Source organism: Ranitomeya imitator, chromosome 1 (genome assembly GCF_032444005.1).
Source record: "Ranitomeya imitator isolate aRanImi1 chromosome 1, aRanImi1.pri, whole genome shotgun sequence".
In the NCBI taxonomy this organism is placed as follows: domain Eukaryota; kingdom Metazoa; phylum Chordata; class Amphibia; order Anura; family Dendrobatidae; genus Ranitomeya; species Ranitomeya imitator.
Window position 1 is genome coordinate 490368790 of NC_091282.1, and position 144179 is coordinate 490512968.

The 144179-nt window shown below is 44.9% G+C and overlaps 1 protein-coding gene across 6 annotated transcripts; it reads right to left on the bottom strand.

Moving 5' to 3' along the window:
- Positions 1 to 5675: 5675 nt before the first annotated feature.
- On the bottom strand, positions 5676 to 103244 carry FSD1L (fibronectin type III and SPRY domain containing 1 like). 6 transcript variants are annotated; one of them, XM_069765844.1, is made up of 14 exons: positions 103114 to 103244; positions 63634 to 63729; positions 59884 to 60015; positions 58390 to 58491; positions 50975 to 50997; positions 48981 to 49102; positions 43812 to 44021; positions 39533 to 39631; positions 37233 to 37362; positions 35716 to 35745; positions 19141 to 19241; positions 16348 to 16599; positions 11171 to 11259; positions 5676 to 9930 (listed from the first exon to the last, which is right to left on the bottom strand). In XM_069765844.1, exons 1-14 carry the CDS (start codon positions 103126 to 103128, stop codon positions 9808 to 9810), a joined length of 1524 nt encoding a protein of 507 aa, XP_069621945.1. In that variant the 5' UTR covers positions 103129 to 103244; the 3' UTR covers positions 5676 to 9807. The 6 variants fall into 6 exon arrangements, with proteins under 6 accessions (XP_069621945.1, XP_069621975.1, XP_069621992.1 ...); XM_069765855.1 differs by having other exon boundaries at positions 8815 to 9930; positions 19141 to 19238; XM_069765874.1 differs by lacking the exon at positions 35716 to 35745 and having other exon boundaries at positions 19141 to 19238.
- Positions 103245 to 144179: the final 40935 nt, after the last annotated feature.

Here is a 144179-nt window from a genome sequence, read left to right on the forward strand (position 1 = left end):
GTCCGTCGAAACGCGTTGTGGCTAAACTATCCCGTGTCAGAGTATCCTTTCAGCGCTCCTGTGACCGATTCCCATCACCAGATTCAACATCCCCATTGACACTTCCCTCTCAGCTGCCGCTAAGCTTTTATCTCTCACTTCCTCTTTCGGCCTCACTCAATGGTCTTCTACAACCACCCACAAAGATGGCCACACACTGGACCTTATCTTCACCTGCCTCTGCTCCCTATCTAACCTCTCTAACTCACCTCTTCCTCTTTCTGACCACAACCTACTCACATTCTCTTCCCTCTCCACTCCTTGCCTACAATCCCCAACCCACAAACTTGCACACCCTCACAGAAATCTTAAACACCTCGACCTACACTCACTCTCTGAATCCCTTCGCCCTCTTACAGAAATAAGTTCCCTACACAATGCGGATGCCGCTGCCGCTCTATATAACACAATAGATGTAGCTTTGGAATGTTTCCCCTCTCACACATATCAAAGCTCGCAAAAACAGACAGCCCTGGCACACCAGCCTGACAAAAGAACGGAGGTGAGCTTCCAGGGCTGCTGAGCGGAGATGGAAAAGATCCCACTCCAACGAGCACTTCATCGCATTCAAACAGTCCCTCACTACTTTCAAGGCCACACTCACCACAGCTAAACAAATCTACTTATTTCTCATATCCTCCCTGTCTCACAACCCTAAACAGTTATTCAACACCTTCAATTCTCTTCTCCGTCCCCCAGCACCTCCTCCCTCCCCACTCATCTCAGCTGAAGACTTTGCCTCATTTTTCAACAGAAGATTGATAACATCAGATACAGTTTTGGTCGACAACCCCCAGAGCCCTTCCCCCCAAGTGCCCAGGCCTCCACCTCCAAAACCAACTTCTCCACCATTACAGAATAGACTCTCCACTCTCTCAAGATCGCATCTCACCACATGTGCACTTGACCCAATCCCATCCCACTTCATCCCAAACCTCGCCACAGTCTTCATCCCAACCCAGACCCATCTCTTCAACCTATCACTAACAACTGTTTTCCCCTCAAACTTTATACATGCCTCAATCATGCCTATCCTCAAAAAGCCCTCTCTTGACCCATCCTCTGTATCTAGCTATATCACTTCTCCCCTATGCCTCAAAAATACTGGAACACCACGTACATCTTGAACTGTCTTCCCATCCCTCTTCCTGCTCCCACTTCGACCGCTTACAATCTGGCTTCCGGTCACACCACTCCACTGAAAGTGCCCTAAGGTCACCAATGACCTATTAACTGCGAAGAGCAAGCAACACTACTCTGTCCTCCTCCTCCTGGACCTGTCCTCTGCCTTTGACACAGTGGACCATTCCTTATTAATACAGACCCTCTTATCCCTTGGCATCACAGGCTTGGCCCTATCCTGGATCTAGTCATACCTAACAGACCGGACATTCAGCATCTCCCACTCACACACCACCTCCTCACCTCGCCCGCCATCTGTCGGAGTCCCGCAAGGTTCAGTCCTAGGGCCCCTGCTCTTCTCCATTTACACCTTTGGCCTGGGACAGCTCTTAGAATCTAACGGCTTTCAGTATCACTTCTATGCTGATGACACACAGATCTACATCTCTGGACCAAATATCACCTCCCTACTAACCAGAATCCCTCAATGTCTGTCCGCTATTTCATCCTTCTCCGCTAGATTTCTAAAACTTAATATGGATAAAACAGAATTCATCATCTTTCCCCCCATCTCACGCGACCCCCCAATGAACCTATCCATTACAGTAAAAGGCTGCCAACTCTCCCCAGTCCCACAAGCTCGCTGCCTCAGGGTTATCCTTGCAAGTAAGGAAAATTAGCGGTCTCTTAGGAGCGCTGTGAGGGCAGCAAGGGAATTGAAAAGGGAAAGCAGGATTCAACGCAGCTCCAGCCGTGCACCTTCGAGAAGGAACAAATGTAACTTGAAACCTTCCACCTGATGAAGACTGGGTACCGTTGAAATGCGTTATGGTTTACACCAATATTTTTGTCCTGGCTTCATTTCAGCGCTCCTGTGACAGTGCTTGTTTTTCAAGTTTCGGGGTAATCCTGGACACTGATCTCTCCTTTAAACCACATATCCAAGCCCTTTCCACTTCCAGCCGCCTTCAACTCAAAAATATTTCATGGATCCGTACATTCCTAAACCAAGAATCTGCAAAAACCCTAGTCCATGCCCTCATCTCCCGCCTTGACTACTGCAACCTCCTGCTCTGTGGCCTCCCCTCGAACACTCTCGCACCCCTCCAATCTATTCTAAACTCTGCTGCCCGACTAATCCACCAGTACCCCCGCTATTCGCCGGCCTCTCCCCTCTGTCAATCCCTTGACTGGCTCCCCATTGCCCAGAGACTCCAATACAAAACCCTAACTATGACATACAAAGCCATCCACAACCTGTCTCCTCCATACATCTTTGACCTAGTCTCCCGGTACTTACCTACACGCAACCTCCAATCCTCACAAGATCTCCTCTACTCCCCTCTTATCTCCTCTTCCCACAATCGCATACAAGATTTCTATCGCGCATCCTAGTCTGGAACTCTCTACCATAACATCAGACTCTCGCCTACCATCGAAACCTTCAAAAAGAACCTGAAGACTCACCTCTTACGACAAGCTTACAACCTGCAGTAACCACCGATCGACCAAACCGCTGCACGACCAGCTCTACCCTCACCTAATGTATCCTTGACCATCCCTTGTAGATTGTGAGCTCTCGTGGGCAGGGTCCTCAACTACTGTACCAGTCGTGACTAGTATTGTTTAAGATTGTTGTACTTGTTTTTTTTCTGGGGCCCGAACCCGAACAGTAACACGGACTTCCTGGTGAAGTCAGTATTTGGTGTTCGCGCGCGAACAGTAGATGTTCAGTATGGACGCCAAACTTTACTGTTCAGTTCGCCCATCTCTAATCATAGGTGTTCAAGTGATATGTTAGAGTCACCGCAGCCGCATGCTTTGCGGCCATCTACCGCTGCAAAACATGCAGCTGCAGGACACGAATATATTTCAGCATGCCCAAGATACTTTGTCTCAAGATAACACGTTGTCCAAGCAAGTTTGCTCATCACTATTATTTTCCCATCCCAAATCAGTATGAGAAAATAATTGCAAATCTGAGATGCCCCATAGAATAACACTGGTATGAGTGCTATGTGATAAAACATTGCATAGCACTTGGCCATGTAATATGCTCGTGTCAGCGAGCCCTTCCACTGTATATATGTCACACTGGGTGAGGGAGAAGCTAGGTACACAATGGGAAGAGGGTGGGGGAGCCCAAACACTAGGAAAGGGAGAAATGGAGACCCCGAGGCAGAGCTGACAACACCATATCTGCCCTTACGTCCCTAAATAGGTTCCGCACCTATCGCTGAGCAGGAACCTAATCCCTGACTGCCCCTGGCCATAGGCCCTGGAGGGGACATGGTGACACTAGTCAGCCCCACTACAACTAAAGACAAAGCAGGAAGACAAATGAGGAATACATTTAGCTTGAGACGACACAAGAGAGCTCACGTCAGTAATCCTCCAAGAGGCTCCAAGAATAAACTAGTCGACTTCTTGCACTTCCAACAGAGGTAAATAGAGCAATCACCAAAAAATGTAAGTCCTCAAGGACAGGGTCCTCTCCCCTCTGTACCAGTCTGTCACTGTAAATTTGTTTACTGTTAATGATATCTATAACTCTGTATGTAACCGCTTTTCACATGTACAGCACCATGGAATTAATGGTGCTATATAAATAATAATAATCACCAACCGCACCTTGCTGAAGCGACTAAAGATACAGTTAGGTCCATATATATTTGGACAGAGACAACATTTTTCTACTTTTGATTATAGACATTACCACAATGAATTTTAAGCAAAACAATTCAGATGCAGTTGAAGATCAGACTTTCAGCTTTCATTTGAGGGTATCCACATTAAAATTGGATGAAGGGTTTATTAGTTTCAGCTCCTTAACATGTGCCACCCCGTTTTTAAAAGGGACCAAAAGTAATTGGACAATTGACTCCAAGGCTATTTCATGGACAGATGTGGGCAATCCCTTCGTTATGTCATTTTCAATTAAGCAGATAAAAGGCCTGGAGTTGATTTGAGGTGTGGTGCTTGCATTTGGAAGGTTTTGTTGTGAAGTAAAGATGCGGTCAAAGGAGCTCTCCATGCAGGTGAAACAAGCCATCCTTAAGCTGCGAAAACAGAAAAAAACCATCTGAGAAATTGCTACAATATCAGGAGTGGCAAAATCTACAGTTTGGTAATTCCTGAGAAAAAAACAAAGCACTGGTGAACTCATCAATGCAAAAAGACCTGGGCGCCCACGGAAGACAACAGTGGTGGATGATCGCAGAATAATCTCCATGGTGAAGAGAAACTCCTTCAGAACAGCCAACCAAGTGAACAACACTCTCCAGGAGGTAGGCGTATCAATATCCAAATCTACCATGAAGAGAAGACTGCATGAAAGTAAATACAGAGGGTTCACTTCACGGTGCAAGCCCCTCATAAGCATCAAGAATAAAAAGGCTAGACTGGACTTTGCTAAAAAAAACATCTAAAAAAGCCAGCACAGTTCTGGAAGAACATTCTTTGGACAGATGAAACCAAGACCAACCTCTACTAGAATGATGGAAAGAGAAAAGTATGGCGAAGGCGTGGTACAGCTCATGATCCAAAGCATACCACATCATCTGTAAAAGACGGCGGAGGCAGTATGATGGCTTGGGCATGCATGGCTGCCAGTGGCACTGGGTCACTAGTGTTTATTGATGATGTGACACAGGACAGAAGCAGCCGGATGAATTCTGAGGTATTCAGAGCCGCCATACTGTGTGCTCAGATCCAGCCAAACTGATTAGTCGTCGTTTCATACTACAGATGGACAATGACCCAAAACATAAAGCCAAAGCAACCCAGGAGTTTATTAAAGCAAAGAAGTGGAATATTCTTGAATGGCCAAGTCAGTCACCTGATCTCAACCCAATTGAGCATGCATTTCACTTGTTAAAGACTAAACCGCAGTGAAGGCCTGGCAGAGCATCAAAAAGGAGGAAACAGCGTCTGGTGATGTCCATGAGTTCAAGACTTCAGGCAGTCATTGCCAACAAAGGGTTTTCAACCAAGTACTAAAAATGAACATTTTATTTAAAATTATTGAATCTGTCCAATTACTTTTGGTCCCTTTAAAAAGAGCGTGGCACATGTTAAGGAGCTGAAACTCCTAAACCCTTCATCCAATTTTAATGTGGATACCCTCAAATGAAAGCTAAAAGTCTCAACTTCAACTTAATCTGAATTGTTTTGCTTAAAATTCATAGTGGTAAAGTCTATAACCAAAATTAGAAAAATGTCTCTGTTCAAATATATATGGACCTAACTGTATTTAAGCCTGCAGCAAGGGGGTGTTAATCAGCAAACTGTGGAGATCACCGCTAGGTCCTAGAGGGAGAAGGAGATCACTCCACAGCAGAGATGCAAGATCCTGATGCAAGATCTCGCCACTACCATTTGGGGCTTTGCTTTTAGGCGCGAGTTGGACCTCTTCACCACCACTACATTCACAAAACAGCACTACTTCTGTGCCATTTCAGTTCTATAGTCAGAACATTGATTTTGGCAGGATTTCAGACATAAAAGGAAAAAAATTATGCAAATGCCATTTATTTGCAGTGTGTACCTAAATTTGTTACAGTATAAATATTTGATGCGATACATTGAGCTGGTGAAACATACAAAATAATACAGTTTTTCAATACACTTCTGCCCTATTACCTTTCCAGTTCTTTCTGAGTTTAGTGGTCAAGGGAATCTGTAAGTAGTCAGACCCTCCTACGCCGTCTATATGGGCATGCGCGTCACAGAAAGTTGAATAAAAAGATACTGATCTGCAATATGATGTCTAATTCAAGAGAAATTCACAATCTTAATGTGTAAATAAGCTGGTAAGAATTTGCCTCCAGGGATTACTTTAAATGGAAGGGGGCATTACCAGTGTAAAGACTATCATATTCGCACAGTTTCAATTTTACTGCAAGAGTATACAGTATTGGAAAATGGAGCGTAGTCTCATTGCTAACACATACACCTGCAGATGTCCTCTCATAGTGCTTCAGCTTAAATCTCACAAGCAGTGTGGGGTTAGGACCGTACAGCAGAGCAGACAGAACTATGAGAGGACAACTGCAAATGTGTTTATAATCCAACAGTACAGTAGAGTTGAATTTTGTCTCATTACAATCAGGCACAAATCTAGAGCAGAGCTGACAGCGTCTTTAGAGGACAACTGCTGATGCAAATGTGTTTGTAACTAGACAAAGTTCAGTTCTACTGATTTCACTGCAGAGCTGTGTATATGGTCATAACATGCCTCACACTGGCAATGCTCCCTTTCATTTAAAATAAGCTCTGGAGGCAGATTCTCTGGGATATCTGTGTCCTGCCCATAGATCTTAATAGCTCATTAACATAATTAAAGTGAATCTGGAATAAGTGATCACAGATATTAAGATATTTTATTCAAATTTCTATTACCTGGAGGTCCATATATACAGCTTAGGAGGGTTGATCCCAATAACAGATTGCCTTTAAAAAGGTAGTACTTGGAAACATGTGAATAAGATATTATTACTTTGTGATTCTCTGACTGGCATTGTGAATAGTCTCACATTTTGTGCATTAATATACTTGATTATTCTATAACATGGATGGATAGCAATCAAAATACAAGCAAGGCAAAAATAAAATATGATGTCAAATGGATATAAATAACAAGACAGACAAGGAGCTTAAAAGCAAGGAAAAAGTACACAGATCTGTATTTTTTGAGTATTTACAGTACATGTCTTCTTGGGATGACCACATTAAATTAGGAAGAATTTCCAAAATAAGTCCATTTTGTATACAGGAAATGGGAGATGCATACATATATATTGAACACATTCTATATACAGTAATTGAAGCCTAGATTTTGGAGATTCTAGGTTTTATATAACTATTGTTTCACTGTTACAATACACGATAATGATGTGTATTAGCAAAGCAACATTATTTCAACTTAAAATTCATCTCGTACGGGTGAAAAGGAAATAACTTATGTCTGTGTCCCATTAAGAATGCCTTCTGGTCTGTAAAAGGAAAGTGTCACCAGGACAGGTTCCCTGTATCTCAGGTCATCTAAACATTGTCCTATCAAAGCTGAATTACTGCACAACTACAAAGTGAGCAGTCTATACCAAAGAGGGTCCATGACCCACTTTCAGCCTGCACAGTGGCTGGGGGTTTAAACTTGGAAGTACCAAGATATTACAAAGCCCTCTGCTTTGCTAGAGGTGGTTTATTGGACACAATTGCACTTAAAACCTCGTGTATTATTACCTGCCTCTTACAGTTGTAATAATAAATATAACCTGGTTACTTTAGGAGATACAAAAAATGCATTTTTATATGCATTTTGGACCAAACATTCAAAGTGTACCTTCCATGAAAAAGCCACTGTGCTGCAGACATTTCCTTATTCCTAACTCTCATATAAAAAGTCGATAATTATTGTCTGCCATGTTATAGCTCCATGCCTAGACACCAGGTCTACACACTTACATTCCTAAATGCTTGAGTCAGTGCCGAGGCTGCTGTAATCACAGGACGTTACTAGCCATAAACTTCTCTATACAGACACACAACACAAATCCAGTTGTAATTCCTTGTTTGTGTATGTAAGATATTAAAGTTAATTTGGATATATCATATCAACTACTTCATCTGGAAACTATTTCTTCACCAACATCAGTAGAAAAGAAGCAAAGGGCTGCTGTAATTCATGTCTCCAGCAACTGAGCCTCATTCAAATTAATATCGTGTGCAGCCTATAATTTAATGAGAAAACCACACAAATAACTGCACTTTTTAAATGAAACTATTAAAGAAGTTGTCCACTACTTGAACATCTTCTTGTCATACCCCTCGCTTGGCCCCGATAACATAAAACCTATACTCGCCTTCTGTGCCATCGCCGTTCCAACGGTGTCGGCACTCGCTTCTCCCGGGACTCTTGTGTAGTGTTGTGACATGTGATGACGGTGCTCAATCAGCACCTGCGTCACTGTCCCCGCCTTTGGATGCTTTGAGCAGGAAGAGGAAGCTAGGGATCAGCTGTAGCCCGGACATCCTCATCATGTTCAAAACATCCGAAGGTGGGAACAGTGATGCCAGTGCTGATTGGACCCCGTCATCAGGTGTCACAACACTGCATGAGAGCCCCGGGGAGAGCGAGTGCCGACACCGCGGGAACGGTGGCATCACTGGAGGTGAGTATAGGCTTTATTATGTCATGGGGGCCAAACATTTTGATCAAGAACGGTTTGTCACAGTAGTGGACAACCCCTTTGAGTTGAATTTACACACAGAGGAATCACAGTAGGTATGCTTGAAGAATAATTTAATAATTAAAACTATGAGTTATTTTCTTCATACACATTGCATTGTTACTCCTAAATTTTGTCTGCATATCTTAGCTAAAGTGGATGCCAAAAAATATTCATTAGGGATTATTCTACTATGCTGCCTTAAGAGTATAATTAAACAGCTCTTTCCAGACTCCCATTCCCTGCTAAATATATCGGTGAATGGAATTGGTTAAAACCTTCCCTGATTCAAGTCTACAAAGTGCACCAGACACTAAATTATATGCTGTTGTCAGGAAACCTCAGTGTAATCAGACACAGGGTTTCCAACCATTGGAGAGTCTGTAAAAATAGAGGACATTTTTATACTGGCAGTAAAAACAAATTTGAGGCATCCATGATTTTTTATTTTATTTTGAAGCTTGAGAATTTGTATTATGATAATATGGTCACAGTAAATTATACAGTGGTGTTGTGCTATGGTCACACTTTGTACATGTATGCTCTTTATGCTTGAATACACATTTCCAACGTGTCAATAAGCGATGTTTGCAACCAAAATATTTGGATATTTTCTCCAGAAAAAAAAAAAAAAAAGGTTGGCAACCCAGAATGAATACTGAATCTATTAACGGATTTTAACAAAAAAAACAAATCAGGAAGTGTATTCTCTGAAATTAAAAGCACCTATAAAATGTGTTCCATATCTGAGAAGCATGTCTGATGATGTCATGGAATTTCATTGAAGTCAAAAATGCTGTTTCTAAACCTCCTGCAATACACTTTGGTCCTATAAGAAATGATTTCTTCAACCAAACTGCTATTAAAATCAATTCATGTGGATATTTTTCAGAACAGTTTCCGAAATGAGAATATTACTTACAGGACTAAAACATCAAACAGAAGCGCTTCATATCAGTAATCGGATCATATTTACAACAAATTAAAATAATGACAATCTTTAAAATAATATTTGTTCTACAGAACACTGGATCCCACCCAAAAAGTACAGAGGTGGGTATATGTGGAGATCAAAAATCAAGTCATTTAATACGCCTAAAGTGAGTTACAAGGCGGCATCCATGGTAATGACAAGCAACCTACTAGTATGGCATGTTTTCTGTCTGCCTAGTCGCGATCAACTCCGTCACTTGTGAAATCATTCGCAGCAGATACTAACACCGGATCTGAGCAGCATAGTCAGGCACCAAGGACACTGTGAGCTTCAGAGCAGCAGCGGGCAAATGACCCGATAATGATCAGTTTGCATCTGTTTTTGGTGAACAGCAACCATGATGTTACTAAATTAAATAAGAGATAACTAGCAATCCACTTAGATCAGAGCAAACTTTCCATTATATCATCTCATGGGGTTATGTTATTGGGCAACGCTGGTTAAGCTGCTGGATGAACCGCTCATTCCATTTTCAGACTTCTGAAGGGTCTTGACAGCGCTTGGAACCTGTAGTCCTGTGCATAATGTGATCCCACCACACCACACCTGAAATTTACAGAAAGGCAATATCAGTGTTTTATTCCATTTTCCTACTCTCATTGCATATCTAGAACACGGCTGTACACAGATTACCATCCTTCACATCGGATCTTGTCAGTGGCGCTCTTCAATCTCATACGGTAAATATACAGACTAGAGATGAGCAGATCTGATGAGATTTGAATTCGCCAAATCATGTGTTTATTAGGAAATCTGATTTGCATTAAATGTAATCCAAGCAAAGTGACTGTCCATTATTATGCTTTTGGAGTCTTTCCAGAGCATAATAAACGTAAGACGCTAAAAAATATATATAAAGATGTAAAGTGAAAAGTAAGATGTATAAAAAAAAAAAAAAAAAATACTCACTTCAGCGTTCACCTCTCCAACCATCTCCCCTGGTCTCTACTACCCATAGAGTTCTCAGCATGCAGAAACCCTGGGCTAGGGCCTTCCATCTGCGAAAAGGCCTGGGAGGTCCAGAGACCTGCTGGACTTAGTCTCCAATGAAAGTCCTGGCTTAGAGTACACATCGCAAGTTGTGTTGTCACAACCTTACGACACGCACACGAGATGTCCCCATCCTGCCGGAAGTCCTGGCCCAGAATGAAGAGGCGCCGGGTTTAAGTGTGCGGTGATGGTGATAAGAGATGCAGAGGATTGAAAGTAGAGGAGGTGGCCAGAGAGGTATATGGGTTTTTTGTCTGTTTTTTTAACCTTTTGCTGACTCTCTAAGAGGTCATCAAAAATGATGGCTAACTGTCCACCATTTTACTGAGTTATCATGAAGAATATGACAAAAAAATTATCCATATTCTGAAGATTACAGATTTTAGTGAAATTGAGAGTAAAATTCAATTCCACTCACATAAATTTGCAAATCTACCTAGGACCCAATATTACAGTATTAACCTATCAAAAGGTTTTTGGTTTGAATGAGAAAAATTAAGTACCCAAAGGAAACCTACATAAACTGAAGAACATACAATCTACAAGCTGAGGTTGGACCAATCCGAATAGAACACAGAAGCCCAGGGCTTCAAGTTATTAGTGCAATCAACCTCCATGCCACAAGCATATTGGTAGATCTGCAAAAACCTCAGAATGACAAAGGGTGAAAACAGATATTTCTATTGAAAAATTACAGCTTATTACAAGATATAAATCCAATTACTACTTCTTCCCTTTGGAACACAAGATTTGTCATGATATTTGCTGGGAACATAATGGCGGTTTTTATACTAACCATAAATCCAGGGACAACCGGTTGTGTAAACTTTGTTTTAAAGCTATACAATAATTGCTTTTTGTCGGCGTTGTAAAATGAAAGTTGACCTGCAAACAAAAATAAGGAAATAAATACATAAATGAAAAGGCATCAGTAATAAAATCAATAAAGCATTAAGACCTCAAAGACTATTTTTAAAACACAAAAAAGAAAACGTATTGCTGATTTCTTTAATACAATGTTTTTAAGGAGTTTTGGAAAATCGGAGACAGTCCTATATATAATTTTCATTCACAAGAGTTTGTAAAATTGTCTCATCTTGATCACCCTTTTGAAAATTCTATACTACAACATATGGATGTTCTGGCTGATCCTGCCCTTTCATGTACAATAGTATATAGTTGCTCATTCACTTGAATAGATGACAGGTAATACTATATTTGTCAAGTAGTGGTCACTGCAGGGAAAATGTATGGTCAGGAGACGACATCTAAACATTTGAAGTTAGAGAGGCTGAACCTATGGTGATCAGATAAAAAAAGCTGCAGGCTTCCATTTAAAAAATATTTTAGCCAACATATGGTTTCAAAATTCCTGTGTTTCTCAGCAGAAAAAAAAAAAAGTATAAACCAATCTGACTATTTCCAAATAAGATTATTTTTTTTATTAATATTTTTTTTTTAAATCTTTTATGCACATTGTCACTTTCTCTGGACAAAGTAGTCTGTACACTAAATGACGTTCTTATAGTCCAGCCACATTTTTTAATTGAATGGACTGGAAATGTAGAATGTTATTGTTCGAAGGCTCTTTTTGAGAATTTAATAGACTTAATTCTCAAAAAACAGGATTTTTGGTTGCTTACCGTAAAATCTGTTTCTCGGAACCTTCATTTGGTGGACACAGGAACCATGGGTGTATGCTGCTGCCACTAGGAGGCTGACACTATGCACAAAAAAGTTAGCTCCTCCTCTGCAGTGTACACCCCACCGACTGGCATTATGAACCTCAGTTAGTGAGAAAGCAGTAGGAGACAAAACAATAAGGTTGAAACATAACCACAAACATGAGAACTGTAAACATGAGAAACAGTCATAGAACCAAGAACAACAGGAAATGAATAACTTGGGAGGGTGCTGTGTCCCCCAATGAAGGCTCAGAGAAACAGATTTTACGCTAAGCAACCAAAAATCCTGTTTTCTCTATCGCCTCTCAATGGGGGACACAGGAACCATGAGATGTCCCAAACCAGTCCCTGGGGTTGGAAAAACAGACTTCCATCAGGTCAGAGGACTCACCACTGCCGCCTGCAGGATCTTCTGCCTAGGCTGGCGTTTGCCGAAGCGTAGGTATGAACCTTGTAAAATTTGGCGAACGTGTGGATGGAAGACCAGTTTGCCGCTTTGCAAAGCTGAAGGGCGGAAGCCCTGTGGTGTACCGCACCAGGAGGCACCAACTGCCCGGGTAGAGTGAGCCTTTATCCCAGGAGGGGGCACTCTGTTCTTGACCCAGTAAGCCTCCAAAATTGCCGTTCTGATCCAGCGAGCAATAGTCGCTTTGGAAGCCGGCAGGCCTCTACGCGTGCCATCATGAATGACGAAAAGAGAATCAGTCTTCCGGAAAACGGCTGTTCTAGCCAGGTAGATCCTCACTGCCCTGACGAGGTCCAGCTTGTTCAACGATCACTCCAGAGGATGAGAAGGAGCTGGACAAAAGGAAGGTAGAACAATGTCCTCGTTGAGGTGGAAGGTGGAAACCACCTTAGGGAGAAAGGAAGGCGGAGGCCTGAGAACCACCTTGTCCTGGTGGATAACCAAGAACGGAGGTCGGCAAGAAAGGGCCGCCAACTCGGAAACGCGTCGGATCGAAGTGATGGCCACAAGAAAAGCCACCTTCCAAGATAAAACCGACGGGCAAACCTCCCTGAGAGGCTCAAATGGGGAACCCCTCAGAACCTCCAGCACAAGATTTAAATCCCATGAATCCACAGGGGCCCTGTACAGAGGGACAGTGTGGGCTAATCCTTGAAGGAAGGTCTTAACCTGTGGCCGGAAAGACAACGTCTTCTGAAAAAGGATGGAGAGCGCAGAAGCCTGGCCCTTCAGGGAACTAAGAGCGAGGCCCGAATCCAAAGCCAAAATGGAAGGCAGGGAAAAGGACATAGGTGAAACGCAGTTGGACTCGCACCAACGGAAGTAAGTCTTCCAGGTACAATAGTAGATCCTGGAAGATGAAGGCTTCCTAGACTGGATCATAGTATGAATCACCCAATCGGAAAGGCCGGACGCTCTTAGAACTGCGGTCTCAATAGCCACACCGTCAAACTGAGCGACCGAGAATTCGGGTGGCAGATCGGGTCTGTCTGGAAGGCGCCAGGGGGCATCCGCGAGAAGATTGACAATCTTCGCAAACCAAGATCCCCTGGGCCAACCAGGGGCGATCAGAATGAACGGCACCTCTTCTGTGGAAACAGGAAGGGGAGCACGAACTGCCACCAAGGAACGGCCAAAGGGTCGACGCCCACTGTGAGAGGGTCGCGAGACCTGGAGATGAACCAAGGAACCTTCCTGTTCATTTGGGACGCCGTGAGGTCCATGTCCGGAGTCCCCCATCGAAGACAAATCTGATGAAAGACCTCCTGATGCAAGGACCATTCCCCTGCCGCGAGACCCTCGCGGCTGAGGAAGTCGGCAGCACAATTGTCCACGCCGGGGATATGCACCGCGGATATCACCGGTACCATTGCCTCTGCTCAGAGGAGGATCTTGGATACCTCGGCCAGGGCCAAGGAGCTTCAATTTCCCCCCTGATGGTTGACAAGGCCGCCACGCTGGAATAATGGCAGCCGCAGCGAGCGGCCGAAGCAGCGCAGCCGCGCTGGAATAATCGCATTGCAGCCGCAGCGAGCAGCGCGGCTGCAGGGGCCCGAAGCGGCGGGCTGCCAAGGCCGCCGCACTGGCACAGATGGCAGGGCAGCTGCCAAGGGCGGCCGGAACTGTGCGGTCGCAGGGTCAAGAAGTGGCGCGGTAGCCTGTAAAGGCCGCCGCTCCGGAACAGGAGGCAGAACGGCCGCAGCCACAAAAGCAGCGTGGCAGACAAAGAAGCGCGGCCACCAAGCGACAAAGCGATCCTGGCCCGTGCGGCTGAAAAGGCCCCTACATCTGCGTACAGCTGCCCGCTATGCAACGGGCGACGACCAGTGAGATCCCCTCAAAGCACCGCCTTTGAAGATCTGGGATGGGGAAAATACTCACCTTAAGCATCCCACGCCGTTACTAACCTGTAGAGGAATGAGACGTCCAGGGAGCTGATGGACGTCCTCGTCTCCGCAACAGACAGGCTCTGGTGGGCGAGTGGGTGGGGGACGGATGCAGGACCGGACTTCTGAGCATGCTTGTGTGCTAGGATCTTGGTCCTGCAGAGGGATCTATGAGGATTCGGGGTGGCAGTACACACCGTACTCATAGTCCGCATTGTGGGATTACAGGCGTGACTGTTCACCCTGTATCCCTCTGGAAAACCTGTAAGAAAACGATGCACATTGAGGTAGATAAGGGTCTAATGAAAGGTTCATAATGCCAGTCGGTGGGGTGTACACTGCAGAGGAGGAGCTAACTTTTTTTGTGCATAGTGTCAGCCTCCTAGTTGCAGCAGCATACACCCATGGTTCCTGTGTCCCCCAATGAGAGGCGATAGAGAAATGTCCCAAATAAATCAAAAAGTCATTCATTTCTCAAATTCAGTTTTGCCATGTGAATGAATGAGGGACATTTTATTGTATATTAATGTAAAGGGTTTGTGTCATCATCTCTCGGTCTACAACCTTTCTGGTTGCAGGGGGCAATGTGCTCCAGACACTTGCAATGGTGGTCAGAACTGAGGCCTCCCCCAGGCTGCAAGCATTGCCTCTGCTAGGATGGGAAAAGCACAGGCAGACAATGGCTGGGGGAATCCAGCGATCCGGCCAGGTACAGAGGAACGTGAGCAGGCATAAAGCTTGTAAGAGTTGCGCGCTTCTTACCTCAGTAACCAGACATTCTAACTTTGCCGTGTAAAAGTTAGCAATGAGCCATATACTATACAATACCTCCTTTGTTGAGAACCGATTTGTAATGAGAGGTAAGTTACAAAGCTGATTGTTTTTACAAGCACATTGCAATTTTATCCAATTAAGAACTTGAGAAAATGTTAACTTTTAGCACAATATGATGTACATGTACATCAGCATTAAAGTTGATGGAGGCAAACGCTGACCAGGTGTGGTAAATGCCAGCTACGTCATATAGCCAAAATCTATGCCTCACTGCAAGAGCGAAGATGAGCTCCAATCACTGCTGTATTATTTAGATACGGCTTTCGATCTCTGACAGTGGCATTTAAATGGAGCATCACTTCCATCCACCACTGGCATTGTGATTGCTTACTATAAACATAAAATAAACATATCTGGTATCACCGTATCTACCAAAAATTAATTAGCTCATATAATAAATGCCATAAAGTGAAATGCCAGAATTGTGATTTTTCAGTCACCACATCTCATTGAAAAATGCAAAAAAACAAAAAAAAAAACAAAAAGACATCGTATGTACCCCAAAGTGGTATAACAAACAAAACATCGAACAAAAAAAGAAAGCTCTCACACAGCTCCATTGCTGAAATAATTAAATGTTAATGGTTTCCGGAAATAGCCACACATACCAAAATAATAAAAATAATGTAGGCAAATTTGGTAGTATCGTAATCGTACTGACCTCGAAAATGCTTCCAGGTCAATTTTACCACAAAAGGAACACCATAAAAACAAAATCTAAAAATCTGATGGAATGGCATTTTTTTTTTTTTACCATTTCATCTCATTTGGATTTTTTGCCCTTGTTTCAGTACATTGCATGGGATAATGGACAATGGTATTTAAAACTACAATTTGTCCCCCACCCTCCCCCCAAAAAGAAACAGGCCATCATAAGACTGTTGATGAAAATATAAAAAGTTATAGCTGTCGGGAAAAAAGGGAGGTGTGGTAGGGGGAGAAAAGCAAACGTAGAAACTAGAATTGGCTGTGGAGACAAGGGGTTAATAACAGATGTTGTGGTTTTTGGAAAGCATCCATATCTGCCCATACTAATCTATTCTTCCTACCATTTCATTATTCAGACATATTTAATAAGATAAAAGGGAGAACAATAACTTACCTCCATCAAAGTCGCAGTATACACCTATTCTTTCTGGTACGGCTACTTCCAGGGCTTTGGCTTTGTTGTTATGCTTTGCAGCAAATGTCGCCTGCAGCCAGTTGTTCACATGTAAGCACCAGCTTGTATTGGTCTTTCCTAGCTGGTCAAACTTGCCAATTGTTTTATACGAGACCCCCACACTGTAGGATTTGCAGTCCTTCTGAGCCTTCACTTCCCAGTAATATTGCCCACTTTCAATTGCCGCGTCACCTGTTTGTGGAACCATCCAATAGTCATTAGAAGACAATTCTGCTGAATTATTTAATCATTTTGCTGGCTAGATTTACAGAATACTTTAAAGGGCCACTGTCACCCCCATCCAGCCGTTATAAACTAAAAGAGCCTGTCACCCAGGTCCCCCGCCTTTCAGCGTCTGTATATTCAGCGGATCGTGCCTCCTCCTAGCAATTCTTTCCCGGCGATTGCTAGGAGCAGGAGGCACGATCAGCTGAATAGACAGACGCTGTAAGGCAGGGGACCTGGGTGACAGGCTGGCACACGCAGTGCGCATGCCCAGGAATCCTAGCCCCGCACTGTGCATAATGCATAACACACTGCGGGGCTGGGATTCCCAAGGTGGGTGGCCGCACTGCCCGCACAGGCGCAGTCTGCAAGCCTGGCTGGGACGTCAGAGCTTATACTGCGCCTGCCCCACACAGTTGTACACAGCGCAGGCGCCGGTTTCGAAGCTAAAACAGTGCGTAGGGGGCGGCGCTGAAAGCTCCTGAAGATTGGAGTGACGGCAGAGTACCGGTTCAAGCTGGGGAGTGAGGACCCGCCTCCATGGCGAAAGATAGGTATTTTAGATAAGTTTCAAAGCGCTTTATTTTGGGAATACATGAACAAAAAACTAAAAGAGCCACCTTGTTAGAATGCAGCATTACTGCTGCACAAGGTGGCTCTTTTAGTTTATAACGGCTGGAGGGGGTGACAGTGGCCCTTTAATATAAGAGCATTTTATATCTAAAAAAAAAAAGTGGAGTGCCTGTGGGGCTTTGTGGCATGGAATCATGAGGGCTCAGCCTTACAGCATGGGTGCTGTGGGGCAACATGTCGCTCACCCTGCAGGTGAACCATCGCTGTGGCAGTGGTTGGCACATTGCGCCGCATCTGTAAGGTCAGAAACCCACAGAAGTATGCTGTGACATGGCAGTGGGCTTCATACAGTTTGAGCAGAGAGATAAACTAAGAATCTCATGTTCAGTTTTGTAAATTATTGCTTAGTTGCACTAGACCTGTGTAAGTTGTGGATGTGCAGCAATGTCTATCTACAGCTATGATACATAAATGTCTGATAGATTTTGTCCAAAAGGTGAGACCCAAACTATCTCCAGTCTGACCCCTGTGCCAACAATGAGGTAGTCGGGCATGTATGGCTCTGCAAATTCACTAGGCTTACTGGTTTGTTTTTAGAACACCTAAAAAAGTGAATAGAAGACAGGCACAGCCATGTCTCCTTTCATATCCGCTACCTCTTCCTGGCCTATTCTCAGACGGTTTCATCTCTAACTTTCAATCACACTTGGTCAGTGGTTCCCCAGTGGTTTTCCAGTTGGCAAAAATCATGAAATTTCCGTTCCTACTTCAAAGATACTTAGTGTTGAGGTGGGTAAAGTTAAATGAAAACGGTCAGAAAAAAAAAAAAAGAATCAAAATTATACCCGTAACCAAAGTGTGATCTGCAAGTAAATACAGTTATAAATACGGGTGGCAGCCTTCTTGGTGAACAGAGTTATATTCTCCCTACAGCCCCTCCCTTCCAGTCATTGGGGAGACCCCTGGGGCAGTTAACAGTCGGAGCTCAGTACACAGTGAGTGCAAACTAATCACACACCTTGATCCTTGACTGACGACCTGCTCAACCGCATGTGTGGGCGCAGAGCAAAATGTCAGGGGAGTGAATACAGCACTGACAGGGTAGTATAGTGAGCACTGAGTGTTCACCCGCTGCAGTATTTGAACAGAGAGCTGGGCGCGAGGTGACCAAGCAAAGTAGTCAAGGAAGGGAGTGCAGAGGAGTGGGGGGACTGGATCTCCTTACATCTGTATATGGAGAAACTTGTCAGTTAAAGGGACACTGTCACCTGAATTTGGAGGGAACAATCTTCAGCCATGGAGGCGGGGTTTTGGGGTTTTTGATTCACCCTTTCCTTACCCGCTAGCTGCATGCTGGCTGCAATATTGGATTGAAGTTCATTCTCTGTCCTCCGTAGTACATGCCTGCACAAGGTAATCTTGCCTTGGGCAGGCGTGTACTATGGAGGACAGAGAATGAACTTCAATCCAATATTGCAGCCAGCATGCAGCCAGCAGGTAAGGAAAGGGTGAATCAAAAACCCCAAAACCCCGCCTCCATGGCTGAAGATTGTTCCCTCCAAATTCAGGTGACAGTGTCCCTTTAAGCAGGGTCGGGAGGGGAAAATGAAGTACGTCCTGGCTTCCATGGCTAATCAGCTTGGCCACTTCTCTGCCTGCCACTGATTCATGTGGTTCAAGCGGTATGAATAACCAGACAAGCTCCCTTTATGGAGCACAGGCTGGAAAACACTGCTTTAGGTATTGGTGGTAGACCGCGAATCACCACTGCAAAGATGAAGTGATACGAAGTCTAAAAAAGACAAAAGATAGTTCAACACATTATAACATCCCCTCCATTCATATTTATAAACTGCAGGAAACAAAATGATCATCTCAATGGGGATGTTCTGGACAGGGACTCCATCTTTCCTGCATGTAAAGTGCAGCACTTACCCAACACGGTGTATGATTCTCCTGTGAATCGATCCCTGCTTCCCCTCCCCATCGAAGGCCTAGAAGTGACAGATGTTCTCTTCGGTGACGGAGTTGCACTTCTATAAAAGAAGAAATCAGGACAAATGAGATTTAATAAATAAGGAAATAAATGTATATACTCTTCAGTCACATGGATATACTATCAACTAGTCTACTACTGAAGATCCGATCCTACAGTAACAATGTCTTATTCATGCATCTACCTGAATATATAATAAATACATACAGACAGACATACCTACATATACACACAGTGCAAGCAAAGTCATGGCCTCCCTTTCTTTCAGATGGGCATTATATAGCGTTCCGTTGGTGGGTGTCCATTGATGGGCCCCGGTCCTGCTCAGCCCTTATTCACATTGAGGTTATTTTTGACACATGGTAAGGTTTTAATACTAGAGGTTAGGACCATGACGATTGGGTACACCTCCGCTGGTGGGATGGATTTTAGTTTTTTTTTTTTTAATCAAAAACAGTGTTTACCAAGTACCCTGTTATTTATATGCACTATTGTGTTTAGTTTCTTACTTACAGCAGGGTATATGTTCTTTAAAAAAAAATAAAAAATAAATTAGAAATACTATCCGCTGACCCTAAGGCTAAGTAGTAGAAAACATAGCACAAATCCCTCATGCGGAGTAAATCGTTGTGACTGATTGTGCTAAGTGACTTGTGGCCATGTACAATCCTGTGGCTTACATCCCAAGATGGTTGCTTTGTTACTTCCAATACATATTTAAATATTGGCTTATGTCTGCTCAGAAACAGAACACCTTTGAGCGCAAGTACAATGTATTGATATGATCAACCAAACAATTTGGGCAATACTACAATGCTATTTCAGGTTACCTTTGAAAACAAAACAAAACCCTAATTTTCAAAGCAAGAAGCAAAGCTATTATTGCAATGTCATTTGGAAAGGATTGTCATTTTACTTGTAATGATACACAATTAAAAATGTGGTTAGCTTCTATTGTATGTTCGATTTGTGTAGCAAAGATCACATCCAAAATGTTTACTAAATACATATTTTATGCATTCCAATGTAAATAGCATAAAAGTCATTCTAATTCCTAACTACATGCAATAAAAGGTGGAATGATTACTGTTATATGACCATTAGATGTCCAAGACCGTTACTTTGTACATGTATTCCTGAGTGTATATAAATGTTATAAAACACATTTTATGTTCTACAAATAAGAAAGGATATTAAAGGGAACCTGTCAGCAGATTTGTGCTGAGTAACCTACAGACACTGTCAGGTTTGCGCCGTTATACTGAATAAAATGATACCTTGGTTGATGAAATCAGTCTTGTGGCTGTTAAAGTGAACCTGTCACCACGTTTGGCCGATAAAAGATATGGCTACCACCTTTCAGGGCTGATATACAGCATTCTATAATGTTGTATATCTGCCCCCAACCTGACCTGTAAGAGAAGAAAAATAACTTATTATTCTTACCTGCAGGGCGGTCTGGTCCAATGGCATCGCTGGTCTTGGTCCGGCGCCTCCCTCCTTGCGATTCTTCGTGTGGATGACACGTCTCCTCGGCGTTGTGCTCCTGTGGTGTATTCTGCCCTATTGAGGGCAGAGCAAAGTACTGCAGTGCGCAGACGCCGGGAAAAGTCAAAGAGCCCTGGCGCATGCGCACTGCAGTACTTTGCACTGCCCTCCACAGGGCAGAGAATTACACCTGCGCCGGAGCGCTGTGCCGAGGAGGCTATTTGGATGACGAAGGGACACGTCATCCACACGAAGCAAGTAGGAGGACGGGGATCATAAGAAAATGGGAGGCGTCTGACCAAGACCAGTGACGCCCATCGGACTGCCCCCCTGGCAAGTATAATAAAAGCTATTTTTTCTTCTCTTACAGGTCGGGTTGGAGGCAGATATACAGTATTCTAGAATGCTGTATATCAACCCTGAGGCTATGTGCACACGTCAGGATTTCTTGCAGAAATTTCCGGACAAAATCCGGATATTTCTGCCAGAAATCCGCATGAGTTTTTTGCGCGTTTTTTTACGGACACTAATTTAATGGGAAATCCGCAAAAAATCCGCAAAAATAATGAACATGCTACTTCTTTTTGCGGAATGGGTTTTTTTCCGCAAAAAAAAATGCAAACATGTGCACAAAACATGCAGAATGCATTCTAAATGATAGGATGCATATTGTTTGCATTTTCTTAGCGATTTTATAGCGTTTTTAATCGGGAAAATCCGCAAAAAAAAAACATAAAAAATACGCAACGTGTGCACATACCCTGAAAGGTGATGTTCTTATCTCTTATTAGACAAACCTGGTGACAGGATCACTTTACTCTTTATTTAGAGTTAGATTCTCGTACTCCTGTGCGGCCTGAGGTAGGGGGGGGGCTGTCTTCATGTGGTGCTCTGCTTATTCATACTGATGGCTTATGACAGGTCACTGATCCTTTAGTGAACTGCCCCCTATTTTACATACTGAATATAAAAATAAAAAATATATACAGTATATATATCTCTACTTTGAAAAAAAAAATCACATTCAGCAGGCAGGCGGCGGAATCAGCGCTGTAGCATGATCACCTGTATAATGTCCATGTACGGTAATTATTTTATTTGGAGATATACATGTTTTCAGGTGTCATCTTTGTGGAGACAATTTTTTTTTCCTCCAGCAAAATGGTGCAGGCCATTTTTTTTCTGAATACATGTATATCACCAAATAAAATAATTACATGGATATTTTAGATGCGATCATGCTACAGCGCAGGCGCCGCCGACTGCCTGCTGAATGTGATTTTTTTTCAAAGCATATTATATTCAGTATGTAAAATAAGGGCAGGTCACTGTAGAATCAGGGACTTGTCATAAGCCATCAGTATGGACAAAATAAGTAAGAAGAAAACTAAAGAATAATATTTGTGAAGTAGCAGTTTTCGTGTTAAGTATAGCCATTAGCCATTTGTTGAACATAGAAGAACCAGCATTTGTAAGGTTTAGATTACTAAAATTTGTGTTCATAGCTGGGTGGGGTCAGTAAAACCTATAAAGCAGCTAAAGGCACAAACATTGTTTTTCATAATAACCACAGGTGAGGCTCAGCTACATTGTCATTTAAAGAGAACCTGTCAACCCCAAAATGGAAGTTGAGCTAAGCCCACCGGCATCAGGGGCTTATCTACAGCATTCTGGAATGCTGTAGGTAAGGGTACCGTCACACAGTGGCATTTTGATCGCTACGACGGCACGATTCGTGACGTTCCAGCGATATATCCGTGACGTTCCAGCGATCTCGCTGTGTCTGACACGCTCCTGCGATCAGGGACCCCGCTGAGAATCGTACGTCGTAGCAGATCGTTTGAAACTTTCTTTCGTCGTCTAGTGTCCCGCTGTGGCGGCATGATCGCATGGTGTAACATATATCGTATACGATGTGCGCATAGTAACCAACGGCTTCTACATCGCACATACGTCATGAAATTATCGCTCCAGCGTCGTACATTGCAAAGTGTGACAGCAGTCTACAACGCTGGAGCGATATTGTTACGATGCTGGAGCGTCACGGATCGTGCCGTCGTAGCGATCAAAATGCTACTGTGTGACGGTACCCTATGTCCCCGATGTAACCTGAAAGATGAGAAAAGAGTTTAGATTATACTCACCCAGGGGCGGTCCCGCTGCGGTCCGGTCCGATGGGTGTCGTACAGCAAAGTACTGCAATGCGCAGGCGTCGGGAAAGGAAGACAAGAAGAGGACGTCATCCTATGAGGATGGGAGGCCCCGGACCGAGACACCCATCGGACCGGACCGGGACCGCCCCTGAGTGAGTATATTCTAACCTCTTTTTCTCATCTTTCAGGTTACATCGGGGGCTTATCTATAGCATTACAGAATGCTAAATATAAGCCGCTGGTGCCGGTGGGCTTAGCTCAACTTCCATTTTTAGGGTGATAGGTTCCCTTTAATGGGAACCTGTCACTTGATTAACCCCTTCCCGACCTTTGACGCATACGCTGCGTCATGAAAGTCGGTGCCATTCCGACCCATGACGCAGCATATGCGTCATGGTTTGATCGCGTTCCTGCGGGTCGGGTGACCGGGGTCAATGAAATGTCACCCGACCCGCAGGTACGTGAGGACCTCTAGTTGACCCCAGGGGGGGTGGCTTTGCCCCCCCGTGGCCACGATCGCTCCTGTGCCCTCTGTTTCACCCCCCTCCAGCTCTGATTGGAGAAAGCGTCCATGTGACGCTTTCACTCCAATCAGCGGTGGAGGGGCGGAGTGAAACATGTCTGACATCACTCTCCAGCTTCATCCCTTCCATGGAAGCTGGAGAGTGAGGTCCCTGCGTGCCGCACCCGCCGCCGCCACTGCCTGATCGCCGCCGCCCGCTGCCAGATCGCCGCCGCCAGATCGCCGCCGCCTGATCGCCCCCTGCTGCCTGATCGCCGCTGCTGCCGCCTTCCGGTACTCCCCCCTCTGCCTCCCTCTCCCCCCACCATCCGATCCCCCCCCCCGCCGTCCGTTAACCCCTGCACTCCCTCCCACGCCCCAGAAATCAGCCCCCTGCCCAGTGATCACCCAGGCTCCTACAGCTCCCCTGCCCCCTCCTTCCCCCCCCCCTCCTGCTCCTGACAGCCACCTTCTGACACCCCCCCCCCCCGTGATCACCCACCCCAGTGATCACTCTGATCACCCCCTGCCCCCCTGATCACCCCCCCCTGCTGCTGCTGGCTCCTGCATTACCTCAGGCCCCTTCGCTTGACTGCTCCCCCGTGCCCCACTGATCGCCGCCTGTCCGCCTTCCCGTCCACTGATCGCCACCTGTCCGCCTTCTGGTACTCCCCCCTCTGTCTCCCGCTCCCCCAACCGTCCGATCCACCCCCTGCCATCCGTTAACCCCTCCACTCCCTCCCACACCCCAGAAATCAGCCCCCTGCCCAGTGATCACCCTTCCTTGCTGCAGGCTCCTACATCTCCCCTGACCCCTCCTTCCCCCCGCTCCTGACATCCACCTTCTGCCCCCCCGTGATCACCCGCCCCAGTGATCACTCTGATCACCCCCTGCCCCCCTGGTCACCCCCCCCCCACTGCTGCTGCCGCCTCCTGCATCTCCTCAGGCCCCTTCGCCTGACAGCTCCCCCGCGCCCCACTTATCGCTCCCGCGTGATCGCTCCCGCGCCCTGCTGATTGCTCCCGCGTGATCGCTCCCGCGCCCTGCTGATCGCTCCCGCGTGATCGCTCCCGCGCCCTGCTGATCGCTCCCGCGCCCTGCTGATCGCTCCCGCGTGATCGCTCCCGCGCCCTGCTGATCGCTCCCGCGTGATCGCTCCCGTGCCCTGCTGATCGCTCCCCTTACTGCTGCTGCCGACTCCTGCATCTCCTCAGCCCCCCACGCCTGAAAGCCCCCTCCTGCAGTAAAGTTTGACTAAACACTCACACATACACACGCACACTAATAAAGCTTAGTTTTTTTACACGCACGCACACACAATGTCCCGCTCGTCCCAGTCACAAAGACTGTACTCGGCAGAGGAGGCATATTCTTTTATTGCCTCCGAAGCTGATAGTGAGGGAGAGGACCCTACCTTTCTCTATTCCTCCCACTCTTCCTCCTCCAGTGACACGGACTCGCCACCACCACGAAGTCGCAGGACGAGAAATCGTCCGCAGCCCAGGGAAGAAGAGCCGGAGCCCAGGGAAGAAGAGTCGGAGGCCGGGGGAGAAGACCCACAACCAAGCGCGAGTAACCCCCAACCTAGTGCTAGTCACGCCCAACCTAGCACTAGTACCCCCACCTGGACCCCCGTCCCTGAAAATTTTGCTCTACGGATTCCTGATTTCATTCCCCAATCAGGAATCCAATTTGAGACTGCCAACCTCAGGGAAATAGACTTTTTCAAAGTCTATTTCTCGGAGTCAATCGTCAGTCTCATGGTGGAGCAAACAAACTTATATGCCCTGCAATTTTTTGCCCAAAACCCAGTTTCATCATTTTCTGCTTGGAGTCCCGTTGACTCTGCAGAAATGTTGAAATATTGGGGACTGGTCCTTCACATGGGAATTGTGAATAAACCATAACTTCGCCAATACTGGAGTACTGATATTTTATATCAATCTCCAATATATGGCATGGTTATGATTCGCAAGCGTTTTGAGGCAATTCATAAATTTCTCCACTTTAGGGACAACACGGACATCCTTCCCCGCGATGACCCGAATTTTGATAGACTGTTCAAAATTCGGCCGGTCATCGAACACTTCAGCAACAAGTTTGCTGAAGTGTACATTCCCCAAAGGGAAATTTGTGTGGATGAATCCCTCATCCACTTCAAAGGGAGGCTTCAGTTCCGTCAGTACCTGCCCAGCAAGAGGGCGAGGTACGGGATTAAGCTCTATAAGATCTGCGAGAGTACCTCAGGGTACACTCTCAGCTTTAGAGTTTATCAAGGAAAGGACAGCAGTATCCAGCCCCCAGATTGTCCACCTGCTCTGGGGGTGAGTGGGAAAATAGTGTGGGATTTGGTCCACCCACTGCTTGATAAAGGTTACCATCTGTACGTTGATAACTTTTATACAAGCATCCCACTCTTTCAATCCCTCTCTGCCAGAGCTACCGTTGCTTGCGGTACCGTGCACAGAAACCAGAGGGGTCTCCCTTTGTCACTAATTGAGCAGGTTCTCCCAAAGGGTGAGAGCCGGGCCCAATGTAGTGGCAACATGCTTGTGGTTAAGTTCAAAGACAAAAGGGACGTCTTTTTCTTGACAACAATCCATGGTCCCGGCACCACGGCCACCACCGTTCGAGGTACCACAGCACAGGTCCACAAACCGGACTGTGCGCTGGGGTACAACAAACACATGGGGGGAGTTGATCTTTCTGATCAAGTCCTCCAGCCCTATAGTGCCATGCGGAAGACAAAGGTGTGGTATAAAAAACTGGCTGTGCACATCGTACAAATGGCATTGTATAACGCATACGTGCTATCACGATGTGCAGGTCAGACCAACAACACCTTCCTTCAGTTCCAGGAGGCAGTGATAATGGCCCTGATGTTTGGAGACGAGGAAGGAGCGGGCCCCAGCACTGCTGGAACTCAAGGTTCCCGTATGGTACCAGGGCAACATTTTCCCGGTGAGGGGCAAAAAAGAAAAAGGTGCCGGGTATGTTATAAAAGGGGGATAAGAAGGGAAACTCGTTTCCAATGTGAAACGTGTCCCGACAAACCTGGACTGTGTTTGGATGAATGCTTCAGAATTCATCACACGTCCGTGGACTAGCCACATCCTGATATTCGACTACAGCACTCACCCACACCAGGCTGATATACACAATACACCACACACACCAACCTGACGTACACTACACCACACACCAACCTGACATACACTACACCACACACACCAAGCTGACCCTACGTCAGGTTGGTATGTGTGGTGTAGTGTACGTCAGGTTGGTGTGTGGTGTGGTGTACGTCAGGTTGGTGTGTGGTGTGGTGTACGTCAGGTTGGTGTGTGTGGTGTAATATACACTACACTACATGTACACTACCCACCAACCTGATGTGCACTACTCCACACTCGCCAACCTGACCCTACGTCAGGTTGGTGTGTGTGTTGTAATGTATGTCAGGTTGGTGTGTGGTGTGGTGTACGTCAGGTTGGTGTGTGTGTGGTGTAGTAGACATGTACATGTGGTGTAGTGTATGTCTGGTTGGTGTGTGGTGTGGTGTACGTCAGGTTGGTGTGTGTGTGTGGTGTAGTATACACCACACACACACCAACCAGACATACACTACACCACATGTACACTACCCACCAACCTGATGTACACTACTCCACACTCGCCAACCTGACCCTACGTCAAGTTGGTGTATGTGTGTGTTGTAGTGTATGTCCGGTTGGTGTGTGGTGTGGTGTACGTCAGGTTGGTGTGTGTGGTGTAGTATACACCACACACACACCAACCTGACATACACTACACCACATCCTGATGTACACGACGTACACTACACACCAACCTGATGTACACTACTCCACACTCGCCAACCTAACCCTACGTCAGGTTGGTGTGTGTGTTGTAATGTATGTCAGGTTAGTGCGTGGTGTAGTGTACGTCAGGTTGGTGTGTGGTGTAGTATACACCACACACACACACCAACCTGACGTACACTACACACCAACCTGATGTACACTACCCCACACTCGCCAACCTGACCCTACGTCAGGTTGGTGTGTGTGTTGTAGTGTATGTCAGGTTGGTGTGTGGTGTGGTGTACATCAGGTTGGTGTGTGTGGTGCAGTATACACCACACACACCAACCTGACGTACACTACAACACACACACCAACCTGATGTACACTATGTATGTCAAAAAGTCAAATGGCGCTCCTTCCCTTCTGAGCTCTGCTGTGCGCTTAAACAGTGGTTTACCCCCACATATGAGGTATCAGTGTACTCAGGAGAAATTGCTCAACACATTTTAGGATCCACTTTATCCTGTTGCCCATGTGAAAATGAAAAAAATTGAGGCTAAAAGAAAATTTTTGTGAAAAAAAAAGTACTTTTTCATTTTTACGGATCAATTTGTGAAGCACCTGGGGGTACAAAATGATCACTATGCATCTAGACAAGTTCCTTGGGGGGTCTAGTTTCCAAAATGGAGTCACTTGTGGGGGTGCTCCAATGTTTAGGCACGCAGAGGCTCTCCAAACGCGACATGGTGTCCACTAAAGATTGGAGCTAATTTTTCATTCAAAAAGTCAAATGGTGCTCCTTCCCTTCTGAGCTCTGCCGTGCGCCCAAACAGTGGTTTACCCCCACATATGAGGCATCCGTGTACTCAGGAGAAATTGCTCAACACATTTTAGGATCCACTTTATCCTGTTGCCCATGTAAAAATGAAAAGAATTGAGGCTAAAAGAAAATTTGTGTGAAAAAAAGTACTTTTTAATTTTTACGGATCAATTTGTGAAGCACCTGGGGGTACAAAATGCTCACTATGCATCTAGATAAGTTCCTTGGGGTGTCTAGTTTCCAAAATGGGGTCACTTGTGGGGGTGCTCCAATGTTTAGGCACACAGAGGCTCTCCAGACGCGACATGGTGTCCACTAAAGATTGGAGCTAATTTTGTCATTCAAAAAGTCAAATGGCGCTCCTTCCCTTCCGAGCCCTGTCATGCGCCCAAACAGTGGTTCCCCCCATATATGGGGTATCAGCGTACTCAGGACAAATTGGACAACAAGTTTTGTGGTCCAGTTTCTCCTTTTACCCTTGGGAAAATAAAAAAATTGTTGCTAAAAGATCATTTTTGTGACTAAAAAGTGAAATGTTCATTTTTTCCTTCTATGTTGCTTCTGCTGCTGTGAAACAATAAACTTCTTGAATGTGGTTTTGAGCACCTTGAGGGGTGCAGTTTTTAGAATGGTGTCACTTTTGGGTATATTCAGCCATATAGACCCCTCAAACTGACTTCAAATGTGAGGTGGTCCCTAAAAAAAATGGTTTTGTAAATTTTGTTGTAAAAATGAGAAATCGCTGATCAACTTTTAACCCTTATAACTTCCTAGAAAAAAAAAAAAATTTCCAAAATTGTGCTGATGTAAAGTAGACATGTTGGAAATGTTATTTATTAACCATTTTGTGTCACATATCTCTCTGGTTTATCAGAATAAAAATTCAAAATTTGAAAATTGCAAAATTTTCAAAATTTTCGCCAAATTTCCAATTTTTTCACACAAACGCAAAAATTATCGACCTAAATTTACCACTAACATGAAGCCCAATATGTCACGAGAAAACAATCTCAGAATCGCTAGGATCCGTTGAAGCGTTCCCGAGTTATTACCTCATAAAGGGACACTGGTCAGAATTGCAAAAAATGGCAAGGTCTTTAAGGTCAAAATAGGCTGGGTCATGAAGGGGTTAATGTGGCCCACCCAAAAGGAGGCATAAATCAGGGCCTTGTTACGTGACAGCAGCCTGGTGTTTTAGAGAAAAATAGAGTGAAGAACCAATCGGGGACCATAGCCAGAGAAGAGACTTATTTCACAATTTTGTCCTATTTAATTCTAGTGATAATATAAAAATAGGTGCCCACTCCCAAAATTAAAACATTATTACAAAATCCTAGGTAAATATAACACCCAGGGAGAAGAGAGTGAGTCAAATGAACGAGTCAATGTTAAAAAAAGTTTTTATTTTATTAGAAGCTGGGCAAAACGTGCGCGTCGGGGCAGAGGGACAGGACTTACTCACCATTTTGTATGCTGCAAGGATCAGGTATGAATTCTGTGCACTGGTTGTCAGCTTTGAACTACAGTCACTAATATGTGTTGCCACTATTTATGAATATCATGATGTTTTTCACTTCATTTTGCTCATGGATATAGATTTGCTTGGGACACAAGACACCTTTGTTTTGATATATTGGAGCTTTGTGTCATCACTGACTACCACTGAATTTTTTTTTACTCGACAACTATTATTATTTTGAGTCCTAAGTCCCTCTTTTTTCAAACCTGCATCTTTCTTAATATTTTATTTATTGATTATCATGTTACTGACCTAATAAGAACTTTTTTTTTTCTTTTTAATATTGACTTGTTCATTTGACTCACTCCCTTCTCCCTGGGTGGTATATTTACCTAGGATTTTGTCATAATACAGAGAAGAGACTAGTCTGGTGCTTCCCAGCGGCTTTCACCCCGCACTGCTCCAGGTGATTGACAAGTCTGTCACTATGGAAAGACCTCTCAATCACCTGAAGCAGCACTGGGAGAAGACAGAGTGCTGGACTTGGTAACATAGTAACAGTTATTAAGTTTGAAGGAAGACTTTAAGTCCATCTAGTTCAACCCATACCCTAACCTAACATGCCCTAACATGTTGATCCAGAGGAAGGCAAAAAAAACCCATGTGGCAAAGAGTAAGCTCCACATTGGGGAAAAAAAATTCCTTCCCGACTCCACATACGGCAATCAGACTAGTTCCCTGGATCAACGCCCTATCAAGGAATCTAGTGTATATACCATGCAACATTATACTTTTCAAGAAAGGTATCCAGTCCCCTCTTAAATTTAAGTAATGAATCACTCATTACAACATCATACGGCAGAGAGTTCCATAGTCTCACTGCTCTTACAGCAAAGAATCCGCATCTGTTATTATGCCTAAACCTTCTTTCCTCCAGACGTAGAGGATGCCCCCCTTGTCCCTTTCTCAGGTCTATGATTAAAAAGATCATCAGAAAGGTCTTTGTACTGTCCCCTCATATATTTATACATTTAAATAAGATCACCCCTTAGTCTTCGTTTTTCCAAACTAAATAGCCCCAAGTGTAATAACCTATCTTGGTATTGCAGACCCCCCAGTCCTCTAATAACCTTGGTCGCTCTTCTCTGCACCCGCTTCAGTTCAGCTATGTCTTTCTCATAGACCAGAGACCAGAACTGTGCACAGTATTCTAAGTGTGGTCGAACTAGTGACTTGTATAGAGGTAAAATTATGTTCTCCTCATGAGCATCTATTCCTCTTTTAATGCATCCCATTATTTTATTTGCCTTTGTAGCAGCTGCCCGACACTGGCCACTGAACATGAGTTTGTCATCCACCCATACTCCCAGGTCTTTTTCATTGACGGTTTTGCCCAGAGTTTTAGAATTAAGCACATAATTATACATCTTATTTCTTCTATCCAAGTGCATGACCTTACATTTATCCCCATTAAAGCTCATTTGCCATTTATCAGCCCAAGCTTCTAGTTTACATAAATCATCCTGTAATATAAAATTGTCCTCCTCTGTATTGATTACCCTGCAGAGTTTAGTGTCATCTGAAAATATTGAAATTCTGCTATGAATGCCCCCTACAAGGTCATTAATAAATGTTAGAAAGAAGAGGGCCCAATACTGATCCCTGTGGTACCCCACTGCTAACCGCTACCCAGTCCGAGTGTGCTCCATTAATAACCACCCTTTGTTTCCTATCCCTGAGCCAGCTCTCAACCCACTTACACATATTTTCCCCTATCCCCAATATTCTCATTTTATGCATCAACCTTTTGTGTGGCACCGTATCAAAAGCTTTTGAAAAGTCCATATACACTACATCCACTGGGTTCCCTTGGTCTAGTCCGGAACTTACCTCTTCATAGAAGCTGATCAGATTAGTCTGACATGAATGGTCCCTAGTAAACCCATGTTGATATTGGGTCATGAGGTTATTCCTCTTCAGATACTCCAGTATAGCATCCCTTAGAATGCCCTCCAGGATTTTACCCACAGTAGAGGTTAAGCTTACTGACCTATAATTACCGAGTTCAGTTTTTGTCCCCTTTTTGAATATTGGCACCACATTTGCTATACGCCAGTCCTGTGGTACAGACCCTGTTATTATGGACTCTTTAAAGATTAAAAATAATGGTCTATCAATGACTGTACTTAATTCCTGCAGTACTCGGGGGTGTATCCCATCCGGGCTCGGAGATTTGTCAATTTTAGTGATTTTTAGACGCCGCCGCACTTCCTGCTGGGTTAAGCAGGTGACATTTAATGGGAAATTTTTTATCACTAGTCATTTTGTCTACCATGGGACTTTCTTGTGTAAATACTGATGAAAAAAAGTCATTTAGCATATTGGCTTTTTCCTCATCCACCATTTCACCCAGACTATTTTTAAGGGGGCCAACACTATCATTTTTTAGTTTCTTACTATTTACGTAGTTAAAGAATATTTTGGGATTATTTTTACTCTCTATGGCAATGAGTCTCTCTGTCTCAATCATTGCTGCCTTGATTTGCTTTTTACAGAATTTATTTAATTCTCTGTATTTATTTAATGCCTCATCACTACCTACTTCCTTTCTCTAAATGCTTTCTTTTTGTCACTTATTGCACCCCTTACAGCTCTATTTAGCCATATTTGTTTCCTCCTATTTCTAGTATGTTTATTCCCATACGGTATATACTGTGCACAGGTCCTATCCAGGATGCTAATAAACTTCTCCCATTTTCTTTGTGTATTTTTATGTATCAGGATATCGTCCCAGTTAATTGCACCAAGATCCTCTCTCATCCGTTGGAAATTTGCCCTCCTGAAGTTTAGCGTCCTTGTAACCCCTATATTACACATCTTATTAAAGGATACATGAAACTTATTATTTTGTGATCGCTGTTCCCCAAGTAACCCCCAACCCTTATATTTGCTATGCGGTCTGGCCTGTTGGTTAATATTAGGTCTAGCAGTGACCCCCTTCTTGTTGGGTCCTGAACCAGTTGTGAAAGGTAATTGTCTCTCATAGTTGTTAAAAACCGATTACTTTTGCTGGAACTGCAGGTTTCTGTTCCCCAATCTATTTCAGGGTAGTTGACGTCCCCCATAATAATGACTTCCCCTTGAGTCGCAGCTTCATCTATTTGCTTTACGAGGATATTCTCCATTGCTTCTATTATTTTTGGAGACTTATAACAAACCCCTATCAGTAATTTATTATTTTTTCCCCGTCCCCTTATCTCCACCCACAGGGACTGTACATTTTCATTAGATTCACCTATATTATCACGCAGGATGGGTTTTAAGGATGACTTTACATATAGACACACACCTCGCCCTCGCTTATCCATTCGGCCATTTCTGAACAGGCTATAGCCCTGCAAGTTAACAGCCCAGTCATGGCTCTCATCCAGTCATGTCTCAGATATCCCCACCATGTCATAATTGTGCTCCAACAACATTAGTTCTAATTCGTCCATTTTGTTGGCGAGGCTTCTGGCATTAGTATACATGCACTTGATGTTCCTCTCTGTACCTCTATTCTTTCTTAAATTATTAACTGTTCTAACCCCACCCCCCATGCCACCGCCACCCCCAACTTCCTTATTTGTGCCCAGGTCTCTATCTGCACTATCTTCCCCTCCTATAAATTGAATACCCTCCCCCCCCACTCCCTAGTTTAAACACTCCTCCAACCTTCTAGACATTTTCTCCCCCAACACAGCTGCACCCTCCCCATTGAGGTGCAGCCCTTCCCTAGCGTAGAACCTGTAGCCAACTAAGTCGGCCCAGTTCTGCAGGAATCCAAACCCCTCTTTCCTACACCAATTCTTGAGCCACTTATTAACCTCCCTAATCTCCCGTTGCCTCCCTGGCGTGGCACAGGCAGTATTTCGGAAAATACCACATTGGAGGTCCTTGCTTTCAGCTTGCAGCCTAATTCGCTGAAATCATCTTTAAGGACCTTCCACCTCCCTCTTACTTTGTCATTTGTGCCAATGTGCACCATGACCGCTGGTTCCTCACCGGCCCCTCCCAATAATCTGTCCACCCGATCAGCGATGTGTCGGACTCGAGCGCCAGGTAGGTAGCACACCGTTCGACGATCCCTGTCTTTGTGACAGATTGCCCTATCTGTTCCCCTAATAATTGAGTCCCCCACCACCAGCACCTGTCTGGCCTGCCCTGCTCTCCTATTTCCCTCCTTACTGGAGCAGTCACTCCTCCGGCTTTCAGAGGACATGCCTGGCTGCAGCACTGCTACCCTTGTACTGGCACCCCCCTCATCTGCCAACTTAGCAAACTTATTGGGGTGTGCCAGATCAGGACTAGCCTCCCTGGCACTCTTCCCTCTACCCGGCCTTCTGTCACCCAGCTTGCTACTTCACTGTCCTGCAGCTCCATCCTACCATCCCCACCTCATCTATCCCATTGAGCGTCTGCTCAGTGAGCAGAAGACTCCTTTCCATGTTGTCAATGGATCTCAGTGTTGCCAGCTGCACATTTAGATCCAGAATCTGGGCTTCCAAATGCACAACGTGCTCACATCTCGCACAGCAGTATGCACCCTCGACCGGCTGATTAAGGACTGCATACATGTGGCAAGATGTGCACTGGACAGCATTAACAATGGTGGAGCACATTTCCTAATGGGAATTGCACCACACAGAAATGTTAAATAAATACAAAAAACAAAACAAATGCAAAGTATTAATAAGATACAGACAGCAATTCAGTAATTCCTCCCTTGGAAAATCCCTGAATCACAAGTCACACTTACCGCCGTTCACACTTACGCTCAGGTCACACTCGCTAAGATTTAAAGATTTTTTTTTTCTTTTTCCCCTCAGCTGCAATCCACCTTGCTGTTCAATGCACTTCTTTTTGGGTTATGGTCCCCAACTGGTTTTTCACACTGCATTCCACTGAAACATCGGAGCATTTCAGAGGAAAATATGCCAGTCTTAGATTTATGCTACTTGTTAGGGTAGAATGAATCAGTTGACATGTTCCCTTTAAGAGAGATATACAAGTTTCTGGTTTTGTGTCAACCATACATAGGAAGAGCTCACATATACCGATGTTGGACAAGACATCTTTTCTAACACTGGGAGCTCCAGGAGGCACTGGGGTAGAAAAAGCTCAAATCCAGAGTGTGATATAAAGGGCATCTTGTATCTTCTTGACCTAATCGCCATGAAACATCAAAGTGTATGGACAACTTTATTTTAAATGAACGAATCTACATCATTTTCCAATTTTGGCATTTATATGCCATCATATAATTTTAACAGTGTATTACTTTTAGTAGGCAAATTTGTTGAAAAAAAAAATTTGCGACATTCAAAGTGCAGCCAAAGAAAAACTGCAAAAAAATAATTTAAAAAATTCAACAGGCCAAATCCAATAGTCACATTCAAAATGCAAATAAAAATTGAAAAGACGACTAGAACATAAAGTTTTGGAAGAATTTACTTACCAAATGAAAGGGTAGCATACGAAAGCATGAAAAAGAAATAAAAGATACAAGCCAGGCTAAGAAACAAAACGTAACACAAACCGGAGTACTTTTGGGGTTCATGGAGAGCTCTCTTCGGGGGAGTCCTGCCTCCATATACTAGAAGTGAAGGCAGAGACTACAGAGCATTTCCCTAGTACAGGAGATCATTTATGGGCAACATCATTACATTGTTTCCATTACTGCTTATGGCTGGTGATGATGAATACATAGGAATTATAACTTACAAAGCCAACTAAGTATTTACCCATAAATGATGAATGCATACAGGAAAAAAAAAGTTACATTTCCAGCAACAAAAATCCAGCAGCCTGACTGAGATAACAGAAAGCCCATATAATTTTCCAATTAGCAAAGTAATGTGCAAGGCTTATGTACTTATAAAAAAAAAAAGCTGCAAGTAAGCTTGTAAACAGGACCAGGCTTAAGGACTGTAGATTCCTGGATCTGTCAAGTGGAATACTTTAGACCTATGAAACGGAGGTAGGGTTCATGCACGGGCCATCGCTTTTTCATTTCCAACACCGCACCTTGTGTGAACTCAACCTTACATTCCACTTTAGTTTAAAAAAAAAAAAAAATTATATATATATAATAAAGACAAATGCTTTCGGTGATCTAAGGAAGGCTGGCAAGACTGTTTGCATGGAGAATTCAAAGGAAACTAGGTGTTAGACACAATTTAATGCTAGAAATTTCCAGGCAAGTCAGAAGAAAGGTCCTAGTGCTATTCATATCTACATTTTCTTCACCTGGGACTGTTCTTCAAGGTAACATGGCCACTGTCAGACAACAGAAACAAGCACAATGGTGAGTAATTTGGTTTTCACAGTACATGAGCAGAATGATGATAGAAATGGAGAAATGTCAGTTTGCTTCACAGAGAAATTGCATATTTATAGGTCTTAAGTTAGCAATGTAGTAATAATATATATTGTGAATCCAGGTAAACAATTTCAACATTTCCTTTGCTTTCAATGTAGGCAGGAGTAAAAATGCATCATATAATCCTGACCATGCCCAATTCCTTTAAGATTTTTGAATGAATCGTTAAAAGTTTTAATATGAACATCTGTCATCGAACATCATACAGATGAGATAATGGACAACACGGTGGATCAGTTGTTAACACTGTTTTGCAGCCCTGGGGTCCTGGGTTCAAATCCCAACAAGGACAACATCTGCAAGAGTTTGTGTGTTCTCCCTGTGTTTGTGTGCGTTTTCTCCAGTTTCCTCCCAAATGTCTAAAGACGTAATGATAGGAAATCTAGATTGTGAGCCCCAATGGGGACAGAGGTGATAATCTCTGTAAAGCGCTGTGGAATATGATGGTGTTATAAGCAATGCAACATAATAATATGCCAGTCTCAACGTTTCCTCCTCTGGCATGCATGTGCCCACTGCAGCCAGTTACTGGTCACAGCGTTGATAAGTTGCTCACCACCCAGGAATTTTCTGCAGCACTCATATGCCTGACCTCACCTAGAAAGGCTGGCTAGGAACCCGGCAGGACTATGGAGCAGTGGTGGGGAATCGGTAGGAGTAAACATAATTTTTGATTTGTAGACCATGCTGGACAACCCCTTTAAAGCAGAACATTTTTTGTTGTCTACAGTCACCAGTAGAAGGCGCCTATTGTACTTATAAAACAGTATGCAATGTGCTCACCCTAGTGGAAGCTACAGGCAGCCAGAATTTTAGCAATGAATTCGTTGCCAAAGCTTGGAGTTCAATATTTGTTACAAAGCTTTCGAAATTCTAACTATTAAAACATATGAAGAATTGAAGAATAAGGACAAAACTGACCATCAACAAAAGGAGGATGGAGGAGCCAGCCACTGATTTTACAAAACCTAAAAGATATTCAATCTGGAGTGCAATTGAATGAAAATATCTTGGCCATTGCTTTGGCCACTACATCAGCATGTCCCTTATAAGAAAGATTACCGTAGATCAGAGGTCCCCAACTCCAGTCCTCAAGGCCCACCAACATGTCATGTTTTCAGGATTTCCTTAGTCTTGCCCAGGTAATAATTGCATCACCTGTGCAATGCAAAGGAAATCCTGAAAACATGACCTGTTGGTGGGCCTTGAGGACTGGAGTTGGGGACCTCTGCCGTAGATTGGATTTTTTAAACTGGTAATAAATTTCTGACATCATATGATTGTTCATGACATGTAGTATTGCAAGTAATATTAAGCAAACTGACATATGTCCTTATACAGAAGGAATGTATGTGGTGAACCATCTAAATCCATTTCCGCTTACCTGCCTTTGTTCTCTTTTCCCTTCACTTTACTTTCTTGACTTTTTCCTCCCATTGGATCCCATTCTACATAGGAGTCTTCAACTTTCAGGTTAAGGTGGGATGATGTGTTGTCCAGACCAAACGTCAGTGCTAAAGTAAAAGAAGCACAATTTTTGACCTTACAGAAAAAACCATACCTTAAAACCACTATGCACCTTTTATATTAATGGTATGACAAAGATTCTACAGGAATGTAATAAAATGGCCTCCGTCACATAATTCAAACACAGCCTGTTTTAGTCACGTGTCAGAATGGGCTGCAGTCTGAATAAACAGAGCTCCCAAGAACACATACCTCTATAGGCTGAGGAGGATAAGCAGCGTGTGACAGAAGAAGAAATAGATCTTTTACTCGGCTGACTGAGGAAGGAGGAGTATGGCTGGATTTAAAAAAAATCCTTTGTGCCAAGTCAACTGAGAAAATGTACGGTATTTCTTCATCAGTCACACACTTCTCAGCTCAGGTGTGCGCGCTTTCGATACAGCTCCTGTCAATTGACGGACGGGTCTTGGGAGAAGTGGTTATTCAGACTGCAGCCCGTTTTGACTTTTGAATAGGATTGTCTGCGTTTGAATTATGTGACAGGGGACATTATTATATTACATTCCTGGAGAACCCCTTTAAGTCTATTTCCGTCAGTCTCCGGTAATTTGGACAGAGCAAAAAAAAAAGCTTAGCACATCTGTAGCATAATAGTAATATGTAAATGCACGTATCCTGAGGATGATATACACATGTATTCAGGCACTAAGCACCAGCACTCTGCAATTGATGAATATATACGCTCTACTAAAGCTATACAGGTTACAAAAATGTGATGTTCTTGGTTAAGACTTTAGATCATTACTGCGCAAGCCCATCTACAAAGTGACCTCATCTCAGATGGCACCCTAAATTCTATAAAACGCCATGTGCCTAGATCTCAATGAACGAGGGAAGAATATGATCCAGCTGTACTTTGTACTAATTAAAAACAGTCTGGGAAAGATGGGAGGATAAAAGGGTGTACTACAACTGCAAAATATACTAAAAGCCCTAATGGAAAGCACATACCACATATGCTGAAGTTGACACTTTAAGAGCCTGTGTCAAGCAACTTTTTCATTTCATCACAAAGCCCGGGTAGAAAAAGAAAATAAATAAAATAAAAATGATAAAAGCAACAGGTTTCCTAAAAATGAATTTTTGCCTTCACATTAAGGCTCAAAACACCATCTGTAAAAAAGGGTTAAAACTGTGCTCACAGATACCCAGAAGATGGGAAAAAATGGGCAAACAGAAAAGCAGCTCAGGTTTTGTCTCCGAGGCTTCAGAGCGCTCACCAGTAGTCAGCTCCAGTTGCAGTCTGGCTCCTATTAATGTGAAGTGACTCTTTGGCGTGAAAGCCTGAGAACAAGTTGACGTGTCTTCAGCCACTTCAGTTCTCTATCTTGACCTTATTACCATAGTTTAGAAATTCCTCAGGGTAAATTAGTTTCTACTAGAAAAAAATATCTTTAATCGGAGATCACAGAAGGCGTTCTTCAACTTATCCTACTAATGTTACCAGTATTGAGGCTTCACAAGGGAAATAAAGAACCCATCAAACAGAAACCTTCTGTTATAAAGACATTTCTAAATTATCCACGAGACAGGAAAAAACAAGGTCATCATGAGGCCATGTGGGGATCTTCTGGATTAGATCATGATAGGGGCAAATCTGCTCAAAATTATCTTTCAAGAGGTTATTGGTGCACGTGGGTAGATCACCTTAGTAACGCATGATTGGGGGCAGCACTCCAATCCTTGGTCATAGTTTAGAGATCGCATTAATGTTGTTGAAAAGCCGACAAAAAAATTGAAATTATAGGACTGTTTCCTGGGGGTGTTCTACAGTTCTACACACCCAGTACAGGTTCATCTGTCTGGCAAGAACAACCATTTTGGATCATGGCAATTCTAGTGGTCAAAAAACGAGACTAGCAGAAAACAGGCCTGCTAAAACCACACAGACTCTCACACAAGTCATATAGTAGAGGGAAAATGGTATCTTCTGTGGGCACTAAAGTGAACGTACTTGGTCACTTGATTGTCACCCGTCGAAACGAAACATCTGATAAACCGACAATGGCTAAAAAGAATATGACGGGATATATAGTGAAAGTAATAGGGAGAGGAGATCTTTAGCAGATAGCTTTGGCGAGTGAGGAGGAAGATGGATAATTAGCTAGCTAAATGGATAGCTAGCCATTTATCGATTCAGACAGCGTCACTTATTACCTTTGGTTTCCAGTGTGACTGGATCAGAGTACTCCCCTGCTACAGCTTTGTTACAAGCACGTATTCTGAAGTTCATAAACTTGGAGTCAAACTTCAAACCTGTAGGTGAAAACGATGAAAATGAAACCCCTAAAATACTATCTGTAGTTAAATTTGGGAAAGAAATTGTAACATTGATAGGAAATGGGTAAATTAACGAAGAGTAAATGACCGGACAGGTTTCCCAACTAATATTGAAAAATATGGAAGGAACACATGCGAAAAAGTCACTATGCTTGAAGCAACCGTCACTATGCTTGAAGCAACCCTTCTACCATGGCAGTAAAAAAAAAGTACCATAATTGTACATTTCTCATGTGTAGTCACTTCCTAGTGCACTCCGTTTGCCTCCTCCTCTAAAATCAGAATGATTTTCCTCTTGCATCCAAAATGGGCACTGGGCAGTAAATGGCAAGTCTAAACCATGCCTCCCTAACTTGTCCAGTGACTGGAGTTTGGAAAAACAGAGCATGGTTTAGACTTACTGCCTCGCTCCCGATATCACGTGCAGGAGGAATGGAAATGGAATACCGATTTGAGAGAAGAAGGCAGTAAAGGGCAAGTCGAGGGCAACTGGTAAGGTGACTGGACACGAAAAATGTTAAGTCATTTTTCAGTACCAGGATGGAGGGTTACTTTGAGGAGTAAATGTTATTAAAAAAAAAGTGCAAATACTTTTGTAAATATGTGACAGCAGACTTGCGAATAACAGGATTCTCCAGTGTTGGCGGTTATGTGACTGCAAGTATACAATATGCATACTCTCGACCACGTTCAGACTAGATGGTTGCGGCCTCGTTTGATGAAAGGTTATTGAGAAAGGCCAGAAACAGTATAGTTGGGAGTACGCAAATCGCACAGGTCACATGACTGTTGCAGGCACCCAAGAATCTCCATGAGGATTTGTAAGTCTGTAGTCGCAGAGTAACTGCAGACTGTACAACCCCTTTAATGCAGATATTTACATACCCTGGACTTAAATGGAATCTGTTGGACCAAACTGACAGTATAAACTAAGAACACAGCCTTATAGGGAATATACAGGTGCGTCTCACAAAAGTGTAACATCAAAAAGTTATTTTATTTTAGTTCTTCAATACAAAAAGTGACATTTATATACACTGCTCAAAAAAATAAAGGGAACACTTAAACAACAGAATATAACTCCAAGTAAATCAAACTTCTGTGAAATCAAACTGCCAACTTAGGAAGCAACACTGTTTGACAATCAATTTCACATGCTGTTGTGCAAATGGAATAGACAACAGATGGAAATTATTGGCAATTATCAAGACACTCAATAAAGGAGTGGCTCTGCAGGTGGAGATCAAAGACCACATCTCAGTACCAATGCTTTCTGGCTGATGTTTTGGTCACTTTTGAATGTTGGTTGTGCTTTCACACTCATGGTAGCATAAGACGGACTCTACAACTCACACAAGTGGGTCAGGTAGTGCAGCTCATCCAGGATGGCACATCAATGCGAGCTGTGGCAAGAAGGTTTGCTGTGTCAGCGTAGTGTCCAGAGGCTGGAGGAGCTACCAGGAGACAGGCCAATACACCAGGAGACGTGGAGGAGGCTGTAGGAGGGCAACAACTCAGCAGCAGGGCCGCTACCTTAGCATTTGTGCAAGGAGGAACAGGAGGAGCACTGCCAGAGCTCTGCAAAATGACTTCCAGCAGACCACAAATGTGCATGTGTCTGCACAAACGATTAGAAACTGACTCCATGAGGATGGTCTGAGTGCCCAACGTCTACAGATGGGGGTTGTGCTCACAGCCCAACACCGTGCAGGACACTTGGCATTTGCCACAGACCACCAGGATTGGCAAATTTACCACTGGAGCCCTGTGCTCTTCACAGATGAAAGTAGGTTCACACTAAGCACATGTGACAGACGTGACAGAGTCTGGAGACGCCGTGGAGAGCGATCTGCTGCCTGCAACATCCTTCAGCATGATCGATTTGGCAGTGGGTCAGTAATGGTGTGGGGTGGCATTTCTTTGAAGAGCCACACAGCCCTCCATGTGCTCCCCAGACGTAGCCTGACTGCCATTAGGTACTGAGATGAGATCCTCAGACCCCTTGTGAGACCATATGTTGGTGCGGTTGGCGCTGGGTTCCTCCTAATGCAGACCTCATGTGTCTGGAGTGTGTCAGCAGTTTCTGCAAGATGAAGGCATTGAAGCTATGGACTGGCCCACCCATTCCCCAGATCTGAATCCGATTGAACACATCTGATACATCATGTCTCGCACCATCCTCCAACGTCACGTTGCACCACAGACTGTCCAGGAGTTGGTGGATGCTTTAGTCCAGGTCTGGGAGGAGATCCCTCAGGAGACCATCCGCCGCCTCATCAGGAGCATGCCCAGGCGTTGTAGGGAGATCATACAGGCACGTGGAGGCTACATACACTACTGAGCATCATTTCCTTGTCTTGAGTCATTTCCACTGAAGTTGGATCAGGCCAGCCTTTAATTTCATTTTCCACTTTGATTTGGAGCATCATTCCAACTCCAGACCTCCGTGGAATATTAGTTGTGATTTACGTTGATAATTTTTAGGTTTTATTGTTCTCAACACATTCCACTATGTAATGAATAAAAGATTTACAACTGGAATATTTCATTCATTGATATCTAGGATGTGGGTTTTTAGTGTTCCCTTTATTTTTTTGAGCAGTGTATTAATATGGTTCCCCATGGCTTGCGCGTCCACTGGCCGGGTCTCAGTCCTTCTCCACATGCATGTCATTTGACAAATAGTAAGGTTTTAATACTAGAGGTAAACACCATAGAATGTAAGTCTGCAAGGACAGGGTCCTCTCCCCTCTGTACCAGTCTGTCACTGTAAATTTGTTTACTGTAAACGATATCTATAACTCTGTATGTAACCCCTTTCTCATGTACAGCACCATGGAATTAATGGTGCTATATAAATAAATAATAATAATAACAACAAATAGGATCACCTTGACATAGTGGGATGGCTTTTAATTTTTTTTTTTTTTTAATCAAAATTAAAGGGACTCTGTCACCTGAATTTGGCGGGACTGGTTTTGGGTCATATGGGCGGATTTTTCGGGTGTTTGATTCACCCTTTCCTTACCCGCTGGCTGCATGCTGGCTGCAATATTGGATTGAAGTTCATTCTCTGTCCTCCGTAGTACACGCCTGCACAAGGCAAGATTACCTTGTGCAGGCGTGTACTATGGAGGACAGAGAATGAACTTCAATCCAATATTGCAGCCAGCGGGTAAGGAAAGGGTGAATCAAACACCTGAAAACTCCGCCCATATGACCCAAAACCAGTCCCGCCAAATTCAGGTGACAGGTTCCCTTTAAGTTAACTAAGCACCCTATATTATTTTCACACACTATTGATGTTTAATTATGCATTTAATGCAGGGTGCTTGTTTATTATGGTTTTGTCTTGGGTTTTGTCTGTTTAGTGGCCAGTGTCAACATACACTTACATGCTACAATCACACCAACTTTTACCCAATTCATCTCTTTAGGTTTTTTGTAGGGAACATAGCCTCTCTACAAGTCACACCTTGAGTGCTCTCTTCACTGAATCCATTCTGCAGAAACTGACATTTAATCAAATATGCTAATTAGGGAGCTTGGTGCACTCTGTGTTGTCAAGAGGTTTTGTGCACAGTTCAAACACTGGTTGTTCCTGTCCCCACCTTATCCCTCCTTTCTTACCAGGCAAGCTACTGATGTCAATCACCAGTGAGTGAGATGGGAATATGCAAAACCAGTGTACGACCTAGCTCCTAACTAGAAGACTTAAGCAAATTTCCGTAGAATGGAGGCAGTGAACAGATCACTAAAAAGGTGTGAATTTTATAGGCACCATGTCCCCTACAAGGCTATAAATGATACTGTCAGTACGGACTGATAGACTCCATATAAGAAATATAGCTTTCTAACACTTACTGAACTATGGTTAGGTGAAAGCAACCTCTTCACATATGCCAACAGTGAGGCTAATTTACCATTTATCTGTTTTTATTTCAAAGCTGGTAATTTTTTGCCCTCCTCGAAATAACTCACGCCAAGAGGAAAAATAGAAAAAGTAGAGGAGTGGGTAAGTCTCAATGCAATACCTGGAAGAGGTCTCCAATCTACTATGTGGCAGAGAGGTGGACTTTATGCCCTCTCTGACCTCTTGGTCTGCCACCGGATCCATAGGTTATATGTACTAAAGCAGAGTAATAATAAAACTTACCGGAAAGTGTGTACTCCGTTCCCTTTATATTATCAATCATCTCCCAACACCTCTCATCTTTAACCCTTGGAAGGCCATCATAGTTTGTCTTTCTGTATTCCAGAACATAATGATCAATCTTGTTGTCTTCTTCGGACATTCTCCATACTACTGTCACACAGTTATCAGCAACCATACAATCTGTTGGATCTATTTCTGGAGCTTTGGGCACTGTAAAAGAAAAAAGGAAACTCATTAATCTTTCATTTCTCTATGTGGATAACTGGTCAGTCTACTCCAGCTTGGCCCCATTCTCAGGGTTTTGCCTGAGAAAACACTGCTGGCTCCACAAACGACCATTTTAGACATCAGAGGACATAAAAGCATCATGTTTGTGCTAAGATAGAGAGAAAAACACCAATTCTTTAGTTTAGGAAAGATTCAGCTTTTTGGCTTCCGATTCCCTTATGCTTTAAATCAGTGATGGACGTAAAAGGACAGAGAAGGAAAGTCAGCACACTAACACAATTAGTATAGTTAACCATGAAGAATATGGGCAACAAGGGCAACAAAATTAATAAAGGGGATGGGAGAACTACAATACCCAGATAGATTAGCGAAATTAGGATTATTTAGTCTAGAAAAAAGACGACTGAGGGGCGATCTAATAACCATGTATAAGTATATAAGGGGACAATACAAATATCTCGCTGAGGATCTGTTTATACCAAGGAAGGTGACGGGCACAAGGGGGCATTCTTTGCGTCTGGAGGAGAGAAGGTTTTTCCACCAACATAGAAGAGGATTCTTTACTGTTAGGGCAGTGAGAATCTGGAATTGCTTGCCTGAAGAGGTGGTGATGGCGAACTCAGTCGAGGGGTTCAAGAAAGGCCTGGATGTCTTCCTGGAGCAGAACAATATTGTATCATACAATTATTAGGTTCTGTAGAAGGACGTAGATCTGGGGATTTATTATGATGGAATATAGGCTGAACTGGATGGACAAATGTCTTTTTTCGGCCTTACTAACTATGTTACTATGTTACTAATATGAGAAATCAGATCATAAGGGCCAAAAAGAACATAATAATGAATTATGTACCAGCGGATAGCTGTTGGGAAACGTGATACACAAACTAACAGACACCTGGATTGGTACATGCAGTTCTGAAGAAGGACTATACATTTTACTGTTTGACATTAAAGGTTTCCCTCTACAAAGGTTTATGGCACATTGATTTAACACACGGATCTCCAACCTGGGGCTCATGGGGCCTTGCTGTGTAGCTTGCTGCCATCTGCTAACTTGGCAGAATCTGAGTTTATTGTAAGTACGGTGCCACTTGGACAGCCTTAGAAGATTATCTTGCTCCATTCACTCCTGTATCTGCAAGTCAGATGTACTAGTGATGATTTTACATATCATACAAAGGGATGCATGCTAGATACTGTATCTTCCATCTACCGTGTAATGGGGTGCGAGTCTGACAATACATTTATAGGGGACCAGGCACTCCATGCAGTTACATTTGTGTATTATGTACATTGATGGTGTCATGCGCTCTTTTAGAACCAATTTGGTGGAGTTTCTCAGTTAAAAAGAGAAGTTGTGATCTTTCACACAACTTTGATAAAGCCCTTCTTGCCACCCACAAGAACATCGCTAATTGACTGCACTATAGCAAATAGTGTCCTAGATTTTGAATAATGAAATAATCATTTATTAGGAAAAAAATATTAAAAACGCCCTCCATGATCGTTAAATCTTGGGCATACGAGCCTTTATGTTTTTTATATTATGTTTTTATTTTATGTCTAGCATACTCGAAAAGAGTATCTAAAAGATAATCCTTTTAGTCACAGAAGAAACAAGTCAGTAGAGCTTTTTCTCAGCTGTACACAGTCAACTATTTTTGGTTAATACATTTTTTTTTCACACTAGAGTCCACATGAAACTGTATTGTGCACGGTGGCACAGGGTGAGTTTCTGTTGACACATGTCTGCAGGTTTTCCTAGTGCATGTGCACTTTTTTTTCCTTTGATAATGTTTATATATGTCAGAGAAAAATGAAAAAGCCATAAGACAGCTCCAGAGAGAAGACATATCACCGGCACTTTGAACATATGGGATTAATTGAGGCTGGGAAGAGAGAAACTAATTAAAACAAGGGAAATGAGAAAGTAAACGCTTTAATCTCCTTTGAAGTAGGGGCCTCCTGCAGTGACCAGCTAATTACAGCTGAGAAATGCTCTGAGAAAAAAGACAAAGTTAGAGATCCCTATATTCAAGAGGCAGAGAAGTGGAAAATCTAACACTTAGAGGTAACTTGTTATCTTCAAAGAAAAACTGAACAATTGCAGTTAGACACTGTCTCCAGTGTCCACATATGTATATTGGGGTGTTCATCGATCAAATATTTATGATATATATTCACTCACATCACAGTAAGGCTATTCTAACCACTCCATCTTAACCCCTTCCCGACATGCGCCGTACTAGTACGGCACATGTCGGGTCCCCTGATTTGATGTGGGCTCCAGTGGTGAGACCGCATCAAAGTCACGACATGTCAGCTGTTTTGTACAACTGACATGTGCGCGCAATAGCGGCGGGTGAAATGGAAGTTCACCCGCCGCTATTAACCTGTTAAATGCCGCTGTCAAATGCTGACAGCGGCATTTAACCGGCGCTTCCGGCCGCGCGGCCGGAAATGAGCGCATCGCCGACCCCCGTCACATGATCGGGGGTCGGTGATGAATCAGGATGGTAACCATAGAGGTCCTTGAGACCTCTATGGTTACTGATGCTGGCTAGCTGTGAGCGCCCCCTGTGGTCGGCGCTCATAGCAAGCCTGCAATTCAGCTACATAGCAGCGATTTGATGATCGCTACTATGTAGCCGTGCCAATCGAGTTGTGCCAGCTTCTAGCCTCCCATGGAGGCTATTGAAGCATGGCATAAGTTAAAAAAAAGTGTTCTTAAAAATATGAAAAAAATAATTAAAAAAAAAACTTAAAGTTTAAATCACCCCCTTTCGCCCCCTTCAAAATAAAGAAAAACAAACAAAAAAAAAAAAAAGCATTAACCTGATCGCTAAACGGCATAGCGAGGAAAAAAATTCAAAACGCCAAAATTACGTTTTTTTGGTCGCCGCGATATTGCATTAAAATGCAATAATGGGCGATCAAAAGAATGTTTCTGCACAAAAGTGGTATCATTAAAAACATCAGATCGGCACGCAAAAAATAAGCCCTCACCTGACCCCAGATCATGAAAAATGGAGACGCTACGGGTATCCGAAAATGGCGTTTTTTGGTTTTGTTTTTTAAGCAAAGTTTTGAAATTTTTTCACCACTTAGCTAAAAAATAACCTAGTCATGTTAGGTGTCTATGAACTCGTAATGACCTGGAGAATCATAATGGTAGGTTAGTTTTAGCATTTATTGAAGCTAGCAAAAAAGTCAATCAAAAACACGTGTGGGATTGCACTTTTTTTGCTATTTCACCGCACTTGGAATTTTTTTCCCGTTTTCTAGTACACATCATGGTAAAACCAATGGTGTCGTTCAAAAGTACAACTCCTCCCGCAAAAAATAAGCCCTCACATGGCAATATTGACGGAAAAATAAAAAAGTTATGGCTCTGGGAAGGAGGGAAGCGAAGAACGAAAACGCAAAAACGAAAAAGGGCCATGGCGGGAAGGGGTTAATAACGGTCTGATGGATGATGACAATATGTACTGCCTGGGACCTCGAGGTTGAAGATATCCTATAAGCTGAGGATCTCATAAAATTCTGAAAGACCTAGCACATCCCACAATCAGCCCCCACGTGAGTTCGTTAAGGGTAAGTCAGTGGGTGTAACCTTGGGCTAATGAAAAGTAGTATTTGGGTTTGGTCATTTGTCAATCCTAGAAGGTACAGATTGCTGTGGTTTCTGTCCATTTTCTTAAGGAGTACTTCCCTCCGCTAAGCTCTGAGCCATTTCCGTGGCATTATGTTTAAACACACACATAGAGAGATATCTCTACCACATCAGATTCCTGTCATGGGCAGCCCAATCTCCAGACCTGAACCCCAGTGAAAACCTCTGGAATGGAATCAAGAGGATGATGGATAGTCACAAGCCATCAAACAAAGAACTGCTTACATTTTTGCGCCAGAAGCAGTGTGAAAGACTGGTGGAAAGCATGCCAAGACGCATGAAAGCTGTGATTAAAAATCATGGTTATTCCACAAAATATTGATTTCTGAACTCTTCCTGAGTTAAAACATTAGCTTGTTTTCTTTGCATTATTTGAGGTCTGAAAGCACTGTCTTTTTTTTTTTTATTATTATTATTTTGACCATTTCTCCTTTCCAGAAAAAAAATACAAAAGGGGTCTGAATACTTATATACAAAATAAGTATATAATATATACAGTATATATATAGTATAATGTATATATATCAGGTGACCCAAAAAAAAAAAATTCAGCCTCTAGGCTATTTAGAATTCTTAATAGATCTGCAAAAAGACACATGTGCACTGAACACGCACTACAATAAAACAATATACAATTGCAGAAGCCAAAAAAATGATTCCTGGCATACAATAGATCAATGCAAGCTCAATCTGTAGTCTATCGAGAATGCTCATCAGTCCATGGCTGTAGTCTTTTACTTTTTTTTCATACATGGCAGGCTAAAAGAGTCACTAGAAATTATAACAGAAAATAAAAGTGTTCCTTGGGTATAAAGCTCTTGTATTTCAATGATACAGAGTAACACAGATCTGATTCCATACATCATTGCCCTGAGGGACAGGAAGGAGTGCGATGCTTTTGATTTATTAGGAGAAGCATGCCTCTTATAGAATCAGGCGAGGCGCGAAGTGGTATTCACCATGCCACGAACCTTGCTCTGGTCTCTGCTGGAGTAAGATTTGTGGCGTAGTGAACGCTGACACTCAAACAGAGGTCTCCATGCTCCAGCTCCACCCGTTTTGTCGAAGCTGGGCAAAAATGTTGTTAAAAAGTCTCAAAATTTTTGTGACAAAAATTTAGCGACTCTTCACAGCTTTTTATGCCAGAATTCTGGCATAAAAAGCTTTGCCGAAACAGGTCCAATATGTACAAAATATACTCATCCTACTACAGAAAACTCCAACATTACATTTGTCAGGCTATTGATTGCTATAAATACCATTACCTGGTAAGAATTTTAAGGACTGGAGCATTTGTCTTTCTTGGGAAAAATCCACCATCAAATGTGTCATGTTGTCACTGAGCTTTGGTTTCAGCGAAAGACGAAAAGCGGCAGCCATTGTGACCCTTTGGAATAAGAATACAGAGAAAGGGACATCAAAAGTGAGATTCAATATGCACCTGCACCAAATGAATGCCAATGATCTGTTCTATGCCACCAATGCCTGGGATAAGTATCGGTGGAGGAGCTAATCACTGGATAGTCACATATACTTTTTCTACAAGCGCTTTGGTGGCTGAGCAACAGGGACCTGGGCCAAATATGAAGTAACCAATGCTTTGTATGGTTGGAAACATTTGCTTTAGCTCCATAGGAACAGCACATTATCATTAGCCATCATCATGTATGTGAAGCATTATGAATACAGCCACTTCTATTCAGTTTAGTCAGTCTGCCATAGAATTCTACACATTTAGCCCCCGTTCTACTTACAGCAAATCTGTCACAAACTGCACTCCCGCTATCACAAAGAGTTTCTGTTCCTAGATGTTTTCACTAAGAGTTTGATTGGCAATACACATTAAATAAATGACGGATGAAGCCACGTTTTATGCTATTCTAATTGTGTGTGGTGAAAGCTCTACAGCCCCCCCAAAGTCTCCCTTCAAGGCAATGAAGGGTTGTCCTGTTGGATCTTTAACATGTCCAATGCAATGCTCCTACAGGAGATGTATTGTAAGGCTGCAACTATGTATATTACTTATTCTCTATATTAAATACACATTAATGGTCAAGTTCTTCCAATCCAGTCATGCATTTCAATAGGAACAGGCAGATGTAGGTCAGGTCTGCCAACTGGATCGGAACCAGAACTTGTTAGGCTACATCTGAAGAACCTACCATAAAAAAAAAAAAAAACGATAAAATGAATGGCAACAAGTGCCTACTCCCTGATTTTAATGAAAATGGAAGAGACATATTAAAGAGAAGTCTGGAATTACTTCTGGCAGTCGACTGAATGGGGCAGACATGCGATACCAGGCATGGCCAGCAACGAAAATGGCAGAATTTATGACAAAAAAAAAAATAGACCCTTTACCCACCCCAAAAAATGTGTTCTTATTTTAGCATTTGGAGACTTTTCATTAGAAACATACGTCCTTGTAAACAGGAAAACCTATGAAATCCAAAAGGAAATCCAATGATTTGGTGTTAAAGGGGTTTTCCCATGAACAAAGTACATTTAATCAACAGATCTTGGAATAATAATAATTTTCACATTTGATGTATTAAATAAAATGTTCCTGTGCTGAGATAATCTTATAAATGTGCCCCTGCTGTGCAATGGCCATGTCTGACTGTACAGTGACATGGCCTGATCATACCACAGATACTGGGCAGGGGAGGAAGCAAAAGACAAAATACAGACAAGACCGCATGGGATCACAGCTGATTCTGTGAGGTAAAACGTTTTCTTCTTGTTTCTAAACATGTTTTACTTCACAAAAAGCATCTGTAATCCTGTGCTGTAAAGTCTGTATACTGTTTTGCCTCCTCCCCAGCCCAGGAACTATGGTATAATCAGACCATGTCCCTGTACGGTCAAACACAGCCATTACACAGTACACAGCAGGGGCACATTTATAAGATTATCTCGGCACAGGAACATTTTGTTAAGTACATCCAATTGTGGAACTTATTTTTAATCCAAGATCTGTTAATTAAATGTACTTTGTTCGTGGGAAACCCCTTTAAGTTGGCACAACATGCCCAGCAAACCACCCTTCCCAAATAATGGTGTGTTTAAATGTCAGATTTTCTGTCACCTAAATTTATGTGCACTGCCAAATTATGCGATCTGCTCTATAATAGTAATGGTAGAATAGCACACAAAATACACTGCAATCATAATATCCAAAACACAAACATTTATGGTAAAAAAAAAAAAAAATAGGAAAAAAAAAAAAAAAAAAAAAAAGAGGATAATGGTACAGTACCTATCCTTGATCTGTCTGGCAGCCTTGGTGCAAGAAGGAGAGAGAAAGCAAAGTTAGTGTATCCATGCAAGTGAAGGAGGGCAGCAAACTCCATGCAGGATTGTAGGGCAAGAAGAAAGAAAAAACAAAATCACAGCCAGGTCCTGCGCACGTGTAAGTAGTCATTGTGTAAGCCGCTCTTCAGAAAGACAAGACAGCAATGTTAATTCGAAGAGTTAGTCATCAGGCATCAAAGAAAAGAGCACAACAAAACACTTCTTCATTGAACTGAGAAATTACACTGAAGGTACCATCCACCATTACCTTCTCTTATAGGGAATCTAGCAAATCAATGGAACCTCCAAACTATTTAGATGATCATGTCGCTCTCTGAAAGATAGTGTCATCCACACCTCTATTGAGAAATATGTTGCTCACTGACTGAAAAGTCACTTTCCTAATTCATGTTCAAGTGGGGCCTGGCGGAACAGAGACCTAGACACAGCCTCCATAGGGGCCGGCACTCTGCGTCCGTCCCAGGGTTGCCAACTGTCCAGAAATTAAAGGACATTCTAATAAGCACTTTTTCCCTGTCCAAAAAAAAATGTAGATAACAGTTTTAATTTTTATTTCTATGTTAAAATTCTATGTAGATAAGGGGGAGGAGCTAGAGGCAGAGCTCCTCCTTCCTACCGCCTATAGAATATTATCAGTAGCAGCCACCATCTCCTATCTCAGTAATGGGAAAGTCTTCACTGAATACAGAGTTTCTCTCAGAAATGAGAATTTTGAGAATAACTGATGATGTACAATAACAAATTGTATTGTGGTACCATGTTAGCCAGAAAAATCGATGTGCATACTTTACTGCCCAATGATGACAGGAGTATTCTAGGAGTGATACCTTTATTGGCTAACCAGAAAATAATATGTTTGCAGCTTTCAGAGCACAGTGGCTCCTTCTTCAGGCAAGATTACAAATAGATTAGTAAGAAAAAAGCACAATATTTAAAGAATAGTACAGCAGGACATTTGTTAGGGGGTGGGAAGTGTGATGAGTCCATACATAAGCCAAGATAATCAAATTAGGCATTTTCTTACAAATGGAGAGGCAATGGGAACAATGTTCTTAAGGTACCGTCACATTTAGCGACGCTGCAGCGATCTAGACAACGATGCCGATCGCTGCGTGGTCGCTGGAGAGCTCTCCAGCGACCACACAACAACTTACCAACGATCACGGCCAGGTCGTATCGCTGGTCGTGATCGTTAGTAAATCGTTTAGTGTAACGGTACCTTTAGAACATTGTTCCCATTGCCTCTCCATTTGTAAGAAAATGCCTAATTTGATTATCTTGGCTTATCTATGGACTCATCACACTTCCCACCCCCTAACAAATGTCCTGCTGTACTATTCTTTAAATATTGTGCTTTTTTCTTATTAATCTATTTGTAATCTTGCCTGAAGAAGGAGCCTCTGTGCTCTGAAAGCTTGCAAACATTATTTTCTGGTTAGCCAATAAAGGTATCACTCCTAGAATACTTCTGTCATCATTGGGTAGAAAAGTATGCACATCGAGAAGAACTGATGAATTCTGGCAGAGAAAGAAGCAAATTCCACCGATAAGATATATTACACAGCTGTTTATTTTCACGTCTACCATTGATAAATGGGATCAAAATTAAATCGACGGTTACTCAGTTTTTTGAAGCTGAAGAAACGCATACAGATTATTTTGATTGTAATTACTATTTTACAGTTTACAGTGAATGCAGCCGTCAGAATTACGGGCTGTAGACATGTGTAACTTAGAACCGTAATGATTTATCATGGTTTTCCAATATCTGTCCGTGACGCTTTGATGAGCAGTCTAAAAAAAAAAATTTCTGAAGTCAAGTCCTCAACCCTGGTCCCTCTCTGTGTTACATGATTCAGCGCACCAGTTTTGCAGTACAAATGAGTATAAAAAATAAATAAAGGAAAGGAGTTGATGTCGTTTTGACATCAGGATAAATCGACACTCCGCATTGAAAAGCCAGCTAAGCTGGTTACAAATACATACAACTATAGTAAAGTCTTCCACATTTCATGAGAAGCGACAGATTGGAGAGCTGCTGAAAAGGTGACATTTTCCCTTCTGTTCCCAGGGACCGTGCAGAGAAAGGAGAAGCATTGTGGACAATTCTTCCCACGTCTGGAAGGCTTGTGTTTGGTTAGTGATGTCATCCCTACGCTCCACTGCTTCCCAATGCCGCCTACCAAGCCATTCATTGTGCACTTTGTTGCCCATCTGGAGGATTTTAAACAGCCTGCCTTGTTTCATAGAACTTGCGGACTAAAGTTACAACTTGACCATTTGTTCCCAAATTAAAGTTTCTCATATGAAGCAGAGAATTTATGCTATATTTGTCATAAAATAAAGGTTTTTGATCTTTTAAAAGGTGGCAGAAATTCACTAAACCACATTTTATAAAACAAGGAGGAACCAGCTAAAGTTCACTTTAGGCACTAAAAATACAGCTGTTTGTATCAGGGTAATAATGAAGTATACACCATTCTAAGTACGGTAAGTCTTTCATCACAATACGACTGTTCAAACCAAGCACATGTGCTCAGTGCACCCTTGGTGTGGTCATACGCTTCAACGCACTTTAACAGCTGATTGTTTTCCATTTATCTCTACAGAGATAGAAGGAAAAACACATATGTGGAAAGGCATGCTGAACTACTCAAAAGGTCCAACCAAGCGTCTGAGCTTGGTTTGTACAGTCTTTTTGCACTCTCTTTAAAGCTGGGTTAACATATGCACTAGTATTTTCATTTCCTGTTCTGTATCTGTATAACACGAAGTGGCCATCACTTTCTGAAAAAAAAAAAAAAAAAAAAGCTTTGTTTGCTGCCTAATTTTTTTTATAGGCATTTTTGACAGAATCTGAGACTGTTTCAAAGTCTGTCAAAAAATGAACAGTCACTTTTCCACATGTAGGACACAGGTGGATCTCTTATTTAAGAAAGCACTCCAGCATTTTTATCCTCTTAATGTATTGCAATCATATTATATAGCGCCGCTTACTTACAATTGCTCATTTTCGCCTTTCTACCCAGCTAATTCTTCTCTTTGATCTATGTAAAAACAGAAAAGGTACTGTCACACTGAGCAACTTTTGAAAGATAACGATAGCGATCCGTGACGTTGCAGCGTCCTGGATAGCGATTTCGTTGTGTTTGACATGCAGCAGCGATCTGGATCCTGCGGTGACATCGCTGGTCGGAGCTAGAAGGCCAGAACTTTATTTTGTCGTCAGGTCACCCGCTGTCATCTCTGGATCGGCGTGCCGATCCAGCGATGAGTCCCCGGGTAACCAGGGTAAACATCAAGTTACTAAGTGCAGGGCCGCGCTTAGTAACCCGATGTTTACCCTGGTTACCATTGTAAAAGTTAAAAAACCACTACATACTTACATTCCGGTGTCTGTCACGTCCCTCGTCCTCAGCTTCCCGCACTGACTGTGAGGGCCGGCCGTAAAGCACAGCGGTGACGTCACCGCTGTGCTCTGCTTTACGGCCAGCGCTCACACAGTCAGTGCGGGAAGCTGAGGGCGAGGGACGTGACAGACACCAGAATGTGAGTATGTAGTGGTTTTTTTTTTTTTACTTTTACAATGGTAACCAGGGTAAACATCGGGTTACTAAGCGCGGCCCTGCGCTTAGTAACCCGATGTTTACCCTGGTTACCCGGGGACTTCGGCATCGTTGGTCGCTGGAGAGCTGTCTGTGTGACAGCTCTCCAGCGACCACACAAGGACTTTCCAACGATCACGGCCAGGTCGTATCACTGGTCGTGATCGTTGGAAAGTTGATCAGTGTGAAGGTACCTAAAGTCTCTTGTCCCTGCAGAAATCATTCCACTATTCAACTCCTGACTCAGCTGCTCCCTCCTCCCAACTGACATTGACTTTTGCAGTGATGACTCATGCAGGGAAAACCGACCTCCTGTTTCTACATAGAGCTTGCAAATTGTGTCTTCAGAGAGGAAGAGGACTAGAACTCTAGTGCCACCTATTGGAAGTAGCAATCCTAACAGTCAATGTGGAGCATTGCGGCTTTACAGTAAGTCTCCTCATTTCAACATGCTTAACATGTCACTCCCCGCAAGGAGAAACAATACTTCTTGGATCCCGATACATAAAGCTTAGGCTGGGGTCAGATTGCTTTAGTGGGTGTCCGCTGACGGAATCCGTTACATGGCGCAATTAACGCTATGTAACGGATCCGTTAGCGCACCCATTGACCGCAATGTAACTAACGCATTGCTAACGTACGCCATTTTTGGCATGCGTTAGCGATGTCCCGTTATTTTCTGATGGACCTCGAACACTGCTTGCAGCGTTTTTGGGTCCGTTCTCGCTAGCGCAGATCGGGCGTCTGCGCTAGCGGGATCGCTAAACGCAATCACTTTTTGTACATTGCATTAGCGCATTTAGTTTGCGTTAGTGCAATCCGTTTAGCGCATATGCTATGTGAACCTAGCCTTAGAAAGATTCAGCTAGTCAGTTTTTAATCATGTTGTATTTTAATAAACCTAATGGAAAATAGAAGAATTTACTGGGTAGAAAGGCAAAATGAGCAATTTTGATATGCTCAATATGATGATTGCAATATATTAACCCCTTTCTGACCTCAGACGGGATAGTACGTCCGAGGACAGAACCCCCGCTTTGATGCGGGCTCCGGCGGTGAGCCCGCATCAAAGCCGGGACATGTCAGCTGTTTTGAACAGCTGACATGGGCCCGCAATAGCGGCGTGTGAAATTGCGATTCACCCGCTGCTATTAACTAAATGCCGCTCTCAAACGCAGACAGCAGCATTTAACCGCCGCTTCCGGCCATCAAGACGGAAATTAGCGCATCGCCGACCCTGTCACATGACCGGGGTCAGCGATGGGTCCTTGAGACCTCTATGGTTACTGATGCCTGTTTGCTGTGGGCGCCACCCTGTAGTCGGTGCTCATAGCAAGCCTGCATTTCAGCTACATAGCAGCGATCTGATGATTGCTGCTATGCAGCTGAGCCGTTCCAGTTGTTCCAACTTCTAGCCTCCCAGGCTATTGAAGCATGGCAAAAGTAAAAAAAAAAAAAAAAAAAAGTGAAAAAAAAAAATAAAATAAAATATAAAAAAGTTGAAATCACCTCCCTTTCGCCCCATTCAAAATAAAACAAAAAATCAAACCTACACATATTTGGTATCGCCGCGTTCAGAATCGCCCGATCTATCAATAAAAAAAGGATTAACCTGATCGCTAAACGGCATAATGAGAAAAAAATTGAAACGCCAGAAGTCCTTTTTTCCGTCGCCGCGACACTGCATTAAAATGCAATAACGGGCGATCAAAAGAACGTATCTGCACAAAAGTGGTATCATTAAAAACATCAGCTTGGCACGCAAAAAAATAAGCCCTCACCTGAGCCCAGATCACAAAAAATGGAAACGCTACGGGTATCGGAAGATGGCGCTTTTTTTTTTTTAGCAAAGTTTGGAATTTTTTTTTCACCACTTAGATAAAAGAGAACCTAGACATGTTAGGTGTCTGTGAACTCGTACTGACCTGGAGAATCATAATGGCAGGTCAGTTTTAGCATTTAGTGAACCTAGCAAAAAAGCCAAACAAAAAACAAGTGTGGGATTGCACTTTTTTTGCAGTTTCATCACACTTGGAATTTTTTTCCCCGTTTTCTAGTACACGACATGGTAAAACCAATGATGTCGTTCAAAAGTGCAACTTGTCCCGCAAAAAATAAGCCATAACATGGTCAAATTGACAGAAAAATAAAAATGTTACGGCTCTGGGAAAGAGGGGAGCGAAAAACGAACACGGAAAAACGGAAAATCCCAAGGTCAATGAAGGGGTTAAGATAATTTTGATGGGAATTCTTCGATACACTGGTTATGCACTTTAGAAAGTTGTCAGCTAGCTATTTAAAGGGGAGTAAAGGCCACCATACACGTGTCTAAAGTGAACAGAGCTAGACAATATCAGAGGGATCAGTTGATGGTCTAAAAAGTATGGAGATCTACTGAAGTATACTGCTTTGTTGGATTTACAATGGCCTATCAATTGTTCTACTATAAATAAGCTGCTGCCACTGGAGTCTGGCAGTGGCTCTCAGAGAACACAGGAGCGATAGGCTGAAATTAGCATTCCTGTGAATGTGAGAGATGGCTGTCATCCGACAGCCATCTAATGTGTATGGAGGTCTAGCAGCACCAGTTTTTCAACGCATCCGCTGCCCATTCTGAAGTTCCGGGGAGGAGGGAGCGGACGCGATGGACAAAAAAACGTTACATTAAACTATTTTTTGTGACGACGGTACGCCAAAACACGACGGATCCGTCGCACGACGGACGCGACGTGTGGCAATCCGTCGCTAATACAAGTCTATGGGCAAAAAACGCATCCTGCGAGTACATTTGCAGGATCCGTTTTTTTCCCAAAACGACACATTGCGACGGATGCCAAACGACGCAAGTGTGAAAGAGGCCTTACAGAGGTATATCACGTTATAAAGGCAAAATTGCGGTAATGTCAGAAGTAAACAGAATCTGACGGCAGGACAGCTGTATGATGACCAAACAATATTGGAAGCAATGGCATCATGCCAATGGGAGTTTCACCAGTTTTAAGATGGTGTAATATGTATGATGCCAAGTCACAACTAACAGATTATACAAAAGGATCCTTTCAAATTTCAGGATCAGAATAAAACTATCAATTATGGCATACTTAAACAACTCATTTCATTTTTTTAGGCTTTATTCACTCATCAGTAATTTTGGATTGCCTAAACCACTATGCGTGACTGTAAATTGCTGAATCGTGACAGCGTGCTGGTTATGCTGACAGCGGTAGGCATGTACCATGCCGCTCGAAACTCTGCCTCTCCACTGTTCTCTGCTGGACACGTGACAAGCCTGCAGTGATATGATGTATACATCATGTGACCACTGCAGCCAGTCACTGGATTCAGCAAGGTAGCCAGAATAATAAGACTGCTGACCCAGTGCCTGACCGGAGAGCTCAAGTGTTGTAGACATAACTTCACTACTACAGCGGTCACCAATTACCAGTATGGAGCAGCGGGGACGTGACGCTGGTGTGGCAAAGGTAGGCAACTAGCGCTTAGTTTAATAACAATACCTTTAGGTAACGTGTAGCTTGGCGCTTAAAGTATTGACCAGTAGTCAGCATAGTTATGGCCGATCTGAATATAGTAAAACATGAATGCTATGAAACCAGTGAAGGTGCCTAGCTATGTCCCTAAATATACTCATGCTGAGGCAATCCATGCTCCTACAAGTAACCCTGTAAGTGTATATGTAAAAAATGTATGAAGAAACATGTCTCTAAGGTTTCTCTTCAATGTCACATTCCTGTACCTTGGTGAACTCCTCAGGCTCCTTTACGTCCATTGACCGTGAAGCAAACTCTAATAGCTCCTCTGAGCTCTCCAAGGCATTTGTACACTGGGACAGCTGATTCTAGAACAGAATGGCGAGATCAGAGGGCAACGTTAAGTCGGAGTTTGGAGTGACATAATGTAGAAGAGCAAAGACATTACCAATCAAAATCCATAAAGCTACTTATTCAAAATACTCACATCTGAAAGGGAATCAATCTTAAGAAAAATATCTGCTGTATAAATAAGTTTAAGTACTTTAAAAATGGAAATTGTTTGGATATTTTATCTTACATATCATGATCTTTCATAAAAGAGGGAAAAAAATCCTGCAGTTTTCACACTGGCCACTATGATTTTTTTAGACTCCTACTTCCTGTTCTTTAAGGAAGAGTTTACAGGAGTGTAATCATCAGAGGCAGGATCACAATGAAAGGTAAGACGTCTATACACAGCTGATGGATCCACCAATCACAATAGGCGAGGTCACAGTTGACCTTGCTCCCCATCTCTGATCTTTATACATGCTCATTAGACACTTCAGTACCAAAGATAGGGTCACAATCTAACCATTGTGGCTATGTACATGTGTTGTTTCCTCAAACAAAAGGAAGTTATAGTCTTAAAAAGCCCGAATGTTCTGTATGAAAATTGTTCATAGCACAATCTATTTAAGGCCATGTTCCCAACTTCAGTATTGGGACAGTATTTCACATCAGTATGTGTAAGCCAAAACCAGGAGTGGAACAGAGGAAAAGTAATAGAAACACGTCACAACTTCTGTATTTTTCGCTCACTTATGTTTTTGACTTACAAATACTGATGTCAAATACTGAAGGTGGGAACACGGCCTTAAGAATAAACACACATTACCAAAAATGTTTTGAACATTCATTTAACACAGAAAGATGATTTAATCAATGGGTCATTTTCGGAGGATAGCTTCGCTCCAATCTATGCTTGAGAGCAATTTAATAAAAAGCCAATTTACCAATAAGTTTGCTTTTTGAGACTCAGAATAAACCAAAAACTCAAGCAATCCACAGCAAAATTGAAGTACGGTAGTTGCTCCTGGCCTAATTTAATCCCAAAACCCAAATAAAAAGTATAGGCCTGTTTATACATTGCAATGATTCAAACCACTACAGAATATATATATATATATATATATATATATATATATATATATATATATATATATATATATATATATATATATATATATATATATATATATATATATATATATATATTTTGAATTTTAGGTTTGACTAGGACATACATTGCCTATTGACTACCTTGGTTGCATGAGGCCCTATGGATAATTTCGGCAGATTCGCCAATGGGTTCATATGAAGACGCGAGAATAAAACAAATATTCATATGATGTCCATGTAAATCTTAATTCCATAAAGAGGAGTCAACTATCAGTATCCAGTAATAACCATAAAATTACCATTAAGTGCACACTCACTTGTAACTCCTGGCATTTGTGGGCTTGTTCTTGCTTTATACTGTTAGTCATGCTCTCTTTCATCTCGTCGAGCACTGAGTAAAGGCCATCAAACTCTTCATCCAAGTCTGACAGCACTTTGGTAGAGTTTGCCTACAAAACAAAGCCAAGATAGAGATCACCAATCGCCCCATAAATAAAATTTATCTATAGTCTTTAAAACTAATTACCGTATATTGCGTTTAACCAAATTTGTGGATGGGCTGGTTTTTTTTTTCCAGGGCTCAAGCAACTATTTGCACACCCTTTTATTTCCACAGTTGTCTATCCTAAATGAATAGTCCTCTGGGCAAAGATGCCATTAAACAAAGAGCAGAAGGCATTCATCGCTCTTCTTAGTTAACAGCGCCAGACGGCTACTTGTGCGATGGACTCATTAGTCACCGCCATTCAAGTGACTGTGATGCCTATTGGCGAAACAGAACACCAGATGCAGTGTTCCTGGTCCAAATACCGGTAATTACTTTTAAGATGGCTCCTAGGAATTTAAGCAGGTTGTAGAACAGGCAAGCTGTAAGGAAATGTAATGGGAGTCTGTCAATACAGAGTGACTGCTCAAACCAAGCACAGCACCTGATCAGAAATCTAGCACTAGAAAACAAATAAAAAAGATCACCTTTAGTGTCCAAATCCATTTCAGTGTTTGACCAAAATACTTTATTCAAATATCCTAATGAGGCGCTCTGTGCACCCTTGGCATAGCCATTCAGTTCAATGTACCTTCCCACCGACTCGTTTTCCCTTTGATCTCTAACCTCTCCTGTGTCCTGGGAAGGATAACGAGGGTGGAGATGGAAAGCAAGTAGGTGGGAAGGTGCAATGAACTGCTCGGGCCACGCCGAGGGTACACTAAGAATCTTATTAGCATACATGAATAAAGAACCATTTCTAGAAAATACGGCAATAGATTTGGACACTAAAGGTAGGATATTTAAGGCAGCTATATTCACTACAAGATACTGTGCATGGATAGTCATTTTGTGCCAACACACTTCCCTTAAAAGGAACCTTCCAGCAGGATTGTGCACAGTATCCTACACACAGTGTCAGGTCGGCGCCGTTATACTGATTAAAATGAGACCTTGGTTGATTAAATCCATCTTGTGGTTGTTTTTTAATCTTTATTTTCAGTTTAGTGAGGACGTACTGGGCCGCAGGCCTGCAGGCATCTTTGCAAGGCCTGCTACCCGATGGGGGAACCGGGCCGTCTCGGCCGCGAAATGAGGGCTGCCGGCCTCGGAGGTCTCGGCCTCCAGAGCGCCTGAGCCCCGATGTTACCCCCCCCCCGGGCCCGGCGCCGTATGAGGAGACCCTCCGGCTGCAGCAGCAGGCCGCAATCCTAGCGCGCACTGCCAGGGAGCCGGGAGGAATCCTACAGCTCGGCGGGGCCTGCAGCGGGGGGAGGTGTCGGCCTCCCCCTCGTCTGGATCAGCTGATACGACCCAGGAGCCAGGCAGGGGAGCGGCGGGAGCCCAGCCGGGAACGGGCCCAGCTCAGCAGCGTGGTACGGCGCGCAGGACCGGGCGGGGGCCTGCTCAGTGGGCGCCTCCATCTTCATTGCGGCAGGGGAGGACCACCCACTTACCGGGCACGACGTTGGAGAAGGAGCCAGGTACAGGAGCGGCGGGGGCCCATCCATCCGGGCCTCCGCTCAGCGCGATGTGGGAGACCTGCAGGTGGAAGCAGCACAGGCCCCAGAGCGCAGAGCGGTTAGTGATGGGCGCCGCCATTGCTCCGCCCACTCGCTGGCCGCTGCTGCTGAGATTGCATGCGGCCCCTCTGGCACTGCAGCACCTCCAGACCCCAGGGGATCCAGCTGGGGGGTGGGGGGTGGGGGTGGAAGACGTCCAGGTAATGTTTGGGCTGCGGAGGCGGCGGGCGGGATGGATCCGTGGGGGGGTGACTAGGTTAACAGGGGCGGGTCGGCTACGCTATTTAGACCCGCCGTGCCCTCCGAACCACCAAGGGGCGCTACTGCAGACCGGGACAGCTCCATGGAACCCACCGGCGCAACGATTTCCCAGGATTGGCACATGGAGGCTCCTGGAACCGCATCGCCAAGGAGGATCGCAAACGGAGGGATCGCATCTGGATGCCGGATCGGCGGCTTCTGGGAACACAGCACCCAGGCAGCTAAGTGAGAGTCACTAATCAACATCCCCCATAACACATGGGAGAATTAGAGGCAACAGCCAGAAAATGAATATGTAATTTAAAATTTAATAATTTATTTCATATACACAAGTTAAAATTTTAACAAGGGAATATCACGAACAAACATCCGAGGACAGTATAAAAAAAAAAAAAAAAAAATCACACAGGGCATAAGTGCACATATGTAATCATAAGCAATATTGGAGCATCCAGCTAACCTAATCTCAATATACCCACAACACAAAAATAGAAACTGCTCTATACCAGGATCCTATTTGTAAAGTGGCAATGCATTGTGCAAAAATAAAGCCGGCAAGTATATGTATATAAATACCATCAACTCCAAATGGAAACTGCTCTATGTCAGGATCCTAGTTGTAAAGTGGCAGTGCTTAGTGCAAAGTAAATACATACACAAGCCTGGACTAGGCTATTGTTGTTTACAGCATGCTACTTACATGTGAACTTAGACCTCGTGTGTACTGCCTCGGGCACCCCGACAGCGCCGTTTCGCCATGTAGCTTCCTCAACAGGGTGTGTGTGTGTGTTAATGGTGCAGCTACGGTCTATATATACTGGCGAACACAGCTGCCTGCAATGTCCGCATCATCGGTGGTGTGCTGCGCATGCGCCGGTCCCTGGACCTCCTCTCTCATAAGGAAGGACTTCCTGCTCTTCGCATCTGGAACGCAGGCATTAGACGCTATGCGTAACCATGGTGAGCGAAGCAGGAAGTCATGAAGAGGCACCTGACCTGCGCATGCGCCAACCAGGCACGGAGGATTGCATACGGAGCTGTGAAAAAGATAATGAACGCCAGCACAAAGTGCCCAGTGCTATCACCCGATGTCACTGTTCTATAGGGGAGATCGTCGTGGGACACTCGTTATTAATTGGACTACGATGGACAGGTAGTATACGGTTTATTATTTTCCTTTTTTTTGCAGGCGCTGAAGTATGGTAAGTATGGTTAAATGAAGAATATTAAAATACTTTTTTCCAAATGTGTGTGTTTTATTAACCCTTTCTTACTATTGGATTAATAATGGATAGGCACACACACCACACACACACCCCGCAGCGGACCCCAGCGCCGGCAGGCAGACACCGGCGCCGGTCTGCAGACATCGGCCCCCAGACCCCCGGCGACCGCTCACCGCAGCACAGCCCTGCCCGCAGAACCCAGCAGCAGTGAGCACACACACATTCAGCCCCGCCCGCCCCCAGCCCAGTCACTCTTGATGAGTGACTGCTGACTGTGAGGCTGGGTCACGCCTGCTACTGACGTCACGTCAATTTTCAGAGCCTGGAAATTGACGTGACGTCGGCGGAAATGAGCCTGGGGGTCACGTGACCCGGACTCAGCAGCCAGAATAGCGCCGCTCACAGGCGAAAACGGCAACGGAAGGTAATTGCACAAATCATTAGGGGCCCCGGGGTGGGGGGGTAATTGAAAGTAGTGGACAACCCCTTTAATATTTTAGATATTAACTCTTATTCGGTGATTACATATGCATAACTTAGGCAAATATCAAAGTTAGATCTCTTGGCACATACCTGCACACCTTTCAGTACATGGCTTAATGTGTCAATAAAATTCTGAATTTCATCATTTTTATTAGCAAGTGTGGTGATGATCCTCTGCAATGCTTCCTAAAGACAAAATAGAAGTGAATGAGATTATATTAAAAAAAAAGTAATCTGAATAATTTCTGTTCTCAAAATTTTCATGCAAAACATAAAGGGGGAATAAGCAGTGTAGAAATATGGGCAGTAACTACTGACAGCTTCTGTCGACACTATGAGGGATGCATTGCAACAGTCTGATTCTGCGGATAGCGTAAAGTCACAGATTACTGAGCAAATCTTATTATTCTGCCATATAAGCAATAATCCCTCCCAGGACAGTAACAGCGCTGGTGCCAGGAGAGCCCCTTACTGGGAGGCTTCAGGTCAACTAAGGTTTTACTGAATTACCATTTTACTTAAAACAGGTTTATTAGCAATACTGAATTACCATATGCATCTTCAAGTTTAGTACTAGTTAAAAGGCACTGTATCCTGTTTAGCCATTTGCACCCTCCCTTAAAACAAATGTTTTCTGTAGAATAATGTTTGATTTGGTGGATTTGCAGAGCGGCAGATGGCAGTAAAATGCGATCTTCAGCAAACTACATAGACATATTCATACAATACAAAGTCAGAGCCCAGTAAGTAAATACTAGGAGCCAGTATTATCTTATACAGTCATGGCCGAAAGTGTTCGCACCCCTGAAATTGTTCCAGAAAATGAAGTATTTCTCCCAGAAAATTATAGCAATTAAACATGTGTACAATAAAACATGTATTTCCTTTGTGTGTATTAGAACACACACACACACACACAAATTCGTAATAATTTCACACAAAACCCCCAAAATGGGCCAAACAAAATTGTAGGCACCCTCAACTTAATATTTGGTTGCACACCCTTTGGAAAAGAATAACCACAATCAATTGCTTCCTATAACCATCAACAAGCTTCTTACACCTCAACTGGTATTTTGGACCATTCTTCTTTTGCAAACTGCTCCAGGTCTCTCATAGTTGAAGGGTGCCTCCTCCCAACATCTATTTTGACATTTCTCCACAGGTGGTCAATGGGATTTAGATCCGGACTCATTACTAGCCACTTCAGAGCTCTCCAGCTCTTTGCTTCCATCCACTTCTGGGTGCTTCTTGAAGTATGTTTGGGGGTCACTGTCCTGTTGGAAGACCCATGACGCAAACTCTAAGCTTTCTGACACTGGGCACTATATTGCCACCCAAAATCCTTAGGGAATCTTCAAATTTCATGATGCCTTGCACACAGACAAGGCACCCAGTGCAAGAGGCATAACAGCCCCAAAACATTTTTCAATATCCGCCATATTTGACTGCACGTACTGTGTTCTTTTCTTTGTAGGCCTCATTAAGTTTTCGGTAAACAGTAGAATGATTTGCTTTACCAAACAGCTCTATCTTGGTCTCATCTGTCCACAAAACGCTTTTCCAGAAAGATTTTGGCTTACTCACGTACATTTTGGTAAACCGCGGTTTAGCTTTTTTATGTCTGAGTCAGCAGTGGGATCCTCTTGGGTCTCCTGCCATAGGATTTCATTTCATTTAAATGTTGACGGATAGTTTGTGCTGACACGGATTCACCCTGAGCCTGCAGGAGAGCTTGAATTTCTTTGGAACTTGATTGGGACTGCTTATCCACCATCTAAACTATCCTGCGTTGCATCATCAATTTTTCTCTGCCGTCCGCATCCAGATTAGCTACAGCACCATGGGTTGTAAACTTCTTGATTACGTTGCGCTCCAAGGACAAAGGAACATCGAAATCTCTGGAGATGGACTTGAGAACAAAAAAAAAAAAAAAAATTGGTGAAAAATATCAACATCCTCAGACAGTTCTCTTCTCTTTGTTCTTCATGCACAGTGTGGCACACAGACACACAATGGAAAGTGTGTGTCAACGTCTCCCCTTTTTATCTGGATTCAGGTGTGATTTTCATGTTGCCCACCCCTGTTACTTGCAAAAGGGCAAATTTGAACACGCATCACATGCTTGAAACAAAGTTGTTTACCCACGATTTTGAAAAGGTGCCAACAATTTTATCCAGCCCATTTTTGGAGTTGTGTGTGAAATTATGTCCAATTTACCTTTTTTCCCCATCTTTTTGTGTTGTTCCAATACACATGTTTATGTGTAATTGCAATAATTTTCCGTGAGTAAAACCATACTTCATTTTCAAGGGTGCCAACACTTTTGGCCATGCGTGTAGGCAGAGTGTGAAACTATAGAGAGATGTGTTCACCAACTCCAGTCTTCAAGGTCCACCAATAGGTCACGCTTTCAGGATTTACTTACTAATGCACAGGTGATGGAATTATAATCTGTGCAATACTAAGAAAATGCTGAAAGTATGATCTAATGGTGGGCATTTAAAGGGACTCTGTCATCTGAATTTGGCGGGACTGGTTTTGGGTCATATGGGCGGAGTTTTCAGGTGTTTGATTCACCCTTTCCTTACCCGCTGGCTGCATGCTGGCTGCAATATTGGATTAAAGTTCATTCTCTGTCCTCCGTAGTACATGTCTGCGCAAAGCAATCTTGCCTTGTGCAGGCGTGTACTACGGAGGACATAGAATGAACTTCAATCCAATATTGCAGCCAGCATGCAGCCAGCGGGTAAGGAAAGGGTGAATCAAACACCTGAAAACTCCGCCCATATGACCCAAAACCAGTCTCGCCAAATTCAGGTGACAGGTTCCCTTTAAGTCTGGAGTTGAGACTTGCGAAAGTCTGGAATATCAGTGGAAACAAATTTGTACAAGTTGTGAGACCAGAGTGATTTTACACATACAGATAACTGACCAATTTCTATCCAATCAGACCATCAACAATCTTAACTGGAGTGTAAACTGCCATCTGATTGAAATCTGTCTCATCTGATGCGAGTATGTATTATCTATGTATTATCTGCCAATTGCAATAAATGCAGCTTGTAAATAGCATCCGGGTGATCTCTTAAAGACAACTCCACTACAAGGCCTCATGTACAGTATATGTCCTTGTTTAAACGTGCATATGAAAATATGATACCGGTGTCAGCTTTTTGGATTAGGGTGTCATCCATGTACGGTCAGTGTGTCCGTTTTTGCCATCAGCGGTTTTCACGGATAAATAAATTACAAAGCTTCGCTTATCCTTTGTAATGTTATCTACATACAGTGCCTTGCAAAAGTATTCGGCCCCCTGGAACTTTTCAACCTTTTCCCACATATCATGCTTCAAACATAAAGATACCAAATATTAACTTTTGGTGACGAAACAACAACAAGTGGAACACAATTGTGACGTTGAACGAAATTTATTGGTTATTTTAAATTTTTGTGGAAATTCAAATACTGAAAAGGCACTGTACAAAACACAGATGCCATGTTTTTCAGACCCATATAGACTTATATTGGCACTTTTCATCTGTAATACTGGAGAAAAACGGACACGTTTCGTAGTTTGGAAAGAACACCTGGTCCGTGAAAAAACATGGACATGTGAAAAGCACCATAGATTATAATTAATACGTGCTGTATTAGTGAAAACACATATAGAACATGTAGATGCAACATGGACGACTGAATGAGGCCTTAGAAATAGGATAATTCTTATTCTAGAAGGATAACAGATGACAAAACATTTTTTGGGGTTTTTTGCTTGCTAGAACCAGCATCTGTATTATCTATCTAATTCAACAGTCTAAGGCCGGTTTCACATTTGCAGTTGTGTCCGCAGCGTTTCTTCCGCAATTATCCGCATGCGTTGTGTATTCCTATATTTAACATTAGGGACGCATATGCCTGCGTTCGGTTGCATTTTGCCGCGTTTGACGCATGCGTCGTTTCGTCGTCTGCGGTTTGGCGCGGTAAACACTACATGTGGTAATTTTAGAGGGGTCAATTTGCCGCCTAGAAACATATGCGGTTGTTAGCGTATGGAATGCGGCAAAAAAACGCATTGCTGTCTATGTGAACGCATGCGGCCGTAAGCACATGCGTTTGCGAACGCATGCGTTGCACCAGAGAAAAACATGTCTAGACACTAATTAGCCATCCCCCACATACAAGGTGATAAAGGGAGGGAGTGGGCATTTGCAGGTCACTACTCAGCAGACAGAGAAGCAGACCAGAACGGCAAAAGCACCTTGGAGGAAACAAGACTGAACAATGTGAGTATCAAAGCCAATGCCTTTATTTTCTATTTTCTGTCTCTACATGTCCTAATTTCTGCCATTTCTTTCTTTCTGCATGCATCAGAATCTCATCTGATGAGGAGCAACGTCATGGGCCTTCTCAAGCCTTACATGTCAGTAAAGTGAGTACTCAACTCCTCAGATTGGTAAGTATTCTCTGTCACATCTACACATGTGACAATTTTTTTTTTCCTTTTTTTAGAGCACTTCTTCCACTGCGGCAGAGGGTGAGCAGGAGCAGCGGGGTCAAGGTCGGGTGGCAAGGCGGCAGCGTGTAAGTATACTTGGCTGACTGTTTACTGTATCCTCACCTTAGTATTCTTGAATCTTCCTTGCTTAACTTTCCTCTTTCTTTACATTTTTCTTCTGGACTCTTTTTTTATCTTGACTTTCATTATGTCATTTCTCAGCCTCTGTTTTCTTTTTCCTTATGTAAATGTATCCAAAATTAATGTCTTCATTTATTTTTTAGGTTCCAGAACGGGATGAGGACCTCATTGACAACGATATCCTCATCTCCCTGGTCCATGAGCGAGTCCCGTTGTGGGACACCCGGGTTCCACAGCACTCGGACAACGTGATGATCTGGTGCCTATGGAATGAGGTGGCCAAAACGATGTGGGATGGCTGTGACAAAGCCCCGACTCGGGTCCGAAATGCATTTTGTAACTATTGCAATGCAGTGTGAAGCAGCAGAGACCTTGGCCGTGCTCACACAACTGTGTGTGATGACAGAAACTCTCAGGAGTTTCATCACACACAGTTGTGTGAGCATGGCCAAAAGTCCATTGTCTAACCATTATTTTTTGTTTTTTCAATAGTGCTCAGTCAAAACACGTTGGCGTTCGATGAAGGACCGCTTCAACAAGGACCTGCGTCAAGAGAGCAGTGTTCCCAGTGGCTCTGGAGCAAGGATCCGAAAGTATAAATACCACCGCATTCTGGTATTTTTAAGACCGGTCCTTGCCCAGAGAACGTAGGTATTTTTACAGTGTATTAGGTTGTGTTGTATTGCCATAATCTGTATGTTTCTATTCAACAGGAGTTGGCGTTTTTTTAGTTTTTGGTATTAATTTTTTTTCCTTTTTTCACAGCACATGGAGCAGCACTGTTGACCATCCAGCAGCGCTGCAGCAAGTGGGCCTGCCACACTAACTGGAGACCAGGAAGCTGGTCCATCAGGAGTTCCCCTTTCCCAGTCCTCTGCCCCTTTTTTGGGGGGCTCCTCCCAGCAGCGGCAGAGGGCATCGGACAGGTCACTCATGCCCGAGTTTTTGCACTTGAGCTCGGTTTTTCATGATGGACTCAAGGCTTTGGGTGACCGACTGGATACTGCCATTAGCCATATGAATACATGTATCCAGGTGGTCACCAAAAGCCTTGACCAAGTAAAAGCCGACCTCCAGAGGCCAGCACATCATTTTTTTAACCAAATTGAACAGGGCATGTCGGAAAACTTTACTCCTGATCTCCAGCTTGGTGTCATGCAGGCCTGCAATGCTGCTTACCTGCAGGCTATGCAGCAGAGTCGGTATTTTCAGCAGACAGTGGCGGTATATCCACCTGTGCCTACACTGTCACGCTTTACCTCAATGCCGACCTCTGCTGCATACCACTGCACGGCCACCTCCATTCCTAGCACTGCCGGACACCACTACAGCACCACCACCATGCCGAGTGCTGTTGTACAGCCCACCGCCTCCACCATGACAACTGCTGCTCCTGCTTGGACTTCCTCCACTGCCACCACCATGCAGCAGCAGGACCCTGGCATGGCCTTCTGCTCCACGAGCACTATGGACTCTGGCATGACTGCACGCTCTACGAGCACTATGGACTCTGACATGGCTGCACACTCTACTGCAGCCGGACCCTGACAGGTCACCCACCACGACCATGCCGCGACAAATGAGCCCACCGAGGCTTCCCAGAACACGTAGATCCCAGAAAGGGAAAAAAATTTAAAAAAAACTGCGTACTATCAGTATTCCTCCCCCCTCACCTCCCAGTGTGTCTGTAATGTCAGGTTTATTTCACCCTTCCAGTGCGTCTCAGGCCTCTCATGTGTCGCTCCTTAGCCATTATGTAATTGTGGAGAACCACACAGACTTTGACCACCTCATCGACTGTCTCCATTTTTAGATTAATGGCTGTTGCAAGATTGCGCCATTTTGAGACTAGAATCCCAAAGGTACACTCTACTGTTCTTCGGGCCCTGGTCAGTCTGTAGTTAAAGATCCTTTTAGTGTGGTTCAAATCCCGACTGGAATACGACTTCAGTAGGTTTTCACACATCTGAAAGGCCTCATCCCCAACCATAACAAATGGCATTGGTGGACCTCGAGTGTTGGGGAGACGTCGTGGCCGTGGAAAATTAAAATTTTTGCCATACACACGGTGCCCAATATCCGAGTTCTTGAAAGTCTGGGAATCAATGCCACGGCGAAAAGCTCCAATGTCCACAGCGATGAAGCGACAGTCCGCATCTGTTATTTCCATGAGCACAACAGAAAAATATTTTTTATAGTTGAAGTACTCCGATCCTGTTCTGGCTGGTTTGATAATGCGGATGTGCTTTCCATCCACCGCTCCCAAACAGTTGGGGAAATCACACACACTCCAGAATTTTTCAGCAATTTTAATCCACATGTCCGCGGTGGGTAGGGGTATAAACTCATCCCGGAGAACATTCCACAAAGCCCGATAGGTGTCCACAACTATTCCGGACAGGGTGGAAATTCCAAGCCGGTATTGGAAGTGAATGGATGATAAACTCTCTCCGGTTGCCAGAAATCTGTAATAAAATAAATTAAAAAAAATTAACAATCAATTCTATTTATGGTGTTGATCTGCTAAAGACAATGGAAAATGCAAAGAATACATGTCAGAACAACAAAAAATTTTAGGACTGCCATTTGTTTAGAATTGTAACATACCTTAATGTAACCAGCAGACATTCCTCTGGTGGAATCGCTCTACGGAACTGGGTGTCCTGTCTCCGGATGGCTCCTTGGACACGAGCAAGCAAATCCCGGAACGAGTCTTGCGACATCCTTGTATATTCCAGGAATTTGTCCGGGTTGGCATTAAGCTCGCCATATAGCGTGTGGTAGGCTCCACGGCTCTCACGTAGTTCGATAATGGGGTGTCGCCAAAAACGCCTAAGCCGTGTCCTTCTCCATCTTTCGTGATTTCTGTGTTGCTCCCAAGCAAACGCACAGGCAAGAAACAGCTTGATGCTTAAATCCAGGTTGAAATAAAAGCTCTCCATGCAAAGATCCATCATGACACAGGATACAGTAGCACCACTGTTAAGATTTCAGCAGTCCTAGGGTCTATCTATACATACCCCATAATACTCGCCCCCTGTAGTCCCATTGGCGGTGTCTGGTTATCTAGTTTTTTTTCTACTGTAAAATTTTTCACCATGCGCACAAAAAACACAAACGCTTGCAAAATGCATGCAAAAGCGTGAATACGCTGCGTTTTATTAACCGCATGCATCTAAAAAAACGCTGCGTTTGTATGTGCTTCTATCTGTTTTTTCCTGCACTTGCAAATGCGGATTAAACGCTGCGGATTCGAACGCAAATGTGAAACTAGCCTAATGTGTATGGGGGCCATGGGTAAATGATCGTGGATATTGCACAGTGACAAGAATCTACTGAGCATCCATCGGAATTGACAACTGACTGATGCTCAGTAGATCAGGAACTAGCCCAGCTCCTGAAATGGAGGTCACTGATGACGCTTCATTACAGGGAGGGGGCAGAGACTGCGGCCTCTGTCCCCCGATGACGTTTTGTTTTGGTGTCCCAATATGCACTGAGAATTCTCAAACGAAGAATCATCAAAAAGTAGTTAAAAAATAAATAAATAATAAAGCAGTTAGATAGTGTAATTATGGAAGGATTGGGAATTTAGTAAAGTATATTCGAAAATAGATTAGATTATGGAATTAAATGGATAGGCATTTAGGATGAAAATTAATTTGTGTTTCCGACAACCCCTTCCCGACCAATGCAGTACATGTACGTCATGAGGCTGTGCGCCAGCGATTGCCGCCGGGGGTCAGCTGATTGACAGATGACACCTAGCTCTTAGTACCCGGAGCGGGCAGAGGCAAGAAAGTCCCTCTGCCCTTGGTTCGGAGACCCCGAAAGGTCACTGTGGGTCCCAATCATTGTCATGATGACATCCGGGTCACCAGGAACTAGGAAGTTAGTTAGAACAGTGTTTTTCAACCAGTGTGCCGCGGCACACTAGTGTGCCGCGACACATGGTCGGGTGTGCCGAGGGGAACGGGAGTCAGCTGTTCTCTGTGCCGACTGTCAAGCTGACAGCCAGCACAGAGAAGCTGCAGCGTGCCGGCTCCCGGAGATCAATTGTACTCGCAGACATCTACCAGCTGCGAGTACAATTGAGGCTCTGACCGCTGGGTCAGAGCGACGCCAGCAGCGTGATCAAGTCATGTGATCACGCTGCTGACGTCACTATCCGGCGCGCAGGAGAAAAGAGACTTGGTGGTAAGTGCTCCTGTGCTGTGGAGCTGAAGACACCGAAGATTCAGCGTGGGGTGGGATTATGGGGAGTATGTGGGGGGATTTATTAAGTGTGTGGGGGGATTTATTAAGTGTGTGGGGGGGATTTATTCAGTGTGTGGGGGGATTTATTCAGTGTGTGGGGGGATTTATTCAGTGTGTGGGGGGGATTTATTCAGTGTGTGGGGGGGGGATTTATTCAGTGTGTGGGGGGGGGATTTATTCAGTGTGTGGGGGGGGGATTTATTCAGTGTGTGGGGGGGGATTTATTCAGTGTGTACGTGGGGGGGGCTGGAATTTATTTAGCATGTGTGGGGCAGGGTGCATTTATTCTGTGGAAGGGGATGGATTTATTCTATCGGAAGGGCAGTGGATATATTCTGTGGGGGTGAGTGGGGAGATGGGGGTGGACACAGTAGCGAGGAGAAAAATGTGTGCTGACAGTACTGGGAGCAACGGTGATGGGATGTGTGAGGACAGTATGGGGAGTCGGGGGAATGTGTGAGGGGGGAATGTGTGAGGAGGAAATATGGAGAGAGCAAAGGGGTATGTTAGCAGGGGGGGGTGTACAGGAGGAGGCTATTAGACATGTGTGCAGACAGTATGGGGGGATGAAAGTGTGAGTGGACACATAATAGATACTGAGTAGTGTGAGGGTAACAGCCAGGAGGAGGCAGTATGCCAAGTAGGAGGAGTGTAATGAAGGGGCACAGTAGAGAGACTGGGCTCTCTATGAGGGACACCGTATGAGAAGGCAGTGTGAAGTATAGAAAAGAGAGAGAGGGTAGTGTGGATGGCATGTACCATAAGAGGGACAGTGAGGGTCATATTATGTGCTGGGAATAAAGTGAGGGGCAATTATTTACTCAGGGGCTCAGCCTAGGGCAGATATTTTTATTCCGGAGCATTATAATAGCACTGCTATCTTTAAGGGTGTTGTGTCGGGATGTGCTGCAGAAGACAGGAGAAGATGGAAGTCTGCAGAAACGAGCTCTGCCGGTGGATGAGAAGAGTCATCATGGCATCTGGACAAGGTGAAGATGAAAAGAAAGAGGCGACTCCACAAACAACGTCATCTATCAGGTACCTGGATGTAAATGTGTTTTTTTTGTGATACTAATTCTCATTTTTATTTGTTAGGAACATTAAAGGGGATGTCCAAGGTTGTGATGAGTCTGCGGTCATACTATGTGACTGCAGACTTCTGAATTCTCACAGTGCACACTGCTATCATAATTCTCTGATGTTGGTGATTTACATACATGCGGTCACGTGCTGACTAGACATGTGTGGCCTCATTCAATGAAAATTAATTGACTGAGGCCGGACACGTCTAGTTAGAATGTGGCCAGAAGTATCCAAATCACATACTTGTGCTGTCATGACCGTCTACTCTGGCCACTGGCAAGGGAGAATCCTGAAAGTGTGCAGTGCTTGCGCTGTGAGAATTCAGAAGCCTGCAGTCACATAGAATGACTGCAGACTTTCATCTCAAACCTGGACGCACCATTTTGTGCCATTTTGGTTGGTGGTGTGCCTCGGGATTTTTTAAGTATAAAAAGTGTGCCGCGGCTCAAAAAAGGTTGAAAATCACTGAGTTAGAACATGCATAGTGCATGATCTAACTAAACTTGTGTCTGCAGCACAGACAGGCTATAAAGATATAGCAATGCTCCTGCATTGCTATACCATATAACAGCGATCAGACAGAAAGTTAAAGGCCCATTGTGGGAATAAGTATTAGAAGAAAAAAAAAAGTGGAAAAAAATATTTATTTTAAATCAAAAAATATATACTGTACTGTATACTGTACCCATAAATAAATTATGAAAAAAAACCCACATATTTGGTATCGCCATGTCCGTAACGACCCGTCCCATAAACCTGTCCCACTAGTTAACACCTTTAGTGAACACCGTGTGAAAAAAAGATTGTAAATAAAAATGGTATCTCTGAAACAGTCATCCTTTCCTGCAAAAAGCAAGCTGCCATACAGCGCCATGAGCAGAAAAAAAAAAAAAAAGTTATAGCTCTCAAATAGTGCGAGGTAAAAATAATTATTTTTTCTATAAAATAGTTTTATTGTGTAAAAAGAGCCAAAATATAAAAAAATTATATAAATGTGGTATCACTAATCGTACTGACCCGAAGAATAAAACTGCTTTATCAATTTTACTACACACAGAATGGCTTTAAAAAAAGCCAAAAAAAACAATTCCTGTATTGCTGGTTTTTGTTTACTCTGCCTCCCAAAAATTGGAATAGAAAGTGATTAAAAAGTGTAAGGGTATGTGTCTACGTTCAGGAAACGCTGCGTGTTTGACGCTGCGTACAGCCGCAGCGTCAAACACGCAGCGTCCAGATGTTACAGCATCATGAAATCCCATCTCCACTATGTGGTAAAACACGCATGCGACAGACCCGTGTAAACGGACATGCGGCGCGTCTTTTCAGAACGCAGCATGCCTGTTTACAGTGCGGCGACGCTCCGCCGCCGTGCCGTAAATTTCCCATAGATAATTCATTAGATGCGGTAAAACCGCATCTAATGATTAGTGAAATGAGTAGTAACTGCGTTAATGCAGCTTACTACGCATGTTACATGCCGGCTTACCTGTCCCGCCTCCGGAAGCCCCGTGTCCACTGCAGTTCTCGCGGTAAGATAAGTTCTCGCGATAACTTAGCTTAGGGTACCGTCACACAGTGCCATTTTGATCGCTACGACGGTACGATTCGTGACGTTCCAGCGATATCCATACGATATCACTTTGTCTGACACGCAGCAGCGATCAGGGATCCTGCCGAGAATCATACGTCGTAGCAGATCGTTTGGAACTTTCTTTCGTCGCTGGATCTCACGCTGTCATCGCTGGATCGGTGTGTGTGACACCGATCCAGCGATGCATTCGCTTGTAACCAGGGTAAATATCAGGTTACTAAGCGCAGGGCCGCGCTTAGTAACCCGATGTTTATCCTGGTTACCATCGTAAATGTAAAAAAAAAAAAAAAAACAGTACATACTTACATTCCGGTGTCCGTCAGGTCCCTTGCCGTCTGCTTCCCGCACTCACTGACTGACTGCTGGCCGTAAAGTGAACGCAGAGCACAGCGCTCTGTGCTGTGCTTTCACTTTACGGCCGGCAGTCAGTCAGTGCGGGAAGCAGACGGCAAGGGACAGACACCGGAATGTAAGTATGTACTGTTTGTTTTTTTTTACGCTGGTAACCAGGGTAAACATCGGGTTACTAAGCGCGGCCCTGCGCTTAGTAACCCGATGTTTACCCTGGTTACCCGGGGACTTCGGCATCGTTGGTCGCTGGAGAGCTGTCTGTGTGACAGCTCTCCAGCGACCACACAACGACTTACCAACGATCACGGCCAGGTCGTATCGCTGGTCGTGATCGTTGGTAAATCGTATAGTGTAACGGTACCCTAAAGGTACCTTCACACTAAACGATATCGCTAGCGATCCGTGACGTTGCAGCGTCCTGGCTAGCGATATCGTTCAGTGTGACACGCAGCAGCGATCAGAATCCTGCTGTGATGTCGTTGGTCGGGGCTAGAGGGTCAGCACTTTCTTTGGTCGCTGGCTCTCCCGCTGACATCGCTGAATCGGCGTGTGTGACACCGATTCAGCGATGTCTTCGCTGGTAACCAGGGTAAACATCGGGTTACTAAGCGTAGGGCCGCGCTTAGTAACCCGATGTTTGCCCTGGATACCATCCTAAAAGTAAAAATAAACCAAACGCTTCATACTTACCTTCCGCTGTCTGTCCCCGGCGCTGTGCTTTCCTGCACTCACTGTGAGCACAGCGGCCGGAAAGCACAGCGGTGACGTCACCGCTCTGCTTTCCGGCCGCTGTGCTCACAGCCAGTACAGAGAAGCAGAGCGCCGGGGACAGACAGCCGAAGGTAAGTATGAAGCGTTTGTTTTTTTTTACTTTTAGGATGGTATCCAGGGTAAACATCGGGTTACTAAGCGCGGCCCTGTGCTAAGTAACCCGATGTTTACCCTGGTTACCGGCATCGTTGGTCGCTGGAGAGCTGTCTGTGTGACAGCTCTCCAGCGACCAAACAGCGACGCTGCAGCGATCCGGATCGTTGTCGGTATCGCTGCAGCGTCGCTTAGTGTGAAGGTACCTTTACCGCAAGAACTGCCGTGCACGTGACTGGGGGTTATCTCCGGTCACACTAGGCTGGTTCTCAAGGTCAGCTGTAGGTTATCTCCAGCGATCATCTACAAACTCTGCCATGTCTGGATGTCAGGCATCCAGATGTAGCAGAGCTGCACTCGTCCAGGGACACTCGTTATGGGATATCTGCGGACAGGGAGTATGAATTTGTTTTGCTTTTTTGCAGGACGAGTGTCAAGGGGATTGAGCGCACAAAAAAGATATGGTCAAAGTGTGTGTAATCAGGTCATTAAAATACTTTTTTCTAGTGTGTGTTTTATTTACGCTTTACTAGGATTAATAATGGATAGGCATCTTATTGACGCCTCGCCATTATTAACTGGGCTTAATGTCATTAACTCCTTATTACCATTACCCCATATCCCACCGCTACTCGAGAGTGGGAAGAGAGAGGCTAAGCTCCAGAATTGGGCATCTTATAGATGCGCCATTTTTGGGACGGCTGGGGGGGGAAGGGAGGGAGGCAATATCCATCGTCCCTCTCTAGGCTGTGAATATCAGCCCACAGCTGTCTGCGTAGCCTTTCTGGCTATCAAATATAGGAGGACCCCACATTTTTTGGGGGGTCCCCCTATTTTTATAGCAAGTAAAGGCTACGCAGACAGCTGCGGGCTGATATTCATAGACTGGGAAGCTCCATGGGTATTAACCCCTTTCCAGGCTACAAATATCAGTCCCCCATTCACTGGCTTTCCCTCTCTGGCACAGAAAATTGCGCAGGAGCCCACGCCATTTATTTATTTATTTTTTAAATTAAACATATTGCATTTAAGGCCGGGGTAAATACCCGGTACTGCCGCGGGCACTCAGGACCGGAGCGTTCAGCTGCATGTATTTACATGCAGCCGCACACTCCAGTTCCGAGTGCCCGCGGCAGTGCAGGGTATTGAAGCGAGAGACTTGTGTGAGTTTCTCGCGAGTGTGACCCCGGCCTAACGCAGATTTCGTGTGTGTCTTTATTTAAGGCCAGGATCACACATGCGAGAAACTCGGACGAGTCTCGCATCTTAATACCCGGCACTGGCTCCAGCACTCGGGAGTGGAGCGTGCAGCTGCATAAAAATACATGCCGCTGCACGCTCCGCACTCGAGTGCCGGTGGCAGTGCCGGGTATTAAGATGCAAGACTCGTCAGAGTTTCTCGCTTGTGTGATCCATCTATCGCATCTATAGAAAGATATATTTATAGATAGATATATCCGATAGATATATATCGCATCCATCATATCGCATCCATCTATTATCTATCGATATATCTACAGGTCCTTCTCAAAAAATTAGCATATAGTGTTAAATTTCATTATTTACCATAATGTAATGATTACAATTAAACTTTCATATATTATAGATTCATTATCCACCAACTGAAATTTGTCAGGTCTTTTATTGTTTTAATACTGATGATTTTGGCATACAACTCCTGATAACCCAAAAAACCTGTCTCAATAAATTAGCATATTTCACCCATCCAATCAAATAAAAGTGTTTTTTAATAACAAACAAAAAAACCAACAAATAATAATGTTCAGTTATGCACTCAATACTTGGTCGGGAATCCTTTGGCAGAAATGACTGCTTCAATGCGGCGTGGCATGGAGGCAATCAGCCTGTGACACTGCTGAGATGTTATGGAGGCCCAGGATGCTTCAATAGCGGCCTTAAGCTCATCCGGAGTGTTGGGTCTTGCGTCTCTCAACTTTCTCTTCACAATATCCCACAGATTCTCTATGGGGTTCAGGTCAGGAGAGTTGGCAGGCCAATTGAGCACAGTAATACCATGGTCAGTAAACTATTTACCAGTGGTTTTGGCACTGTGAGCAGGTGCCAGGTCGTGCTGAAAAATGAAATCTTCATCTCCATAAAGCATTTCAGCCGATGGAAGCATGAAGTGCTCCCAAATCTCCAGATAGCTAGCTGCATTGACCCTGCCCTTGATGAAACACAGTGGACCAACACCAGCAGCTGACATGGCACCCCACACCATCACTGACTGTGGGTACTTGACACTGGACTTCAGGCATTTTGGCATTTCCTTCTCCCCAGTCTTCCTCCAGACTCTGGCACCTTGATTTCCGAATGACATGCAAAATTTGCTTTCATCAGAAAAAAGTACTTGGGACCACTTAGCAACAGTCCAGTGCTGCTTCTCTGTAGCCCAGGTCAGGCGCCTCTGCCGCTGTTTATGGTTCAAAAGTGGCTTTACCTGGGGAAAGCGGCACCTGTAGCCCATTTCCTGCACACGCCTGTGCACGGTGGCTCTGGATGTTTCCACACCAGACTCAGTCCACTGCTTCCTCAGGTTCCCCAAGGTCTGGAATCGGTCCTTCTCCACAATCTTCCTCAGGGTCCGGTCTCCTCTTCTCGTTGTACAGCGTTTTCTGCCACATTGTTTCCTTCCAACAGACTTAAGGTACCTTCACACATAACGATATTGTTAACGATATCGTTGCTATTTGTGACGTAGCAACGATATCGTTAATGAAATCGTTATGTGTGACAGCGACCAACGATCAGGCCCCTGCTGGGAGATCGTTGGTCGTTGAATAAAGTCCAGAACTTTATTTCGTCGCTGGACTCCCTGGAGACATCGCTGGATCGGCGTGTGTGACACCGATCCAGCGATGTCTTCACTGGTAACCAGGGTAAACATCGGGTAACTAAGCGCAGGGCCGCGCTTAGTAACCCGATGTTTACCCTGGTTACCATGCTAAAAGTAAAAAAAAACAAACAGTACATACTTACCTACAGCCGTCTGTCCTCCAGCGCTGTGCTCTGCTCTCCTCCTGTACTGGCTGTGAGCCGGAAAGCAGAGCGGTGACGTCACCGCTCTGCTTTCCGGCTCCCAGACAGTACAGGAGGAGAGCAGAGAAGCAGAGCGCAGCGCTGGAGGACAGACGGCTGTAGGTAAGTATGTACTGTTTGTTTTTTTTTACTTTTAGCATGGTAACCAGGGTAAACATCGGGTTACTAAGCGCGGCCCTGCGCTTAGTTACCCGATGTTTACCCTGGTTACCGGCATCGTTGGTCGCTGGAGAGCGGTCTGTGTGACAGCTCTCCAGCGACCAAACAGCGACGCTGCAGCGATTCGGATCGTTGTCGGTATCGCTGCAGCGTCGCTAAATGTGAAGGGGCCTTTACCATTGAGGTGCCTTGATACAGCACTCTGGGAACAGCCTATTTGTTGAGAAATTTCTTTCTGGGTCTTACCCTCTTGCTTGAGGGTGTCAATGATGGCCTTCTTGACATCTGTCAGGTCGCTAGTCTTACTCATGATGGGGGTTTTGAGTAATGAACCAGGCAGGGAGTTTATAAAAGCCTCAGGTATCTTTTGCATGTGTTTAGAGTTAATTAGTTGATTCAGAAGATTAGGGTAATAGGTCGTTTAGAGAACCTTTTCTTGATATGCTAATTTATTGAGACAGGTTTTTTGGGTTATCAGGAGTTGTATGCCAAAATCATCAGTATTAAAACAATAAAAGACCTGACAAATTTCAGTTGGTGGATAATGAATCTATAATATATGAAAGTTTAATTGTAATCATTACATTATGGTAAATAATGAAATTTAACACTATATGCTAATTTTTTGAGAAGGACCTGTATATATAGATATATCTATCTATAAATATATCTATCAATATATCGATAGATACCATAGATAAATACAATAGATAGATCCATAGATATGATAGACAGATACGATAGATATGTATCGTATCCATCTAACATATCTATCTATCTAGCTGTGTGTATATTCTTCAATGGAGTATATATATACGCACACACACACACACTATATAATTGTCTAAGGGTCACTTCCGTCTTTCTGTCAGTCCTTCTGTCACAGTTATTCATTCGTGGCTCTGTGCTGTATACTACGTCACTGGGCAATATACTGCGTGGCTCTGTGCTATATACTACGTGGCTGGGCAATATACTACGTGGATAAGAATATTCTAGAATACCCGATGCATTAGAATCGGGCCACCATCTAGTGTATATGTATGTGTGGCACCCCTAGGGGTATTTGCCACAAAAATAGTTACTGACAGTAAATGCAAATACTAAAATAGCAAGACTGCACTACCACCTCCGGCCAGAAGGGGGAGCTCCAGAGACTCCCCTTGATCCATTCTGGTCTGAGAGAAGAACTGGCAGTTGGGCTAAGGAGCTGAAAGTGAGAGGTCATACAGTTGAATCTCTAACAGCCCTGTGACTGTTACCAGGCCTAAATCACCGGCCTGAGGAGAAGAGGGATAGAGAAAAAGGACATTGTGAGAACCGGGTAGCATTAATCACTACCCAGAACAGGCGCAAAGACTGATACCGGATCCGTGGCTGTATTCATTACATATAATACAGCAACCGGAAAAACGTGAGGTGATATCAGCTTCACTAGGGTCGGACGCAGCAACAGACACAGAGTTCAGCGGTACTCCTGGAGGGGGTAAGCCGATAAAAGGACTCGGGTTGCCCGTCGAACCAGGACCCGGAGGGGACAGATTGGGCCGGCAGCCAGTTCACATACAGCAGCAGGGCCACACAGATATTGCGTACAATAAGAGGCGAAGACCCCGGCAGGGTCAAAGTAACTCAGAGTTCCCATACAGACTCCGGTGACAGGACTGGTTGTAAATCCTTTTTTGTTAAAGTAAACTGGTTAAACGTTTCAGTGCCTCAGTCTTTCATTTGGACAATAGCCATCTATCCAGGATTGGGATCATCACCGCTGGGAGAACCTGCTGCTGATCAAGTAAGTGCCTGTTCCCTCACGATACCCTTTACACTGTGCATTGCCTGAGGCCACAGCACCGGGTCAAGCCACCCGTGACACCCCCCTCAAGAGACAGACCCCATTGGTCCGGTGCTGGGTACCCCGGTCTCTTGGGCGTCACATATGTAATATATATAGGCTTGATAAAGGCTCAGATGGAGCTGAAACGTCGCCCAGCATAGTGGGCTGATTAAATCTTCCACATTTTCACTGAAGAAATGGAGTGCTGCCTCTTTTTTGAGTATGAGTAAATAATATATATATATATATATATATATATATATATATTTACTCATATATATATACTCATATATATATTACTCATACTTTTGTAAGCCCAATATATCTTTATTGGGCTTACAAAAACACACACACATCCGCATAAAAAAAAAAAAAAGCATCAAACAACGCATGGATTCCGTGTAAAAAAAACGCATGAAAAACGCAGGTGACCTGCTAGTGACCTCAGGTGCAGATTTTACCTGCGTCAAATCTTGACCAAATCCTGATGCAATCCTGAATGTGGAAACATACCCTTATGAGCCCGAAAATGGTACCAATGAAAACAACAACTTGACCAGCAAAAAAACAAGTGAAACCCATGGCGGAAGATTTATGAATAATGAGGCAGATGGACGCCATATGAGCTGTGATCTGGCGGTGTCCATCTTTTTATTAGAAGTGCATTAAAGCACCGTTGGCCACAGTTTTCTGCACCCCTGGGGGAGGGGGGGAAAGGACACAGCTGAACAGAAGCCAGACAGAGTCCAGAGTAAAGGTACCGTCACACTAAGCGACGCTGCAGCGATACCGACAACGATCCGGATCGCTGCAGCGTCGCTGTTTGGTCGCTGGAGAGCTGTCACACAGACAGCTCTCCAGCGACCAACGATGCCGTTAACCAGGGTAAACATCGGGTTACTAAGCGCAGGGTCGCGCTTAGTAACCCGATGTTTACCCTGGTTACCATTGTTAAAGTAAAAAAAACAACCACTACATACTACCTACCGCTGTCTGTCCCCGGCTCTGGCTGTGAGCGCCGGGCAGCCGGAAAGCAGAGCGGTGACGTCACCGCTCTGCTTTCCGGCCGCTGTGCTCACAGCCAGTGCAGGAGGAGTGCAGAGAAGCTGAGCGCCGAGGACAGTCAGCGGTAGGTAAGTATGAAGTGGTTGTTTTTTTTACTTTAACGATGGTAACCAGGGTAAACATCGGGTTACTAAGCGCGGCCCTGCGCTTAGTAACCCGATATTTACCTTGGTTACCAGCGAAGACATCGCTGAATCGGCGTCACACACGCCGATTCAGCGATGTCAGCGGGAGAGCCAGCGACGAAACAAAGTTCTGGACTTTCTTCCCCGACCAGCGACTTCACAGCAGGGGCCTGATCGCTGCTGCCTGTCACACTGGACGATATCGCTAGCCAGGACGCTGCAACGTCACGGATCGCTAGCGATATCGTCCAGTGTGACGGGGCCTTTACTCATCTACTGCCTCATTATAGTGAGTGCATCCCTCAGGAGTTTTATCTGAATTATGACACTCGTAGATTTAAAGGGAAACCCCAATTGTAAGTGCTCAGCGAAGAGTGCCGGATAAATGTGATCCAAATTGTTATGTAAAATTTTCCAAATAAAAGCTTCAACTCAATCCGCAAAAATAGCAAGTCCCCACTGAGGTCTGTCATCCATTAACAGAAATATAGGGGGCTTCCACATTACTGGTAGCACATAGGCTCTGGAAGAGCTAAATGACCCACCCTCCCCCCAAAAAGAGATTCAGCAAGTTCTGTGCTCCCAAATCCAAATGCCCCCCTCTCTTCTGAGCACTAGTGTGCCTAATCCACATTAAGCATTCACATGTTTGGCATTTCTGCAGCGATGAGAGCCCGCCTAATTTCTGGCCACAGCATACTGATCACTACGGCAGTTTGCAATTTTCACTCAGTAACATCCATTGCTGCTTGTTTCTGGACAACTATCATAGAGTCAAAATCGTCACTACAAATGTAGATAAATTCCCAAAGGCGTATAGTTTCCAAAATGGGGTCACTTGAGGGAGGGAATTCTGCTTTTCTAGCACTTGTATATGGAGTCCACAAACTATTCTGGTAAATTCTGCGCTCCAGGATGCCTCCTGTATAACAGTACATTTGCTAACAGCGCTCCGCCCCTCTCGAGTCTCTCCATGTGACTAAACAGTGCAGTAAAGCCACATTTGGGGTATTTCTACATTCAGTAGAAATTGTGGGACATATTTTGGTGCCATTTTTACCCATTTCCCCCTGTGAAAATGGGTATTAAACAAAATGTTGGTGGTAAAAATATTTGTTTCTTCGTTGCCCAATGGTATCAAATTCTGTCACCCACCTGTGGTGTCAATATGATCACTGCACCCCTAGATGAATTCATTGAGAGGTGTCATTTATAAAATGGGATCACTTATGGAGGGGGAAAGGGGGGTGGTTCTGCTGTTCTGGTGCCTCAGAGGCTCTGCCAATGTGACATGGCACCCTTAAACCATTCCAGTAAAATGTGAACTCCAATCTGGCGCTTATTCCCTTTTGAGCTTTACTGCTCCTAAAACGTGATTCTCAACCACCTATGGGGTATGGGCATATTCAGAAGAAATTGCACAACCAATTTTGGGGCCATTTCCCCCTGCTATCCTAGTGAAAATAAAAGATTGGGGCTAAAAAACATTTTTTTTTGTGGGAAAATTTTTTTTTTTTTCACTGATTTACGTTATAAACTTCTTTGATGCAACTGGGGGTTCAAGTTGCTCACCACACATCTACATACATTCCTTGAGGGGTCTAGCTTCCAAAATGGTGTCACTTGTGGGGGTTTTCCACAGTTTAGTCTGCGTTCCAAAACATCACACCTTCTTTCCCGACCCCAGTCGTGAGCCTAAACAGTATTTTAACCCCCACACACACATATGGGGTATCTGTGTACTCAGGAGACATTGCACAACAAATTGTATAGTGCAATTTCTCCTGTTACTCTTGTGAAAATAAATTCACAAAATTTGGGGCCAAAAAACATTTGTTGGTAGAGAAAATGTGATTTTTTTTAATTTTCAAAGCTCAACGTCATAAACGTCTGTGAAGCACCTAGGCGTTCAAGGTGCTCACCACTCATCTAGATCAGTTCCCTAAGGTGTCTAGTTTCCAAAATGGTGTCACTTGTGGGGGTTTCCACTGTTTAGCCACATTGGGACTCTCCAAACGCATCATGGCGTCCGCTGATTAATCCAGCAAATTTGACATTCAAAAGGTCGAATGGCGCTCCTTCCCTTCCGAGCCCTACCGTGTGCCCAGTGTTTTTTCCCCACATATGAGGTATCTGCATGCTCAATAGAAATGGCACATTTTCACGTTACCCTTGCGAAAATAAAAAAATTCAAACAAGGAAAGATTTTTGCGACAAAAAAGTTAAAATGTTCTTCCACATTCCATTAATTCTTGGGAAGCACCTGAAGGGCTAATAAACTTCTTGAATGTGGTTTTTAGGACCTTGAGGGGTGCAGTTTAGAATGGTGTCACTTTTGCGTATTTTCTGTCATATAGACACCTCAAAGTCATTTGAAATGTTATGTGGTCCCTAAAAAAAAATGGTTTTGTAAATTTTGCTGAAAAAGTAGAAATCAATGGTAAACTTAACCCTTAAAACTTCCTAACCCAAAAAAAAGTTTCAAAAAATTGTGCTGATGTAATCTAGATGGGAAATGTTATTAACCTTGATTTAAAAGGCACAAAATTAAAAGGTTTGCCAAATTTCAGTTTTTTTTCACAAATAAACGCAAATTATATAAGAGAAATGTTACCACGAACATGAAGTACAATATGTCACAATCTCAGAATCACCGGCATCCGTTGAAGCGTTCGGGAGTTATTACCTCAAAGTGACACTGGTCAGAATTGTAAAATTTGGTCTGGTCATGAAGGTGAAAACAGGCTCAGGAGTGAAGGAGTTAAAGTCATGAGGTCATATCGCTAGCTCCTGAGCCAATCATGTTTGATAGATTGCATCTTTCCTTTGGCCGGTAATAATTAGGGATTAAATTTGCTTCGGTATAAGCGATAACTAGTCAGTAGATAAAGCAATGTGCCAGGAAACTACCCTCGTGTGATCCTTGGGAAACGGATCTAGGAGTACTAGAACATAAACCACTACATGGAGACTGCCCAGGACACCAGTAGCACCAGAAGTGGGCAGAATGGTAGGTGCACTAGATCTGCCTTGCCAATCCCTCTCCGGGCAATATGTACATGTAAGTTCCATCCGTGAGCCTCCCGCTCTCTAGGATAAGTAAATGCCGGGACACCGGCTCTGGTTTCCCTCCAGCAGAAATAAAATGACTTGGCGCAGTCCCTGTTGGAGCAGCGAACCTATAAATAACCAAGCAGATCAGTCCAAGAAAGTGCACAGAAGTCTGTGTGCCAACGTGACATGGTAGTTCTGTCATGTCGTTCTAACCCACTGGCGTGTAATAAAGGCTAAGCATCGAGCTCACACAGTACTAGCAAAGAGAGCATATACTTCTGCTATCATCATTATATTTAACAAGATTTGTATACTATGAATTTGGGCACATTCACAAAGAGGTAGAATAGTACACAAAAAAGCGGAATATAGCTTATGGAAAATTAATCAGATTTCTCAGATATCACTATCTATATTTAAAATAAATAGGGAAATCTTGCAATTTTCAAACAGGTTGCCAACCCTCATACTTTGTTTTATTTTTTGCTTCTTCATTAATAGCCACATGGACATAGGCCACAACATACTGACTCATTAACTTATGGGATTATTTTCTGGACATGCTCTGATCATGGCACTGGCCATTGTGCAGGGAGGCCAGTGTGAAAATTGCATGTTTTTGTTTTATTTTTAGTTTAAAAAAAAAAAAAAACAACAAAAAAACAATAGTTTAAGAAAAATGTATTTCAACATCAAAGACTCATTTAAACAATAGGTTCTTCACAACACATTCCCCTTATAAGGTGTTGTACAACTCTATTAGGGAATTGGCTGGACAGTTTTCTGGGCTCCTTTTTTCTATAGGTTGTGTTGTCGTAGTACAAGGCCTTTGGACATTTCAATTTGTAAGACTCCATATTTGCAATCAATTACATTTCCTAGTAAATTAAATGGAAACTTATTTAGAGATGGGCGAACCAGAACAGTAAAGTTCAGCATTCATACCGAACACCTACTATTCGGGAACAGACACAGTGCCCGAACATACAGTGTGACTATAGGGTTAGTAATGGGGGTGTCTTATTGACGCCTCTCCACTACTAACCTCGGGGCTTGATGTCACCGGACAATACAAAGGCGACATCAACCCACCAACTATCACCCCACTTGCCACCGCTACATGGCAAGTGGGAAGAGCCGGGCAAAGCGCCAGAATTGGCGCATCTAATAGATGTACCTTTTCTGGGCAGCTATTTTTAGGTTGGGGGCCAATATCCATGGCCCCTTACCAGTCTGAGAATACCAACCCCCAGCGGTCTGCTTTAGCAAGGCTGGTTGTTAAAAATAGGGGGACCCCACACCGTTTTTTTAAATTATTTAAATTAAAAAATATGGCGTAGGGACCCTATTACTCTTGAAAACTAGACTTGCTGAAGCTGACAGCTGAGGGTTGCAGCCCCCAGCTGTGAGTTTTGATTAGCTGGTTAGCAAAAATAAGGGGGAACCCATGCCGGGTTTTAAAAAAAAATTATTTATTTACAGCGGCTAATGAATAATACCATCTGCCGTTCCTGCTCCCGCTGTTATTAGCGTCAGGTGTCGGATGATGGGAGCAGTATTCCCATCAGTTGACACCAATGACCAGAGATAAACTTTACACCTCCGATCACAGTTGAGCTCTCACACTGTCTTTTGATAGCATGGGAACCGTGGCGCTCTGACCGGCGGGGATGGTTTCACCACCGAACAGAAGCCGTGTTTGAGCAATGTCACGCACATGACAGTGCAGCAAACTGGATGTTCAGGCCCCCCATTCAAGTGAATGGGGTCCGAGTTCGGGTACTGTTCTGGTACCCAAACTTTTTGTAACTATTCAACTGAACCTGCTGGACCCGAACAGGAACTGTAGGGGAGGCTTAAAACTAGGTGAAGAACAGACAAACGTTGTTCAGTTAGGAGAAATAGTTTCATGTGACAGCTCATACACCATGGCAAGACTGAGCACAGTTCCAAGACAAAAGGTAATTATACTGCATCAGTCAGGTCTCTCCCAAAGATTTCAAAGCAAACCGAAGTTTAAAGATGTGCCGGTCAAGCTCCTGGAAAAGAGCAACACTGAAGACCATACTTCTAGTGGTTGACCAAGGAAGCTTGGTGAAGAAAAAAAAAAAAAAAAACATCATGCTTACTTCTCTTCAAAAATCATACAATATCCAGCAGTGCAGTCAGCTAAAAATCAAGCAGTAGAGATGCGTGTGAACAGACCAAAATGTTGGTTAAACCTTAGATTCCACAAAGCGCCCCTTTTTACTCGGATTACAGCTTTACACAACAGTCTTGAAGGAGTTCCCAGGAGTGCCGAGCACTTGCTGGCTGCTTTGCCTTCATTCTGTGGTCCAACTATTACAAAAGCCATCTCAGTTAAGTTGATGTCAGGCAACTGTGAAGGCTATGTCATCTGTCGCAGCACTCCATCCTGCTCCTTCTTAGTCACATAGTATCGAGGCGTGTTTTGGGTCATTGACTTGCAACATAAATAATTGTCCCACTAACATCAAACCAGATTGCCATGGCAAGTTGTGGCAGAATGTTGTGATAGACATGCTAGGAAAGTGTGCCATGATTTTGATCAACAACAGTGTCATCAGCAAAGCACCCACACATCATCATACCTCCCACTTCATGGTGAGCACAACAAAAAATCTAGAAAACATTTGCTCATATTTTGTCTCTAACAAAGCATGGCAATTGGTACCAAAAGTCTCAAATTTTGACTCATCAGAGAACAGTAAAGATTTCCACTGATCCCATGTCCAGTCTTTGTGTAGCTTAAGCAAGTCTCTTCTCCTAAGGTCCTCAGTAGTGGTTTCTTCTCAGCAATTCAACCATGAAAGCCTGCTTCACAGTCTCCTCTGGACAGTTAATGCCGAGAGATGTCTGCTACTTGAGGTCTATGTATCATTTATGTGGACTTATCTGATGTGATGCCAATTTGCTGTTTCTGATGCTGGTAAATCTGATGAACTTATCTTCTGCAGAATAGGCAATTCTTGGTCTTCCTTTCCTGGGGTGATCCTCATGGGAACCAGTTTCATCCTAGCTATTGATGGTTTTCATGACCACACTTGAGGATAACTTCAAGATTCAAACAATCTTCCTAACTGACCTTTGTGTCTCACAGTAATAATGGAACGTTGTTGCTCTTTTCTTGGTTAAGTGTTTTTTTTTTCCATATTTTGATTTAGAACAGTTGTGGAATAGAACTCACCACTGTGTGGATGTGGATGGAATAACACTGCCTCTGCAAAATATACCTGATGGTAGCAAACAGTTTCTGAAGGCAGGTGATTTCACAAATTAACTCCAGATGAGGGATTGATGTTTATTTTACGCCTTAGGCAAAGTGCACACGTTGCAGAATTGCTGCAGAAATTTCCGTGGCAATTCCGCAACTCCTGCAGTGGGTATATTGTATGCAGAATTGTCATGCATATTCCCGCTAAACACTAGCGTTTTGCAAGCGTAATTCGCTTGCACAATGCTAGTGTTTTTCAAGCGATCTGTAGCATCACTTGGAAAGCTGATTGACAGGATGGTCACACTTGTCAAACAGTGTTTGACAAGTGTGACCAACTTTTTACTATTGATGCTGCCTATGCAGCATCAATAGTAAAAAGATATGTTAAAATAATTTTAAAAAATGGTTATTCTCACCTTCCGACGTCCCCCGATCTCCTTAGATCACGGCGGCTTCGTTACTCTGGACGCAGTGTGCGAAGGACCTGGGATGACGTCACAGTCATGTGACCGCGATGTCATCTCAGGTCCTTTGCACAAAGCATCCCTGGTAACGGAAGCCGCCGCGTGCACCGCTGAGAGGCGGGTGGACTCCGGGGGCCATCAGAAGGTTAAGTATATCACTATTTTATTTTATTTTTTTTAACAATTGTATGGTTCCCAGGGTCTGGAGGAGAGTCTCCTCCACCCGGGTACCATCCGCACATGATCCGCTTACTTCTCGCCTGGTGGGCATAGCCCCATGCGGGAAGTAAGCGGATCAATGCATTCCTATGTGTGCGGAATCCCAGCGATTCACAAATTAATGAACATGCTGCGTTTGTTTCGGAATGTGTTTCCGCTCAGGAAAAAACGCAGCATGTGCATACAAAGGGGGAGAGGGAGAGAGAGGGAGGGAGGGAGAGGGAGAGGGAGAGAGAGAGAGAGAGAGAGAGAGGAGAGAGAGAGAGAGAGAGAGAGAGAGAGAGAGAGAGAGAGAGAGGAGAGAGAGGAGAGAGAGAGGGAGAGGGAGAGGGAGAGGGAGAGGGAGAGGGGAGAGGGAGAGGGAGAGGGAGAGGGAGAGGGAGAGGGAGAGGGAGAGGGAGAGGGAGAGGGAGAGGGAGAGGGAGAGGAGAGGGAGAGGGAGAGGGAGAGGGAGAGGGAGAGGAGAGGGAGAGGGAGAGGAGAGGGAGAGGGAGAGGGAGAGGGAGAGGAGGGAGAGGGAGAGGGAGAGGGAGAGGAGAGGAGAGGGAGAGGGAGAGGGAGAGGGAGAGGGAGGGAGAGGAGAGGGAGAGGGAGAGGGAGAGGGAGAGGGAGAGGGGAGGAGGGAGAGGGAGAGGGAGAGGGAGAGGGAGAGGGAGAGGGAGAGGGAGAGGGAGAGGGAGAGGGAGAGGGAGAGGGAGAGGGAGAGGGAGAGGGAGGGAGGGAGAGGGAGAGGGAGAGGGAGAGGGAGAGGGAGAGGGAGAGGGAGAGGGAGAGGGAGAGGGAGAGGGAGAGGGAGAGGGAGAGGGAGAGGGAGAAAAAAAAAAAATCCCATTGGCTTTGCATTGGGTTTCGTGTTTCGGTCGATCCTCGACTTTTCGCCATAATCGGCCGATTTCACTCAACTCTTGAGATAGTCGGGTTTCGCGAAACCCGGCTCGACCCTAAAAAAGTCAAGGTCGCTCAACCCTACTCGTCAGTGCAAAGGATGAGAACTGATTTGACTAGGTAAGGCTCTGGATGGAGGTTGTAAGGCTTCTCCTTGTGGAGTGCGACATACTGGCTCTGGCATGCCAACGTAAAGGCCCCGTCACACATAGCGACGCTGCAGCGATACCGACAACGATCCGAGGTCCACGGTAACCAGGGTAAACATCGGGTAACTAAGCGCAGGGCCACGCTTAGTAACCCGATGTTTACCCTGGTTACCATCGTTAAAGTAAAAAACAAACGCTACATACTTACCTATCGCTGTCTGTCCTCGGCGCTCTGCTTCTCTGGTCTGGCTGTGAGCACAGCGGCCGGAAAGCAGAGCGGTGACGTCACCGCTCTGCTTTCCGGCTGACCGGCGTTCACAGCCAGACCAGAGAAGCAGAGCGCCGAGGACAGACAGCGATAGGTAAGTATGTAGCGTTTGTTTTTTTTACTTTTAGGATGGTAACCAGGGTAAACATCGGGTTACTAAGCGCGGCCCTGCGCTTAGTTACCCGATGTTTACCCTGGTTACCAGCGAAGACATCGCTGAATCGGCGTCACACACGCCGATTCAGCGATGTCAGCGGGACCTCAACGATCAAAAAATGGCCCAGGCCATTCCGACACGACCAGCGATCTCACAGCAGGGGCCTGATCGCTGGTACGTGTCACACATAGCGAGATCGCTACTGAGATCGCTGTTGCGTCACAAAACTTGTGACTCAGCAGCGATCTCGCTAGCGATCTCGCCATGTGTGACGGGGCCTTTAGGAAGCTTATTCGCCGTGCAATGCTCCTCTGGGAAATTACTATAGATTAGATAGGTAATGATTTGCATCTCACCTTATCTTGATACCCATGATGGGCAGTATTCCTGTGTCTTTTGTTTATGCCTATGTCTATTCCACATTGTAGCTTGCCCTCTCCTGAAGGCTATGATGCCTTTCTTGCATTATAGTATCCATTTTCAATCAGGCTCATGTTATCTAATCTACATATTTTTACATAAATTGTTTCACTGTTGTAACCATTTGGTCGGGTGTGTTTTTTGTGTGACCATCTTGTTAGGTTGCAAACAACCAGACCTGTATATTTCCGTATTTAGTATGCCACCTTCAGTTACTTTACTACATTGGTCATCAATTCTTACAGGGGTGGCTTTTTGTTCCCTGCCGCTAACTTTGCAATTTAGTATTGTTGTGTTGCTGTTGTACATCCAGAAACATTAATGGAGATAGGAAACTGAAGCACAGCAAATGACTAATGACTGGTGATAAGAGACCCCCATCTCATGCATGCGAGATTGAAATGGATTTGTTCCCTATGGCAGATGAGCATGTTAATTGAATTACTCCAAGCTTCCCTTACGTCTCCAGTCACAATGACTAATCTGGGCAGTTTGGCAAATCTAGGATCATTTCTCGCGTTATTTGCCAACTGGCTATTCTGATAACATAATGCAAATGTGACAGTTCTTGTCTGAAGAATTGGTGAAGCTATTTTTGAGAATTTGGAAGCAGAAATGGTCTTTGTCAAAAGTTATTGATAAGAACGGATACTCAACTGCTGTCATTTCACAAACATTGATATTATCAAAACTACAGGAAGATGCCCAGTAAGTGACACATCGCTGGAATCATTATGCTGCTCTCAGATTGGGTAGCAAAAACCTGGTGACAGATTGCATCCTGCTTAAAAGGAGCTATACCCACCTTGACCGTTGTGGCAGATCCACACAAGGCGCCATAAATCTGTCACTGGACATGTTATATCAACATCCTAAAATTATTCTCAAGTGGTTTATGACAACGCTGCTCAATTATCTAAAACCATAGTTTTGGAGAGTGACATTATTAAATTAAGTTGCTATTAATCTCCTTCAAAAGGCATGATCACACAAACTGAAAATATATACGGTATCTGCCAGTCATTAGTTCATCCATATCAATACAAAAAACTAAACTCTGCAGGGTAAATGTCAAGTCTTCCAGCTTTTATACTCACTCATCTGCATTTCTGGTCTCTTCCCTTCCAATGTATGCCCAAAAATGTTTGATTTTGGAGTGCCAATCCTTTTATTCTCTTGGAGATAAGCCAGTGCCAGAGGTCTAGCAGCAGCTCTCTCATGCAGAACAGTAACAATGAGCCAAGCGAGCGCTCCTTTGTATGGGAGAGCCGGCCAAGATCGCCTCCAGCTGAACAGTTGGCTGAACCATCGTTCGACCGACAGCCATCTGATGGAAGCCTTAAAAGGTACCTTCACACTAAACGACTTACCAACGATCACGAGCAGCAATACGATCTGGCCGTGATCGTTGGTAAGTCGTTGTGTGGTCGCTGGGGAGCTGTCACACAGACAGCTCTCTCCAGCGACCAACGATCAGGGGAACGACTTCGGCATCGTTGAAACTGTCTTCAACGATGCCGAAGTCCCCGGGTAACCAGGATAAACATCGGGTTACTAAGTGCAGGGCCGCGCTTAGTAACCTGATATTTACCCTGGTTACCATTGTAAAAGTAAAAAAAAAAAAACAAACTACATACTCACATTCTGATGTCTCTCACGTCCCCCCCCCCATGTGCTTTTGGCAGGAGCGCTGCTAATGCACGCGCTGCTGCCGAGAGTTTCCCTGCACTGACTGTCAGCGCCGGCAGTAACAGCGGTGACGTCACCACTGTGCTCTGCTTTACGGCCGGCGCTGACACAGTGGACGCCGGGGGACGTGAGAGACATCAGAATGTGAGTATGTAGTTTGTTTTTTTTTTTACTTTTACAATGGTAACCAGGGTAAATATCAGGTTACTAAGCGCGGCCCTGCGCTTAGTAACCCGATGTTTACCCTGGTTACAAGTGAACACATCGCTGGATCGGCGTCACACACGCCGATCCAGCGATGACAGCGGGTGATCAGCGACCAAAAAATGGTCCTGATCATTCCCCAACGATCTCCCAGCAGGGGCCTGATAGTTGGTCGCTGTCACACATAACGAGATCGTTAGCGGGATCGTTGCTACATCACCAAAAGCGTGACGTTGCAACGATATCGTTATGTGTGATGGTACCTTTAGAGCAAGCTCTATCTGATATTGTGCAATCACATTAGGCAGCAACAACAAAATCAATACTGGGTTTAGAATGAACTGGAGGCTTCCATTACAAGCAATGGTATGCATAATTGAGCAGTCTGGAAATACTGTGATCCAGGGAATTCAACCAACTGTATGTGAAGGGTTAAGAATATAGCTAATGAAAAAAACAGCAAAACAAGGCAGAGTTTCTTACCTGCCTAGACCTCTAAACAAATGTACTATCAGGATGCAGTGGACCCATGTGGTTAAGATTCTCCATTGTGTGAACAGCGCCACATACAAGTCTTTTATGTACAGCATTGTGCCAAGCAACCACCCCCTCCATTAGTTTGGTAGGTTGAGAGTGGCTGCCTCATCGGTTATGCTGCACCTGTGTTGTCTCCATCTTAACCACATGGGTCCACTGCATCCTGATAGTGCATTTGTTTAGAGGCCTAGGCAGGTAAGAAACTCTGCCTTGTTTTGCTGTTTTTTTCTATTGTTTGGAGGATCTCTGAATCCTCCTCTTGTGCTCTTGCTGTTTAGAATATAGCTAATGAGCCAAAGTGTCCAGGGAATTAGAAGCAGATTTAACCCTATGAATATTGGTCTTTTTTGCAGTCTGGTTATTGTACATTTTATACTGATGTTTGATTGCATTTTACAATGATCACTGACTTGACCCTGACCGTACCCAATTTATTTTCTTTAGAATTTGAATTGTGACAGCACCAACATAATTTTATATCATATACTAATGTACATCTTGTTTCCCTTTTTGACTCTTTTCTGTGAAGGTGTTGTCGAGAATTCAAAGAACATGGTTGTTTTTATTTTTTCCCAAAAACAGATCCATATCTGTATATGGGCTGCAGACGATACTGCAACTGCTGCGTGGCAATGCCACAGACAACACGTACACAGGTGGGAGATGGCTTTTGAAAACAAAGCAGCCATGTTTTTCCCAGTGCTAGCTGCTTGATACTTAGAGCTGCTCCATTAAAACACAATTATGATCAGGAAACTGAGACTACTTTTAAATAATGCAGGCATGCTGCAAACAGGTCTCCAGGCATATGCTTCATGATGGGTCATCAGTATCAGATTGATGGAGGTCCGAGATAATTAAAGGGAAACCGTCACCACCTTTTATTATACTCCACTAAGGGCAGTCGGGTCCGATGGTCTTCATTCTCCTCTCTTCTTGCAATCGCCGTCCATCTCTGCTTCATTCAGATGAGGCGTCCTACGTCATCTACAGTCTACACCATACCCTGTTGCGCTCTTGCGCTGGCGCACTTCTTTCTGCCCTGCTGAGGGCAAGCAAGGTACTGTAATACGCATGTGTCGGTGCTCTTCGGCATTTCCCTGTGCATGCGCAGAAAAGGACTGTACTCTGCCCTTAGCAGGGCAGAGAGAAGTGAGAAGTGCACCTGCACAGGAGCATAGAGGGGGAACAGTGTGTGGATGATGTAGGAGTCAGCCACACGAAGCAGAGAATGAGGACGGCATCTCAAGAAGTGAGGAGGCGCTGGATGAAAATCAATGACGCCCATTGAATCAGACCACCCCCTAGGCGAGTATAATAAAAGGGTTTTTTTTTTTCCTCACAGGGCATACTGGAGTCATATATACAGCATAGGTATGCAGTCACATGGGGATGAAAGGTGGTAGCCGTAGGTTCCCTTTAACTGGGTAGGAAGGCAAAATGAGCACTTGTAAGTACACAATAGCATATAATATGATGATTACAATATATTAAGAGGATAAAAACTTTAATGGGAGTGCTTCTTTTACAGATATTCTTCTCTAAGGGGGTTTACTTTTGCCCCATATACTGTTGCCCAATCATAAGAGGGCAGCATCATACACGGAACAAAAAAAATACAAAACACCAGAACACTCCAGGGAAAGTAAGTTCAGGATTTCTCAGCGTGCTCTTGTAACAATCCCACAGATCTCACTCCCATCAATCTCTGGTATCCAGGAATATCATCCCAATACCTGGAGATAGATTCAAAGATGTGTACATAAACGCTGCCCGCACAATCATTTTCATCACTGCTCTCTGTTGCAGCTCTCCTTTCCCAGCACTGTAATGTCTTTTCATCACAGGGAGAGCTTGAGCATGCAAGCAGTGATGAAAATAACAGCGCATGCAGCATTTGACATGTACAACACATTATTGCCCGATACCTGAGATAGATCCAAACCTTTGTATGTAATGGCATTACAGTGCAGCTCTCCTCTCTCAGCACTAGAAATGACAGTAAGTGCGGAAATCTTAGTGTGATAAGATTAGACACATCAATCTCACCAGATCACACAGAAAAAAGCTTTTTCCAACCTTCTCTGGGGGTGTTTGCTTTTCCTTCCCCTGTATGATGCTACCTTGTTAGATGAGAGGATCAATTTGCAGGACTCCGGCCCAGTGGCCAGGTCAGTGGTACCTGGCAGCTAAATGGGAGGCTTTGAATCTCTTAAATTCCAGAGTCACAGGAGTGGCATTTGATTTTTCAGGGCTGTCATGACATACAGTGGGGCAAAAAAGTATTTAGTCAGTCAGCAATAGTGCAAGTTCCACCACTTAAAAAGATGAGAGGCGTCTGTAATTTACATCATAGGTAGACCTCAACTATGGGAGACAAACTGAGAAAAAAAAATCCAGAAAATCACATTGTCTGTTTTTTTAATCATTTTTTTGCATATTATGGTGGAAAATAAGTATTTGGTCAGAAACAAACAATCAAGATTTCTGGCTCTCACAGACCTGTAACTTCTTCTTTAAGAGTCTCCTCTTTCCTCCACTCATTACCTGTAGTAATGGCACCTGTTTAAACTTGTTATCAGTATAAAAAGACACCTGTGCACACCCTCAAACAGTCTGACTCCAAACTCCACTATGGTGAAGACCAAAGAGCTGTCAAAGGACACCAGAAACAAAATTGTAGCCCTGCACCAGGCTGGGAAGACTGAATTTGCAATAGCCAACCAGCTTGGAGTGAAGAAATCAACAGTGGGAGCAATAATTAGAAAATGGAAGACATACAAGACCACTGATAATCTCCTTCGATCTGGGGCTCCACGCAAAATCCCACCCCGTGGGGTCAGAATGATCACAAGAACGGTGAGCAAAAATCCCAGAACCACGCGGGGGGACCTAGTGAATGAACTGCAGAGAGCTGGGACCAATGTAACAAGGCCTACCATAAGTAACACACTATGCCACCATGGACTCAGATCCTGCAGTGCCAGACGTGTCCCACTGCTTAAGCCAGTACATGTCCGGGCCCGTCTGAAGTTTGCTAGAGAGCATTTGGATGATCCAGAGGAGTTTTGGGAGAATGTCCTATGGTCTGATGAAACCAAACTGGAACTGTTTGGTAGAAACACAACTTGTGTTTGGAGGAAAAAGAATACTGAGTTGCATCCATCAAACACCATACCTACTGTAAAGCATGGTGGTGGAAACATCATGCTTTGGGGCTGTTTCTCTGCAAAGGGGCCAGGACGACTGATCCGGGTACATGAAAGAATGAATGGGGCCATGTATCGTGAGATTTTGAGTGCAAACCTCCTTCCATCAGCAAGGGCATTGAAGATGAAACGTGGCTGGGTCTTTCAACATGACAATGATCCAAAGCACACCGCCAGGGCAACGAAGGAGTGGCTTCGTAAGAAGCATTTCAAGGTCCTGGAGTGGCCTAGCCAGTCTCCAGATCTCAACCCTATAGAAAACCTTTGGAGAGAGTTGAAAGTCCGTGTTGCCAAGCGAAAAGCCAAAAACATCACTGCTCTAGAGGAGATCTGCATGGAGGAATGGGCCAACATACCAACAACAGTGTGTGGCAACCTTGTGAAGACTTACAGAAAACGTTTGACCTCTGTCATTGCCAACAAAGGATATATTACAAAGTATTGAGATGAAATTTTGTTTCTGACCAAATACTTATTTTCCACCATAATATGCAAATAAAATGTTAAAAAAACAGACAATGTGATTTTCTGGATTTTTTTTTCTCAGTTTGTCTCCCATAGTTGAGGTCTACCTATGATGTAAATTACAGACGCCTCTCATCTTTTTAAGTGGTGGAACTTGCACTATTGCTGACTGACTAAATACTTTTTTGCCCCACTGTATGTGCATTGGGACACACAAATGACGTTGCGCCAATCCTAGCTAATGACACAGTAAAAGTCACAGGCCTTCCATTTAGCCACCAGTTAGGCTAGGTTCACATTGCGCTAGGGGAGTCCGTCTAACGGACACGTTTTAAGTAGTGAAAACGCAATGTAACGGACATTGTAACGCACCCATAGACTTGCATTGTCTGACGCATCGTGACGCATGTCAAAATTGGCATGCTTTTGCCACATTCCGTTTTTTATGACGGACCTTCGAACGCAGCTTGTAGCGTTTTCGGATCCGGTCAAGCTAACGCAAGAGTAACGGAAGCGTCAATTCTGCCATTGAAGGCTATTGCAAACACAGCCAGACGCAAATCATGCAAAATTTCCAAATAAAACCATACGATTGAATTGCGTTAATGAGGGTAGTCCATGTGGTCATGTGACAGGAAACATGATTTCAGCCATTTTTTCAGCCGTAGGAGGAGAGACTCTGCAACACATTGTGAACACGCCAGCAGCACAGTGTGTGTGTCCTGCAAGCGATCAGAGGCAATGTAAGTACAATTCTATGTATTATATATCTCTGTATACATCATGGGAGTGTGTAGTGCCCGTCGGATGTGTGTGTACTAAAAATGTATTGTTTTGTTTGTACACAGATGTCGGATAGTGAGGGAAGCAGCAGCAGCAAAATGGTTGCAAAATGTGTATGCACCCACACCCGACGCTGACAAAAGGAGAAAAAAAAAAACGAACAACTTTATTGACAGTGCCTGAACGCAGACAAACGGATGCTTCACGAACGGACATCAGAATGACAAACGCAGTCACGTGCGTTAACGCAAGCGTTAACGTGAAGCCAAATTTTCAACAAATTTGGCACCTTTCTGTACATGCGTTTAACGGATCCGTTAAACGGTATGTACTTAACGCAATGTGAACCTAGCCTTACCACTGACCTCAACACTGGACCAGAGTCCCACGAATCGATCCTCTCATCTCTACGATCCGGAAGTAGCATTGTTTTGGCTTATTTTCGCTGTCGTCTATTGAACACAGGTAAGGCTACTTTCACACTTGCATTGTTAGGCGTATGTCGCAATGCGTTCTTTTGGAGAAAAAACGCATCCTGAAAAGTTGCCCGCAGGATGCGTTTTTTCTCCATTGACTTGCATTAGCGACGCATTGCGACGTATGGCCACACGTCGCATCCATCGTACGACGGATGCGTCGTGTTTTTGGCGGACGCGACGCACAAAAAAAGTTTAATGTAACTTTTTTTGTGCGTCTTGACCGCCATTTTTGACCGCGCATGCATGGCCGAAACTCCGCCCCCTCCTCCCCGCTCATTGCAATGTGCAGCGGATGCGTTGTAAAACTGCATTCGCTGCCCACGTTGTGCTACATTTAACGCACTGCCCGTCGGTACGTCGGGCCGATGCATGGCGACGGCCCCGTACCGACGCAAGTGTGAAAGTAGCCTAAATCCGCATGTGTACCGCATCCAATACATTTCTATTAACTGGATAGTTCAGCAAGTTTCCGGGACAGTTCCCGGTAAGAGTGACATGCAGTATAACAAGGCATGAATATATATAGCAGAGCACATGAAACTCTATTCTTTATCAGCTAATATGAGCCTGTGTGACAGAGAAGGGTTTCCATCATTGTCAGTGTCTATAATGCTCCTTTTCTCAATCATTAGGAAACCTGTTCTACTACTGCTGTATATGTAACATTTAAAGGGAATCTGTCATCAGATTTTTGCTACCTATTCTGAGAGCAGCATGATTTAGGGGCAGAGACCCTAAATTCAGTCATTTTCTGGAATACATGTTGTAGTTTTGATAAAAATCACTGACTTATCTGCTGCAGATCTATTATTTTTCTGAATATCGAGCTCTGTATAATCCCATCCACACTACAGATTAACAGCTTCCTGTGTGCACCCTGCATATGCAGAAAGCTGCCAATCTGTGGTGGGGAGAGGTTATACTGAACTCAGAAACAGGGTATGGAGTCGGTAAGCCAAACCTCCATTTTAGTGGAGTCGGTATAAAATGGACCGACTCGGTCTCCCAAAATATATACTACATTGGGTACAGTAGTACAATGCAGAATGTGCTGTAAATGTTTTCAGAAAAATTTGGGAAAGTTATGAAATGTCCTATAAATGTCTGTTCTGTTCCTGATCTAAGCATCTCGGCTTTTAGGTGAGATGAATCTGTACTGCACTTTATGTACATGCTCAGTAGTGACCAGTGCTGTGGAGTTGTAGATGAGATGAATCTGTGCTGCACTTTATGTACATGCTCAGTAGTGACCAGTGCTGTGGAGTTGTAGGCGAGATGAATCTGTGCTGCACTTTATGTACATGCTCAGTAGTGACCAGTGCTGTGGAGTTGTAGATGAGATGAATCTGTGCTGCACTTTATGTACATGCTCAGTAGTGACCAGTGCTGTGGAGTTGTAGATGAGATGAATCTGTGCTGCACTTTATGTACATGCTCAGTAGTGACCAGTGCTGTGGAGTTGTAGGAGAGATGAATCTGTGTCGCACCTTATGTACATGCTCAGTAGTGACCAGTGCTGTGGAGTTGTAGATGAAATGAATCTGTGTCGCACCTTATGTACATGCTCAGTAGTGACCAGTGCTGTGGAGTTGTAGATGAGATGAATCTGTGTCGCACCTTATGTACATGCTCAGTAGTGACCAGTGCTGTGGGGTTGTAGGTGAGATGAATCTGTACTGCACTTTATGTACATGCCCAGTAGTGATCAGTGCTGTGGAGTTGTAGGTGAGATGATTCTGTACTGCACTTTATGTACATGCTCAGTAGTGATCAGTGCTGTGGAGTTGTAGGTGAGATGAATCTGTGCCGCACTTTATGTACATGCTCAGTAGTGACCAGTGCTGTGGAGTTGTAGATGAGATGAATCTGTGCTGCACTTTATGTACATGCTCAGTAGTGACCAGTGCTGTGGAGTCGTAGATGAGATGAATCTGTGCTGCACTTTATGTACATGCTCAGTAGTGACCAGTGCTGTGGAGTTGTAGATGAATCTGTGCTGCACTTTATGTACATGCTCAGTAGTGACCAGGGATGTGGGGGGGGGGGTGGTCAGGGAAATTAAGGAGTCGGAGGATTTGCTTACTGACCCCACAGTACGGCCTCTCTACTGTACATAAAGTGCGGTACAGATTCATCTCAACTAAAAGCCGAGATCCTTAGATCAGGAACAGAACAGACATTTATAGGACATTTCATAACTTTCCCAAATACTTATGAAAACATTTACAGCACATCGTGCATTGTACTACTGTACCCAATGTATTATATATTCTTGGAGTCCAAGTCTGTCCATTCTATACCGACTCCACAACCCTGCTCAGAAATATGGAGGTCTAAATGGTGGCAGGTTTACTTACCCAGCTGATAAAACAGTGATTTTATCAGAACTACAGCAAGGATCCCAGAAAGTGACATCGCTGGAATCAGGATCTCTGCCTCTACTTTATGCGGCTATGAGTTTAGATGGCAGAAATCTGGTGACAGATTCCCATAATAAACGTAACGTCAGTATGAAATTATAGAGGTTAGCAAACTTTTAAAAGACACTCGAGGCTATCCTGCGTTTCTCATTCACGGTCTTAACCCTCATTCAGATGCCAGCTTTTCACATACGATTTCGATCGATGTTTTTCAGATAGCATTCGTACGTATAAGGCCTCATTCAGACTATGATCATGAGTTTGATCAGTTTTTCTTGTACATGGAGAAAAAAAAGAAAAAGAAAAAACAGTTTCTTCACCTTCTGACAGTTTGTGAAAATCGGACCACATTAGGGTGGCCTCCGATGATTTTTCACAGATCCATAGCAGACCTATAGGCTTGCATTGCCAATTTTGATCTGACGCTCGGGCCAAAAATCAGACATGTACCTGGAGACTTTCCAGGAAAACTGGACATTTGGAATAAGCCTTTATAGTGTATGGGGTGGTATACATGTGATTTTTTTTTCACGGACTGAGTTGTCTGCGCAAAATTGTGGACACACTTGATATAGTATAATCGTATAAGATCCGTACAATTTATATTCTTATATGATTATACCATTTGGGGCTGACTGTTCCTTTTTCAATTTGGCATTACCATTTGGTATGCATATTATATGGATCCGAGTGTCAGATCAAAACAGGCAATGCAAATCTACGGATCTGTCGAAAGGAGAAACAAAAAAGTCAGCCGTTGTTGTGCAGTCCGTTTTTCACAGACAGAAGGAGGAGGGGTTTTTTGCTTTTGTTTTTTTACTTTTTATTGGAAAATCAGACCATACTGATGACATTCTGATGAAAATCCAGATAAAACTTGGTCCGTTTTTTCCTTATACATGAAAAAAAAAACTGATGTCTGAATGAGGCTTAACACATAAAACATATCTGACTGTGTCCCAACTTCATATACAAGCCCCCGGTCAGCGCCAGCCTAACAAATCCCAACATTTATCCTACAACTGAGGTAGTATCGATTCCGCAAGGAGCGCCCCCATCTCCCTTTTTAAGGCCACCTCGGTAACAGTATGGTCACCATGACGTGTTATGGTCGGCACTGTCCGCCATCATGCTCTCACTATAGCGTCAGATCACACACGGTGCAGCGATTGGGGACCCCCGTCACATTGCAGACATATCAGTCACGTGTAACAATGTGGTCTCCCAAAAGGTCACTTTGCTATAGCTGGAATACCTGAGTACAGCTGTCATTTAGTCACCAGGAGGGTCCGACAGCTAAATCCCCTGATAGTCAGCCATTATCACTGCAGAAGCCCATGCCACCTGACAGTCGGTGAGGGTATACACTGGTGGTGACAAGGCTGGTATCTGTTCCCCCACATGACCCGGCGGCCATGCCAGGCTTCCTATAGCAGGTCGCCCCCTCTTCGCCTAAACGTGCCCCCGATTCTACAAAACGCTGTCGTTATGACTACGCCGTGCCCATGCCACACCCCTACCATGCCCATTGTGTGGGAGAAACCTCACAAGGTATCATTAATGATCTGATGGCACGTCTGTGGGGTGCGTGCCCACCGTGCGGCATCCTCTGCCAGGCTGCCCAGCCACTAACTGCTCATCACACAAGCTGCAGGGCACTCTTGTTTAATAATGGAGCCCACCATGACGCCCACCCTACCTAGACAATAAGTGCTAACTCATGCGCCCAAGGAACACACCGTGGTAAGGGCATCAGCACCAGGGGGAGGCAGACCCACGCCCATGACGTGCCAGCATCCTCTCCCATTGCACCTATTGTCCCTGCAGAGCAGGCTGCGCGCCCACCCCAGTGATGGAGTGCAGGGCGAGGACCCCGCTCCAGGTAACACGCCGGCCGCTTACTTTCTGAGCGTCCATTGCCGGGCCCGGGCTCCTCCAGGCGGCGGTGCAGCAGAGGATGTGTGCAGGGGAGGACAGAGGAGAAGCGACTGGTGCTGATGAGCGAGCCGCCGCAGCTCCGCCCCCTCCGCTCTCCGCACACAGGACCAGCCAGAAAGGCGAGCCACCATCGAGCCGGCGTGGAGGACCGGGACAGAGCGTCTCCTGTCTGCACCATCGAGCACAGCCATAGTGAGCGCAGACAACGCCCCTATGTCACACCAGAAGGAGCCATTTTTGTTGAGGGCAATTTATTTAACCCTATGCTGCGAAGAACACATGTGTTTGCTGCGTTTCTTGCACAACCTCCTCCCAGGCTATAAACATCAAGCAGAAATAGAAGTAGGCGAAAAAAAAACGAAATATATTTTTTGTGCATAACTGACGACTGATTTGTAGGGACAAGATCCTTACAAATGGTGTGCATTGTTGCCGGAATTTGCTTTAGGTTTTATCTTATGTTCTGCAAAGGGTCATGGTTTGGTTGTCAGCACCTTGAGCAATGCAGGTGTATTGTGCCCCCCAATGCTTGAGCAGTCAGAATCTCTTACCAATACTCACATGTACAAAGCCTTTACAAGGTCAACAAAACCACAAAATCTATACATTCAACCAATCAGAATGCAGCTTTCATTTTACCAGAGCCGAGAAAGCTGAGCTTTGATTGGTTGCTATGGGCAGCAGCCAGTTTTGTAATTAGGCCTGTTTCACAGGTCATGATTTTTTGGGTACTGGAGATGTCTGGGTCCGTATGTGTAATACTTCAGGCAAACGTTTGGCAACCGTGTGCCGCATCAGTGCCACAGGCACCAGCACCTGAGAAGCAGTGGTACTGTTAGCGCTGTTCCCAGGTGCTGGGTGCTGAAGACGCTCTCATCATCCTCCCCTGCTCTGCCGGCGATCAGGGAAGAATGATGAGAGTTGTATTCAAGTGATAACAATGAGAGCAGGAGCTGCTGATGTGACTATTCATCACCCTCCGCCAGCGCTATAAGTAAATAATTTTTTTAAAAAACAGCGTGGGGATCCCTCTATTCTGGATAACCAGCCTTGCTGAAGCTGACAGATGAGGGTTGTAGCCCCCAGTTCTGAGTTTTGCCTGGCTGGTTATCAAAAATACAGGGGAACCCAGAACAGATTTTGTATTTATACTGTATATGGTGCAGGAGGCGGCTGATGAATACTCCCATCTTCCACTCCTGCTCTCATTGTTATTAGTGACAGAACGTGTAGGCTGATGGGAGTAACAGCTCTCATTGTTATCAGTTGAATATAACTCACATCTTTCTCCCCTGCTCGCACTGATCGCCAGCAGAGCAGGGGAAAGCTGTGTTCGGCACCTGGCGCCGGGGAACAGCGCTTACTGTAACGCTTCTTCTTACTGATGACATCCGTGTTTTGCCTGCATACACAGAGTCCGTGGAAACACACTGACATGTGCACGGAACCATTCACTTGAATGGATCTACGTATGTCAGTGTCTCTGATACGTGTGAAAACTGTCACCACACGCACTGAACACAGACGTCTGAAAGAGGCCTTAGACTGGCTTTGATTATCTCCCCCATTTTGGGCACGTTTCCGCAGAGTTTTTGGACGGGTGGAATTGCCTTAAATCTGCAGTGCATTGTGCACACAATGTTAGTCAATGGGAAATACAAAAACGCTGTGCACATGCTGTGGAAAACAACGTGCGGAATCCCATCATCTGGTTACTGTGTTCCAGTGTAAAAAAAAACCAAAACACATACACACATACAGTACAGCAACAAAAAACCACAGATGAAGATACCGTACCCAAAACCTCCACCATGCTCACATCCCAAGGGGCCACCACGTGGGTTATCCTGGCCACCAAACCTTGGGTAAGGTTCATTAGTAACTTTATATGGTGTCTTCCTTTTTTACTTCTTTTTGGCTCATGATGAATGACCGGATGTAGTGGTCACGTAGCCTATGCGCAGGGCTACTCATATGTATACTTAGCCGTGAAGTATAGATTTATAGGGGTACCAGTATACCATTTGATCCTTTTCCCAATTATTATATGGCACTATGCACTTTATTAATACTCAATCGGTGCCAGGAATACCTACGTGGTGTGTATTTCCATCTATTGCTACCTTCTACTCTCCTTTTCAGGTATATGTTGTGTTTAATTAAATTAGGATTTTTGTATACTGTTCTGGCTATGGTTGCCCACTATTGTTGAATAAAACTTGGTTTTTGGACTGTAACTCCACGGTTTCTTCTTTATTACACATACAGTACAGACAGTACATACATATAGACATACAGTACATACAACAGAGTACATGCTCACCAATCACCTAGTCCCTGAAGCCCTCGATCACCTGTAAGAAATATAAAAATAATAAACCAACAATATACTCCCTGATCCGCAGTAATCCATGTAATAACGAGTGTCCCACGACGATCTCCCGTGGAGAGCTGTCACATCAGCAGATGCAACCGCTCTCCAGGGGCTCCAGGAAAACAATGACGGAAGGTATCCTTCTGAACTGTATCCCTCCGCCGCTGTGAGTACAGTATAGTTCATACTGTCACAGCTGCGTGGGAAAATTCTCACGCAGCATTGCAGTAAAGTGAGAGCAATGAACTCATTGAACCCTCAGTGATAATACTGCAGGAGCCATTGTCTCCTGTCAGTATGTCACTGGAGGCCTACAGAGCTGTCACATCTCCTGATGCCACTTTTCTACAGAGGAGATCGGACAGGGAGTATACGGTTGGATTATTATTTTTTATTTTTTGCAGGCGATCGATGGCTTTGGGGAATTAGGCGTGGTCGTAAGTATAGTGAAATTAAGAATATTAAAATACTTTTTTCTGGCTGTGTCTTTTTTTAACTCTTCCACTACTATAGGATTAGTAATGGACAGGTGTCTTATTGACGCCTCTCCATTACTATTCGGGCTTAATGTCACCTTATAATACAAAGGTGACATTAACCCCTTATTACCCCATATGCCACTGTTACAGGGCAGTGGGAAGAAAGAGGCTAAGTGCCGAAATTGGCGCATCGTACAGATGTGCCATTTCTGGGGCGGCTGGGAGCTGGTATTTGTAGCCGGGGGGAGAGGGGGGGCAATATCCATGGCCCCTTTATAGGCTATGAATATCAGCCCGCAGCTGCCTGCGTAGCTTTTTTGGCTATAAATTGTAGGGGGACCCCACATCATTTTCTACAAACATTGGCCCCCAGTCACTGGCTTTCCCTCTCTGGACTTGAAAATTGCGCAGCAGCTCACGCAATTTTTTTTCCCATTTTTTTTTTTAATTAAACAATTATTGCGTTTAAGGCCGGGGTCACACTTGATAGAAACTCGCACGAGTCTCGCACGCACCTCAATACCCGGGACTGCCGCCGGCACTCGGGACCAGAGTGTGTGGCTGCATGTATTTCCATGTAGCTGAACGCTCTGGTACGAGTGCCGGCGGCAGTGACGGGTATTGAGGTGCGAGACTCGTGCGAGTTTCTCGCAAGTGTGACCTTGGCCTAACGCAGATTTTGTGTGTGTGTATTTAACTCTTTATGTACCATTTTATTATGCTTATTATTAAACATCGGGCTTGGTATTAGCTATCTATTATATTTATCTCTCATATCTATCTATCTATCTATCTATCTATCTATCTATCTATCTATCTATCTATCTATCTATCTATCTATCTATCTATCTATCTATCTATCTGTGTCTGTCTATCTATTTATCCCATAGTTATCTATCTATCTATCTATCTATCTATCTATCTATCTATCTATCTATCTATCTATCTATCTATCTATCTATATATCTATCTGTATGTGTAAACATTATTCGTCAATGGAGTATGTAAATGAAGAGGTCGGACAAGAAATGACATCACAATCCTTTTTTTTTTTGTTTAATAATAGATCTTTATTTAGCTTTTATAAACGCATACAATCCGCATAAAAAATGCATGAAATTCGCACAAAAAATGCATTAAAAACGCACCAAAAATGCGTGGATTTTTAGCTGCGTTTTCTGGCAAGAGATGCAGATTCTGTGCGGAAAAATCTGCAGGCAAATCAGCAACGTGTGCACATAGCCTTAAGAAGTGAAATCATGACGCGGATTTTACATGTAAAGTTTTTTTTCACAAGCGTAAGGGTATGTTCACACATTCCTGATTTCCCTCCTTTTTTTTCAGGACTAAAAACCGCAGCTCTTGCCAGAAAACGCAGGTCCTTTTTTTGGTGCTTTTTTGGTGCGTTTTTTGATGCGTTTTTTTATGCGTTTTTTAATGCAGTTTTCTATGCAGAGTCTGTGTGTTTTCTAGGAAGTTTTTTAGGGTTAAAATGGCTGAAAATACCCTAACCCTACCCCTAACCCTATTCTAACCTTAGTGGAAAAAAAAAAATTCTTAATTTTTTTATTGTCCCTACCTATGGGGGTGACAAAGGGTGGGGGGGGGGGCATTTACTATTTTTTTTATTTTGATCACTGAGATAGGTTATATCTCAGTGATCAAAATGCACTTTGGAACGAATCTGCCGGCCGGCAGATTCGGCGGGCGCACTGCGCATGCGCCCGCCATTTTGCAAGATGGCGGCGCCCAGGGAGAAGACGGCCGGACGGACACCGGGAGGCCGGGTAAGTATAAGGGGGGGAGATGAGGGCACGGGGGGGGGGGGCATCGGAGCACGGGGGGTGGCATCGGAGCATGGGGGGGTGGGATTGGGGCACGGGGGGCAGCCACACTGCAGCGGTTCTGCACCACAAACCGCAGTAAAACCCCCAGATATATTTTTCATCTGCGGGTTTTACTGCGGGTTTGACCTCACAATGGAGGTCAATGGGTGCAGAACCGCTGCAGTTTTGCAAAAAGAAGTGACATGGTACTTCTTTTTTACCGCGGCTATTCAGAGCGGCTTTTTTTTTCCCGATTCCCGCATCATGTGCACAGTGGTTCCTGTTTTCCATAGGGTACAGTGTACTGTACCCTGCATGGAAAACAGCTGCGGAGCCGCAGCGGCAAAATCGCGGCGGTTCCGCAGTAAAAAACGCACTGTGTGAACATGGCCTAAAGATTTTATTTGCTTTCACTTTAAACAAAAAAAAGTAAATATTATAATATTGTAATTATACTTTGGACTTTTATTTTCTCAGCTAAAATAAAAAAAAAAAGAGTTTTGACCATAAAAGCTGATATGTTAGCTGCAGAGCCATACAGTTGGCTACACACTTGCATTATGGCAAATATTTTAGCATCTATATACCACGTAACAGGGTCACCCTACAACCGTTTGGACCCTCACATTTTCGGGATGTTGCCTAGCAATGTTACGTGATCATGTGCTAAAGTATCATGTAACATGTCATGTGGCTGTCCTCCAAGAGCTTCACAGATGACCTTCTATGTATAGACCTACTGTATTCTCACCCATCCCCTGTAGATTATGAGCCTTAGCGGGCAGGGTCCTCACTCCTCCTGTACCAGTTATGACTTGTATTGTTTAAGATTATTGTACTTGTTTTTATTATGTATACCCCTCCTCACGTGTAAAGCGCCATGGAATAAATGGCGCTATAACAATAAATAATAATAATAATAATAATAGATTACATTTCTAGCACATAGTGCTTCAGTGTCAGGGAAGATAAAGGGGACAAGTGATGAAGAACCTAACTGGGATCTTCCCAACCAAATCATTATTATGCTACTATTTATATTTGCTAGTATTTATAGATATTGAATAGTGATGAGCGAATATACTCGTTACTCAAGATTTCTCGAGCATGCTCGGGTGTCCTCCGAGTATTTTTTAGTGCTCGGAAATTTAGTTTTTATTGCCGCAGCTGAATGTTTTACATCTGTTAGCCAGCATAAGTACATGTGGGGGTTCCCTAGCAACCAGGCAACCCCCACATGTACTTATGCTGGCTAACAGATGCAAATCATTCAGCTGCGGCAATAAAAACTAAATTTCCGAGCACTAAAAAATACTTGGAGGACCCCTGAGTGTGCTCGGGAAATCTCGAGTAACGAGTATATTCGTTCATCACTTATATTGAATAAAACAGTCCTCAAAAATGGTGACTTCAAGGGGTTGTACCGAGATTGTAACTTATTACCAATCCACATGATACAGTAGGTGAGAGTTACAGATCGTTGGGGGTCTCACCTCTGGAATCCTGAGAGTGTCTATGTGACTAGTGGAGATAGCTGAGTTAGGCCGGTTTCACATTTGAGGTTGTGTCCGCAGCATTTCTGACACATACATCCGCATGTGTCTTGATGTCCTATCTTTAAAATTATGGACGCAGGTGCATGCGTTCGCCCGCATTTTCTTACGCATACATCTTTTTGCGGTGTGCGGCAAGGTGCGGAGAATGCACCATGATGCAATTTTTGAGGCGGCAAATTTCCATCAAATATGCTCAGGCATGCGCATGTGGATGAGTACGTTAAAAAAACGCATTACTGTCTATGGGAACGCATGCGTACGCTTTTCTTTGCGTATGCATGCGTTTGATGCACTTGCGTACTTCGGACTGCGCATGTCCAGGAACTGATTTAGACATGCCCATTGAGACATGCACTCCTGGAAATATCAAACGCATGTGCATAAAAAGCACAAACACATTTTTTTGCCGTCATGTGTAAGCTGATGCGGATAAAAAACGTTGCCTTCATTAACGTACCCGGCGCCTGCGCTGTAAGTTCCCATCATGTGTTGTGAGTCGAAGGGCAGCGAAAACTGCACATGCCCGAAAATGGAACTTACAGCGCAGGCGCCGGAGACGCTAATGAAGGCAGAGGAGGCGGCGCCCGGCGCACGGAGGGGCCGAGTAATGGCTGGGAGGCGTTTGTGTCCGGGGAGTAAAGACGTGTCCCCCGGACAGACTAAAGGTATTGCAGGCAAATTATAAAAAGTGATATTGCAGCGTTGGAAGGGACCCCCCAAAAAAGAGCCACCTTCACAGAATGCAGCACAGAATTCAGTTAAAAGACTACCTTTAACTTTGCATTTACAAAGTAAATGGACCATTAAAAAATAATATCCTTTAAATGTTTTTAGTAACTTGATTGGGAGAGGAGTTTAGCAACATGAAGGAATGTGGGGCATTGCTAATAAGTTTGTGGGATCTATCGTTTGCGGACGGGTGTCGAAAAAGTCTTTCTACCGAAACAAGGAGGCGACCTGCAAAAATTGCTGCTACAACGAGAGGCTAGATGGATAATGAGAACGAAGGCGACAGGACCGGCCGGTCTTAATGAAAAAATTGACATGTCCATGTTTCTTTAAAATTCTAGGTCGAATAGTTTGCTAAATGAGCGCTATTGTGCATTATGACCATTCTTCTTATTATCCTTTTTCTCTCTCTGTTTCTTAAATTGCGTAAATTTTCGTATAAAATAAACTAATAATTAGAGAAGAATTAGATGGAATACCAGTTTTTAAATGACATCTGGGTTATGTTATAAAAGATGCAACATTTCATGACTTCGTTCCCTGCGCAACATGATTGTATATAGTTAATGTTCATTTTCTATGTAAATTTCGTTACTCCAGGTGTATATGTGTAACATCGTAACGTTCATGTCTTTCTACTGATTTTAATATGTATGTGTTTTCACTTACTTCCCCGATGTGCACCTGATCTCTGCCTGCGCTGGACAGGATACTCGTCAGAGGGGGGCGGTGCCTTTGCACTTATCTCACCTGGCGTTGTTTCATTCCAGTGTGGACCCGTAGAAGCGCCGGTGTTGGCGCAAAACGGCTGTTGTCCTCTCCCCGCTCACCTCTTGTTCCTCGCTCCCCCGTGCCGTGAACACGGCTTCATCATTGCTTAAATAAAGGGCATTATCTGCTTCACAGGATTGGTGAGTGTTGCCACGTCTTTCTTTACTTTTTTAAGAGTTTAGGATAGATTGGAGGGGTGCAACAGTGTTAGAAAGGAAGCCACAAAACAAGAGGTTGCAGTAGTCGTGGCGGAAGATGATGATTGCATGGTGTGATGAGGGAGCAGCCGCCATCTTGGATATGGGGCATAATGTTGGCCTCCTATCTGAGATTGGCCTGACTCCATTTTGTCTCATATCATAATTCACCTTGTCACACGTCTGCAGGGACATAAGCACTCCTAGCCCCCACCTTTTTCCTACCTGAATGAAGACCCTTTAGTATGGTAATGGACTAGACCAGTGTAGCAGGCAGATGGTACTTCAAAGCCTGAATGAGGAAGCCACGCCAGCAGGGGGCATGGAGGTGCCTGGGTGCTCAATTAAAGCATACATGTCAGGTGGCTACAGGAGGACACTGCTATTGTCCTCCCAGCCGGACCGTCTACAACATGAAATTATGAATTATGGATGCATCGTCCGAGGTACAGGCTCATAAAAAATATCCTCATAGCCCTGAAGAAATTGGGCATCTGCCAGTGCAACTCTTGGGTCAGTGATAGTTCTGGAACCTGAGATATAGAGATCAGCCTCCCACAGCGATCGAATGGGTCCAGGTTTGATCCCTGTACGACCGGCAGAACAAACCACATGCGCTGGTACCACCCGTGTACTGATCCAATCATCCTGAGAGAAGTTATTCCATTTATGCGGTATTAGGAATAAATTCTGCAGGGAAACTGAAGGGTGGAGATTGTTAGCCCACCCAGATACAGGGGGGAGGGACACAGAAGGATTAAGAGCTGAGGACACATGGACAGTGAGACACAACTGAGGAAGATGATGATGAAATAAGGAACAGGGCATATGCCAGCCAGAGGGGAGGAAGCACATGCTTTTTGGGGGCTGCCCGGCAACTTTGTCTTGTACCTGTGGAATGCAGAGCTCCCCGACCTCCACAAGCGACCTTCAACCAGGTAAATTGACCTCCAGCTTTATACCTCTAAGCCTTGTACTATTATTGTTATATTTTACTCTGACTGTAACTCTTGGTATAGTTTTACTGTATATTTCTTGTAATTATCTAGTGCGCCCTTAAGGCAATTAACCATAAATTAATTTTGGGCTGATCCTTTTATTCTGATTGTGAATCTTAGAATATCCAGCGTGGGTAACAGGGCAGTCTCCCCGGCAGCCATTTGCTCTAGGTGCAGTTCCCTTACTGACCTGAGAGACAAAGGGGGGCGCCGGAGAGCTGTGCCTGTGTAGTTACGTCACGGATTGGTGACGTGGGAGGAAAAAACTTTCCTTCACATTGGTGGCAGTGTAGTGGGATCAGAGTAATAGTGTGCATGGGACCCCTACTCCCAGACACTAAAGACTACCAGCGGTAGCTTTCACTGCTGGGGTCTTAAGGTCAGCCCAGCACTAGACAGTCACAGTGTAGATATAATAAATTGTGTGCAAGATCAGGGTTACAGCTGTGTCAGTAACCAGAGGTTCCAAAGATTGCGGAGGGCACCAGGAGTGCGCTAAGGGCGCAGGCCAGTGCTATAGTATATGAGGTGGTGGAGGTGGAGGGTACCGCTCAAGGTGAGGGGGAGCTCATCCAGGGCTCCCCGAGGAGCCAGCCATCCATGCTTAGTCCCGCAGGGGACTATCCACCACCTACCCGCCCCAGCCTGTCCACATCAGCAGCCCTTGTTGCAGCGGCAGTGGCACGTCTCGAGGCAAGTAACGAAGACGCCTACGTGAAACTCATGGCCGCTGCAGAGAAAGCAGCTGTGCGGGCAGAGAAAGCAGCCGAGCGAGAGCGGGCAGAACCCCATGATGCTACAGTGCAGGTGGCAAAGCAAGCAGCGGCAGAGAGAGCAGCGGAGCGCCAGCTCTGACTCGCGATGGCTTAACACGGGTTCCCGCTGGACGCCTCAACACCACCAGAGTCCAAGGCTTCCAAAGTCCAGGCCAAAGACTTCCCTCTGCTTGAGAAGGATGGAGACCTGGATTCCTTCCTGCTGGCCTTTGAAAGGATCTGCCTCCAACACCATCTGGCCCCGGATCAGTGGGCAAGATACCTGACCCCCCGTTTGAGGGGTAAGTCCCTGGAAGTTTTGGGGGACTTACCTGCCGGGGCAGAGCAGGACTACAACAGCATCAAGCGGGCCCTGATCCAGCACTACAACCTCACCCTGCGGTCCTACCGCAAGAAGTTCCGGAGCCCAAAGGACACCTGGACCGACCACATGTGGGCATTCCTGAGAGCTGCAGAGCACTGAACCTAGGGTCTAGTGCTCACCACCCGCCGCCAGGAGGTCCAGGAACTGTTCGTCACGGAGAAGTTCTTGTGGAACTGCCCAGAGGACCTCCAGCAGTTCCTCCGTGACCAGAAACTGAAAGGGGCTTTTGCTACAGCTGCCCTGGCAGACGAGTATGCCAATAACAGGGCGCCTAAGCTGAAGAAGCCTGCCAGCAGCACCTGGAGAGGGGGTAAGCCCAATCCTGCCCTTGTTTCCCCAGTCCCCAGAGTACAAGGGGTGTACCCCCCTGCTGCCCTCTCCAGGCCAGGCCCAGAACCCTGACGTCATCACAGCAACCAGCCAGGACACTTCAAGGCTGCGTGTCCCCAGCGTCCTAAGGCTCCATCCCTGTCCCAGAAACCGTCCACTGTTTTATGTGTGGGAGGGGGTGGTGGGAGGTCCCTGGACAATAACCAACACGTCACCTTGGCCGCTCAGCAGTAATGGGACTGCGGGACACAGGCGCTGAATGAACCCTGGTACTTCCTGAGGTGGTGTCCCCTCAAGACTTGGTATCAGGGAAAACCCTTTCCGTCTCCGGAATTGGAGGCGTGAAACCGGTGCTGCCTGTTGCAAAGGTGTTTTCGGACTGGGGCGCCGGGAGGGGAATGTGGGAGGTGGGAGTAACGCCAAATATTCCTGTCAATGTGTTACTTGGGACCGATTTGGGGTGGCTAGTGTCTCAGTATGTGTCCACTGGACCCCCAAGTTCTGCTCCCCAAGAATGTCATGACTCTACTGTGAATGCCGATGTTGATGTGTTGAATGTGCCTCCAACAGTGGAGGAGGGAGTGAAACCTGAGGGTAATCCATGCACTGACACCACATACACAGGGCTCACAGTGAGGGCAGGTGAGGAGACTGTAGGGGAGAGCTCAGAGTTGGAGGGAGGGGCTGCTATGGGCAGTGTAGGGCCCCAAAGTGAATCCAGCCTGCTGAGTCTAGGGCCTCTGCAGGAAAAGGAACAGGCCATGGGGGAGGGGGCGTCCCGGGAGAGGAGCCACCAGGTAAGACCCCAGGGCAGGAGTTCCCCACATCCGGGATGGCAGGAGGCCAGGGAAGTCTGCCTGACCCGGCGACTTGGTCAGGAGCCGAGGGGAAGCAGGCGCTACCCGTGGGCACAGCGGTCGTAGCTGCTGTCACCAGGAGTGGGAGCGCCGGAGCCCAAGGAGCCTCGCAGAGGTCCGACGGCTTCCCCCTCTCCGACCAAGTGGCTGCCGAGTCAGACAGCGGCCAGGAGACAGATCTCGGGGAGCTGACAGTGGATGTGGCAGTGTCGTCCATTCTTGCCACATCGAGTCAGGGATTTCAGGCAGTGTTGGAAGCTGACGCTAGCCTGAAAGCTCTCAAGGAGCAGGCGGCACAGCCTCCCAGGGAGTCAGACCGCGAGCGGGTGGTCTGGGACCAGGAACGGCTGTACCGGTTAATGGTCCAACAGGGTTCAGTGGAGGCGTGGCCCAGGGACCGACAGTTAGTGGTACCCTATCCATTCAGGGCAGAATTGTTGTGGATAGCACATGAGATTCCCATGGCCGGACACCTAGGGATCGCTAAAACCAGGGCCAGGCTAGTGCAGCATTTCTACTGGCCTGGAATGAGGACTGAGGTAATTGCCTACTGCCATTCGTGTGACACCTGTCAGAGGGTGGGGAAGGCGGGGCGGCGCCCCAAAGCACCACTGCTAACTCTGCCCATCATTGAAGGGCCTTTCTCGAGGGTGGCTGTGGATCTCAATGGACCTCTGTCCACTCCCAGCCGCTCCGGAAAATGCTTCATATTAACGGTAGTGGACTATGCCACCCGGTGGTGGTAGCTTTGTCGTCCATTCAGGCTGACAAAGTGGCCTGTTATGAACTGGTGATTTAGAACCACAATGGACCTGGTGGTTAAGAGCACACAAAATGACCTGAAAGTTACTAATAATATAGGACGAGCTCTGAGACGTGGGAACTCTGCTGACCGCAATCCCTAATCCTATCACACCACACTAGAGGTAGCCGTGGAGCGCTCATGACCAGACCTAGGCGCCTCGGCACAGCCTGAGAAACTATCTAGCCCTGAAGATAGAAAAATAAGCCTACCTTGCCTCAGAGAAATTCCCCAAAGGAAAAGGCAGCCCCCCACATATAATGACTGTGAGTAAAGATGAAAATACAAACACAGAGATTAAATAGATTTTAGCAAAGTGAGGTCCGACTTACTGAATAGACCGAGGATAGGAAAGATAGCTTTGCGGTCAGCACAAAAACCTACAAACAACCACGCAGAGGGCGCAAAAAGACCCTCCGCACCGACTAACGGTACGGAGGTGTTCCCTCTGCATCCCAGAGCTTCCAGCAAGCAAGACAAACCAATATAGCAAGCTGGACAGAAAAAATAGCAAACAAAAGTAACACAAGCAGAACTTAGCTTATGCAGGGAAGACAGGTCACAAGAACGATCCAGGAGAGAGCAAGACCAATACTGGAACATTGACTGGAGGCCAGGAACAAAGAACTAGGTGGAGTTAAATAGAGCAGCACCTAACGACTTAACCTCGTCACCTGAGGAAGGAAACTCAGAAGCCGCAGCCCCACTCACATCCACCAGAGGAAGCTCATGGACAGAACCAGCCGAAGTACCACTCATGACCACAGGAGGGAGCTTGACCACAGAATTCACAACAGTACCCCCCCTTGAGGAGGGGTCACCGAACCCTCACCAGAGCCCCCAGGCCGACCAGGATGAGCCAAATGAAAGGCACGAACCAGATCGGCAGCATGAACATCAGAGGCAAAGACCCAGGAATTATCTTCCTGACCATAACCCTTCCACTTAACCAGGTACTGTAGTTTCCGTCTCGAAATACGAGAATCCAAAATCTTCTCCACTATATACTCCAACTCCCCCTCAACCAAAACCGGGGCAGGAGGATCAACGGATAGAACCACAGGTGCCACGTATCTCCGCAACAATGACCTATGGAATACATTATGGATGGAAAAAGAAGCTGGAAGGGTCAAAAGAAAAGACACAGGATTAAGAACCTCAGAAATCCTATACGGACCAATGAAACGAGGCTTAAACTTAGGAGAGGAAACTTTCATAGGAATATAACGAGACGACAACCAAACCAAATCCCCAACACGAAGTCGGGGACCCACACAGCGCCTGCGGTTAGCGAAACGTTGAGCCTTCTCCTGGGACAATGTCAAATTGTCCACTACATGAGTCCAAATCTGCTGCAACCTATCCACCACAGTATCCACACCAGGACAGTCCGAAGACTCAACCTGCCCTGAAGAGAAACGAGGATGGAAACCAGAATTGCAGAAAAACGGCGAAACCAAAGTAGCCGAGCTGGCCCGATTATTAAGGGCGAACTCAGCCAAAGGCAAAAAGGACACCCAATCATCCTGATCAGCAGAAACAAAACATCTCAGATATGTTTCCAAGGTCTGATTGGTTCGTCCAGTTTGGCCATTTGTCTGAGGATGGAAAGCCGAGGAAAAAGACAAATCAATGCCCATCCTAGCACAAAAGGCTCGCCAAAACCTCGAAACAAACTGGGAACCTCTGTCAGAAACGATGTTCTCCGGAATGCCATGTAAACGAACCACATGCTGGAAAAACAATGGCACCAAATCAGAGGAGGAAGGCAATTTAGACAAGGGTACCAAATGGACCATCTTAGAGAAGCGATCACAAACCACCCAAATGACCGACATCTTTTGAGAGACGGGGAGATCCGAAATAAAATCCATAGAGATATGTGTCCAGGGCCTCTTCGGGACCGGCAAGGGCAAAAGCAACCCACTGGCACAAGAACAGCAGGGCTTAGCCCGAGCACAAATCCCACAGGACTGCACAAACGAACGCACATCCCACGACAGAGACGGCCACCAAAAGGATCTAGCCACCAAATCTCTGGTACCAAAGATTCCAGGATGACCAGCCAACACCGAACAATGAACCTCAGAGATAACTCTACTCGTCCATTTATCAGGGACAAACAGTTTCTCCGCTGGGCAACGGTCAGGTCTATTAGCCTGAAATTTTTGCAGCACCCGCCGCAAATCAGGGGAGATGGCAGACAAAATTACCCCCTCTTTGAGAATACCCGCCGGCTCAGGCAAACCTGGAGAGTCGGGCACAAAACTCCTAGACAGGGCATCCGCCTTCACATTCTTGGAGCCCGGAAGGTACGAAACCACAAAGTCAAAACGGGAGAAAAACAGCAAACAACGTGCCTGTCTAGGATTCAACCGTTTGGCAGACTCGAGATAAGTCAAGTTCTTGTGATCAGTCAAGACCACCACGCGATGCTTAGCTCTTTCAAGCCAATGACACCACTCCTCGAATGCCTACTTCATGGCCAGCAACTCTCGATTGCCAACATCATAATTACGCTCAGCAGGCGAAAATTTCCTGGAAAAGAAGGCACATGGTTTCATCACCGAGCCATCAGAACTTCTTTGCGACAAAACAGCCCCTGCTCCAATCTCAGAAGCATCAACCTCGACCTGGAACGGGAGCGAAACATCTGGCTGGCACAACACAGGGGCAGAAGAAAAACGACGCTTCAACTCCTGAAAAGCTTCCACAGCAGCAGAAGTCCAATTGACCACATCAGCACCCTTCTTGGTTAAATCAGTCAACGGTTTAGCAATACTAGAAAAATTATTGATGAAGCGACGATAAAAATTAGCAAAGCCCAGGAACTTTTGCAGACTTTTCAGAGATGTCGGCTGAGTCCAATCATAAATGGCCTGAACTTTAACAGGGTCCATCTCGATAGTAGAAGGGGAAAAAATGAAACCCAAAAATGAAACCTTCTGAACACCAAAGAGACACTTTGACCCCTTCACAAACAAAGAATTCGCACGCAGGACCTGGAACACCATTCTAACCTGCTTCACGTGAGACTCCCAATCATCCGAGAAGACCAAAATATCATCCATAAAGTCAGAAAAAATCACTGCACTCGTATGGTTTTCAAATGCATTAATTGGAAAGTTTATTTAAATTGGTGAAAAAGGAGATAATAGGCGAATTGACGTTTCGGCCAACCCGTGGCCTTGTTCACAAAACCGCTGTAACAAGCAAAGAAACAAAACAATATTACAAACAGGTAAATATATACATATATACAATTATACAAAAGGGGCAAAGAATCCATATCGAGATCGATAAGCTGCCTTTGGACATATTATGAAGAGACCAAGACTAAAAAATCATGTTATACAATGCTGGGATATACAAAATGGGATATACAAAAAAAGAGAAAAACATACTGAATTAGCAAAGAACGGTACTGGAGGAAGAACATACCCTGTTAGAACTCTGTTGTATATAAAGAAGGATCCTTTACTTTGTGTTGAGTCATACAAAAATGGTATGGAGGTATACCTAAAAAGAACAATATAGCATAAGATAGCAGCTAGGGTCCTACATCCACCAGGTAGCGGGCCAGCACAGACCTCGTGGGGTTTATCCAGAGGTGCAGAACGGACATCCCTTTGATAGTATCTACATAGTATAGTGTTGACTAAGCACCCTGCATAGTGCAACAGCTTAGCTCTGACTTGTGTGGCTACAGAACATGACGTCCAGGCGTTAGATCTCTGCCTGGTGCGTTGTGCGCAGGCGCCGACCTGACCAACGAGTGGGACCACATAACATAACACACAGGCGCCGCCTCCCCTATGTTCTTCCTCCAGTACCGTTCTTTGCTAATTCAGTATGTTTTTCTCTTTTTTTGTATATCCCATTTTGTATATCCCAGCATTGTATAACATGATTTTTTAGTCTTGGTCTCTTCATAATATGTCCAAAGGCAGCTTATCGATCTCGATATGGATTCTTTGCCCCTTTTGTATAATTGTATATATGTATATATTTACCTGTTTGTAATATTGTTTTGTTTCTTTGCTTGTTACAGCGGTTTTGTGAACAAGGCCACGGGTTGGCCGAAACGTCAATTCGCCTATTATCTCCTTTTTCACCAATTTAAATAAACTTTCCAATTAATGCATTTGAAAACCATACGAGTGCAGTGATTTTTTCTGACTTTATGACGTATGGGATTTAACATCCCGTTCACTGGCACCGTGAACTATACTGATTGAGTGCTAGCTTTCATTTCTTCTCTAAAGTTACTTGGTTCGTAAGCTATAAGCACCAATCGAATCCATGTCAGCCGAGACATATGTTTATGACGAATCTACTGGTTCTACCATTTTATCAAAGATTAAGACTAATACGGACTTTCTGCACCTACCAAGCAAAGATGTAAAATCAAGGGATTGGGAAAAGGAGAGAAAGAAGCTCATCAGCTACGACTTACATTGTGCAACATTAGGAGAATATCACCGACAAGCCAGGATACCTCGGGGTCTACGCTGCAATTTACGTCCCACATTATTTTCAGATAATGAGAAATACTGTACCACTTTCCAAAAAATTCTAAACAAATGTTCCTTCGACATAATATTATTGACCATCGAATATCTACAAGAGGCAATAAAGAGTACGGAAGAGAAAATTGAAAGTATTGAAACTCAACTCACTGCTACTTTAAACTCCACCGAACTCTCTACTCTCAAGAATAAAATAGACGCTAGCCTCGTTTCCTACCAAAGGTCCTTGGAAGAAAGGAAACGCACGAAATTTCAAAGGGACACTGAGGACTATTTATCTAATAAAGTGTACCGATGGGAGGATACAGCTCCCCGCCGACCGAGACCAAGATATCGTCGCAAACAAGGAGACAACTACCCCTCAGGGGGCTCCTCGCCGGCAGGGGGATCATCAGCAGGATCTGGCAGCGAGACTGGCGGGGCCCAAGCTATAGGACCGCGTTTTTTAGGACAAACCGCGCGCCCACTAGGAGGGGAAGGAAGAAGAAACGGGAACCGACACATGACGTTGAGATCTCAGGTAGGAGTCCAAACTCTGTGGTAAACATCTCCGACTACACCCTTTCTCCTCTAGAACTTAAAGTCTTGAACATGGGCCTCTCCTTCTGCCCTACCCCCAAATGGGATTCTTTTCAACTTGAAAAGGATCTTCAACGGTTTTATAGGAATATAAGACTTAAGGTACATTTTAATGAACTTCCTTACACAGCAGTTAACAGATTGGGCACTACATCTAGCCACAGCGAAGAGGCTGGCATTACCTTAGGATCACTGGGCCTGAGGAATCCTAGCTCCTTCGTCCCGCCTAAAACTAAACATGCAGTAGAAACTTTCATCAATCTTCTTGATAGAGATATCAGAGAGACTATACATGAACAACACCTTGGTCTCCTCCCAGTCCGACATAACCTTAGTTCCGCGGAAAAGCAAGCATTAGACACACTAAGCGAGAATAGGAACATTGTGATCAAACCCGCAGATAAGGGGGGAGCCATCGTCATTATGAATAAACATCACTATGTCACTGAAATAAGACGCCAACTATCTGATACAAATACTTACAAAAAACTCCAGGGGGACCCTACATATTCCATACAGCGGAAAATAAATACTGTAATCGATAAATACCTGCACCTAGGTACCATAGATGGCAAAACCAAAATTTACCTCACTAACCATCATCCAGTTACTCCAGTATTGTACATTCTGCCGAAAATACATAAAAACCTCCAGAATCCCCCTGGCCGCCCGATTGTCGCCTCAACGGACTCAGTGCTCAACCCCCTGTCAAAATTCTTGGAAAAAATTCTCACACCATACACCAAATTGACCAAATCCTTCATACTGGACACCAGTGATTTCCTATCCAAAATCCGCAATATCTCTAACATCCCTCCTGACAGCCTTCTTTGTACTTTAGATGTCAACAGCCTATACACCTCTATCGTACACGATAGGGGTGTTACAGCGGTTTCACTCACACTACAGGAAGCAGGCATTGACAGGAACACACATGACCTCTGCATAGACCTCTTGAACCTAGTACTCAGGGAGAACTTCTTCCTCTTTGAAGACGACTTCTTCGTACAGACATGCGGCACCGCTATGGGGTCGAATGTGGCCCCAGCATACGCAAATCTGTACATGGACAACTTCGAGAGGGAATATGTATATGCCAACCCTATCTTCCAACAAAACGCAATAGTTTGGTACAGATATATCGACGATATATTCTGTATCTGGCAAGGTAACCACACCAGCCTTCAGGGATTCTACAATGCCATTAACACCACTCGTCCGGAGCTTACCTTCACACTGACTTACCATGACAGTGAAGTCACCTTCCTGGATACTAAAATCCTAAAAAATTCCATGGGTAATTTAAGCACGGACTTATACTCCAAACCAACTGATTGTAACAGCCTTCTGCTTTACAACAGTTGTCACCCTAAGTCTACGAAAGATAGTCTCCCTAGGTCCCAGTTCAAAAGAGTATCCAGAATTGTCTCAGACCCTGATCTAAAAGCTACCAGACTACAAGAGATGTCCACTAAATTTAGGGCCCGTAATTACCCCGCTGACCTTCTTGAAACTGAATCCACCAAAATCCTTAATGAAACGGAGAATGACACAATTAAAACTCAAAAAAACCCTAGACTCCCATTTGTACATGGTCACCATCCCACTATGCGCAGGGTACATAATCTAATCAGGGCACATTGGCCACTCTTAAATAAAGCGTACCCCACCATCCCCATATTTAAAGAACCCCCCCTGATGTGTACAAGAAGGCCCAAGAACATAAGGGACAGGGTTGTCAAAGCAGATCTGGGCACTCAAAAGACACCGACACATAGAACGCTCTCGGGACAGAAACGTACAGGGACCTTCCCATGTTTGGGTTGCATGAGCTGCTCAAATGTGATTAAGGGTAGTGAAGTGGTACACCCAAGGACAGGCAAATCTTATAAAATCAAGGATTATTACACGTGTGAAACGAACTTTGTGGTGTACATTATAAAGTGCCCTTGTGGGTTACTTTACGTAGGGGAGACTACCCAAGCAGTTAGAGACCGTATCTCTAACCATAAATCGACGATTCGTTGCGGTAAAGTATGGCTCCCCCTCCCCCTTCACTTCAAAGAAGCCAACCACAACGTAGCACAATTAAGATTCCAAGTCTTAGAAAAGGTCCCTCGTCCTAGGCGAGGAGGGAATCATGTTAAATTATTGAAACAGCGTGAGACCTTTTGGATCTACACACTCGACACTCTACATCCACGTGGCTTAAACCGCGAGATTGACTGGCTAACTTAATTTCTCTCCCATATAGGCCAATTGACTCTTTGCACAACCAACCTATATGATAAACGCGTTTTGGATGGTAAGACGCATACCCCATTAGTCTCCTTTTTATAAGTTTCCTTATATCAGTTCCAGATTTTCAATTTTTATATTTTCTTATTTTTATTTTTCATTTTCATTTTTTTATTCTTTATTTTTTTTTTTTTTTTTTTTATATTTTTATTTTTTTATTTTTTCATCTTATTTTTAGGTTTGCATTTCTTTTATTTCATCCTTTTCATGATTTTCACCCATAATTTTCATTATTATCAGATATATTCCCATTTTTTCCTTATTTTCCTTTTCTTTTTCATTTCTTTTATTTCTTATTTATTTCTTTTTGTTTGGACTCCTACCATTATAAATGTCATTATACTATATCAATTGTGATCATATATGTTATAGTTATGTGCCTTCTTATACCTATTAGGGGTGTGTTTAGGTAAGTGCCTATCAAATCCTGAAGGATTGCCGGTCATTGTCCCTCCTTTTTTGCCTTTTTCCCTTATCTTTGAATAAGAATTAACTAGACACTATACTATTTAATCATAGGCATCCATACAGGCACTTCTCAACAGCTTAGCTCTGACTTGTGTGGCTACAGAACATGACGTCCAGGCGTTAGATCTCTGCCTGGTGCGTTGTGCGCAGGCGCCGACCTGACCAACGAGTGGGACCACATAACATAACACACAGGCGCCGCCTCCCCCCCCCCCCCCCCCCCACTGACATGCACGAGCGCTCTGCCTGACAAGATCTGCGCAGGCGCCGATCTGATCAACAAGTGGGGCTGCATAACATAACGTTCAGGCACCGCCCCTCCAATTGACACGCACGAGCCCTCTGCCTGATAGGATCTGCGCAGGCGCCGCACTCTAGTCTCTCTCACACACACAATTCATGCAGATGCAGGCGCCGTATACAAACGCCAAGTATGAGGCTATGTGCGCAAGCGCCAATAATGGGCATCTCCTGCGCAGGCGCCGGCGTCCCCGTATACTTCCGGTCACATGACCGGCTGGGGAATCAAATATAACGCCGGGCACCACGCACCCCATGGAGCGTTCCACTGCCTAGACACAGGATTGTGTCGGCCTCCTCCACTACGCCACCAACGCTTGTGCCCTGCCTGCACGATAACTGAAACGTGAGACTACAGCGCCACCATCAGATAAGTGTCACATGACTATGTGAAGTTACTTTAGCCTGTACTATTATCTCCCCTAACAGGGACGAGATTCCTTCATCCACTGGCAGCATACCATATGCCTAAGGAGGGTCTTCTCTATGAGAACTCACCAGAACACATTGGGTCCACTGTATGCGTACTTAACATAGGTATCTAGCATTGTCACGAACTGAATTGTCCTACTTATCATTCCCTACATAAGGTTTGTTCCAACATGTATACTCCCCTCTGCTCTGCCCACAGCACTATATCTCTATGTGACCTTGAGGACATATCAGAACATACGGGACGAACAGTACCTGATATATTTTTGCTCACTATACCCACAGTCCAGGTATTACAGTGACCTCATATTTTACAATCGAGCCAGTATACAAAGTTTATGCCTCATCCTCATATATGCGCATATATTTCAGCCACAAGATTTGTTCCGGCCGCAGGATACGGCTTTTGTGCGTGGGCACACGTTGTCTAGCGTCCCCGCTAGGTCAGTATCTTGATTTGCACTTGGGATATATTTAACTGGGCACTATGCAGGGTGCTTAGTCAACACTATACTATGTAGATACTATCAAAGGGATGTCCGTTCTGCACCTCTGGATAAACCCCACGAGGTCTGTGCTGGCCCGCTACCTGGTGGATGTAGGACCCTAGCTGCTATCTTATGCTATATTGTTCTTTTTAGGTATACCTCCATACCATTTTTGTATGACTCAACACAAAGTAAAGGATCCTTCTTTATATACAACAGAGTTCTAACAGGGTATGTTCTTCCTCCAGTACCGTTCTTTGCTAATTCAGTATGTTTTTCTCTTTTTTTGTATATCCCATTTTGTATATCCCAGCATTGTATAACATGATTTTTTAGTCTTGGTCTCTTCATAATATGTCCAAAGGCAGCTTATCGATCTCGATATGGATTCTTTGCCCCTTTTGTATAATTGTATATATGTATATATTTACCTGTTTGTAATATTGTTTTGTTTCTTTGCTTGTTACAGCGGTTTTGTGAACAAGGCCACGGGTTGGCCGAAACGTCAATTCGCCTATTATCTCCTTTTTCACCAATTTAAATAAACTTTCCAATTAATGCATTTGAAAACCATACGAGTGCAGTGATTTTTTCTGACTTTATGACGTATGGGATTTAACATCCCGTTCACTGGCACCGTGAACTATACTGATTGAGTGCTAGCTTTCATTTCTTCTCCAAAATATCATCCAAGTATACAATCAGGAATTTATCCAGGTACTCTCGGAAGATGTCATGCATAAAGGACTGAAATACTGATGGAGCATTGGAAAGCCCGAATGGCATAACCAGGTACTCAAAATGGCCTTCGGGCGTATTAAATGCTGTTTTCCATTCATCGCCCTGTTTAATACGCACAAGATTATACGCATCACGAAGATCTATCTTGGTGAACCAACTAGCCCCCTTAATCCGAGCAAACAAATCAGACAGCAGCGGCAAGGGGTACTGAAATTTGACTGTGATTTTATTTAGAAGGCGGTAATCAATACAAGGTCTCAACGAACCATCCTTCTTGGCCACAAAAAAGAACCCTGCTCCCAATGGTGACGACGACGGGCGAATATGACCCTTCTCTAAGGATTCCTTTACGTAACTCCGCATAGCGGCGTGCTCAGGCACAGACAAATTAAACAGTCGACCTTTAGGAAACTTACTACCAGGAATCAAATCGATAGCACAATCGCAATCCCTATGCGGAGGTAGGGCACTGGACTTGGGCTCATCAAATACATCCCGGTAATCCGACAAGAACTCTGGGACCTCAGAAGGGGTGGATGATGAAATAGACAGAAATGGAACATCACCATGTACCCCCTGACAACCCCAGCTGGACACAGACATAGATTTCCAATCCAATACTGGGTTATGGACTTGTAGCCATGGCAACCCCAACACGACCACATCATGCAGATTATGCAACACCAAAAAGCGAATATCCTCCTGATGCGCAGGAGCCATGCACATGGTCAGTTGGGTCCAGTACTGACGCTTATTCTTGGCCAAAGGCGTAGCATCAATTCCTTTCAATGGAATAGGATACTGCAAGGGCTCCAAGAAAAACCCACAGCGCCTAGCAAACTCCAAGTCCATCAAATTCAGGGCAGCGCCTGAATCCACAAATGCCATGACAGAATAGGATGACAAAGAGCAGATCAAAGTAACGGACAAAAGAAATTTCGACTGTACCGTACCAATGGTGGCAGACCTAGCAAACCGCTTAGTGCGCTTAGGACAATCGGAGATAGCATGAGTGGAATCACCACAGTAGAAACACAGTCCATTCCGACATCTGTGTTCTTGCCGTTCAGCTCTGGTCAAAGTCCTATCACATTGCATAGGCTCAGGCCTATTCTCAGAGAACACCGCCAAATGGTGCACAGCTTTGCGCTCACGTAAGCACCGATCGATCTGAATGGCCAAGGACATAGACTCATTCAGACCAGGGCTTCAGAAAGACCCTTTCTGAAAATTGCCGCCAGGGCACATTCATTCCACTGAGTAAGCACAGACCACTTTCTAAACTTCTGACAGTACACCTCCGCTTCATCCTGACCCTGACACAATGCCAGCAAGATTTTCTCTGCCTGATCCACGGAATTTGGTTCATCATAAAGCAATCCAAGCGCCAGAAAAAACGCATCAACCTCACGCAATGCAGGATCTCCTGGCGCAAGGGAAAATGCCCAGTCTTGAGGGTCACCACGCAACAAAGAAATAATGATTTTTACTTGTTGAGCGGGGTCACCAGAGGAGCGGGGTTTCAAAGCCAGAAACAGTTTACAATTATTTTTGAAATTCAGAAACTTAGATCTATTCCCAGAAAATAAATCAGGAGTAGGAATTCTAGGCTCTAACATCGGATTCTGAACCACAAAATCTTGAATGTTTTGTACCCTTGCAGTGAGATGATCCACACAAGAGGACAGACCTTGAATGTCCATATCTACACCTGTGTCCTGAACCACCCAAAGGTTTAGGGGAAAAGAAAGACAAAACACAGTGCAAAGAAAAAAAAATGGTCTCAGAACTTCTCTTATCCCTCTATTGAGATGCATTAATACTTTGGGCCAGCTGTACTGTTCTGACCTGGTGGTTAGGAGCACCCGGAATGACCTGATAGTTAAAACTCACACAGGACAAGCTCTGGGATGTGGGAGCTCTGCTGACCGCAATCCCTAATCCTATCACACACACTAGAAATAGCCGTGGAGCGCTCCTGACGCTCCCTAGGCGCCTCGTCACAGCCTAAGAGCTAGCTAGCCCTAGAGATAGAAAATAAAGCCTACCTTGCCTCAGAGAAATTCCCCAAAGGAAAAGGCAGCCCCCCACATATATTGACTGTGAGTAAAGATGACAGTCACAAATGCAGAAATGAAACAGGTTTCAACAAAGGGAGGCCAGACTTACTAAATAGACAGAGGATAGGAAAGGTAGCTTTGCGATCAGCACAAAAAACTACAAAAGACCACGCAGAGTGTGCAAAAAGGACCTCCGCACCGACTAACGGTGCGGAGATGCCACTCTGCATCCCAGAGCTTCCAGCTAGCAAGACAAAATCATGATAACCAGCTGGACAAGAAAACAATGAACGAATTAGATACTATCAGGAACTTAGCTTCTGCTGGAGTAGACAGGTCACCAGAAAGATCCAAGAGCGAACTGAACCAATGCAGAAACATTGACAGCTGGCATGGAGTAACGATCTAAGTGGAGTTAAATAGAGCAGCCAACCAAAGGATAAACCACGTCACCTGTGTAAGGAACCTCAGAAGCAGCAGCTCCACTCACAGCCACCAGAGGGAGCCCACGGACAGAACTCACCGAAGTACCATTCACGACCACAGGAGGGAGCTCGACAACAGAATTCACAACAGCTCACCGACCGAGGGACCCAGTTCATGTCACAGCTGATGGAGTCTCTCTGTAAGCAGGTTCAGGTGCAGCATCTGGTAGCCAGTCCGTATCACCCACAGACCAATGGCCTGTGTGAGCGGTTCAATGGCACCTTAAAGCAGATGCTTAAGATGTTGGTCGACTCCCACGGGAGAGACTGGGAGCGGTATCTGCCACACCTTCAATTTGCCTACCAGGAGGTTCCACAGGCCTCAACAGGGTTCTCGCTCTTTGAGCTCCTTTATGGGAAAAGTGTACGGGGGCCCCTTGCTCTGGTTAAGGAAGCATGGAAAGATTTGGCCACCCCTGCAGTGTCGGTCATTGAGTATGTTGTGCACTTCCGGGACAGAATGATGGCCTTGACGCGGTTGGTGCATGACAATATGGCCCAGGCCCAAGCTGACCAGAAGCGGTGGTACGACCAGAATGCATGTGAGAGAACCTACCAGGTGGGTGAAAAGGTGTGGGCACTGGTCCCCGTACCACAAAACACGCTTCAGGCGGCCTGGGAGGGTCCATACCTCGTGCACCAGCAGCTCAACGCCGTCCCTTATCTGGTCACCCTGGACCACGCCCATGGAAGGAGGAAGGCCTTCCACGTGAACATGATGAAGGGACATCATGAGCGGGAAGCTTGTGCCCACCCAGTGTGCAACCTTCCCGAGGAAGGTGAGGTAGAAACCCTCCTGGATCTGCTCACCTAAGCCAAGGCGGGTGGATCCATCGAGAGCAGGTGGGAGTTGGCCACCAGCTCTCGGAGGGCCAATGTTCCCAGCTGGGGGTCACCCTACACCCCTTTCGGGAGCTGTTCAGCAGCCTGCCCAGAAGGACTGAGGCAGCCATCCATGATGTGGACACCGGCAATCACCCCCCGATCCGCCACTCAGCATATCTCTCTCGAGGTCCAGCAGCACATGCGCCAAGAGATAGACGAGATGCTGAAGCTGGGGGTGATGCAAGTGTCCAACAGCGCGTGGGCTTCGCCTGTAGTCCTCATCCCTAAAAAGAACTGAACTACGCGGTTCTGCATGGACTACCGGGGGCTCAACGCTGTGACGGTCACCGATGCATACCCAATGCCGCACATCGATGACCTGCTTGATCAGCTGGCCGGGGCCAAGTACCTGACCCTCATGGATCTGAGCAGGGGATATTGGCAGATTCCCCTGACCCCTAAAGCATTGGACTGTACAAGTCCACGGTGATGCGCTTCGGCATGAAGGATGCCCCTGCCACTTTTCAGCGGATGGTCAACACGCTGCTCCAGGGACTTGAAGGGTACGCAGCCGCATACCTGGATGATATTGCCATTTTCAGTCCCACATGGGAGGATCACCTAGAGCATCTGACACAGGTGCTTAGGCGAATCGAACGGGCAGGTTTGACCATCAAAATGGAAAAATTCCAGCTTGGTATGAGTGAGGTCAACTATCTGGGACACCGGGTAGGTGGGGGAGCTCTGAAGCCAGAGCCCGAGAAGGTGGATGCAATCGCATCCTGGCCCACCCCCAGGACCAAGAAGCAGGTGATATCCTTCTTGGGGACTGCCGAGTACTATATAAGGTTTGTTCCACACTATAATACCATGGCCAAGCCCCTGACGGACCTCACCAAGAAGAAGCTGCCCGTCGCAGTCGACTGGACAGTCGCCTGCAAGACAGCTTTCCAGGTGCTGAAAACCACCCTTTCTAGCTCTCCTGTACTGCAGGCAGCCGACTTCACGCTGCCGTTCGTAGTACAGACCAACGCCAGCGACTTTGGCCTCGGTGCTGTGCTCAGCCAGGTCGACACTATGGGTCATGAACACCCCGTTTTATACCTGAGCTGGAAACTCTTGCCGAGGGAAGTAGCCTATTCCACGATGAAGAAGGAATGTCTGGCAATTGTATGGGCCCTGCAGCGTCTGCAGCCATACTTGTACGGATGCCAATTCACCATGGAAACAAACCACAACCCCCTCAGCTGGTTACATACAGTCTCTGGGACGAATGGCAAGTTACTATGCTGGAGCCTCGCTCCCCAGCAGTATCACTTCACCATTCGCCACCGAAGAGGCAGAGACCATAGTAACGCTGATGGGTTGTCCCAGCAAGGAGAAGGTGCGGACGGGCGCATGGGGGAACACAGGAATGTGATACCCCCTAGTTCCCCCTAAAGCAGGGAGGTGTGATGAGGGAGCAGCCGCCATCTTGGATATGGGGCATAATGCTGGCCTCCTATCTGAGATTGGCCTGACTCCATTTTGTCTCATATCATAATTCACCTTGTCACACGTCTGCAGGGACATAAGCACTCCTAGCCCCCACCTTTTTCCTACCTGAATGAAGACCCTTTAGTATGGTAATGGTCTAGACCAGCCATGCCAGCAGGAGGCATGGAGGTGCCTGGGGCTCAATTAAAGCATACATGTCAGGAGGCTACAGGAGGACACTGCTATTGTCCTCCCAGCTGGACCGTCTAAAACATAAAATTATGAATTATGGACGCATCGTCCGAGGTACAGGCTCATAAAAAATATCCTCATAGCCCTGAAGAAATTGTGCATCTGACAGTGCAACTCCTGGGTCAGTGAGAGTTCTGGAACCTGAGATATAGAGATCAGCCTCCCACAGCGATCGAATGGGTCCAGGTTTGATCCCTGTAAGACCGGCAGAACAAACCACATGCGCTGGTACCGCCCGTGTACTGATCCAATCATCCTGAGAGAAGTTATTCCATTTAAGCGGTATTGGGAATAAATTCTGCAGGGAAACTGAAGGGTGGAGATTGATAGCCCACCCAGATACAGGGGGCAGGGACACAGAAGGATTAAGAGCTGAGGACACATGGACAGTGAGACACAACAGAAGAAGATGATGATGAAATAAGGAACAGGGCATATGCAAGCCAGAGGGGAGCAAGCACATGCTTTTCGGGGGCTTCCCGGCAACTTTAAGTCTTGTTCCTATGGAACGCAGAGCTCCTAAGCCTCCACAAGTGACCTTCAACCTGGTAAATTGACCTCCAGTTTTATACCTCTAAGCCTTGTACTATTATTGTTATATTTTACTCTGACTGTAACTCTTGGTATAGTTTTACTGTATATTTCTTGTAATCATCTAGTGCGCCATTAAGGCAATTAAGCCATAAATTAATTTTGGGCTGATCCTTTTATTTTGATTGCGTATCTTAGAATACCCAGCGTGGGTAACAGGGCAGTCTCCATGGCGACCATTTGCTCTAGGTGCAGTTCCCTTACTGACCTGAGAGACAAAGGGGGGCGCCGGAGACCTGTGCCTGTGTAGTTACGTCACGGATTGGTGACATGGGAGGAACCAGTTTCCTTCACACATGGACTAGGGTTTTTCCAGATTCTTGATTAAGGAATGTATGGATCCAGAAAAAAACAGAGGGAGAAACCCCTGGTACATTTTATGATACAATAAAACATAACTTTTATTCAAAGATGTCTAAAAAACAGGCAACAATCACCATACAAATATAGTGCTCACTATGTTCACTCTACACTGGGACCCTTATCCTGAATATCTGCCTGACAGCGGAGGTTGGGACCCTGAACATATAAATGAGAAAATGGCGCCCCCGCTCCTCGGCGGCTCTCCCTTTAGTTCTCCTAGATAGCCCTATGTTAGTGCCTCATTCGACCAACCATTTTATACATACGTAGGGAAAAAGTAGTTTTTAAAGATGTCAGCCGAGGACTAACAATAAAAGACAGGCAGTCGGTGTACATATAAGTGAAGGGTGAACAGATTTATACTAGTAAAGTGACATGTGCATTTAAAATACTGCCTAACGATGCTGTTGCCTGCTGTATTGGCACCTGCCTACCAGCGGGGGTTGGCACCGTAATTGTCAGCCGATATGGCGCCCCCACTCCACGGCGGCTGACCCTGGGAATCCCTTTTGAATAATTGCATATAACCACCACCAGACTATCTGACCTAAAAATGCACCATGGAGGAGAGGACTGAGGGGCTGCACCATGGACCTTTGTACAAATGGGAATGAGGACGCCGGACTCGGTGTGAGTGCTCTGAGAATGTATTTTGGAAAGGGGTTGAAGTTACTTGAGTGGGGCTGCATAGGGAAGATGATGATGAGGTGCTGTGTGTGGAATGGGGGATGATAAGGGGCTGTGTGGGAGATGATGAGGTGCTGTGTGGGAATGGAGGGATAATGAGGTGCTGTGAGGAATAGGGGATGATGAGGGGCTGTTTGGAGAAGGGGGCATGGTGTGGGGAGAAGGGGTGATGAAGAGCTGTGTAGGGAAAGGGGGATGATGAGGGGCTATGTGGGGGGATGATTGGGGGCTGTGTGGGAGAAGGGGGGATGATAATGTGTGCAAAACTGTAAAGCGCTGCGGAATATGTTAGCGCTATATAAAAATAAAGATTATTATTATTATAAGGGGCTGTGTGGGAGAAGGGGGATGTCGAGGGGCTTTGTGGAGAAGGGGGGTGATGAGGGGCTATATGGGGGATGATGGGGGGCTGTGTGGGAGAAGGGGAGATGATGAGGGGCTCTGTTGGAGAAGGGGGGATGATGAGGGGCTTTGGGGGAGGAGGGGGGTTATGAGGGGCTGTAGGGGGATGATGGGAGCTGTGTGGAGAATGGGAGGAAGAGAGGCTGTGTAGGGGATGATGAGGGCCTGTGTTGGGAATGGGGGGATGATGAGGGTCTCTGTAGAGAAGAGGGATGATGAGGGCCTATGGGGAATGTGGGGGATGATGAAGGGCTATGTGGGGAATGGGGGGATGATGAGGGGCTGTGTGGGAGATGATGAGGTGCTATGTGGGGAATGGAGGGATAATGAGGTGCTGTGAGGAATAGGGGATGATGAGGTGCTGTTTGGAGAAGGGGGCATGGTGTGGGAGCTGTGTAGGGAAAGGAGGATTATGAGGGGCTATGTGGGGGGATGATTGGGGGCTGTGTTGGAGAAGGGGGGATGTTGAGGGGCTTTGTGGAGAAGGGGGGTGATGAGGGACTATATGGGCAATGATGGGGGGCTGTGTGGGAAAAGGGGAGATGATGAGGGGCTGTGTGGGAGAAGGGGGATGATGAGGGGCTGTATGGGGGATGATGGGGGCTGTGTGGAGAATGGGGGGAGGAAGAGAGGCTGTGTAGGGGATGATGAGGGCCTGTGTTGGGAATGGGGGGATGATGAGGGTCTCTGTGGAGAAGAGGCATGATGAGGGGCTGTGTGGGGGATGATGAGGGCCTGTGGGGAATGTGGGGGATGATGAAGGGCTATGTGGGGAATGGGGGGATGATGAGGGCCTGTGTGAGGAATGGGGGGATGATGAGAGGCTGTGTGGGGGATGATGAGGGCCTGTGTGGGGAATGGGGGATGATGAGGGGCTGTGAGGGGATGGGGGTGATGAGGGGCTGTGGGGGGATGAGGAGATGGGGTGATGAGGGGCTGTGTGGGGAATAGGGGGATTTATTGTGTGTGGGGAGAATTGGAGTGGGAATGGGGGTGTTTAATGTGTGGGGGGAGATTTGGAGTGGAGATGGGGGATTTAATTTGTGTGGGAGATTTGATTACACAAAATGAAGAGCAAAGGGGGAGATGGGGGCATATATGAGTAAACAGTAGGGGGGAATGGGGACATGTACAAGGAAACAGTATGGGGGAATGGGGGGCATGTATGAGGAAACAGTAAAGGGGGAATGGGGGCATGTATGAGAAAACAGTATTTGTGAATGGGTTGTCATGTATGAGGAAACAGTACTGGGGAATGGGGGGCATGTATGAGGAAACAGTATGGGGGAATGGGGGCATGTATGACGAAACAGTACGGGGGAATGGGTTGGCATGTATGAGGAAACAGTATGGGGGAATGGGAGGCATGTATGAGGAAACATGTATGAGGGTGATGGGATGTGTGCAGACACAGTATGGGGAGTCAGGTGAGCAGGCTGTAAAGAAAGTGAGGGGGTAAACATATGAGGAGACAGTATGGTAAACAGGGGGATGTGAGAGGAGACAGTATGAGGAGGGAGGGGAATAGTGTAAGGAGACATTATGGGGGGAGAAAATTGAGTTTGCACAGAATAGAAACTGAGTAGTGGGGGCGTAGCATGGAGGGACAGTGTAAGGGCACAGCCAGGAGAGGACAGTATACCAAGGAGGGGGAGCGTGATGACAGAGTACAGTGTAAATACTGGGCCCTATGGGGGGACACTGTATGAGAGGACAGTATGAAGAGGGGGCCGGTATGTAAAGGAGAGTTCAGTGTAAAGAGCATGACAATATAGTGAGGGGGAATTTTTTATTCAGAGGCATTATAATGACACTTCTATCTTTAATAATAATAATAATAATTTTTATTTATATAGCGCCAACATATTCCGCAGCGCTTTACAAATTATAGAGGGGACTTGTACAGACAATAGACATTACAGCATAACAGAAATACAGTTCAAAACAGATACCAGGAGGAATGAGGGCCCTGCTCGCAAGCTTACAAACTATGAGGAAAAGGGGAGACACGAGAGGTGGATGGTAACAATTGCTTTCGTTATTCGGACCGGCCATAGTGTAAGGCTCGGGTGTTCATGTAAAGCTGCATGAACCAGTTAACTGCCTAAGTATGTAGCAGTACAGACACAGAGGGCTATTAACTGCATAAAGTGAATGAAAACATAATACGAGGAACCTGATTTTTTTTTTTTTTTTAAATAGGCCACACAGGGATCGTTAGGTTAATGCATTGAGGCTGTAGGCCAGTCTGAACAAATGAGTTTTTAGGGTACGCTTAAAACTGTGAGGATTGGGGATTAATCGTATTAACCTAGGTAGTGCATTCCAAAGAATCGGCGCAGCACGTGTAAAGTCTTGGAGACGGGAGTGGGAGGTTCTGATTATTGAGGATGCTAACCTGAGGTCATTAGTGGAGCGGAGAGCACGGGTAGGGTGGTAGACTGAGGGCATCTTTAAGGGCATCATGTGGAGATTTGGGGTCATTTCATTCTGAAATAATTCCTTACCATGTCCTTGACGGTCTTCCCACCCCAATTGTATTGGGTCTTCCCTGGTTAGTGAAACATAATCTGTTGGTGGATTGGCAAGCCAGGGAGATCATTGAGTGGGGGGATTACTGCCATGAGAACTGTTTAAATATTTCCCTTTCTACAGTCTCTACAGAAACCTTACCTTCATTTTTATCGGGGTTTGAGGTACATTTTCTTTGAGAGGGGGTGTCAGGATTTGCCTCCTCATCATGAATATGACTGTCCTATTAATTTGACCCCCGAAGCTAAACTACCAAAGTCCAGACTGTATAATCTTTCTGATCCTGAGAGGCAAGCCATGAAAGATTTAATTGTGAAAAGTCTGGAGAAGGGACACATCAGAACCTCATCTTCGCCCATGGCGACAGGGTTCTTCTTTGTGAAGAAAACAGATGGCAGTCAATGTCCCTGTTTAGATTTCTGGGAATTAAATCTAATTACCATCTGAGTTCCATACCCTCTTCCTCTGATTCCTCATCTTTTTAGCCAGGGTGGCTAAAGTGTTCTCCAAGTTGGATATAAGGGGTGCCTACAGCCTGGTTTGAATCAGAGAAGTCTGACATCTCCAGGATGAGTTGCTACAGTTATCCTGCCAGAGCAGCTACAGGATCCATGATGGATCAAAAAAGGTATGAGCCAGTGTTAGTGTCATGCAGTGTATGGGATTGTAGGTGCTAACTAGGTCCCTAGAACTAGGGGCTATCCCTGTCCCCGGATTACTCCTGAAGGTGGAGAAGCTGGGTTCACTTGCCTTGTTATGCTCCTATATCAACCCTGATCTGTCCCCTCCCCCAAATAGGGAAGTGTGATGCCGAAGTGTGTAAGATAACACTAACCAGACAAACAAGGGAAGATGGACAGGGATAAATGAAATTATCATACAAAATAAACTCACAAAACAAAAGAGTGGAAAATAGGGGAGTTAAAGGAAGGAGAAATTAAATAGGAGAGGATAAAGATGTGAACGCAAACAAAACTCCAAGCAACAAATCCCTAAACACCAACTCCAAGGACGAACTTCTCCTCCAACTCCAAACCAGGAACTAACACTAGCAATCACTAGGAGCCAGAGGTGAGCATATATAGCAGAGGGGGGTAGACAACACTGAACAGCTGAGACAATCCAAAGCTGCAGGAGGTTCAACTGAACAGATTAGCCTTTGTGTAACACCCCAGGTGTCATGCTGCTGCTGCCGCCGCCTCTTCCCACTGCAGCTCACCGGGTGCGCGCGCACGTCGCATTCAGCTCTGCGCGTGCGCACATCTGATTCCTCTGTTGGCGCTCTTTCCTGTCCTCTCTATCATCCTGGAGGACTGTAACCCGGAAGTAGCTCCCACGCTGCTATGTAAACTGCTTCCTGCTGCTCCTCTGTGCCTGATGTTCATTTGTGTTTACAAGTGCTTTTGGTCGCCTGTGGTCTCTGTGCGTTCCTAGCTCTCTGATCTTGGGTCTCCTCCTCTCTCTTCAGTGCCTGCCTGTTTCCTGTGTTCCTGCTGTGTTCCTTCAGTTCCTTTTCCCCTGCGGTACCTGCCCGGCTCCTATATCCTTTCCTTGCTCCCGTCAGCCTCAGTGTCTCCATATTGTCCTGCCAGCCTCCGTATCTCCGTAGCGTTCCCATCTTCTCCCTCGTCTCAGTAGTTCCTTTCTGTTCCCTCTGTCCCTTTTTGCCTACAGTGTTCCCGTCTATCTCAGTCGATCCTCCAGCTTCCGTGGCGATAGTCCCTCACGGGCCTGCCCCTAACTCTCCCTGTATAGGGGGCGGTCCACCTGGTCAGCTCGTCCGAGACGGGTTCGTCGTCACGGCCCAGAGGGTCCACTCTCCCTTTTCCCTGTTTGAATCGACACGCTCAAATAGGACTGCACTCGGGTGACAACCGAGTGCAGCCAGATTCTTACAGCATCACACCAGGTAAACGGTTGTTACAGTGATGTTGCCTTCCTTTTGGGGAGGGTGATGTCATGCTTGGAGGCAAGGAGGATTTCCTTTATCAGGTAAGCACCTACGTGCAACACATTCTGAATCCAGGCCAGAAGGGAGAGCTCTCAACCTGAATTCAGGGGAGCTTCCCCCATATATATGTATTCTGGTCTGGAGGAGTTAGTTAGTTGTTCAGAGACAGTGGAAGAGAGAGGACGGAGGAACAGAGTGTGGGATCGTGCAGCCACATGTGAGCTGCAGCTCCAGGAAAGGAAGATAACCTGAAGGGATGGAATGTAGTGAGCATCTGAGGAACGAAGCACAGGGGCAGGAAAGGGCTTAGAGGGGAACTGTGACCGGACACCCTCTAAGCCGAAGCGCAGGAACCGGGCACCAGGAGCCCAAAGTTGGGTTGAACTCTAGGTCGCACAGCAGAACCTGAGGGCAAAGGACTTTATGTAATTTGCCCGCACCCACACCTGAAGGTGCAGCAGTACACGAAGAGCCCGGGTCATGATAGAGACCCTATAAAAAGGCTTGCACTGCCCACCATATGGGTAACTGTCCCAGGACAGGAGAGAGAGGACTTTACCAGAAAGTCACAGGCAGCAAGGACCTTGCATACGAGCGCGAGTAGGAAGGCTTACGGACCTCACCTGGGAGAGGGATCCCCCTTTGCCTCCAGGCTGGCCAGACCATATCACCACCTGTTCCTAGTACCCTGGACTGTGGCCTGCTACCACCAGTAAACCAGGTAAAGACGTTACAACCTTGTGTTCTCCGTTTATTTGCCGGAATTCACCACCCTTGCCATACACATTGGGAACCCTGGGGACTCCACTTCACCTGTGGGAAGCGTCACCATCTTTGCTGCAGTAACATCACCCCAGAGGACCCTTTTAAGCTGTGTCAGTCCCCTTTGACCGAGAACCATAGGTGGCGTCACGAACAAACTTTATTCTCAAAACCCCTTTAAATTCATTCCCTTTATCATGGCCGCCCAGGGCCACGGACCGGGTCACTGCCACCGTGACATCCCCTTTAAGTACCGGACCCGATACTGAGTATCCCCAGGTCCTGGCGGGCGTTCCACTTGCACCGCCAGCAAGGGAAAAAACCTGCACTGTTTAATAAGATGATGTACTTCTAACCAGTGCAGGAGTTCGTGAAACAAAACGCCGCAATCTTCTGGCCTCTCTCTGTTGCGATATCCTTCAATTCACGCTGCTCCACGGATTCAGAAATTTTTTTCTGTGCCCCTCCTTTCCTAAGTCATAAACTCCAGTTATAACGAGTGCCCAATATGCAAATTTTGCCTTCTAGCAACTGGGCGTATACTACAGACCATTCTCTATTGGCAATTTTTCTGTTTGTATGACTCTGGCTAAGCAACTTAGCAAAATATAGTTGCACTCAGCAGACTTTCTCCACGGTAGCAGGTTACCTATGCTTTGTCATGGTATTCAGGATGCATGGTTGCCATGACAGCTACCTGTAATGTTAACCCCTTCCCATCATGTGATATAACAGGCCTTCTTTTATGTTTTCATCTTTTTCATCTTCACAATGAATGATAGAGAACACTGTTGGCCTTTTGCCATTCTGAGGACGCTGTGGATACCATGACTATTCAGAGTGGAGTTATTTTATAGAAGCCTGACCAAAGGATATTTTTTTTATGAATGGAGTCGCTAGTCTGTTTTGATAACACTTGTGAATTATTCATTAGTTGGATCACATATTGTCATGCACAAAGCAATTCATGTGTCATTATATAATATTTATTGAAGTGATCTATGACACACAACATGTTGGTATGATGATTGATTGCTGTGTTTGTCACAATGATGATGTAATTACTGATTGTTAGCACATGTTTAAAGGGAACCTGTCACCCCGTTTTTGAAAGATGAGATATAAATAGTGTGAAATAGGGGCAGAGCTGGGCTTTACATTAGTGTCCTTTTGGTGCCTTTATTCCCCCGGGATGCTGCTGAAATACCTTTGTGAAGTGTCCGTTTTGTCCTGTCAGTCAAGTTGGTCAGGTCGAATGGGCGTTGTAAAATAGCGGTTCCTCCCCCACCTCATGCGATTCCCTGCGAAGTTTAGTTCCGCCGTTGGCGTTATGTTTAGCGCTTGCGCAGTGAATTTGCCTCCGGCAATCTGTGGGCAAAGCATAATTGACATCATTGCGCATGCGCGGGCCTTCACTTTAGCCGGGGTGCCCCGGAAGTTGTCATATCGGCAAAGTGTTATTCTGGATGCCGTATCTCATCCCACACTGCGAGCGTAAGGCAGGCGAGCGATCTTGGCACAAAACTTACGCTCGCAGTGTGGGATGAGATACGGCATCCAGAATAACACTTTGCCGATATGACAACTTCCGGGGCACCCCGGCTAAAGTGAAGGCCCGCGCATGCGCAATGATGTCAATTATGCTTTGCCCACAGATTGCCGGAGGCAAATTCACTGCGCAAGCGCTAAACATAACGCCAACGGCGGAACTAAACTTCGCAGGGAATCGCATGAGGTGGGGGAGGAACCGCTATTTTACAACGCCCATTCGACCTGACCAACTTGACTGACAGGACAAAACGGACACTTCACAAAGGTATTTCAGCAGCATCCCAGGGGAATAAAGGCACCAAAAGGACACTAATGTAAAGCCCAGCTCTGCCCCTATTTCACACTATTTATATCTCATCTTTCAAAAACGGGGTGACAGGTTCCCTTTAAATCCTGGCCACTGCTGCTTTAGGCCTCCTTCACACCTCCAGGTTCACAGTACGTGTGGTATCCGTTTTTTTCATGGATACCACACGTATGCATTATAACCTGCGTTTTTTCACAGACTGTTTGGAGACATGTTCGTTTTTTTCAGGCAGCACGGATGACAAGTGGCAATACAAGTCTATGTGTCTGTGAAACACGCATACAGCACATGGATGGCTTCTGTGTGCCGTCCGTGTTTAACATTGTAACGTATAGGAGAAGCTTCGAAATGTATTTATGAATAACGTTCACACCTTCAGTATTTTAGATCATTATTTGTAACCAAAAACCAGGCGTGGGTGATAAATGCAGAAGGGGTGCACATGATTATACAGCATTATACTTTTTGATTGATTGTTCCACTCGTGGTTTTGGCTTACAAGTAATGTTGTAAAATACTGAATGTGTGACCTGATGGTAAAAATGGACGCAGTGATGGAAAACATTGATGACATCAGTGCAGTTTTTTACGTACATGTTTTATACCGACATTTGAAGGAGGCTGAAAAGTCTCTTATGTGCTACCTCAATCTCCATACCATGTGTTGTAACATCCTGGAAACAGTCTCTGTTTTGAGCACTAGGGAGCGCTAAAGATCACAGATCGTACAAGTCAGTGCTCTGTGTGCTTCTAAGAGATAATTATTACCCAGCAAAGCCTTGGCAGCTACCCTGCTGTGTATTTATGTTAGCTATTGGAGAATAATCACAAAAAATGGCCAAAGGGATTGATTTGAAGCTTAACTAAAATATACCGTATGCGCAGTAAGCCCCATTAGTGACCCAGACTTTCACCAACATGGTTAGACATGGTTTTACTGATTAATATCCTATGTGCAAGGGTTTTTGTCAAGTATATTGGGGTTTGGAGTCCAGATATGTATTACTCTTATTACCCCCTTCATGACCCAGCCTATTTTGACCTTAAAGACCTTGCCGTTTTTTGCAATTCTGACCAGTGTCCCTTTATGAGGTAATAACTCAGGAACGCTTCAATGGATCCTAGCGGTTCTGAGATTGTTTTTTCGTGACATATTGGGCTTCATGTTAGTGGTAAATTTATGTCAATAAATTCTGTGTTTATTTGTGATAAAAACGGAAATTTGGCGAAAATTTTGAAAATTTCGCAATTTTCACATTTTGAATTTTTATTCTGTTAAACCAGAGAGGTATGTGACACAAAATAGTTAATAAATAACATTTCCCACACGTCTACTTTACGTCAGCACAATTTTGGAAACAAAATTTTTTTTTGCTAGGAAGTTATAAGGGTTAAAATTTGACCAGCGATTTCTCATTTTTACAACGAAATTTACAAAACCATTTTTTTTAGGGACCACCTCACATTTGAAGTCAGTTTGAGGGGTCTATATGGCTGAAAATACCCAAAAGTGACACCATTCTAAAAACTGCACCCCTCAAGGTGCACAAAACCACATTCCAGAAGTTTATTAACCCTTCAGGTGCTTCACAGCAGCAGAAGCAACATGGAAGGAAAAAATGAACATTTAACTTTTTAGTCACAAAAATGATTTTTCTGCAACAATTTTTGTATTTTCCCAATGGTAAAAGGAGAAACTGAACCAAGAAAGTTGTTGTCCAATTTGTCCTGAGTACGCTGATACCTCATATGTGGGGGTAAACCACTGTTTGGGCGCACGGCAGGGCTTGGAAGGGAAGGAGCGCCATTTGACTTTTTGAATGAAAAATTGGCTGCACTCTTTAGCGGACACCATGTCAAGTTTGGAGAGCCCCCGTGTGCCTAAAAATTGGAGCTTCCCCACAAGTGACCCCATTTTGGAAACTAGACGCCCCAAGGAACTTATCTAGATGCATAGTGAGCCCTTTAAACACCCAGCTGCTTCACAAATTGATCCGTAAAAATGAAAAAGTACTATTTTTTCACAAAAAAAATTCTTTTAGCCTCAATTTTTTCATTTTCACATGGACAACAGGATAAAATGGATCTTAAAATTTGTTTGGCAATTTCTCCTGAGCACACCGATACCTCACATGTGGGGGTAAACCACTGTTTGGGCACATGGTAAGGCTCGGAAGGGAAGGAGCGCCATTTGACTTTTTGAATGAAAAATGATCTCCATCGTTAGCGGACACCATGTCGCGTTTGGAGAGACCCTGTGTGCTTAAACATTGGAGCTCCCCCACAAGTGACCCCATTTTGGAAACTGGACCCCCCAAGGAACTTATCTAGATGCCTAGTGAGCACTTTAAACCCTCAGGTGCTTCACAAATTGATCCGTAAAAATGAAAAAGTACTTTTGTTTTCACAAAAAAATTATTTTCGCCTCAATTTTTTCATTTTCACATGGGCAATAGGATAAAATGGATCCTAAAATTTGTTGAGCAATTTCTCCCGAGTACGCCGATGCCTCATATGTGGGGGTAAACCACTGTTTGGGCACACGGCAGGGCTCAGAAGGGAAGGCGCGCCTTTTGACTTTTTGAGTGGAAAATTTGCTCCATTTGTTAGCGGACACCATGTCGCATTTGGAGAGCCCCTGTGTGCCTATGCAATGGAGCTCCACCACAAGTGACCCCATTTTGGAAACTAGACCCCCCAAGGAACTTATCTAGATGCATACTGAGCACTTTAAACCCCCAGGTGCTTCACAGCAGTTTATAATGCAGGGCCATGAAAATAAAAAATAATTTTTCTTTTCTCAAAAATGATTTTTTAGCCTGGAATTTCCTATTTTGCCAATGGTAATAGGAGAAATTGGACCAGAAATGTTGTTGTCCAGTTTGTCCTGAGTACGCAGATACCCCATATGTGGGGGTAAACCACTGTTTGGGCGCACGGCAGGGCTCAGAGGGGAAGGCACGCCATTTGGCTTTTTAAATGGAAAATTAGCTCCAATCATTAGCGGACACCATGTCGCGTTTGGAGAGCCCCTGTGTGCCTAAACATTAGAGATCCCCCACAAATGACCCCATTTTCGAAACTAGACCCCCAAAGGAACTAATCTAGATGTGTGGTGAGCACTTTGAACCCTCAAGTGCTTCACAGAAGTTTATAACGCAGAGCCATGAAAATAAAAAAATAAAAATCTTTTCTCAAAAATGATTTTTTAGCCCGCAATTTTTTATTTTCCCAAGGGTAACAGGAGAAATTTGACCCCAAAAGTTGTTGTCCAGTTTCTCCGGAGTACGCTGATACCCAATATGTGGGTGTAAACCACTGTTTAGGCACATGCTGGGGCTCGGAAGTGAAGTAGTGACGTTTTGAAATGCAGACTTTGATGGAATGCTCTGCGGGCGTCACGTTGCGTTTGCAGAGCCCCTGATGTGGCTAAACAGTAGAAACCCCCAAGTGACCCCATTTTGGAAACTAGACCCCGGAAGGAACTTATCTAGATGTGAGGTGAGCACTTTGAACCCCCAAGTGCTTCACAGAAGTTCATAACACAGAGCAGTGAAAATAATAAATACGTTTTCTTTCCTGAAAAATAATATTTTAGCCCAGAATTTTTTATTTTCCCAAGGGTTACAGGAGAAATTGGACCCCAAAAGTTGTTGTCCAGTTTCTCCTGAGTACGCTGATACCCCATGTGTGGGGGTAAACCACTGTTTGGGCACACGTGGGGGCTCAGAAGGGAAGTAGTGACTTTTGAAATGCAGACTTTGATGGAATGGTCTGCGGGCGTCACGTTGCGTTTGCAGAGCCCCTGGTGTGCCTAAACAGTAGAAACCCCACACAAGTGACCCCATTTTGGAAACTAGACCCCCAAAGGAACTTATCTAGATATGTGGTGAGCACTTTCAACCCCCAAGTGCTTTACAGAAGTTTATAACACAGAGCCGTGAAAATAATAAATACGTTTTCTTTCCTCAAAAATAATTTTTTAGCCCAGAATTTTTTATTTTCCCAAGGGTTACAGGAGAAATTGGACCCCAAAAGTTGTTGTCCACTTTCTTCTGAGTACGCTGATACCCCATGTGTGGAGGTAAACCACTGTTTGGGCACACGTCGGGGCTCAGAAGGGAAGTAGTGACTTTTGAAATGCAGACTTTGATGGAATGGTCTGCGGACGTCATGTTGCGTTTGCAGAGCCCCTGGTGTGCCTAAACAGTAGAAACCCCCCACAAGTGACCCCCTTTTGGAAACTAGACCCCCCAAGGAACTTATCTAGATATGTGGTGAGCACTTTGAACCCCCAAGTGCTTCACAGACGTTTACAACGCAGAGCCGTGAAAATAAAAAATCATTTTACTTTCCTCAAAAATGATGTTTTAGCAAGCAATTTTTTATTTTCTCAAGGGTAACAGGAGAAATTGGACCCCAGTAATTGTTGCGCAGTTTGTCCTGAGTATGCTGGTACCCCATATGTGGGGGTAAACCATTTGACCTTTTGAATACAAGATTGGCTGGAATCAATGGTGGCGCCATGTTGCGTTTGGAGACCCCCTGATGTGCCTAAACAGTGGAAACCCCTCAATTCTAACTCCAACACTAACCCCAACACACCCCTAACTCTAATCCCAACTGTAGCCATAACCCTAATCACAACCCTAACCCCAACACACCCGTAACCCCAACACACCCCTAACCCTAACCACAACCCTAATTCCAACCCAACCCTAGCCCTAAGGCTATGTGCCCACGTTGCGGATTCGTATGAGATTTTTCAGCACTATTTTTGAAAAATCCACGGGTAAAAGGCACTGCGTTTTACCTGCGGATTTACCGCGGATTTCCAGTGTTTTTTGTCCGGATTTCACCTGCGGATTCCTATTGAGGAACAGGTGTAAAAC

Coding starts and splice junctions, on each gene's coding strand:
- FSD1L (XM_069765844.1), bottom strand. Junction 16,600..19,140: donor AGAATCATACACCGTGTTGG/GTAAGTGCTGCA, acceptor TTCCACAAACAG/GTGACGCGGCAATTGAAAGT. Junction 9,931..11,170: donor CGGTTGTCCCTGGATTTATG/GTTAGTATAAAA, acceptor TGTAAATTTCAG/GTGTGGTGTGGTGGGATCAC.